The 144,179-nt window shown below is 36.8% G+C and overlaps 3 protein-coding genes across 4 annotated transcripts; all 3 read right to left on the reverse strand.

The window, feature by feature from the left end:
- Positions 1 to 5,870: 5,870 nt before the first annotated feature.
- Positions 5,871 to 24,929, reverse strand: LAMTOR3 (late endosomal/lysosomal adaptor, MAPK and MTOR activator 3). The gene is made up of 7 exons (XM_053555987.1): positions 24,850 to 24,929; positions 24,501 to 24,546; positions 23,302 to 23,336; positions 12,561 to 12,619; positions 10,925 to 11,058; positions 9,798 to 9,861; positions 5,871 to 6,736 (listed from the first exon to the last, which is right to left on the reverse strand). Exons 2-7 carry the CDS (start codon positions 24,507 to 24,509, stop codon positions 6,663 to 6,665), a joined length of 375 nt encoding a protein of 124 aa, XP_053411962.1. The 5' UTR covers positions 24,510 to 24,546; positions 24,850 to 24,929; the 3' UTR covers positions 5,871 to 6,662.
- Positions 24,930 to 27,496: 2,567 nt separating this feature from the next.
- DNAJB14 (DnaJ heat shock protein family (Hsp40) member B14) lies at positions 27,497 to 72,209 on the reverse strand. Of its 2 annotated transcripts, XM_053556109.1 has the most exons (8): positions 71,930 to 72,209; positions 58,627 to 58,798; positions 51,479 to 51,624; positions 41,178 to 41,363; positions 39,022 to 39,116; positions 38,109 to 38,218; positions 36,407 to 36,579; positions 27,497 to 31,389 (listed from the first exon to the last, which is right to left on the reverse strand). In XM_053556109.1, the coding sequence occupies exons 1-8, from the start codon at positions 72,060 to 72,062 to the stop codon at positions 31,265 to 31,267; spliced, it is 1,140 nt and encodes a 379-aa protein (XP_053412084.1). In that variant the 5' UTR covers positions 72,063 to 72,209; the 3' UTR covers positions 27,497 to 31,264. The 2 variants fall into 2 exon arrangements, with proteins under 2 accessions (XP_053412084.1, XP_053412168.1); XM_053556193.1 differs by lacking the exon at positions 58,627 to 58,798 and having other exon boundaries at positions 71,930 to 72,033.
- A 1,461-nt stretch (positions 72,210 to 73,670) lies between these two features.
- LOC128561718 (histone H2A.Z) lies at positions 73,671 to 75,971 on the reverse strand. Its single transcript, XM_053556305.1, has 5 exons — positions 75,757 to 75,971; positions 75,238 to 75,315; positions 74,843 to 74,956; positions 74,392 to 74,521; positions 73,671 to 74,106 (listed from the first exon to the last, which is right to left on the reverse strand). The coding sequence occupies exons 1-5, from the start codon at positions 75,757 to 75,759 to the stop codon at positions 74,045 to 74,047; spliced, it is 387 nt and encodes a 128-aa protein (XP_053412280.1). The 5' UTR covers positions 75,760 to 75,971; the 3' UTR covers positions 73,671 to 74,044.
- Between the last annotated feature and the right edge of the window lie 68,208 nt (positions 75,972 to 144,179).

Raw genomic sequence — 144,179 nt, forward strand, 5'->3', positions numbered from 1 at the left:
AGACACTGGACATCGGAGTGCCCAGTGGAGCAGGACCCTTCTCTTCTCGCCTACATAGCATACAAAAGAGTGGGCACCTCCCTTCCTACCTCTCACCTGCTGGGTGCTGGGTGTACAGGTTAGGGAATTATAACCTGTCCCTGTTTCAGGTGGAGAGCTAGAGAACTACTATAGGGCAAACATCAATGCTACTTCCCTCCCCCCTACTTCAGATCCATTGCAAGAAATCCATGTTTCTATCAAACTCTTCCCAGCCAAGTACACTGTACAGCAGAGCACCAGGCTTCAGCCTGCACTCTATAGATTCAGGCTATTTGGCCATGATGTCAAGCGGAGTTTCTTAAACCACTTACGGTAAAAGACATGGTTTTCCCCACCTCCCGCCTTCTCTCACTTTTTTTTTTCTTTTCTATTTCTGATCTATCAGACTGTGATTTTGTAAAATTCAGTAAAAATAAACTATTAGAAAAATAAAGAATACAAATATTACAATCCCAATTCTTTATTATCAGATTCAACAGACATGTTATGTCAAATGCTGCTTTTATGCAACTTAGTTAAAATGTCTGTACTTATGTTGCTAACAGTGTACAAAGCATCCCAGTCTGTGGACCAAACCGTGCGTAGCACAGGTCTAGATGACTGGGAGGTTAAAAAAGAAAAAGAAAAAAACAGAAAGCAAGAGCCTTGTTGACAAAAATTCACTTGAGGAAAGAAAGAGTTGAGGTGCTCAAATTTTATTAATTATTGATGGAGTATGGACGTTATAGAGGAAGGGTGGATGAAGGTTGTAGTGGCTGAAGCAATTGCTTAAAACCTGACAAGGAAGTTTGATGTTATCAATTGACCCTTTCATGAAAGATTTCTTTGTAACACGAGATGCTATTTGATAGCAGAACTTCTTTTACCCACAGTAAACTTTTTCAAAATTGTGTCAATCTTTTCAAACTCTGCCATTGCTTTATCAACTAAGTTTACATAATATTATAAATCCTTTGTTTTTAGATCAATAATGCTTACAGCATCTTCATCTCAATAAAGAACTTTCTTTGCTATCTATAAGCAATTCTTCTTTCATTAAGAGTTTTATAAGATCGCAGCAATTCAGTTTCATTTTCAGGTTCTACTTCTAATTCTAGTTCTCTTGCTATTTCCACTACATTTAAAGTCTTGAATTGCTCTAAGTCAATCATGAAGGTTGGGATAAACTTCTTCACAACTCCTATTAATGTTGATATTTTTAATTCCTATGAATCACAAATGTTCTCAATGGCATCTAGATGTTGAATCCTTTGCAGGTTTTCAATTACTTTGCCTAGATCCATCAGAGGAATCACTGTCTATGGCAGCAACAGCCTTATGAAATGCATTCCTTAAATAACAAGACCTGAGAGTTGAAATTACTCCTTGATCCATGAGCTGTAGAACGGATGTTGTGTTAGCAGGCATGAAAACATGAATCTCCTTGAATATCTCCATCGGAGTTCTTGGATGACCAGGTGCATTGTCAATGAACAGTAACATTTTGAAAGGAATCTTTTTTTCTGAGTAGTAGGTCTCAACCATGGGCTTAAAATATTCAGTAAACCATGCTGTTAACAGGTGTGCTATCATCTAGTCTTTGTTATTCCATTTAGGTGGTCTATAGTATTAAGCATTTAGTGTAATTCCTGCCACCTTAAGGCCACATGTAGCCCTCTAAGTCCTTAAGTGTGGCCTTTTGATTAAATTCAAATTTTACAGAACAAATCCTCTTATTGAAAGGGATACATCATGTCTCGGGTAAAAGATAATTTGTTGTGTCTCTCCCTCTCACAACCAAATAGAGGTATAATACCTTATGAGCCTCTCTGCATTTGATTGCAGCATTATTTCTCATATTGTTCATGGCCCATTAAAACAGTTACAGCACTAGCTAGGTGACAATACTTTGCTGGGCTGGGGCAATGTTCTCCAGGAGGTTGTGTATATGTTCCAAATTAGTATCCAACAAATGGTGCTCTTTTTTCTACAGGCAGGATTCACAAGTCTAGGGATCAAAGGGTGGACATGGGAGTGGCACCACTTTTATCCTTTGTTATCCACTGGAACAACTTGTCCCCATGTCCTTAGGCTCTTCAGGTCCAGAAGTCTTTGTTTCAAAGAATAAAGCCTTCACCAGTAGACACAACAACTGGACATTAATTGCTATCCTGCACTCAAGTGGCTTCTCCTTCTGAATGAATAGTAAAAAGGAAACTACTGTACTGGTCCTGATTACTTGGAGAAATTGGGCTGGTACTGCACAATGGAAGTAACAATGGGCATGACTAGAATACAGGAGATCTGCCAGGAGATCTTACTACTAAGCCCAGTGACCAAAATCAGTGTTAAACTACAAAAGCCAATTCAGCCAGGATGACTAATGGGTCAGATTTGTCAGGAAATGAAGGTTTGGATTACCCCACAAATAGCCAAGGTGACTGCTGAGAGCAAATGGAATATAGAATAGCTACAAACTACATGTCCAGTTAGCAAAACAAGGGCTGTGATTATTTTGTCATTAATGTTTGTGCATATACATACACAAGTATATCTTTTTTCTTCCATTCCTTATCCTCTAAGATGAGATTTATTTAGTCATTAACCTTACATCATCACAGTATTTATGTTTCGGGATAGCAAGGAGAAAACGAGCATCATCCAAGGACTTTGCGTCTTTTTTTGGGCACTCCCCTTCTGAAGAATATTCCTAGTTATACACAGGACAGCTGTTCCATGTTAGAAGTAAAACTTATTTTTTTAAAAGGGAGATTAAAATACTGCACACATGGGCCAAACTGATTAGGGATGAATAGCTTTAAGTGTCTAACTTAAGCTAGGACACAGTTCCCAGATACTCAAACATGAATCCAGGCTATGAAGGTATTGTGTTCATGTGCTTAACACCTATAATCCCTTGAATTTAAGTACAAAAGATGAGCCTCCTAAGCCCAGGAGTTGGAGGTTGCTGTGAGCTGTGTGAGGCCACGGCACTTTACCCGAGGGCCATAAAGTGAGACTCTGTCTCTACAAAAAAAAAAAAAAAAAAGATGAGCCTCCATCATGTGATTGGGACTCAGTCAGCTGAAAGGACTTATGAAAAAAACTGTTCCCAAGAGGAAGAAATTCTGCTCCCTGATCTGAGTCTCAACTCCAGAGATTTTCTAGCCTCCTGCCTACTCCACCAATTTTGGACTTAAACCAGTCCCCACAATTCCATAAACCAGTTCTTTGAAATAATACGTGTACAGCCTACTCCTCTTGTTTCCCTTGGAGTATCTGACTGGTACAACTTTCTCCTCCCAAATATCCCACCATTTTATTTTAAATTTGCTGAAATGTTTTATTTCTAATTTTATTATTTTTGAATAATGCAAAAAGTACAGTTAAATGTACAGGGAAAAGGCTCACTCCTGGGAGTCTAACCTCCTAAGTACCTAGTACCACTCCTTAGAGGGTACTACTGTCATCAGGTTCTTTCAAACACCTCTTCAGAGACAGTTCATCATATATTAATACAAGTATGAATTACAATTTTCTTCTTATACATAAATTATAGCATGCCATGCAGTTTCACACCATGCTTTTTTCAATGAACACTGTGCCTTAGAGATCATTTCATCTTAGTACTTAAAGCATGTCTTCATTTCCCATTGGGCAAATGCAGTTACTTCACCAATCCTCTTAAGATTAAGGAAATCATACAATTTCTTACCAATGCACTAAGATTAGGTGACTATATACAGTAATTTCTTATCTAAAGTGGGCCATTTGAGAGTGAACGGGGCACTATTAATAATTATACCAGTAATAGGGGGTATAAATTGGTACTGTTCAAAAAGCCACAACGTGTGGTCACCCTACTTGGGGTAGAATTTTTAGGTTGCACCTAATCCTTTGATACTACCAAGCTGCAAAGAATATGCTTGTAATTATTTAAATTTTGCACATCTATATGAATTGCTGGATAAATTTCTGTAAGTATAATTGCAGAGCCAAAGGCTATATGCATTTGAAAATTTGATATAGATTGCCAAATTGCTATAAATTGCTATAAATATAATAATTTACACTGCCACTAGCAGGGCATGAAAAATGCCTGGCTGGGCAGCACCTGTGGCTCAGTGAGTAGGACGCTGGCCCCATGTACTGAGGGTGGCGGGTTCGAACCTGACCCTGACCAAAATTGCAACAAAAAAATAGCTGGGCATTGTGGCAGGTGCCTGTGGTCCTAGCTACTTGGGAGGCTGAGGCAAGAGAATCAGCTAAGCCCAAGAGCTGGAGGTTGCTGTGAGCGGTGACGCCATAGCACTTTACCAAGGGCGACAAAGTGAAACTCTTGTCTCTTAAAAAAAAAAAAAAATGCCTGGCCTGCTTTTCGATGATCTTTATAATATTTTAAGTCCTCATATGCATGCACTAACGTCTGTTTCTGGGTAAGTCCACCTTCTAGTGATCTAGTTGTATACTTGGTTTTATACTACCTTTTAAAAATAATCTAGTTTTGTATCACCTTTTCAAAACTTTCTCGTAATTTTCCCTTATTTTTCCAGATGAACTATAAGATCATTAATCTATTATACTTCCTTGGAACGTTCAACAGTGGCAGTATTAAAGCACCATTTATTACAGTTTCTTTTCCAGAGATTTTTTTTTTTTGTCCTGATAGATTTTTTTTATTATTTTTATTGTTGGGGATTCATTGAGGGTACAATAAGCCAGGGACACTGATTGCAATTATTTGGCCACTTCATTTCTAGGAGACTTTATTAATAGTTTCTTGCGCCATTGGACTGGCAAAAATTTCCTGGGTGATATTGGTAATAACCCAGATAATGGGAATTCTAGATTTCAATGGGTGTGTCTAATGTTCCATTAGCTTGTAACAGTTATGCATCACTTAAAAACAAGGATACAGGTTGAAAAATGCTTCATTAGGCGATTTAATCATTATGTAAACATCACAAAGTGTGCTTACACAAACCTAGTAAAGCCTACTACGTACCTAGGCAGTAAGTCACGATCCTATTGCTCTGACCACTTTTGTATATGTAGTCTATCACTTACCAAAATGCTACATGGTACAAAATGCTACATGACTGATGTATAGCTCCCTTTAGGTAGAACATTATACACATCTCTCTCAAAAGGCTATTGGTCTTGCCCATGTTAGGTGGCCCAGTTTTGTGAATCTATAGCACCCTGGGTATAGCTTTATTATAACACTTCCTCTGTTTCCTTTATTGAACTGCAAATTCTTTAAAGAAAGATACTACAAATTAATCTCATATTTATATCATAAGCAGGAGGGTGGGGGAGGAAAAGCAGCACAATACTTGGCCAACTGCCTCAACTGCACAACTCCAGGGATAGGCAACCCTAGACCACAGAAATATGTAAATGGTGCTGCTTAGAACTGTGTGATGTGGGAGCTCTGAGACTGACACACAGGTACCCAGTGCATATGTACTGAACCGTATCAGTGACAAACTGGTAACAAACCTAAGAGGAAATTAGCAACTTTGAATGATGAATTGCATTCCTGAACATAAAGGGCACATTCTACAATACCTCTTTCATGGAGATTAAAATTACGAATAAAGTTTCTTTTCTGACAGGTTATAGTACGCAAAATAATCTCCAAACCAATACCTAACACTCTTACACTTTTTTTTTTTTGCAATTTTTGGCTGGGGCTGGGTTTGAACCCGCCACTTCCAGTGTATGGGGCCCGGCGGCCTACTCCTTTGAGTCACAGGTGCCACCCAATACCTAACATTCTTATTCATGTAGTTGAAAGAATGAATTATGTTCTTTAAACATTGGGAAAAATCTGAGGGATAAAACTGTATTTTTAAAAATACTATTTTATTTATACTCATGTATGAAAAAAGTGGCTATACTATCATGTTTACAAACATATTGATATTGGAAACAGAATTCAGTAACAAATCATTACTTAAATTTTATAAAGAACACACGAACATTAAAACACTGATTGGTTATAGAAAGCAGAACTGGGGGAAAACCATTAGCTATAATTTTCATTTTCATTAAAGAGCAGTACTCTTTGAGAATAATCAAACCAATTAGTAATATTCACCTATACTGCAAAATAATATGTACGAAGGAAAGTTAGTGATTGTACTGATTTTATTACCTTTACTAAACCATTTCATTTTCCTCACACTCAATGCAAAGAAATAAAACATAATCTGAAGAAAAATATGTCCTTATCATTATTCACAATAAAAAGAATCTGCTTCATTCTGCAGGGGTGGGCAAACTGTACAGTAGGGAACACTTAATGGCTCAAGTGGATCAACGCACCATTTTGATTCTGACCCACTGAATAGAATCTCATCCATATCTGGTGACTGTAACTCCATGGGAGCTGTGAAAGACTGAACCATTTTTGTGGTATCCCCAGATCTCACTAAATAAGAAAAGACCCTATACAAGAAAATATAACAATCAATCTGTCTATAAATTATATCTTTAAGCTCTTTCTTTAGTATAAGGTGGAAAAGAGGGCCCTTTCTGGAGCACATGGATGGAAGTATTACTATGATCTAAAGACTGTTGGATTGATATTATGTTGCTATAATGAACATAAGGTACACAACGAAACCACTGTCAGATTAAGAAACTTCCACAACTTGTCTCAATTCTTCAAATAATGGAGCAAGTTCCTTTTCTAGGCTGACAATTAGTCCTAAAACAAAGAGATTAAGAAAATTAGATTAGAAAAATGTTTCTGAAAGCCTTCAACTTAAATTCCCTCTTGTCCAAAATTTATAATTACTAAAAAGTAAATGAGACGGGCGGCGCCTGTGGCTCAGTCGGTAAGGTGCCGGCCCCATATACCGAGGGTGGCGGGTTCAAACCCGGCCCCGGCCAAACTGTAACCAAAAAATAGCCGGGCATTGTGGCGGGCGCCTGTAGTCCCAGCTACTCGGGAGGCTGAGGCAAGAGAATCGCTTAAGCCCAGGAGTTGGAGGTTGCTGTGAGCTGTGTGAGGCCACGGCACTCTACCGAGGGCCATAAAGTGAGACTCTGTCTCTACAAAAAAAAAAAAAAAAAAAAAAAAGTAAATGAGACATAGCTGATTTTCTACAACTAAAAAAATATATATAGGTTGAATACTCCTTATCCAAAATGCTTGGGACCAGAAGTATTTTAGATTTTTTCAGATTCTGCAATATTTGCAGAATACAGATTGATTGAGTACACATAATCTGAAAATCCAAAGTACCCCAATGAACACTGTGCTCAAAATACTTCAGACTTAAGACCTTCGGATTACGGATGATAAACTTGTACCGTAATCCTGAAAAAGTAACCAAAAATTCTATAATCATTACACAGTTTATTTTCATCTGTTTATTAAAGTAAATAATACTTTATTAAAGTAAATAATACTTTTTGGGCAGCGTTTGTGGCTCAAAGGAGTAGGGCACGGAACCTATATACCGGAGGTGGTGGGTTCAAACCTAACCCTGGCCAAAAACTGCAAAAAAAAATTTAAAAAGCATAGGTGGTGCCTGTGGCTCAGTGAGTGGGGTGCTGGCCCCATATGCAGAGGGTGGCGGGTTCAGACCCTGCCCCGGCCAAAGTACAACAACAACAACAACAAAAAAAAAAAAAAAAAAAAAAAAGAAGGAAATTGCAGAAAATATATATATTAGTAGATACAGAATAACTTGTATATACTATAATTTGTTAGACCTTTCAAAGGAAAATCTTTTTTTCATTTTTTTTTTTGTAGAGACAGAGTCTCACTGTACCGCCCTCGGGTAGAGTGCCTTGGCGTCACACGGCTCACAGCAACCTCTAACTCTTGGGCTTACGCGATTCTCTTGCCTCAGCCTCCCAAGCAGCTGGGATTACAGAAAATCTTAATTTATAAGTGTTTCAAAATTTGTTTTTTCTTTTCTTTTTTTTTTTTCAGAGACAGTGTCTCACTTTACCGCCCTCGGTAGCACGCTGTGGCATCTCAGCTCACAGCAACCTATAACCCCTGGGCTTAGGCAATTCTCTTGCCTCAGTCTTCTGAGTAGCTGGGACTACAGGTGCCCGCCACAATGTCCAGCTATTTTTTGTTGCAGTTTGGCTGGGGCCGGGTTCAAACTCGCCACCCTCAGTATATGGGGCTGGTGCCCTACCCACTGAGCCACAGGTGCCATCCTGTTTCAAAATTTATATCAATTCAAAAATAACATTTTACTTAATAAGGCATGCTTTTTTTCCTGAGCAAATACCAGCATTCTCTCTCAAAAGATAGGTAAATAATCTGCTTCAATATTGAGCAAAGGAAATCAAAATTATTTTATAAATTCAATAAATTTATTTAAAAAATTCATAAATGAGTATTTCAAATAAAAAGTATTTTAAAGATAAATGGTAGAGCACACACACACACGTTTAAAAAGAAGTTCAATGAATCTGGGAGACAAACTCATCTAGAAATCACCCTATCTAGCTTCTTAGTTTACCAGAGTGAGAGGCTATATGTATAGACCATTAAAGGCAGTGTAGACTCTTAAGGTTTTAAGTACTAAAGTATAATTCTGTACATTATTATAATATGTAACAACTAATAATGTAATGATTAGCTTTTTATCAAAATTTAGGTTCAGTATACTTAAAATATTGACACCACTATCTTTAATCTATGAAGTATTGTCACACATAATATTTTACACAGTATTTTCCTAAAATGTTGAGAAATGAAAAAGACCTAAGAGATCAATTTTACTTATTATAAAGATGAGGTATCCCAAGACAGTCTTCAATGATAAAGCTAGAAGAACTTGCTCAGCTTGGGAGGAAAAGAAAAAAAAAAAGGAATGCATAGCAATTCTAAACAGCAATAAAATCTGAAAGATGCAGATAATTTTTTTAAAAATTGCCACTTCACGCAAAAGGGAGTAAAAAAACTGATAATACAGGGTTGGGCCTGTGGCTCAAAGGAGTAGGGTACTGGCCCATATGCCAGAGGTGGTGGGTTCAAGCCCAGTCACAGCCAAAAACTGCAAAACAAACAAACAAAATAAAAACAAACAAAAAAACCCCTATAATCCAACTGAATACTGTCATTATTTTACATATAAATATCCAATGAAAGGTATTAGATACAATGAAATTTTACTATTCACTATTCTAGCATTCGTTCTCAAATTCTTCAGCCCACAAATATAAAATGTCTAAAATAAATTTATTGTAAATAGGTTCATCGTATTCACTACTCATAGTTTTTAAATGCTCACATTCTTCTTGCCCATTATGTAAAATTTTTTAAATTCTAATTTAATAGATTGTTCTACATGGAATTAAATTCGTCCTTGTTCATTTTACATTTTGTTTGGTTATCTTTTTTACCCCTTTTTGTTTTCTTAAACTGCTTTAATGTGAGCAAAATGTAGCACTTAAGGTAACATTTAAGTTTCCTTTCTATCTCAAAAAAAAATCATTTACCCATATATTGTCTCATCCAAATAAGAAAATAACCCCATGAGATGAAGAAAGCATATTATTAGCTCCATTATACGGCTATGAAATCTAGGATCCAGAAAAAAATCACATTTTGCAAGACCAAGGAAAAAAGATGGTGTAGCTGGGTCACACATTCAAGTATTCTAACTCTAAATCTTTTATTCCTATTATATTAGACTGCATAGATATAGTAACTAAATCAAGTTAAATTAAATTAAGATATGGCAATTAAATTAAATTGAAAAGAATTAGAAAGTATATTTAAGGCAATTAAAACATACCTGTATTGGCATTGCTGCTGGCTATGAAACTTACCACCAGAGGTAACCGATTAAATTGAACCACCTAAAAAAGAAAATAACTCAACTGAAATGCCTTAATATTTCAGAATTTTTAAAAACAGCCAATATTCCAAGCCCAATGATACACGTAGTATTTTATCATAAAATATAAAGGAGCTGAAAGTAACTATTTCTATGAAATAAAGTTACTGATAATCCCTTAGAGACATCAATAGCCTGATGTCTAGTTTTTAAGGCGAAACCACATCTTCATCTTTTTATCTTTAAAGCCCAGTAGAATGCTAATTACCTAGAAGAGGCTGAATGAGTAGTTGATAATTAAATGACTCAGGCAGTTTTTCTTAGTCATTCAAGTAGTTTAATCTTCTATTGTCTGCCTCCTGTTATCACTGTAATTTAAATTAGCTTAATTCAGATTAACTTTAAATTAATTACCTTTAAAAAAATTTAGCTTCAACTTAATCCTTTCCTAGTGAAATTAAATGTCAGGTAGGTTGGTTACCTTGTACCTAATACACACTAAAATACATAACTTTTAAAATAAAAAATGTCACTTGTGTATGTGTCATCAGGGCTACATCAATCATCTAGGAAATATCACTCTAAAGCAGAAGGGATTAATTAAGAAAATGCAGCTGGTGATCAAGAAATATGAAACAGCGAATTTCATCTTCATAAACAATGATCTCATTTATTATAGGTACATTTCAAATCAAATGAAGGAATCAGCAGCAATAACACATTTAAATAACTTACCATTTGACTTTCAAAGAAAATAATTTGTCCAAATAAAAAGTGTGTCATTTGAGAAATCACACTTATTTAGCTAAGGGCACCATCTACTGGAGGTAACGGTGACCTGACTTACCCTTTTGAGGACAACATGTTCATTATTATTAAATCTTCTAACTACTTTTCTGAAGTAATTATTTACTGATATAAAATGTGAAAAAATACTACTACAGTTTAAAATAACCAATTTGAAGGCTAAAATTTTATAATTTCATCCTCCTTTGAAATTAAAATTTAGAATTATAACACAAAATAATTCATAAAAGACACAAAAATGGCCAATGAAATCAGCACAATGGCAATTATGAAGTTACCTGGTAGGTGTTATAGTAACAGATGATACTTTTATTTTTTGAAAGTCCAAGTTTGCTTCCTTGGTCTGTTGCAAGGGCAAAAGTAGATAAGAAACCAGGTCTCAAAGCATGTTCTGGAGCATTATCATTGGCTACTAGAAAAATAAGTGAAATAAAAATTATTCAGAGGATAATATAGGTAGGGAGAAGATTTATAGCACCTTTTTTTTTCTTCACATAGGTTCATTAAAAATTTGAGCACAAAGGTTATGTTTTACCATACCGAAAATCACCTTAGGTAGGCACAATTGCTCTAGAAGTGATCATAACTAGGGAAATAAATGCTAATTTTCGTAACTTTTTCCCCTTTATAAAGCATACTAAATGTTTATATTTCCTTGATATCTACCTGAAAATATAAATTAAGCAACGCATTTAATAAACTGAAAATTCTGGTTATCTCAAAATAAACTAACAGAAAAAGCTATAAAAACTTTGGTTCTCATAAAACTGGTAACAGCAGTACCTCTCATAGGTATCAATAATCCTGCAGCTGGCTTTTTTATGTTTCCCTAACTCATTAAAGACCTGTAAGGACTTCACTATATCGATAAATGCAGAGCTCAAGGTTTTAACAGAGAAATACTCAGAAAGAATATCAGAGTTGGAAAATCTGAGATTATATTGTTCAAAGACCTCAATTACAGCACCATTTCTAGAGAAGGCAAGAAACTTGCCTATGGCCATCCACCTTTTGTGATGGGTAAGAAAGCACACTGGACCATTCATTAGAAGATAATGGGTTCTAATGCTATGTTGTTACTAACTCATGTGTCACTCTGAGCTAGCAACCTACTTTTTTTGTACCTGACCACCTTCACTTATAAAATGAAAGAACTAAATTAGGTGACCTCTAAACCTCCTTTCATTTCTGAAGTCTAAAATCTGACATATATAATAACTCCAGGTAGAAAATAAGTTGTAAACAAAATGTATATCATTTAATCTTTAATATCTGGTACAGCCATTACAGTGTCTCCCTATGACTAGGAATATCCATTCTGATCATAATACTGACTCTTTGTAATATCACATATACTTAAAAAGCTAAAAATCAGGTGAAAAGTTATTGTTATGTTGTTAGATTCTGCTTAAATAAAGTAAATCTACTTCCAGCAAGAAACTAGGAAATCAGGCAAGATTAAATAAAATTATCAATATATGATGATGCAAATAGGTGGGTGTTATCCTAACACTACTAGAAATGTTGATAAAAAAATATATATGTAGGGGTATCGGTGAGTATACTCTATCTAACTGCACACACACTCATCCTCATCATGAATTTACTAATGCTTTACGTTATACCATAAATGTCTTTAATGAGAGGCTGGGCCTGTGATAAATTCATGCTGAAACTCTACATGTTCACATAATACAACTAACACATACATATATACACACATACATATATGTATACTAGGTTCCAATTCAGTCTTCAACATAAAAAGCAAATATTTCCCCTAAAACTAGATCATCTCCTGAATTTACTGATATTAGTTTTAAATTGTTTGCCTTCTGCCCTACTCAGATGTAAATACACACACATTTAGTCAAAGGGAAATAAAACATTTGTATTCTAAGTGCTCAGTTTTACCTTTAATAACAGGCACTCCATCTCTATCAGACACAACAATAGCATGGAGTCCTTCAACACTAGAAAGAGAAAAAAGTTAACACACAAAATATTTCATTTTCTCAAAATATGCACTTAAAAGATATAATGGTAATTCTCACATATGTTTTAAAAAACCTATAGGACCTCAATTATTGATACTTTATGCTCCTATAATGTGTTTGCCAAAACTCTTCCAGAAATTACATGTGTATTACTGATAGTTTACATCTTTACAAATTTATGTAATCCACTAATGAAGACCTAAGACATAAATAATTCTCTATTAAAATTGTTATCATTCCATGATTTACAAAAGTATGAAAGACTACCAACAGTAGTTATAGTGACAAAAAGAGATCCTTTCCTCATTCATTACACTACAAAATGCCCACTATTTGTGGCACTTAAAACTTTATGATATTGCAATAAGCAAAAACAGACATAATTACTTACTTCGGAAAGTTTACAATCTAAAATGTGAGTGGCTATCCATTGAACCATTGAACATTATCAACAAATGTAAAACCGTAACTGGTGGCAAGTGTCACTGAGAGGACCATGGGAATATGAGACCCTAAAAAGAGGCCAAAGCAGACAAGTGGGTCAGGGAAGGCTTCCCTCAGCTGACATTTCAGCTAAGATGTTATGGCACTAAGTGAAGAGGAGTGGAAAGACTGTTCTGGGCTGAAGAAACAGGACAGAAAGAATGAAGGCCATGCAGCAATCCTTTCAGCCATGCATACACAAATAGCATTTAAGCAGAATGGTCAAGGCTCTAGCTCTAAAGTTAGAAAGATCTGGATTCCAGTACAGGCTCTGTCACTATTTATGCTACCATGGGCCAGTTAGAAAATCTTTCTAAGGCTCAGTTGAACAATCTGAAAATGGAAATAAGTATACTTATTTGGATATTGTGAAATTTAAGAAAACGATGCATGTAAAATATAGGTTGGTACAGTTAACATTCAAAAATATTAAAATACCACTGGTGTTGATTGTGCACCCTGACAATGACATAATTTATCACTGCAGTTTAAGTAATAAATTACCAGTGAGAATCCCTATGAAATTAGCCATTAAGAAATACATTAATACTCTAGAACACAAAAGTGGTAAAAATTATAATGGGGAAACACTCATGAACTTTCAACATTCAAGCAAAAACACTTTATAACATAAAACCAATAGTCCTGTAATTATTAATATCTGTAAACTGCAAGAGGTATCTGCAGAGATCTGTTCTTTGTCGCTGCAGTAACTCAGAATTCTCCATTCCTTATTTTGTTAATGTTACTGTCTTAATTTAGGAATAAGGAATATTCATATTAACTCTAATGCTAGAATACTAAAATTAAATTTTTAAAAATCCATTGTCAAAAAATTTTAAGTCAGAGAAAAGTTAGTAAGATCTGAGTGGAAAATGTTACAAACAAAGTCACTGAAGAGAACGATGAGATAATTGTGTATAAAATTTTTATGCTATTGTTGGTAATATTTCCTATTGTCATTCAATCCTGAAATTATTTATGGATCAAAACAGATGTGGGGGAAAGGGGATTCAGTAAGTTCCCACCCAACAGGTACAATGCACAGGCCTATGGCATACTTTTTGGGTGGAGGACACAGCTACAACTGGGACTTGATTTTACAAATGCAAACCATGTAACCTAATTGAATGTATCTTCATATTAATTTGAAATAACCAAAAACACATAAAAAAGATTTGATACTATGAATTTATAGGAATATCTAACACCCACCACTGCCACCAAAGACACAGAAACAATCAGTTGATAATCACTACTTTATAGAAACCATGCTGGCACTAAAATTAACAGGTCTAAATGGTGAAAGAGATTATGACCATATATAAATGTAATAGTTGTATGAAGCAGTATAAAGAGCATTAAGACTCTGGAAGACTAAATTTAATTATTTAATTAAACAAATATTTGCATTTGTTGGAAGAGGCAAGTATTCAAGCAAGGCTGAAAAATCATTTGTCAGAAATGATTTTAAAATTTCTATTGGGGTTATCAGGTTGACCTAGATGACTATATACTTATTTAATTTTTATTATGATAAAATAAATATCACATAAATTTTATAGGTTTAACAATACTTTTTAAGTTTTACAATTTTAAGTGTACAGTTCAGTGGCCTTGAATACACTTACACTATTCTGCTACCACATCATTATCCATATTTAGAGCTTATTTTATCTTCCCTAAGTGAAACTCTGAACCCCATTAAAAAATAACTCTCCTATGTTGGCATGGATGCAGACAGAAAGGAAAACTTACACACTACTGGTGCGATTACAAATTAGTACAATCTCTATGTAAAACACTACAGAGAGATACCAGAAAAAAATAAAAGCAGACCCACCATTAGATCTAGCAATTACATTACTGGGTATTTACCCAAAAGGAAAATAAGCCATTTTCTCAAAGAGACACCTGCACTCGAATGTTTACTGCAGCACAATTCACAATTAAAACATGAGAATTCAACCCAAGTGCCTATCAATTCATGAGTGGATTAACAAATGTGGTTGTAGACATGTACACCATGGAATACCACTCAGCTATGAAGAAGGATGACTTAATGTCTTTTGCAAGATTAACTTGGATAAAACTGGAGGATGGTTATCCTCAGTAAAGTATCTAAAGAATGTAAAACATTCTTTTCAACATTAACATTTTCAACATTAACTTGGATAGAACTGAAGACGGTTATCCTAAGTAAAGTATCTAAAAAATGCAAAAACAAACACCACATGTACTCACTATTAAACTGGAACTAACTGAAGTGCACACATGTACTCTGAGGGAAGTAAAACTTAACTGAAATTAAACAGAGGGAATGGGCAAAAACCTACCTAATGAGTACAATGAACACTATCTGGGTGATGTGCACACTTATAATCATGACTCAAGTATTACAAAAGTGATAATGCAAGCAAAAAAAAGTTTCCATAACATTAATACATAAAGTACATATATTATTCTAAGTTAAAAATTAGATTATGTAAAAACGTATCCTATGGATACTTGAACACATGTAAATCACTTTGTGAAGTTGCCAACATCACTTGAAATAGGAAAAGATTAGAAAGCAAAGTGTACATCAAGAAAGACAAATTAAATAAGTTATGATATACACATACAATGGAATACTCTATAGTAATAAAAAGAAGGGAATTTCTTTTTTCTTTTTGAGAAAGAGTCTATGTCGCCCTTGGTAGAGTGCCATGGCATCACAGCTCACAGCAACCTCAAACTCTTGAGCTTAAGCGATTCTCTTGCCTCAGCTTCCCAAGTAGCTGGGACTACAGGTGCCCGCCACAACACCCAGCTATTTTTTGGTTGTAGTTGTCATTGTTGTTTGGCAAGCTGGGGCTGGGTTCCAACCCGCCAGCTCCAGTGTATGTGGTTGGTGCCCTAGACGCTGAGCTACAGGCGCCAAGCCAAGAAGAGAATTTCTTATGTACTTAGGAACGGCTGCTCTCAAAGTTACACTTCATTTTTTTTTTTTCTTTTCTTTTTTTTTGGAGACAGAGCAAGACTCTGTCTCCCAATATAAATGGCACTAGCAAGATTATAGCTCACTGTAACCTCAAACTCAAACTCCTTGGGTCAAAGGATCCTCCTGCCTCAGGAGCTGGGACTACAGGTGTGCCCCACCACACTGCTAGTTTTTCTATTTTTGATAGTGACGAGGTCTCACTCTAGCACAAGCTGGTCTCAAACTCCTACTCCTAGCCTCAAGCAATTCTCCCATCTTGGCATCCTAAAGTGCTAGGTAGGATTAAAGGTGTGAGTCACCATGCCTGGCCCTCAAAGTTCCATTCTTAAGTGAAAACAATAAAGTCTACAACAGTGTGTACAAGAAACAACAACTTACATAACACAATGTCTAAGTGTGTGTTTAATACGTGTATGTATGTACATGCTTGCTGGAACAGCATGGCTACAGGGCAGGGATGGAAGCTTCTCACTCTATGTCCGTCAGTTTACTCTTGAATCTAAACTTCATGAATGTGCTATCAAACTTCAAAATAAATTTAAAAACGAGGTAAAAAGAGTACTACAAAAATGTTTAGAGAAATTTGTGCCACCACAGGAAACTTCTTTTTTCTAATTTCCATGGGAATTAATTTAAATGCCCACTAATGTACCAAAAGAGGAAGTAAAAATAAAAAGAACTTCTTTTTGATGGGTACTAAAGAAAGGAGTCCAAGAAAGTAGAAAAATTACTTACTACTCTTAAAAGTACCCACCTTTAGAAATCAGGTCAAAATATAAAAGTAGTTTGCAATTCTGCACACAGTGGACAATGTAATTACAGCAGAACCTCCATAGTTGATCACTTCCCTACATTGACTACAACCTTAAGTTGACCTAATTTTTATAGACTGGAGATGCACCACATGTTCTCAAGGGAAGATGCTGACCACCTCTGTAAGTTGTATACTGATCACTTGGATTGTGACACAACATTAATTTACCATCTATAACTTGACCAGTGGAGTCCATTCTACACCCAGGGATAGAAAGTATAGATTATGCACCTTAGTGGTATTATTTTTTCTGTAATGTAAGTTATTTTTTCATGTTTTATTATTACCACCTATTATTTATCATGTTACACCTATTGTTTATACACATGTTCATTTCAACGACTGTTCTGAATTATAGGTACATCCTACAATTACTGAAATAGTTTACAGTTAATCAAAACATGATGGTCCAAAGGAAAGAACTCAAAGAACTGACGATGAAGGAAATGGCTGATCTACATTTTCTGGAAAGCAGTGGAACATTCTGGTGATAGCAAGACCACAAGGAGTAATATCCAAAAAGGTAAAATGAGTACTTGGACAGATATGGCAAGGAAAGCAGAGATCTACAAAGCTGGTTCAAATAAGTGAGGGCAGTTAACACCTGAATCTCCAGGCTGATGATCCAAGAAGTTGATAAAAATTTGCACAAGAATTTAGGGTGTCAGATTTCTAAGCATCAAGCGGTTGGTTTGAGAAATTTAAACTGCAACACAAGATCTCCCGGAAAGTCTTGTGTGGTAAATACAATGAAGTTCCAGTAGAAGTTGTGGAAGAGTTCATCAAAAAGTTCATGACTTTAGGCGGTGCCTGTAGCTCAGTGGGTGGGACACCATCGAGGCTGGAGGGTTCAAACACAGGCTGGGCCAGGTACACAACAATGAAAACTGCAACAAAAAATAGCCAGACATTGTGGTGGGCGCCTGTAGTCCCAGCTACTTGGGAGGCTGAGGCAAGAGAATCACTTAAGCCCAAGTGTTTGAGGTTGCTGTCAGCTGTGATGGCACAGCACTTTACTGAGGGTGACACAATGAGACTCTGTCTCAAAGAAAAAAAAAAAAAAAAAAGTTCCTGACTTCACCAGAGGCTTCAAAGATGACAATGTATCATCTTTAATGTTGATTTTGGGACTCTTTTCAAGGCAATGCCTGACAGGAGCCTCATCATGAAGGGTGACAAACATAAGAGCAAAAAACTTTCCAAAGAACATTTCACAGTTTTGCTTTGTGCTAGCTCAACCAAAGAGAAACTGAAGCCCTTCAGGACTGTCAAATCGGCAATGCCATGTGCATTTAAAACCTGAAGCCTGAAGACCTGCCTGTCACCTGGACGACTGGTGCCCTGTGTGAGGACTGGGTAAGGGGTACTGACCAAGAAATGAAGAAGAAGAAACAGTCTATTCTACTATTCTGGCTACCTACAAAGGCATCATCTCACAGACATGACACTGAAATTTCTGCCTTCAAACATGACCTCAAAAAAACACCCTCTTGACCAAGGCATCATTTAAACATTTAGATAGGATGCCCACAGTCCAAGTCTGAGGTTGCAGTGAGCTAGGATGCCACTGCACTCTGCTCAGGACATAGGGTGGGACTTTGTCTCAACAACAACAAAATGCACCATGGAGCCCAGCTCCAACAATGACTCATTACTAAAACACAAACCTGTGGTTCACTGGTGGAAGCAACTTCATCTGCTGCATCAGTTAACACTCTGGATGCTGTCCTCCGGATTAGTTTTTCTTGGAATAAAGTTCACCCAGAAATGATACAGAAGTGTTTTTTTTTTTGCAGTTGTTTTGGCTGGGGCCAGGTTTGAACCCACCACCTCTAGTATATGGGGCCAGCACCCTACTCCTTTGAGCCACAGGTGCTGCCCAATACAGAAGTGTTTTAAGAAAGCTTGATTGGATGCAAGAGCACAATGCTTTGGCTCCATCAGACAGTACACCTGCTATGGCAGAATTTGAAAGAGTAGGTTTTATGGTTTTATTGAAATGGATGATGAGGTGGACCCTGTAACGAACCTGACCCAGGAGCAATATTCCAAGCAAAACAGACATAAGTACAGACCTGCATAAAGGCACATGAAGCAGCTGATGAAGTAGAAAAAGCAAGTGAGGATGACACAGAAATTGCAGAGACTCAGAAAGAAGATGTCAGGTATGTGATAATACGATAATACAGTTGAAAAAAGTCCAGCTATGCTGATCAGGGTAGTCAGCATTAAGAGTGTTTTCTCTACTTAACATTTATAATAAGAATAAGAAAAAGACTAAGATTGACTCACTTTTCAGAAAGAATGATTAAACCATGAGACAACAGTAAATGTATTGATTCTGTATGATTTTACTGTATTTTGATGATGTATGATTTACTAAAATATTCTCTAGCAAAAGCTGTACAAGGAAGTTAAGTACATGTATATATCAGTACAGGAGGCCTAGCTCCTTATTTTGATCACTGCTGTATGTTGACTAGTTTGTTACAGTTTTTTGAATGGTCCACATACAGAGGTAGTTAAATATTTTGTTATTTAAAAAAATTAAAAGTGTGATTTATTAAAGCTTGGGACTGCTTTGGGTCACAACTAGATTTTAAAATGCAAATCCAAGAACAGTATTTAACAGAGAATTCAAAAATGCACAAAACACACTTTCCATTAGTATCTGTAGCTTGTTGACTTAGTCATTGAGAAGCACGGATCAACAGTTAATAGTTAAATGCACGGATCCATGGCTCTGAAGCCAGGATGCCAGCATCTAAATCCATACATATAGCAACAAGTTCAAGTGTATATTTTATTATTCCAAATGTTCCCAATATTATTTCTTCCTTCTCTTCTACTCTTGGGATGTAGCAAGCCTACTTTCAAGAACTAGTCATGGTTTGGCGCCTGTAGCTCAAGTGGCGAGGGTGCCAGCCACATACCTCAGAGCTGGAGGGTTCGAATCCAGCCTGGGCCCACCAAACAACAACAACTATAACCAAAAAATAGCCGAGCATTGTGGCGGATGCCTGTAGTCCCAGCTACTTGGGAGGCTGAGGCAAGAGGATCATTTAAACCCAAGAGTTTGAGGTTGCTGTGAGCTGTGACACCACCTCACTCTATCCAGGGCGACAGTTTGAGACTCTGTTTCAAAAAAAAAAAAGAGTCAAAGTGGCCTTAGTCATAACGAAAAAAAACAAATGGTACCAATCCCTTTCCTGACATTATGGAAATATTGTAATATTGTTTTTACAAATATCCTTAAACTGAATTTATTTCTTGGATCAGCACAACCACCTGATATTTTCTCTTTGGATAAAAGATAAAAGATGTCATAATTCAAAGAAACAAGCATTTACTTTTCCTTTGTTTTTGATTAACATTAGAGCTACTCAGTAATATAATGAACACATTTTGGATTATTCTCAAATTCTTTTACATAGACAATCTATCATCAAACACTATGATTTTCAGAGTACATCTGCTTGTTGAAGTGAGACCCTCATTGCCTAAACCAATTCTGTTATTTAAAATCACAGATCGCATAATTATAGTCAATTGTTGTTTTACGTATTAGATCTCCAAGTAAATGAAGAGTATCTTACTGGCTTTACAACATAGGAACAATGAAGGCAATTTTACTGTTTCTTTAGGAAGAGATATTAACACTCAAAACAGGACTGCAAATAGCCAAGACTGCTAAGTGGATCAACTGTAATTCCATTCATATACTTTACCACCAATGTGATGATATGCTTCTCTCAACTCCAATTTGAGCATCCTTTCACTATGCTAAGCTTCCAACATCTTAACTACAGATGAACATAGTCCTCATTTTGCACAGTTTAAACACTACTTTTCATGGTTTAAATGACACCATTTCTTTCCAATGGCATGGGTCAAATTTCAGTTAGCATGGCATAATAACTGAATAATTTCATCAAGTACAAACTGCTCATTCTTTAGGCCACAAATCACTATATAAATAACTATGTAAATAACAATGTAATTAATAGATGTTAGCTAGGCACAGTGGCTCATGCTGTAATCTCAGTACCATGGGAGACTGAGGCAGGAGGATTACATGAGGCCAGGAGTTCAAGACTAGCCTGTGCAACATAGCAAAACCTTGCCTCTACAAAAAATTAAAACATCAGCTGGGTGTGGTGGCTGCTACTTGGGAGGTTGAGGCAAGAGGATCACTTGATCCCACAGAGTTTGAAGGTGCAATGAGCAATGATCATGGCACTGCACCCCTTCCTACCCTGTTTTCCCAAAAATAAGACAGCCTCCAAAAATAAGACCTACTTACAGGAAAGATAAGACGTCCCCTGAAAATAAGACCTAGCGCATTTTTGGGAGCACACTTTAAAATAAGACACTGTCTTATTTTCAGAGAAACAGGGTAGGTGACAAAGGGAGACCCTGTCTCAAAAAAAAAAAAATAGATGACACTGTAATCAGTAACCAGTCACATCACTTCCTTAAAAGTATGTCAGTGACCAGTCACTGTACATCTACCATCAACTCACACAGAGACAGCAAAGCATGCAGTTTTATATGTCTTTGTTTCCCAGTGATAAACCAACTACCATTTAAAAAAGTAAAGATAAGTGAAAAAGGGGACTAGCCAACAAAGATGAAATACGGGGAAGGAAAAAGTAATAATGCTGGGAAGTAAAATTCAAATAGAAAGTACACAGTTAAAGAAGAAATATGCTAAGAAAATGTTGACACTATTGCTATTAAGCTTTAGGTATGGAGGTAGAGAACTCAGTGAAGGCATATTTATTGACATAAATGAGAAAAGTGATTGCGACAAAAATGTCCTAAAGAAAGTAATGCTGGTAAAAAATGTAAAAAATTCATATTAAAGGAAATCTGAGAGATATTTCACAATACCGAAAATACAAAGGACAAAATGTTGAAAGCTGATTCAAACTTAAAACGAGAATAAAGTTTGCCAGTTAGCCAAAGAATAAGAAAAGATGCCTGCTCCTTATCTTAAGGAATACGAAAAAAAAAAAAAGCAAACACTATTCATACTATTCTGGATAAGTTGTTTTTTAACAAAGAAAGTAATTCTCAATGTGTTAAATTATGAATTGTGTACTGAACAAACATCAGCATTCCCCTAAATATTTGTAACCAACGATAAGAAAGGTTTTAATTTTTTGAAAACAATGGAAAAACAATTGTTATTTTTCCTGATTACTGAAAGTCCATTGCGAGTTCTTAGCTTATATAGTCATTTCCATGACACTGCATTACTAGTCTAACCCTGCTAGCACTTTCTATACTGCTAATCAATAGGTTGAAAACAGAATCAGCATCTTGTCTCTATAGTTTGCCAATAGGAGGAGGAAGAGAATAAAAATGAATGCAAGTGTTACATAAACAGGAAATAACCAGAAAATAACAAGAAATAACTAGAAAATAATATTATTAATTTCTAGTGATCTGTAATCAGAGTAAAGGAAAAAGCTAATAGGCAAACCACACCAAACAATTCAAGCAAAAATCCAAACAGTTTTCTTTCCTACCTTCAGAAATAAACTGACAATCTGTTTTAACTTCAAACAGATTTTGGTGATAAGAAAAAAGGATCTCACCACATATTCTGCTACTTTACCTCAAAGCTTATTCAGTTAATTCTGAATCACCTTACTCTAGAATGTGAAAAATGGATGTCTCAAGTCAAATTTCTCTCTCTCAGGCTCTTAACTCAAAGGAATTATGAGTTATTTGTAAATAGCTGTGGATGCAGACAAAAGCAGCACTTGTCAAAGAAAAGCATCATTTTACATTAAACTAAATGTAAAGTTTAATCCAATTAAAGTGAAAAAGTCTAAATCAGTACAACACATAAAAGGAAATTAGCTAACTTTAACATAAGAGCCTAATTTCATCAAATGGGCGGTGTGCAGGCAAAAGAAAGCCTTGTGACTTTTCAAGCATAAACCACTAAGTCTAGTATTCTCAGATTAGATAGACTAGGCAACTTGGTTTTAATATTGCTGTTAAAAAGTAAAGGCAAGTTCTTAAATTTTTTCCCTTAAAATTACTATAACAACTTTAAAGTGTAATCCAGCAAACTACTATAATAATATATTTTTTAAAACTCAAAAGCAACATGAAATCTAAATTCTAGCCCTTCAGTATCCATTAACTGACATGGGACAAGTCCCATAACTTCTCCAGGCCTCATGTTATTTATCTGTAAATTCAAGACTACTGTTTTGCTTTGGAGGGTTATGTCAGCATTTGAAAGTGTTAAATTACAGCCTAATGTACAAATACTACTAGTCTAAAACAGAAACAAAATACTTCATAAGTCAACATATGGTATACTGACTTTATTTAATAAACAAATTAATAATATCTTACCTTGGTAACTTTTTATACAGGAATCGCTTTAGGTCCTGAAAAGGAATATATAAAAATCTTATTATAGTAATATTCCTTTCACTGGTTTTCTACATCCTGTCCTATCCACACTTGGGGAGCTTACATTAACATTCACAACTTTTCTTGTGTTTTATCTTTCTTTCTGATTTTTATCCATACCAGTCATGTAACTTGGAGCAAGTTAAATAACCTTTTTTTTCTAAGCCACAGTTTCATTATTTATAGAATAGGGATAATCAGAGAACTTACGTCTTAGGATCGTTGTTAATGTTTACTGAGAAGATGCATGTATTAGCATGCCAGGAAATGGGGAATACAAATATTTATTAGAGGTAAAATTAGATCATGCTTTTCACACCAGTATTTTACATACTGTTGTTATTGTATACATTTGAGAAGATATAATGAACAACTTTCCATGTCCAAAGATAGACTTTCTACCATCATTTTAATGATCCTGAGTAGGGTGATTAACCTGTTTCTTCACATGACTAAAGATAAATGACAATGTGTATCAAATGTTTAGCATAGAACACATAGAAGAATACTGTGTCTCATTACACTCTCTTCATTTGGGGAATTTTATTGACAATCCAATTATCAATTATGACTTCATATCGATGAATCCGGTATCTTTTATGTTTTGAATCCCTACTATTCTCCAAACCTGAATGATCATTTTGTTTTATACTATCACAACACTAGCTTACTTCTGTCATCTTAAAAACACACATACACACTGCTTAGAAATTACCTTACATTGTTACAATGAACCCAAGGAGACATTATGACCACTTACTGGAGGAAAAAAAGGAATCTGAACACATGTTCTACTTATCACATATTGATGGGAAATGCACCAAACCATCAGATATAAATTTAAATGATAAATACGCAGAGCTGTTCTATGCTCCAGCAGGATTGGGGAGTAGGGCGAATACAAGTTTCTCAACCTCAGTCACATTAGTATTCTCCACCCCTATTCCATGCAGAAACTCAGGATCCTGCAAATTCATTCGTCTCAGTCTCCCATTCCCAGTCACGGAGAAAATAACTGGTGGAGGGGAGGGAAGGAACAAGAAACGAAACAAATTTCTACTTGGGAAGCTCTACTTCTCCCTCAGCAGCCTCCTCCAAATTCCCCACCCTCTCCTTCTTATGTGGGGGTATAGACTCACATCTGCCATGATGAACCCCTTTCTCCCGCAGGATCAATCTCCACGCCTGGAAGAGAAACTCTCGGTGACTCTTCCCTCTAAACTTCCTCGCCCTTCCCACCCCCAGCTTAATAAGCGAACTCAGACTTCATCAGAATTTCGCAATACTCCGCGGATCTAGTGCCTACACCATGGAAGACAAGGAGTCGGAGTTCCCCAGCAGCCCGATAGGCAGCCAGCTGAGAAGCCTTACCTCAGCCCACTCCACCCCAAAGAGGCAGGCCCCAAAAGAAGGGGCGTTCTCTCCTCTTCAACCACCCGCACCTCACCCGGGACCAGGCCTGAACACCGGCAAAGTAGCGTCAGTTACCTGGGTTTCTGTCTGCCCGCTTCTCTCTGCTCACTTCAGGGACAGCTTCAAAGACTGGGGCTTCAGCAAGCCACTGTCACATGACTCTTGACCTAGTCGGAGCTCCAGGAAGCGATTGAGACTCCGACGCCGCGTGATACGGCATTTCCGGCGAAGCCCGGCGGAAACCTAGAGCGCGGCCGTCCGACGTGCCCCGCCCCTTCCCCGCCCACCGCGGGCCGCGTCCTGCGTCTTAGTGCCGGGCCGCTGCTGAGGACTGGGCTGTGCGGTGGATGATTCGTGCGAGATTTTGGGCCCTGTGGCTCCCGAAAAATGCAAAACGTATTCCGGTTGGTGACACTCTGGCGCGGAGAGGTGCATCATACTTATTCATTAGTTTCCAGGGTCTTTTATCTTAAAACCTTTTCTTATAGATTAACAAATTTGAAGGTATAGGTTTCTGACCCCAAGTTCCCTAGTCTCTTGACTTTCTCACGTGTGCGTATTAGCTCTTTCCTTTTCTAGATTGAATCTAGAGCCACATGCGCACAAGCGTCTACTTTTATTTAACATGCAGACATTGGATTATGGATATCTTTATCAAGATTAAAATAAAAGTAGATTTCGCGCCTGTAATCCTAAACACTCAGTGAGGTTAAAGGGTGGATTGCTGCAGGCCAGGAATTTGAGACTAGCCTGAGCAAAAGTGAAACCCGGTCTTTAAAAATAGCCGGGTGTTGTGGTGGGCGTCCGTAGTCCTAGCTACTTGGGTGGCTGAGGCAGGAGGATAACTTGAATCCAAGAATTTAAAGTTATTGTGAGCTATGACGCCAGGGCGACTAAGTGAGACTCTTGTCTCAAAAAACAAAAGGTCTCATGTAAGAAATAATTGAAAAAATTAAAACCTTATTTAGAAATCACATCATCTCCCAGCTACCCCCCTTTTCATGACCAAATTTTTGGAAAATTTTCATCTGGTTTTTAATTACTGCCTCCATCTCTAAGGTAACCAGAGTTCTGATTCTGTCTCTTAAAATCATTCACTTATCTATATTCCTACCTTTATCCAAGCCATCATTATCTCTTCTTTGACAATAACCTCCAATCTTTCCTACATTCACTTTTGCCCTTGGCTTCACACAGCAAGTAATACAATAGTCTAAAAGCCCTAATCTAATCATGTAACTCCTTCATTAAAAATGAACATGTTTGTCTATTGCCATAATATAAATTTCAGTATCATCATCATAGTTTATACTACATATATAGTCTTAGGGGAACATAGCCCGTATCTTAATTCTCTCCCCCTACCCTCGATTAATCATGTGTTTGTTTTCACATCCCTAAAGTTTTTATCACTTTACTGAGTTAGCACACACTGTCTGAAATATTTCTATAGCATTCCCTTCACTCCTACTAAATTCATTTCTCAGAGCAAATCCTAGCCCTCCCAGAATAGTTTAGGACAGCCTTAAAAGGTATATGCCCTCAGTGTACCCTGCAATTTTCATTGTAATTAAATTAAATTATTACTTGACATTGGAGTACTTTTATAATTGAATTGTTTGCTTGACATTTATTTTCTTTGCTAGATGGAAACTTTATATGGGCTTTTGTTCAGTGACTAAATCCAAGCACTTGGTTCACTATCTGTGATATAGTAGGCATTGACACATTTATCCAATGGTTGAATGGATGAAAGAATGGGCATATAAAGAGTATAAAATGTGATAAAAACAAATCTTTTACAGTGAGAACAGACCTCTTTATTAATATATTGAGATAAACTACAGAGACTGAAAGACAAAAATGTATCATAAATTATTCAGCAGAACATTCATTAAAAATCAAAAGCATTCTCTTTGACAGAATTCTCACATAAAAAATTTATCTGTCTGATATAACATTAAATATTTTACAAATCAGACATTTCATTTTTAAACCTACTTTATAATCCTGAATGTACTATAGACAAGTAAACTCTTCTTTACCAGTTTCACTTCATTTAAGTTATACAAGGCTTCCATTAAAATTCCATCACATAAAACTACCTGCAGCTTTTCAAAATACTAAGTAAACTAAGTGGAAAATCATATGGAGCAATCCAAAAACCAAACTGAAAGAAAACAAAGTAGGTAAGAAGCATTTCTTAGTACAAATAATTTTAAAAATATCATTTATGTGTGCTTCTCCTCATTGGTATAGTTATACAATTCAAAAGCAATCTATTTTGAAACTAATGACTGAAATACTCGAATGACATGAAAAATCTCTATTATTTTAGTGGTGTACTTAAATGGCAAAGTAAGATATCAGACTGGAATGTACAGAACCAGGTGCCAAATTTTTAATAACGTATTTTTTTAAATAACATATTAAACTAAGGCATTTTAAGAAATACTTCTTACCCGGGTATATTTCCAGATTGCTAGCTATGGAAAGATAAAATTAATATATATTTGAAATATAGGCCTTTCAATAGGAATCTGCATTCAGTCATGAAAAAGATGAACAGAAAAAATTCACACCAATGAAATTCAGTGAACTGATTTTCAAAGTTAGAAATAAAAATACCCATTGTTAATGGAAGCCCTGCTCTGTGCAAACACAGTGTGGTATATATTAAACAATCACACATTGAGGTATTAGCTGGAAAAAAAATTATATGTATATACACCTATACATGGACACATCCACAGGATATTCACAAATCTATTGGCCCCAACACCAGCAGATAATCAAATTAAATGAAGAGGAATCACATATCAACAGGAAAGAGTTATACATAGGGAGTTTATAAAAAATGTGGTATATAATCCTTAATATAAGGAGTATGTTTTTAATATCTTGAGGAAAAATGTTCCCATTCATATGAAAGTATTTAATAGTAATGAAACAAAAAAGGAAGCCTGAATTCTAAGACTGTGCCTGCCAGATTATTACAGAAATGTGCAAGAATTCCTTGAAAAGCCTCATTCTATCTACTTTTACTTTATAATTGAAAATTAGAATTTAAAAACATTTTAGAAGTTACTGCCAGACTACTCTTTTTCCACTGGCTTACAGAGAAGTTTATGGATTGTTTACTAGGCAGTAGTCCAACATGGCCAACAGACAAAGTTTTCAGCTATTTAGTGAAGATTAAAACTCAGATCTACTGTTCCATTTCATTAGTTTTTCTGTTTAGGTAAGAAAAAAAATTATGAACTTCCTTTCAGTTTGCTTCATTCTGTTTGAAGATGGATGTGATACGGGTAGTACTGAACCCAAGCTTCGAATGGGAATGGGGAAGCTAAGGAAATGCACAAATTCTCTTCTTTTAACAACTTGGTCCTCTGACATAAAACTTGTTTAACTGGAAACATGGCTCATTTGGTCCTAACATCAAGAAATATTTCACTACCTTAACACAGGTGAGAGATTTTTTTTTTTAATGAAATATGTTGGAATACATTAAGTAACATTAGCATGTCACGTGTCTGTATTTTTTTTTAATTACAGATCAATAAAAGGGAAAGGGGAAATCAAAAGAGTAATTGTTTCAGTAACTATTTTACATACTAGTATAAATGAAGATTTAAAAGGAAGAAAATTAAGCATAAAAGTGCGATTAAAGTGACAGGCTGGCATTCCACATTCCTGCCCCTGTGAACACCTACCTGAGCTGACAGAAAAGCAGAGTAGTTGACTGCAATGGAATATATATGCCTTAAGGAAATTACTTTTCTTCACCAAATCTTTGTAAATCATAAATAAGCACGTCGTGATTATGAAACAAATACGTACTTAAGCATTCAAGTGTAATCTGTTCCCAACATACATACTATTTTCACTTCCTCGATTGATAATAATTGGACGTTTTTCATTGCTGAGAATTCATTTTTCTTATTTGATTAAAATAAATTCTGAAACTTAGAAATGACTAAATGACTAGCACCAATCTATTCAGGAACTAAGACATCAAAAGGAGAAAAGGTACTATTTCTTTTTCCCCAAACCCTCACAAGGACAATAATGTTTGTATACATATATGTGTGTATATATAAAGATAAAAATGTAAAGCAGTAATAAATATAACTCTGCCAAACTTATACCAGTTAGAGAAACTAGTACAACAAAACTCAAAATACCAGTTAGAGAAACTAGTAAAACAAAACTCAAAAGACTGAGGATTTATAGGTGTGATTAAGATGATGCAATGAAATTGCTACACTCATGTAGTTAAAAGTAAGATGGCAAAATATTGAGATTTTTATTAAAAAAGAGTAGCAAACATGAACACCTTATATCTCAGCATATCTAGTCTTCTTACTTGGTAAAGTTAACCCAAAATTCTTAGACATTTGTTAGGCCTTTACACCAGGATATAGGTGACATTAAGGACTCCATCTTTACTTAACATTTTTGTGGCTTACGTGGTCACACACTCAAACCAATTGCTTTCCACAGTTTGAAAATTTTATTTATTAATCATGACTTCCCTAACATTTTATGAAATGTAACGGAATTCAGCAATGCAAATGACATACAATACTGTCCAAAAGTCATGTATGACTTCATGATATACACTTTATATTACTTTACTTGGTAACTAACTTCACTTATCTCCTTAAATGTGGAATTAAGGAAAAAGAATGTAGGCAATAAAAAGGTAAGTTGGTATTATTATCAACCATAATAGTGTAAATTTCCCATTAAAACTGGAAAAATAAATAGTTGAAATTTTCATTTAAATTTTTATGAAGTTTCTGATACATGTGAACTTCCCAAATTTATTAGAATGCTATGCTGTTTTTTTTTAAAACTTACGCTGCGGGTTCAAGAAAATATTTAAAATTGGATTTTCTTTCAAGCACTGCTATTTTCTCTTAAAGGTCACATTTCCATTAGCAAGTTGGTTAAGGTGTCCAGTTTTCCTAATATAGTATGTTGCTTAGTTTTAACCTCCTAATTCAATCAATTTCTACTGATTTACCTGGAAAAGGGGTTCCAAGAGAGCATTTTTAAGAGATCATTTCAGCAGTTTTATTCAACAGATGGCATAAATTAACTAAATTCAGAGAAAACTCTTTAAACAGAAGGAAAAAGCCACTACCTAGCATTTTCTTGCTACCAAAAATCCACCAAAGATATGTTCATGTTCCATTAACTGAGTATGAAGTAAAATCATTAAAATATTACAGTTGTTAAAGACAAGAAATCAAAACTTTTACATCCAATACATAGGCACCAAAAAAAAATTTCTATCTTTTTCTAGTTTTATTATGGATTTAATTACAAGGAGCTTATTCCTATAGTATTAATAAAATTATTCAATGATGAATAGATTTTTAACTCAGAATTTTTTAAGGACAACTTACTTTAAATCACTATTCTACCTGCTGCTGTATTTCTGTTTACTGTTGCATGTGGCCAAACAGATCAAGTAAGTGTACTGTAATCTACTTAATATGTTTAAAAGTTGGCATAGGGTTAAAGGCACAAAGCTGTATTTTAATAATAATTCTTAGTACTTATAAAAAAAAATCCATTTACTTTTGGATCCTGCTTAAATGACCACTAACAAACTGCAATTTCCATGGGGAGAAAAATGGGTGGTCCTCTATAAAGAATAAATTTTAGCAGCCTTCAAAGATATATACATGAACTGGGGGCCTTTTAATTACTTAAGTTGCAAATGGCATAACTGCACTTTACTGTTGAAGATCCTTTTAATTTAGTACGTATAGCCATTTCCTCATATTTCTCTTAAAATCTACCAGTATAGCTTTTCATTTCTATGCATGTATATGTATAGCAATTCATAAAACTAAATAGTAAACTGATACTCTACACCAGTTCATTTATCTCAATATATATTTTGGAATATAACAGCAATAATAAAAATATCAATTCCCTCTAAACTGATAATGCTATAAGATTTTACATAAAGTTAAATACTTTTTTCTTTTTGAAAAAGTTTCATTGTTTAAACTCCACCTGTTTGACACCTCAACAAGAAAAATGTAATTGTGTCATGTAACATTTATTCCATCAATTTAAACTGAAGTGTCTCATGGAGCTAAACATTAAAGAATTTAAATAAAAGACAATAATCTTTATGTACACAAAATGATCATTCCATAAATATTTACATGACGAAAGAAAAATGGAGAATCACTAAAACTGGAAATTGCTACAGGTGTGACAGTCTTCTCTCCAGACATTTTTGGTTAGGAATCATATAAGCTTTGAAAATGAGAATAACTGCAGAAGCATAACTAAAATATTAATTTTAGTTTTCAATTCTTACTGTTTAAAGGAGCCAGTGGGTCATAAACAGTCCAAGATTTGGGAACCAACAGCTCAGTTTTTAATATCAAATCTTTTTCTTCATCTCTCATGATGATACTAAACTTACAGAAAAAACAAAAAAGGTATACATAAAAATTCCAGTTCATCCTCCTTTATAAAGACTGGTCAGCCGCTCTAATTCCTTACAGTTGTCCATGCTCAAGGCGTCCGCCTTCCTTCGGAGACGATCATCACGGTACACTTTTGCTGCATACTGCATATCTGTTTCTATTAACAAAAATAATTTGATAATTCAATAATAATTTATTTCACCTGATTGCTTAAACGCAATGCTTCATAGAAGCACTTCAATATATTTCCATTCACTTTCTTTAAAAAAAGAAGAAATCCAAGTACTACTACTTATACTCAATTTAGAAAAAGAAAAGAAAAGAAAAACCTTTAATTGAAAACTTTGACAAACACAGAAAAGAAGGATAGAATCCTGTCAATTCAAATCATAACCCTTTCCCTCCACTCCTGTTCCGCAAAGGTTTAAAAATCTTGGTCCCGGGCGGCGCCTGTAGCTCAGTGAGTAGGGCGCTGGCCCCATATGCCGAGGTGGCGGGTTCAAACCCAGCCCAGGCCAAACGGCAACAAAAAAATAGCCGGGCGTTGTGGCAGGCGCCTGTAGTCCCAGCTGCTCGGGAGGCTGAGGCAAGAGAATCGTGTAAGCCCAAGAGTTAGAGGTTGCTGTGAGCGGTGTGACACCACGGCACTCTACCCGAGGGCGGTACAGTGAGACTCTGTCTCTACATAAAAAAAAAAAAAAAAAAATCTTGGTCCCTTATTTAAAACAGCATATGTTATACAGTACAGCTAGTGGTTATTTTTGCTGGGGTCTTTTGTTAAGGTTTCAGATTAATTATTCCAAGACTTAAGTATAAAAATTTTAAATCTTGTTCTAAGTTTATTTGAATTGAAAAATATATATATATGTAGATAGATATATTACTGAAGGAAAACAGAATGTTTGGTATACAATCATAATATTGGTATTCAGCAAATAAATTACTTCTAAGGCTTCCTTCAGTATATGGATGGCACAGTTATTGTAAAGACACAGACCAAAATTCAGGAAAGTATCTCTTGTTTTTTCTTAATACTTCTAAAGGGCTGGAGCACTTAGAGATGATGTAACAAAATGAAAAAAGAAAGAAGTTGCTTTCTAGAAAACAGTGGCCAAAGTGGAAGACATCTGGTATATATATATCATTCAGGACCCCATTTGAAATATACTCATAGGTGAGAGTGTATTCTATTGTATTGTAAAGATCTCCAGAAATGATCTTTATTCAATCAATTGAACTAGGATTAACAACTTAATCAGTATTACTTTATTTACAAATAAATCCACTTGTAAAATCAATTTACAGATGACTCTTCCCAAAGGAAGTACTTAAGAGTTAGATAAACCAAATCTCACACTGCTAACCAGTGGCAGAGTCTAGGTAGGCATGGTGGCTCATTCCTGTAATCCCAGCACTTTGGGAGGCCAATGTGGTGGGATTGCTTGAGGCCAGGAGTTTGAGACCAATGGCAGTATATACATTTCAATCCATATTTCTACTATCTAGCCTATGATTCTTTCTACTACAAATTATTGCTTGTATTTTATAGAAAACTTTACCAATGTAGACATTAGAATATTAGAAGTGACTCTACAATAGAAAAACTCTGGCAAAAAAGTATCTACTGGCTAATAATATTTTTGATAATGTTAATTCACAAAACAAGATATTAAATCAAGATTGTTTCCATCAATGGAAACAGTTAACTGTTAGACTGAGCTCCTCCCACTTAAAACCTAACCTACAGATGTACTGAATTTATTAAGTTTTATTCTGAAAAATTTCAAACCTATAAAAATGTTAAAATAGTACAGTGAACACCCTAAAACTCTTTACCTTAATTTATCAATACTTCACATTTTGTCAAATTTGCTTTAGTGTGCGCTCACTCTCTAGCTCTTTCTATCTCTCTACAATAAAGGCTGTTGTTAACTGTTACGGTTACTTTGCAGAACCATTTGAGAATAAGCTGCAGAAATCATGACCTTTCATTTCTAATTACTTCAGAATGCTTCCCCTCAGAACAAGGGCATTCTCTTACACAACTGGGATATAACTTAACAATGATTTAACACCATTATCTAATGTATCGTTCATAATCAATTTCACCAGTTGTTCCAATGATGTCTTCTATAGGTGTTACCCCCACCCCCCAAATCTAGGATCCAATCCAGGATCATTCATTGCTTTTAGTTGTAATGACTCTTTAGTCTTATGTCTTTTGTTTCACTGATATTTTTGAAAGGTGTTTCCTAGATGAATGACTTATTAAAAACAGACTTAGTTAAACCTTCTGATAGCAACATTAAAAGACATATAAATGTGTGCAGTACAGCTGCAGACAACTTGGTATAGTGGACAGAACATGGGATGAAAACATCCACGAGACCTACTAATACTGACATTGCTGGATTGATAAAAGATTGAACTAGATTATGCCAAGCAAAAAATCTGGTTCCTAATAGGATGCAATAGTAAATAATCACAATAAATAAAAATATTGAACACTATGCTAAGTGTTCAACATATTATCTGTTATGGTCCATATTTTAATAATAATTAGATCACTGAAATTTAGAGAGGTTAAGTAACTTAGCATAGGACATGTATTGTAAAGTCAGAATCTTGTAAGGCAGTTCCAGAGCCTATCTGTACTTCAACCTTAATATTATACTATGGTCCATAATGCATCTTTTCCTTCTTATTTATAACTCCTAATTAAGTTAATAGAATATAAGTGTACATAATCAATGAATCACCCACTTTTGGCTGAGAACCAGAATTTGTATTTGAAAGGAGATACATCAATGTAGTAGTCATTCATTTTAATAAAATGTGTTCCATATATTCATTCATATGTATTCATTATTAATCCAATTATTTATATAGCCATCAAATATTTATTTGCCTATAATGTGCCAAGATTATTTATACAAGGTGCTAGAGATTAAAAAAATGAAATAAAATAAAAATTTGGTATTTACTGCTCTTTGAAACTTTGGCTAATACAGATTTTTTCAACCTGTGCACTATTGGCATTTTGGGCTGGACATCTCTTTGCAGTGAGGCCCTGTCCTGTGCACTGTAGGATGCTTCACAGCATGCCTGGCCTCAACCCATTAGATGCTGGCAATGATCCCTCCCTATTCTATCCCCACCCCATGATGATACATAAAAATGCCTCCAGACATTACCAATGTCTTGGGGAAGCAGGGGTAGCAACTCACTCCAGTCGAGTTGTCTAATGTAATCTTTTCCACACCGAGAACAGACTAATTTCACACACAAAGAGAGTCACGGAGATCACATCTCTAACTACCATTTATAGATGAGGAAATCAAGGCCAGAGAGGTTAATAGGTATATAAAAGTTACATTTTATCAAATTTTCCCTACTAAATAAGAGATGATGATAATTGGTATTATTTTCTGAGCATTTTCTATTTATGAAGCACTTTATTGCCTGATTTAATTTTTGTAAGTCCATAAAGTTGGTTATTATTGAGAGGACTTTGGAGCACAGGGCTTAGATTCTGGAGACAAACTGTATGATCTGCATCACAAACTACTTTATGACCTGGGGCAAGTTAGTCATCTCTCTTTGTCTCAGTTTCTTCGTGAGTAAAATGGGTATATAATGTCATACGGTTCTTGTGGAGATTAAGTGAGTTTATATCTCTATACATGCCTACATATATGCACAGAGGTATACATATATTAACACACATATATAAAGTGTTTGGGACAGTGACTGAAGTAATAAGCCTTACATAAATGATACCTATTATCTCCTCCTCTTACTCACCATGACTGAATTTATTTTTTTATTGTTTTAAGACACAGTCTTGGTCTGTGGCCCCATGTAGAGTGCAGTGGCATCATCATAGCTCACTGCAACCTGGAACTCCTGGGTTCAAGCAGTCCTCCTGGTTCAGCCATCCAAGTAGCTGCAAGGTACATGCCATGATGCCCAGCTAATTTTTCTATTTTTAGTAGAGACAGGGTCTCACTCTTGCTCAGGCTGGTCTCCAACTCTGGAGCTCAAGCAATCCTCCCGCCTCAGCCTCCGATAGAGCTAGGATTACAGGTATGAGCCAACACACTTGGCCCATCATCACCCATTTTACATGTGAAGAAATAAACTCTTAGAGACTATGGTATTTGGACAGAATAACTCCGCTGAAAATTTTAGAACTGGGATTCAACTTTAGTCTAATTCCAAAGTGAATGTTCCTAACAGTACACTACATGGTCTACATTATTACTATGTATTTATAACAATAATCATAAAAACAAGGGCCACAACAATACTCAGTTCAGATGAATCATCTATAGCAGATCGTCTGGTCAATCTTTCTATTTTTTTTTGTTTTTGTTTTTTCTTTTGCGAGACTTTGTCGCCCTTTATAGAGTGCCATGGCATCATAGCTCATAGCAACCTCAAATGCTTGGGCACAAGTGATCCTTTGCCTCAGCCTCCCCAGTAGCTGAGACTATAGGTGCCCACCACAATCCCCAGCTCTTTATAGAGACAGCTCTTGCTTAAGCTAGTCTTGAATTCCTGAGCTCAGGTGATCCACCCAACTCAGCCCCTCAGAGTGCTAGGATTGCACTAGTACAGGCATGAGCCACTGTGCCCAGCCTGGTAAATCTTTTCATAAATATGACTGTTTACTAAGAAAACTGAAGCTGGAAAAGGTTAAGAGAATTAAGTGTTCCCAAGTAAATAAAGAAAAATGAATTGTCAATAAAACTCATCCTACATTAAGTACTAAATGTTAAAGCTAAAGTAGTGAAGAGTTTCAAACTTAATTCTGAAACAGGATGTATCTTAAAACTGATGGCATAGTTGATTTGCCAGGATTTTTTTCTTAGTGGTAGATAAAATAATGATGTTATGTTATAATGACCATCTTAAATGTAATAAAATTTGGTATTATTCACTTATTTAACTAAATATTTATTGATAACAATATACAGGTGCCATTAATTCCTTACTATAAGCCAGCTACTATATAAGGCCACATGTATATTTAAAACAGTGTCTCATTTATGTACAGAGCTCCAATTATGTACCAGAGAACTCCAGAACATTCCTTGGGTGGAAAAATCTAGAATAATCAATTCCAAAGACTGTGAATAAGTTTTTAAATGTTGAACATTTGATAAACTTACTTTGTTGTCTTTCTTTCCAGCAGTTATTTCGAATATTAGTCACGTAATCTTCTTCTACACTCTTTTCTACCTTCTGTAGTAACATTCCTTTATATTCATTTTTAAAGTCCTTGTTGACATAATAAACAACACCCAAATTTTCTGTCTGCATTTTAATGGTTTGCCCTGATCCACTGTAGAAGAGATGCACAATCATTATTTTTTAAACTAAAATCAGACATTCTAACATGCTAATATAAACCAAGCTAACAAAAACAATTAAAAATCATTAAAAAGTTACTATTGGTAAGTAGGCTGAGCATCATCCTCATCCAAATATCTGAAATCCAAAATGCTTCAAAATCTGAAACTTTCTGAATGTAGACATGCTGCCATAAGTAGAAAATTCCATAGCTGATCTCACATGATGCATCAGTCAAAATGCAGTCAAGTGTAATCCAAACACGGCATGGTAGGTAAAGACTGAAAGCCTGCCTTAGTTTGCTGTTGCCGTTTAATAGCTGACACAGGAATTCTGTTGATGCTACTATGCTGTTTAGATATCCTGGATACACTGTTTTTTCATTGTAATAATGGTATGTCATATTTTCTACTTTTAAGTACTTACATGTAAATAGTGCAAGAAAAATGATTGCTTATTCGTGTAACTTTAAAGTCAGGAATGACAGTGATGCCACACAACCACAGATTTTCCAAATGGGTGGCTAAGATAGTGACATCTTTGCTTTTTGACGGTTTGATGTATACAAATTCGTTTCAAGCACAAAATTACTGAAGATAGTGTATAAAATTACCTTCAGACTGTATAAGACATATATGAAACATACATATGTTTTATGTTTTAGATTTGGGTATCATCATCAAGGTATTTCATACTGTATATATAAATATTGTGAAAAAATCTGAAATCCAAAATACTTCGCAATCAGGCATTTTGGATAAACAATATACAAACTGTATTTATTTATATTATCTTAAATTGCCTAAAACCATGATTTCATGTCATAAAAAAGTAATCATACTTCTAATATATTATGTTCTTATAAAGTTCTGTCAATTTTTGCTAATATTTTTGCTAATAACTCTTATTTGAAAGAAGTAATTCTTATTTTTAGATCAATCCGTTTTTAATACTGTAAAATCACTGCCAGTATTATTTTACTAAGTTTCCTTCATATTCCTTGTATTATACCAAAGTTGCCTAGAATGGATGCCCTGTGACTTTCCTTTACCTTTTGAAGTCTTATATAAAGTATATGGTAGAAAGATGCTTCATTTAAAAAAGTAATATTTGCTTCCATTTAATCAATTTTATAAACAGAAAAGTAATCTTTCCCTTAATAACACAAATCTATGTAAGATCAATCACTGCTTCTTTAAGTATTTTTGTCTTTTAAATTATTTTTTGTCTTTAATACCAACATATTACCAATCACATTAAATTGCTATCAAGTTCAAATACAGCACTTTTGTTCTTAGACACAGTGAACAGAAATGTAAACTAGCAGTGTAATATAATATTACATAAATGTATCACATAAAGTAATTATTTTAAAATTAGAAACTTTAAAATCTGATACAGTTATAGTAATAGATTTGGCACTTAAAAATAGAAAAGAGCACAAGCAAGCCCTTTAAAGAGAGAAAACTAGATCAGAAACAGCAGTAATTCATTTTTGTAAAAATTCACTTAGCTACTTACGATCTGGGATATAAGGAATAAGGAGGATTAGAGACCATCAATTGGCTTAATAATGACACGAGGATCAATACAATAATGGGCATCAGCTGGATAAACACAGAAAAACCTCCCTATAAAAAATCATCAAAGAATAACAGATTGTAATATAACTGTAGTTGTCCATAATCCAACAGTTGTCATACATTTTTAGAGGCAGAAAGGATATTTGAGATCATCTAGTTCAGTGCTTTCAAATCAGCCTAATCATCCCAATCTCCCACAGTGATTCTTAAAAATATAACTTGCCAGGTACATCACGAGGAGATTCTGATTTCAAAAATACTGACACAACTTGGTCTTGTTTTACAGATAAAGAAATCCTCATCTCTCACTCTCTTCACACACACATAGAGACTCTACCAATATGTTGCAGGTTGCAAAACTGTTTTTACCTTGGATTTGAGGTGGAAGATGGGAGCTGATGAATGGCAGAGCTGGGGCCCAGGCCTTTTAATTTATAGTCTAGTGCTCTTTCCATTTACCTTTCCACTTCATGTAATTTAACTGCTATAGGCAATTAGGTATAACTGCATTAGAACAAGGAAAGTTACCTCCACTTTAAGTTTTTAGTATTAATTCTAAATTCTTTAGGACCAAGAATATCAAATTACCTTCAAAACAGTGCAGGTGTACTTCACTGGAATCACAGTGTAACAAATCTGAAGGGGTTGGTTATACTGCCCAACCATGTCCCACCCTGACCTCCACTCCTATTCTGACAATATCCCTGAAGGATTTTCTAGGCTATATTGAACACCCTTCTAAAAGAAAATTCATTATTTCTTAAAACAACTTGTCCTATTTTTAGACAACTTTAATTGCTTTTCCTGAGCTGAAATTTGCCACTTTGTGATTTGTAATGATATAAACATACATCTCCTCTTTCTTCCTCTCTTTCATGGCCACTATGTTGATGTTGATGTTGATGGCTGTAACCAGCCCGTCCATTTGAAAATGAATGTACACTACCTACAAAATTAAAAGAAAGGTTAAATTAGGGCGAGCAATTATGATCAGAAAAATTATATTTGCCTTTACTTTCTTCTTTACTTTGTTAAAAATTACTAAAGTAATGCATGTTTATTTTGAGAAGTATATGCTTATCGCCCTCCTCACTTGTGAGTAAATGGTGGACAGAAACAAAAATGATTCATCCCAGACTCTGCCTCTTTTGCAATAAGGCAGAAGTTCCTTCTTTATGAAAACTCATATGAATTTCTCTACATACATGGAGGACTTTTGTTGTGACTGGCTGTTTTTAGAAACCTTGCTTCCTTGTTCTGAAACTTTGTTTTCTGCATTTATCAATGAATCACAAATATCTCTAGAAATCAAAACATAGCACTCATTTTTAAAAAAAAAATAGCTATGCAATTCTGTGGTATAGGTGGACCACAATTTATTCAAACATTCTCTTGCTGATGGACATTTAAGTTATTTCCAAACAAGGTGACCCATCAGAAATGGTTACCACTGACAAAGTAAACTATGTTATAACAGCAAAATAACTGCAAATTAACTATCAGAAGAAAATTCACTATTCCCTGAAAGATTTCTGATTGTTCCTTGTGAATCAAATGTTTGACTGATGTTCATCCAAAATTACTAGTTTTAATTATTTTTCTAATATGTTAAAACACAGATTATATTTTCAGTCATTAATTTGTATTTATATATCCTCTTCAAAGATTTACAAAATGTCCTATCAATAACCACTACCTCCTTCAGTAATATTGAAAGAGGGGTACAAGTTCATCTTATATTGCTATATTCATAAAAATTTTCCTAATTTGGGGCGGCGCCTGTGGCTCAGTGAGTAGGGTGCCGGCCCCATATGCTGAGGGTGGTGGGTTCAAACCCAGCCCCCGCCAAACTGCAACAACAACAAAATAGCCGGGCGTTGTGGTGGGCGCCTGTAGTTCCAGCTGCTCGGGAGGCTGAGGCAAGAGAATCACATAAGCCCAAGAGCTGGAGGTTGCTGTGAGCTGTGTGATGCCACGGCACTCTACCGAGGGCAGTAAAGTGAGACTCTGTCTCTACAAAAAAAAAAAAAAAAAAAAAAATTTTCCTAATTTGGAGTGGGATGTTTGATTCAGCACCTGAAGTAAATGCTATCAATAGAATGGAGCTACAACAGTAAGTCCCCACTTAATGTCACTGATAGGTTCTTGGAAACTGCAACTTTAAATGAAACAATGTACTATTTGCTGTAGGAACTTAACTCTTATTTTATATCAATTAGCCTATGGTAAAATGGGTTTGTTATAAAGCATGTTAGTTTTATTAAAGTTGCAGTTTCCAAGGACCTATTAATGATGTTAAATAAGAACTTACTATAAATATAAGTAGAGTTCAGTATTACTTATGTTGATACTATAAAACCTGTTCATTTACTAGTGTGACTACAGTATTTCACTTTGATAGTCTAGTTCAAGTAATTATTTCTATCTTATTGTAATTTAAAAAACCCCAAACACGGGCGGCGCCTGTGGCTCAGTGAGTAGGGCGCTGGCCCCATATGCCGAGGGTGGCGGGTTCAAACCCAGCCCGGCCAAACTGCAACAACAACAACAAAAAACCCCCCACTTTGTGTATAGCCTATGAATCAGACCTTTTACTATTTAAATGGAAATATGGATGAAGACCTACCTCCACATACATCCAAATTAGCAATCTATGTTATTAATAAATATTTACAAAGATCTCCAGAGAACCAGTGTCTAATCATCATCCAAGATATAGGATACCTTCCACTATTGTAATTGCACTTTGTAAGACATTGCCACTAAATTTCCTGCTTACTTTTCTTTAGCTCATTTTTTTAAATTAAGATATGTTCTAGGAAAAAAGTAGGCTACAGTAAAAGTAATAACCCTAATGTTTTTCTTCTACTTTCATGGAAAACCATCATAGGATCGTTACACCATAAAAAAGGGAGAGAAGAAGGTAGATAAATCTCTAAATAGTGTAACTGGTGGTAAGGCTCTCTAGTTTCTTAAAATGTAATATACATAATTCGCATTAAAGTACCTGAAGGAAATCCACCACCAAAAAATATATTAAACAAGTCTTCTGGAGTTATATCAGCTTCACAACCTCTATGGAAATTAAATCTCCCATTGTTTTGGTGATTACAAGCTTGTTCTTCATTGCCTGTGAGGTCATATTGTTTTCGTTTTTCTGGATTGCTTAAAACAGCATAAGCGTTTCCAATCTCTGAATGGAATGAGTAAAAGTTGTTAAAGTTTTTATGTTATAGAAGATTAACCCATATAAAAAGTCACATAAAAAAAACTTACTTAAAACTAATAAAGTAAAATTGTAAAAAAGTAACAATTTCTTTCAAAAATATTATACATTGCTTATAATTATACAAATTATTATGTCTCAAGATAACTTTTTATACAAGACAGGCAAGTCCCCTTACTGCCTTAGACAAAAAGGAATGTTTATCTTTCCTTTCTTAATAATTGTGTGTGCTCCATTCCCTAAAATCCTGCTTCTTCCTTTTTGAGTACCATAATCTAGTCACTCATCAAGGTTGTTCAAACCAATCATAATAGCAGTAGCTACCATTTATTGAGTACTCCAGGCTCTGCATCCAACACCTTACTTATTATTTGTAATTACCCTCACTTACAGATGAAGACCCTCAGGCTCAAAAAGGTTAAGTAACTTGTTCAAGGTCAAATTTTTCTTAGCACAATGGGTATACTCTGACTTCTCCCATACACCAAAGTAACTTGTTCAAGGTCAAATTTTTCTTAGCACAATGGGTATACTCTGACTTCTCCCATACACCAGTTTTTGTGCACTAGTACTCAGTGTGAACTGCTTTTTCATTCTGTTCCTGAATAATTTATTCCCTTTAAAACAGTAAACTCCATTAAAGTAGGGACTAAGCCTTGTACTGCGGTATCCTCATGGTCCAAAACTAAACTCTGAATTAGTTTTTAAGTAAATAATCTAAAGTTTTCCTATCTCATTTTGTTACTTTTCATTAGCAATTTACAAAAGCTGTAGTGCTTTGAATCTAAAATCAGAAACTACCCTATTCTCATTCTGACACTTCTAATAATCACTTCATAAATTCATCTTATTTCTTTTCTTTCTTTTTTGTTTTTGAGACAGAGTCTCACTGTGTCACTCTTGGTAGTGTCATGTCGTCATAGCCGACAGCAACCTCATACTCTCAGGCTCCCCAGTAGCTGGGAATACAGGCACCCACCACGATGCCCCTCCCAGAGTACTGGGATTACAGGGGTGTGCCACCATGCCTGGCCCTAATCTTGTTTCTTAATCTAGATTATAAACCTCTTGCAATATAGGATATTTTAAAAATAATTTTGGATCCTGTATGGTAGCTACCATAACAAGCAAACAGATGCATCTTAGCTGGTTGTTTTGGAATGATTACACACTAACTACACTGAAATACTTATATACAGACATTCTGGAAAAAAATTTTAAATTGTTTATTTAGCTACTTATTTAATTGACAAGTAAAAATTATATACAATTGTAAGGGTGTGTTTCTTTTTTTTGGAGACAGTCTCACTTTGTCACCCCAAGTAGAATGCCATGGCATTATAGCTCACAGCAACCTCAAACTCTTGGGCTCAAGTGATTCTCTTGCCTCAGCCTCCTGAGTAGCTGGGACTACAGGTGCCCGCCACTATGCCCAGCTATTTTTAGAGATGGGGTCTCACTCTTGCTCAGGCTGGTCTCAAACCTGTGAGCTCCAGCAATCCACAGGTCTCAGCCTCCCAGAGTGCTGGGATTACAGGCAGTGAGGGTGTGTTTCTATTTAAAGACACCTTCCTCCTTCAGTGGATCCAGTAACCTTTTCCAAACGCACATCCCATCTCAACATCCCCCTACCTCCTCTCAACATCCTCATATCTTTTGAACATAGGGTGGAGATCCCCTGGCTGGACTGCTCAGGAAGCAGCAGGGGTGCCTTGGTCTGAACCTCCTCTGGAAATTTTCTTCTAATAGAACTTCTTAAAAGTGGTATTAAAAAGAGCTTTCAGGTGTTCTATTAACACTCCTGTATGAAAAATTTGTTGAATGGTCCATCTGTCTGAGGGGCTGCTTTCAAACCTTCTTCAGATTCTCAAAGAAATCTGTGACTCAGAAATATACCATTATTTATAATGCTATTTCAGTGAGGAAGCATAGTCAAAAATCCAAACAATATACTTACAAACAACACCAAGGTATTAAATCATACCTAAAGAAAAGGCATATCTATCCATCTCTGCTAAAATGTTTCAGTTTTAGGACTGAACATCTACTATTCAGTCAAAAGGCAACTTCATATAATTTCATAATGCTATTACTTTTAAAACTATTAACATATAGGCAACCCACTTTTATTTTATTTATTTTTTTTTTAGGCCACATACATCATATAATTTATGGGTTTTCAAACCCACTTTTATTTTTAAGGCCATTCCTTTTAAACACTTTTCCAAACATTAAGATCATTTAGAAGATATTTGTGAAATACGATCAAAATCTATAATTTATTTTTTTTATTGTTGGGGAATCACTGAGGGTGCTTGCATTTGCTGGGTGAAGTCCTCTATTAATGGTGCCCCACCCCCAAGAGGTGTGTCACTCACGGTGACCCCCCTCCTTCCTTTCCATTCTCCCCTCCCACTACCATGTACTAGCATCAGTTGTCCTCATATCAGAGTTGAGTACACTGGATTCTTGCTTCTCCATTCTTGTGATGCTTTACTAAGAAGAATGTATTTCAAGTCCATCCAAATTAATACAAAAGATGTAAAGTCACCATCCTTTTAGTGGCTGTATAGTATTCTATGGTATACATATACCACAGTTTGTTAATCCATTCCTGGATTGGTGGGCATTGAGGTTGTTTCCACAATTTGGCAATTGTAAATTGAGCTGTGATGAACAGTCTAGTGCAGATGTCCTTATGGTAAAATGATTTTTTTTCTTCTGGGTAGACGCCCGGTAATGGGATTGCAGGATCAAGTGGGAGGTCTAGTTTGAGTTCTTTGAGAGTTCTCCATACTTCCTTTCAAAAGGGTTGTATTAGTTTGCAGTCCCACCAACAGTGTAAAAGTGTTCCCTTCTCTCCATAACCACAACAGCATCTGCAGCTTTGAGTCTTTGTGATGTGGGCCATTCTCACTGGGGTTAGGTGATATCGCAGGGTAGTTTTAATTTGCATTTCTCTGATAATTAGGGACGATATGAGCATTTTTTCACATGCTTGTTAGCCATCTGTCTTCTTTAGAGAAGCTTCTTTTCACCTTACTTGCCCATTTATATAAGTGATTGTTGGCTTTTTGTTGTTGTTGTTGCTTAATTTGAGTTCTCTGTAGATTCTAGTTATCAAGCTTTTGTCAGATTCACAATATGCAAATATCTTTTCGCATTCTAATAATTATCTATTTGCTTTTGTTGTTGTCTCCTTAGCTGTACAGAAGCTTTTCAGTTTAATTACGTCCCATTTGTTTATTTTTGTTGTTGTTTCAATTGCCATGGAAGTCTTCATAAAATCTTTCCCCAGGCTGATATCTTCAAGTGTCTTCCCCACACTTTCTTTGAGGATTTTTATTGATTCATACCTTAGATTTAGATCTTTTATCCATCTTGAATCAATTTTAGTGAGTGGACAAAAGTGCAGGTCCACTTTCAGTCTTTCACATACGTTTACCAGTTCTCCCAGCACTATTTATTGAATAAAATAATAAATTTTCTATTCATTTCTATTATATTCATTCTATTCTGAACTTTTTATTCATTTGTATTATACCCATAATCAAGGTTTTTTTTTGGCAGTTCCTTACAATTTAAGAAATTATATCCAAAATTTATTTTGTATTCAAAAGCCTTGCAAAATAATATTTCTATTTCACTGTCACTTACTTCACCAAAAGATATCATCCACTTCATTTATTTTTCTTTAACCTTTTTATTTTTGAGATAACTACAGATTCACATGCAGTTGTAAGAAATAATACAGAGAGCCTCTGTATTATTACCTAATTTCCCACAATGGTAATTTGTGCAAAATTATAGTACATTATCATGAACAAGATATTGATATTCAAGAGTCAAGCCAGGGCAGCACCTGTGGCTCAAGGAGTAGAGCGCCGGCCCCATTAACAGAGGTGGCGGGTTCGAACCCAGCCCCGGCCAAAAAAAAAAAAAAAAAAGTCAAGCCATAGAACATTTCTATCACCACCCTCATGTTGCCCTTTTATAACCACATCCACTTTCTCCCAATCCCCACCTTAACCTCTGGCAACCATGAATTTATTCTCCATTTCTATAAAAAATGTCATATCAGTGAAACAATACAGTATATAAATGGGTCTATATTATTTGTTATGTAAATGGAATAAAACCATTAGGAATTGAATAATTTTTTAGAGATTTATCCAGGTTGTTACATATATGCCAATAGTTCATGCCTTTTTATTACCAAGTAGTATTCCATGGCAAGAATGTACTACTGTTTGTTTAATCATTTACCTCCTGAGCAAGATCTACGTTGTTTCCAGTTTTTGGCTATTTGCATTCATGTACATATTTATGCATAAAGATTAAATTTCATTTCTCCGGAATAAATGCCCAGGATAAATGCACTGCTTGGTTGTATGGCAACTAGCTGTATACTTGCTAGTCTCTTGAGAAACTGCCAAATTCTTGTACAGAATTGCTGTGTTATTATACATCCCATCCCATCAAAAATGTATGAGTGATCCATTCTCTGCATCCATGTCAACATTTGGTGCTGTAACTATTTTTCATCTTAGCCTTTCTGATGCGTGTGTAGTGATATTTCATTTTGGTTTACTTTTCATTTCTCTAATAGCTAATAAATAATATTGAAAAAAAAATTTTTTTAAATTGAGACAGGGTCTCTCACACTGTTGCCTGGGTCAGAGTGGAGAGATGTCATTGCAGCTCACTACAACCTCACACCCTCGGGCTTAGCAATCCTCCTGCCTCAGCCTCCTGAGTGGCTGGGACTACCGGTGTGTACACTATCATGCCAGTTAATTTTTCTATTTTTTATTCATAGCGACAAGGTCTCGCTATGTTGCTCAGGCTTGTCTCAAACGCCTGGCTTCATGTACTCCTCCTACCTCAGCCTTCTAAAGTGCTGATATTACAGACATGAGCCACAGCACCCAGCCTTAAAATTCTTTTTATATGCTTCTTTGCCATGTATATATCATCTTTGGTGGAATGTCTCTTCATCTCTCTTGCTCGTTTTCTTCTGAGATTGTTTATTGGGAATTCTTTATATATTCTAGATACTAGTCTTTTGTCAGATATGTGCTTGGCAAATATTTAAATATTTTCTCCCTTTCTGTTGCTTTTCGTCCTCTCAATGAGGCAGAGCAAACTTTTAAATTCTGATCTCTAACTTAACAACTTTTCCTTTTATGAACTGTGCTTTTGGTGTTATTGTGCTTGGGCCCCTTGAGAATTTAAATTTAATTCTGGCATTTTTTCAATGACTGAAATAATGTAAAATCTGACTAGATTCTTATTTGTTGCCTATGTTGGCTGCTCACTTCCTGCACAGCACCCTTGTTCTCACATTGTTATTATTAATAACTCCTAATATACCGTTTCTTTGTCAAGCAGGAGGAGACAACTCCAAGGTCATGAGGAAAACATACGAGTTTGTTTTGCAGAAGGAATCTGTTAATGCCCAAAAGTGTGGTTAGTCTAAGTATTATCTAGGACCTTCTGCATCACTAAGCACTGGAGTCACAGAGCTTGGCCTTAACTGTGCATCAGGTACACAAACACAAATTTGTGGACTGACAACACCACGTCTTAAGAAATCATTCCCTAGCTCTAGATATTAAAGATGTGCTCCCATCATTTTTTGCTAAGTGGAAAAGTGTTATGGTTTATATTTATATTCATGATCCATTTTGAGTTCATTTTTTTGTATAAAGCTTGATACTTTTCATCAAGATTAATTTTTTGGCCCATTTGATGCCCAGTTACTCAGAAATCACTGTTGGAAGGCTAAGTTTCCTCCATGGAATTACTTTCGCATCTTTGTCAAAAATCAGTTGTGTATATTTGCATGGGTCTATTTCCAGGTTCCCTGTACTGTTCTTTTGATCTATGTGTCTATCCCTTTGCCAATAACACAAAGTTCAGGTTTTTATAGCTATTATACTAAGTCTTGAAATCAGGAACACCGACTATAACCACTCTATTCTTTTAATCAATTGTGTTAGCTATTCACAGGTTGTTTTGCCTCTCAATAAAATTCTTCTTTAGCCTATAAATATGGTAGATTACACTGTGAAAAAACTGGCAACCTTGAAAGAATCATCATGGGTTAGGGTGTATAATTCTTTTTATATACCGCAAAAATCTGATAATTTGTTAATGATATTTGGGTTTATTCCATGAAGAATATTGGTCTATAGTTTTGGGGGGGGGGTTGTTTGTTTTGGTAGTGTTTTTGATTGATTTTGGTTGCAAGGTAAAATTTATTCGTAAAATGAATCAGAAAAAATGTTTCCTCCTCCTTTTCTGAAAGAGATTATGAAGAACTAGTTTTAATTCTTCCTTAAAAGTTTATTAGAATTCTCTATTAAGAGTATCTGAGCTTGGGGTTTTCTTTTGTAGGGGTTTCATAATTACAAATTTAATTTAGGAAACAATTCTTAGTCTGTTTTGTGTTGGTACAAAAGAACTCCTGATATTGGGTAATTTATAAAGGAAAAAAGTTTATTTAGCTTATGGTTTTATAGGCTGAGAAGTTCAAGAGCATGGCCTTGGCTTCTACCTTATGCTGTGTCACAACATCACAACAAAGAGGAGAAAACCTAAGAGGTGTCCTGGCTTAATGACAACTCACTTTCTCAGGACAAATCCATTCCCATGGGAGAACTAATTCAGTCTCCAGTGAGAAAGAACTCACTCACCATGCTATTCATGAGGGTCCCAGAACCCAAACACATCCCATTAGGCTCCATCCCCAACACTACACCACACTGGGATCAAATTTCAACATGAGTTTTGGTTTAAACAAACCAACCATACCCAAACCACTGCAAATTCACATTATCTATTTCAGACTGAGTGGTGATCTTCTATGTTTTTTGAAGAATGGATCTATCTCATCTAACTTGTAAATTTATGTGTGGAACTATCCATACTATTCTTAATATCCTTTTGATGTGTGCAGTGTTTGTAGTAATATTCTTACTTCTGATACCATTTCTGACAACAGTCATTTATTTCTTTCTTTTCAGCCTTTCAATTGTATTGTTCTTTTCAAAGAACCAGCTTGTTTCATTGATTTTCACTATTTTTACTGTTTTCAATTTTATTGATTCATTTATTAACACTGAAATCACCTAGCAAATCACAAACATGCAAACAAATCTTACTTCCTTTCTTTTGCTTGCAAAACAAACAAAGAAGAGGTTTACCTCTTCTTTTTCTATTCTTGGGGAAAATAAAAAGCAAGTGGTTTTATTTTCTGCAAAAAATATTTCAGTAATTACAGAGCAATCAATCTATACTTTAGCTTTTACATAAAAAAGTACTGCCTTTGCCTAGAGATAAACAACTTAGTAGTCAAAAAAAAAAAAAGTTAACATTAACTGGTTAAAAAAAAAATAAGACGGGCGGCACCTGTGGCTCAGTGAGTAGGGCACCGGCTCCATATGCAGAGGGTGGTGGGTTCAAACCCAGTCCCGGCCAAACTGCAACAAAAAAATAGCCGGGCATTGTGGCGGGCGCCTGTAGTCCCAGCTGCTTGGGAGGCTGAGGCAAGAGAATCGCGTAAGCCCAGGAGTTAGAGGTTGCTGTGAGCTGTGTGACGTCATGGCACTCTACCCGAGGGCGGTACAGTGAGACTCTGTCTCAAAAAAAAAGACAATTCAAAAGGTAATAAAAAGATACCAGGTGCTAAATGAAGAAAACTTGTCATTGCTGTGTGATGACATTAGCTGTAATATTTTCTAATTACCTACCATTGCTCACCAAGCATCAGGTTGGGTTTTCTATATAGTTTCCACTCAATGAAAAATGGACTCATCAACCAACTCCATACTTTATCCTCTTTGGGACTAATAAACTGGCATTCTGATTTACAGATAAACTCCTGTGTATTGAATAATGTGACCCTCTCCTCTTCAGATGAATCACCTCTCAACATGCTGGGTAAGTATTAAATTTTTAACTTTGCAAAGCAGAGCATTAAACTCAATTTACCACAACAAAGTCCAACCACTTCTGTAAAACCCCACTGAGCTGGCTTCCTTGGATGACTTTAATGCTGCTCATCTCTTCAAAATGTAACACAGGCTATAAAAACTTAGGTACATACGCTTGGTGTTATTCTAAGACCAATAATGCTAACATAACTGTAATACAGAAGAGGAAAAGTGAAATATTTTATCATTCTTAACATTTATAAAGAATTAACACTGAAATCACCTAGCAAATCACAAACATGTAAACAACTCACTGTCAAAATATTTTTAAAACAAAAATTTTTAAATGCTTTTAACTCATAATGTGGAACTTTTAATTGTTCAGGGAATGTGTGTTAATAAATTAGGTATTTAAAGATTTCAGTTACTTTTTTTTGAGACAGAGTCTCATTCTGTGACACGGGTTAGAGTGCTGTGATGTCATAGCTCACAGCAACCTCAAACTTTTGGGTAAAGCAATCCTCTTGCCTCAGCCTCCCAAGCATCTGGGACTACAGTTACCTGCCATAATACCTGGCTAGCTTTTCTAGTTTTAGTAGAGACAGAGTCTCACTCTTGATCAAGCTAGTCTTGAACTCCAGAGCTCATGCAATCCACGTGCTTCAGCCTCCCAAACTGCTAGGATTAGAGGCATAAAGCCACCATGCCTGGCCTCAGTTACTTTCTTTAGCAACTCTGTGATTACACATATGAAAAGCATGTTGAATTTATGAATACTTAAAATTCATTGTAGAAACTAGGCTCCAGCAATAAAGCAAATTAAACAAGTATTTATTCTATTTGAAAATTTCATCAGAATTTTCCATCTTTCTGTACTATTGAATTAGAAATTAACTTAAGTGATGTCATTTGCATTAAAAATTTTTAACAATGAAAACTTCATTTTTGTTTAATAAAGATTAGTGTTTGGAGGACAGAAAAATAGTGGCACTGTTTTCTGTACATATTCTTCAAGTAATGAATTGACAAATAACGATTTATTCAGTTAATGATTTTGATTCTTGGAATTTCAATATGGCACTTTTACTTTATGGAAATGAACTGAGCAGGCTTTCACTGTCACAGTGGTATTTTACTTTCACCAGCCCCACGTTGGCAGCTACTTTTATTGAAATGTATCATTAACTCCCAAATACATTTTCCTTGGTGACTTCTTGTGAGAAATAAAACTATTTCAGAAACAATTTAAATAGTATTGTTCTTTCTGTCTTCTATCTTTTTGGAACATTTTAAAAATGAGCGTCTGCTTCTTGTTATTCTAAGACCCCAGTACTTTAAACACTGGCACTATGAATGCCAAATTCACAAGAAGGAACAGTTGTAGATTTAATCATTTCATTGTGAATTAGAAATTAAGTACCAATAAATTATATTTAACAAAGCATGAAATTATAAAATCAAATTCTTTGGCATTCATTTACTGGCAAAGAAAAACAAAAGAAGATTAAAAAAGAAAAAAAGAAAAAATGAATAGTAGGGAAGAGGAAAGAAACTCATTTAAAAAAAAAATCACATATATAAAAAAATGCAACTGGTGCTTTGTGAGGCTGAGGCAGAAGGACTACTTGAGTCCTGGAGTTCAAGACCAACCTAGGCAACATAGTAGTACCATGTCTCTAAAAATATAAAAAATAAAAATTGCTGGCCAGTTGTAATAGAAATACAGGAACACTAGAGAGATAGCTTATCTAATATCCACACTGTGGAAAGTCTCTTCTACCTTAAAACCTCACAAAAACTGTACTCACACTTAGTTCATTTAGAACTAGACCACAATATGCTAGACGCTCATGCATCACCATCACCCTACTTGTTTGTGGTAAACTAGAAAGCACGCACGGAGGCCTAGAAAAATTACTTAGGACTATACCAAAAGTGGAATACTGTTTTTGTGAAACTAAAAACTGCATTTGTTTGGCTCTAGTTGTAACAAGTTATTACACTGAAGTTTTAAAGGATTTTGTAGACTCTTGCTTGTACTGATCTCTAAATGTACCAGTCCAAAAGCAGAATTTAATATTCTGAAACACTGTAAGTGAATCCTAAAAAGAACTTAGTAAAATTGGTTTAAAAGGTTTACTTTACTTTTAAAAGCATCTGTTGCTCCAGGTGCATGGTTTTTGTCTGGATGAAACTTCAAAGCAAGCTTTCTATAAGCTTTTTTCAAATCTTCATCACCAGCATCTTTCGTAACTCCAAGTACTTCATAGTAATTTTTACATTTGTTTATGCTGCGAACAAGAGAGTGTGTTATAACGTAAATTTCAAGGAAGAAGGTCATGTGATATCTCTAATTTTTAATTTATTAGAATAGTATAAAGAACTATTCTATAAGAATAGAATATAACTATAAGAATAGAATATAACTATTCTAGTATAAGAACAATCCATGGATTGTTTTCTTAAAATCTAATGATGCCTTATCCCTTTAAAGAGTCAGTTTGCTTCATTCTCTTTTTTGATCATCGATCATTCCCCCAATCTCTTCCTAATTCTTAAAAGTAAGCCATGAGAATGTTCTTAGTGTAATTTATCACAACTATAGAGAAGGTAAAGTAAGGCATAATAGTTGTGGATGAAGGACAGAGTATATACTATAACTAAACTGAAAAGGCAAGAATAATTTTTTAGTATTCTAGCATGGATAAAGTCCAAAACTCAAAAGTATATCATACTTAAGAATGACTTTGCAGTACATTCCAAGAATTTTATTCTCGCATAATGTAGCTCTAACCAAGTATCAAAGCAACAGTTTAGTATAAGTAAAACAACTGCAGAGTCCTACAGTTTAAATTTCAAAATAAATTAGTCTGATGATGGTAAGAATTTATCTGTGTCACTCTCTGAAAAAGACAAACTCTTGTAATAGAATATAACATGGGACTCAATAATTCTTGTTACACAATTTTCACTGTGATAATTATACTCCAAACCATTACTTATATATAGTTTGTATCATAAAGATGAAATAGATTTAAACCCAGAGTAAAATATATTAGGAATGGAAAATAAATACTCTGAATGGAGCAGAGAATATCAACTACTTTTGGATGCCAACATTAATAACTGCTTTCACAAAAGCCCTGGTACATTTTAAACATGTTTTATAGAGTATTTTACAATTTTAGATGTGTTCCATGGGCAGGTGGCTTAATGACAGAGGTAGTAACAGGTAAAGTAATCTAATGGGTAATTGATCATTGAGAGCAAAAGAAAAGACTGACCCAAAGTTTTCAAAGAAAAGAGACAGGTTGATCTTTTTTCTTTTTGCAGTTTTTGGCTAGGGTTGGGTTTGAACCCACCACCTCTGGCATATGCGGCCTGCGCTCTACCTCTTTGAGCCACAGGCACCGCCCTGATCTTTTTTCTATCACAGCTTGAACTTTAGTTATCATGGTGGTTGGCACATGACAGGTTTTCTCAAACCTGTTTTTGTGAAACCAAAAACTGCATTTCAGAAACCAAAAACTGCATTTCAGAAACCAAAAACTGGTTTCATTTCATTATGTCTTGTTCACCAAAAATTTACTAAGCAACTGCTATCTGCTAGGTACAATTTCAGATGTGCCAGTGGTGAATAAAACAGTCAAGAAAATCCCTAATCATAATAAATTTACAATTGGGAGAGAAATAAACAATAAATATACAAGCGATATATAAAGATATCAAATGGTGATAAATAATTTAGAGAAAAATGAAGTGCCAAAGAGAAAAAGAGAATGAAGGGATAGAGCTGCCATTTTAAATAGAACCATAAAAGAAGGCTTCAAAGTAAGGATCCAAACCTCTGTTGGTCTCACTTGCAAATCTTGCTGTCTCAGAACCAGAATAACAAAGAAAAAGAGCCTTTTCCGACTCCAAAGTGACCACTGTCTTCCTTTCTTCTTCGTTCTTACAATCTCTATTTAAGCAGACCCTCTTCCCTCCCAAATATTTACATATATTTTTGGTGCTCAGAACACTCCTTCTCTGATTCTCTTCTCACTTAGCTAGTTTCTACAACTTTGTCGGACCTCAGCTTCACTCTTCCTTTTCTCAAGAATACAAATACCTCAGGACTAGGTTTGGCGCCCCTCTTAAATGGTTCTAAAGCCCTCTGAACTTAGCCTTATCCCAGTAATTACTATAATGTAAGGCAGTTGCCTGATTATTTGTCTGACTCCTCTTCTAGACTACAGGGTCTTAGAAGGCAGGGATTATGTCTTGTTCACCATACGTGTTGGATGGATGGATGGATGACTGTTTCAGTTTGACAGCAGAAATAGTGGGGATCTGGAAAGTCATGTTCAGATAAAAGATGATGAACACTGTAATGAAAATATAGTTGGCACCAAAAATCAATTTGAAATAGAAGAGAAACAATTAATAGAAGTAAAACAGACTATGAGATAAGGAACAGAGCTAAGAAAATGGCAGATAGTACCTGAAAGCAGAAAAGGTAGGGATAAATAATGAACAATTCTAAAACCATTACTATTTGATTTGAATTCATAAGATGTTTAATTGTGTTCCAGATTAACCCTGTAAAATTGTTCTGTTGATATTTCTTGAGCACAAAAGGCTGGGCAATAGAAAACTGCAACCCAGGAAAGGGTTGCTCAGTAGTGTAGGGAAAGTAGGCTGGAATTTGTAATGCTCTAGATATGTATCACTGCACTAAGAAAAAGTCTAGATAGGAAAAACAATTATTTCACTAATTTTTAGCAGTATCTGACTTTACTGTATCTTCATAGCATTAAATTTTCCATGATTTTTCCTCTAGGAGAAATTCCTGAGAAGCCAGGTTATAAAGTCACCATCACTAATGGATAGACTAAAGACTATTTCAAATAATGCTCCAAATACAGTCATTCACCTAATTTTTCATATTCAAATGAAAAACTATTCATGTATCTTTCATTCATATTGTTGTCCATCATGTTCCTTTTTAAAAGCTACGTCTTTTTATAGTAAGCTGCTTTCTGAAAGATTTAAACCTTCTTGAGCCTCAAAGAATTAAAAAAGAAAAATAAGTTAAAGTATAACTCATCACCTATCTTAGAAGGAAATAATGTACAATAAAGTCCAAGGTGTCTGGAGCTCAACAGTGGGAAAAATATGCCTTTCTGACTTCTTTTATGTGCATAAAAGCACAGTGGGCAGGAGAGGAGGCCAGGTCATCTTCCAATTCTCCTTTTCTTCATGTGCCATAGCTAATTATTTAGTGTAGATTCCAAATTTCATTAGTGTTTAAGAAAATATTTATTTCTGAAACAAAGGGTTATTTTATGTTTAGCACAATGATTTTTTCTTCTTCTCATTTAAAGAACTAGAACTTAAATCAAACCTTAAATTCACTCACCATAATTCAAATGACTTACAGTTGTACAGAGTTGAAATATATTGAAAAAATAATTGAGAAATAGTTGTCATGAGTCTTCTTTGAAGAATTTTTTACTATATTATTGAAAAAAGACCATTTTGTATTTTAAGAACTCATAAGATCAGTATGAAATCATTAACTGGGAGGGATATCATTATATTTCAACTCAAAGACAAACAACAGTGCCAAGTATAATAGGGTATCAGTTTAAAGTTACACACTTGTTCCTCGGTCTTACTGTAAGCCAGCTCTTACTTATGCAATGGATGCAGTATTATTGCATGGCTTCTCCCTATTGAGCCAAATTGTCACTGAGCAACTTGTTTGCATAATCATGCTAAACAACAAGGTACCATGGCTTTCTTCAGAAAAATCTCCTGTGTATAGGTATAAGAAAAAACAAAAATATACATCCTGTAAGTGTGCTGATGATCTATTCCCTCACTAATACCTATGAAGGCTAATATAATGAACAAGTGTTACATGATTTCAGCTAACTCTTACATAGGGTACTGACTAAAGTATTTTAAATAACTTAGGAATTCTCTTAAATTTCCAATAATATTTAGTTCCCAAAAGAAAAAAAATTAGATTTATTAAAAAGGTCTAATAAAATTATTCAACAGAGATTCAATTTCTAATACAAGTATGCTACTAAGCTAATTCTTCTACCTATAAAGAATTCATGTTCTCGGGCAGCGCCTGTGGCTCAGTCGGTTAGGCGCTGACCCCATATACCAAGGGTGGCGGGTTCAAGCCCGGCCCCGGCTGAACTGCAACCAAAAAATAGCCGGGCGTTGTGGCGGGCGCCTGTAGTCCCGGCTGCTTGGGAGGCTGAGGCAAGAGAATCGCTTAAGCCCAGGAGTTGGAGGTTGCTGTGAGCCGTGTGAGGCCACGGCACTCTACCGCGGGCCATAAAGTGAGACTCTGTCTCTACAAAAAAAAAGAAAAAAAAAAAAGAATTCATGTTCTCAAATGTGGCTGAACTCTTGATGCTAAGTCAGCAATTCTTCCATTGCCTTTGCTTTCCTCTACAAATAATCCATACTGGCTGGCTGTCAGTAGTTCAGTGGTTAGAGCACCAGAAAACAACAAACAAATATTCCACACTTTTATGACTTTCCTTAAGCTTTCAACCTCATCTCTTTTCTTCTAACTTTCATCTCCAATTTTATTAATAGACACCAACAGAAAAAAATACTTCCTCAACAATTCATGTTTCCATCTGTCCAATTCTGGTCATATACAAAGTGCATTTACACTCACCACCATCTTTCACTCTTCCATTCTCAAGATGTTCCCTGCCTAAAGACAGGAAAGTCTTTTTTAATTTAATTTTTAATATTTAATAATTTTATGGTAAACATAAAATTTTTCTTTTAGATATTCACCTTGAGCAAAAAGAAAGTAAACATATTGATTTCCTAAATCAAAGGGAAATGTCTTAGGAAACATCCAGGGTGGATGGTTGGAAATGTTCGGAGAATATGCAGTCTACCTCGGTGGCTCAGGATCTACTTCCAAACTACACAACATGAATAAACTTCGTTACAGTTTGAACCTCATTACTTTATTAAAATGAGAGCAACTTTAGAGCCTAAAACCATTTTTAGGGAAATTTCTTCTCCAAATACCAAATTGTTTTGTTTTATAGATTTTCAACTTTGCGAAAAACTTGAGCTAACAATGTGTAAATTTTGAAGCTTAAAAGACCTTTTCTGAAAAAAAAACAAAAACAGATGTAAAAGTCTAGGAGTTCCTATATATGAGTATAGATAAATTGTGTTTGCATACTTGTGTGCAGTTTCTTTGTAAATACTCCAGTAAAAAGTAAAAAACAAACAAACATACATATACTTTGGGAGAATTACTTTCAACAGGTACATGCCAATGTGGGGGTGGTCAGAGACTGTAATGGAAAGCCCCCCAACCCTACCCTAACCATGTGTATAAAATCAACACCAGAACAAAAAGATTTATCATTGTACATTCTTCCTTATTTCTACCACACCTGGGCTAGTCACCTTTTTCTTTCCAGCCTTGGGTAAAGGAAATGAAATAAAGATTGTTTAAAAGGACACCAGATTCAGAGGATTCATATTTTCCAAAACTTTCAACTATAGTTTTTCAGTGAACTTTCAGATATATAGATCATTCTATATTCTTAAAAAACACCACACACACAAAAATTGCATACAATACAATTTACTTTACTTTAAACCTTTCTTTAAACCTTTAAACCAAAATAAAGAAATTCCTTCAACAAAATATAATTTTTTTAGAATGTAGTCTCTAGGAATGTGTTTGCATACTCCAAGCTTTTTCTGAAAAAAATTCAAAAGTAAGTCTTAACTTACTTATCTTACCTATTCAACTATCTTTGACACAGTACTACAGTTATAAAAGTGAATAGCAGCATTATTTATATTCTCAAAGTGCTTTACTACCTTTTATGCTAATCAGATACCCTATTGCTTTACCACGACCAGAATCATTTTTCCTCATTGTGATCACACTAGAATAAAATGTTAAAAATTAAGCTTTTGCATTCAAATATATAGGGGAAAAAGCAAAATTTATCGATAATTCACAAAATACTTTCCTGAAATAAAACCTGTAGCTCAAAATATACTTAAATTATGCTAAGTAAAAAAAGAGAATGCAGAAAAATGGATGAAAAAAATAAGGTTAAAAGAGAAACAGGCCAGGTACAGTGGCTTATGCCTATAATCCTAGCACTCTGGCAGACCAAGGAAGGAAGATTGCTTTAGGTCAGAAGTTCAAAACCTGCCTGGGCAAGAATGAGATCTTGTCTCTACTATATAAAAATAGGAAAACTTAGTGAGGCATCGTGGTGCATGCTTCTTGTTTTAGCTACTCAGAAGGCTGAGGCAGGAGGATTACTTGAGCCTGGAAGTTGAACGTTGCAGTGAGCTATGATGATGCCACTGTATTCTAGCACTCAAACAAACAAATAACACCCCCACCCCGCCAAAAAAAAAAAAAAAAAAACCCAACAAAACATAAAAGAGAAACAAAGGGCCAACATAGAAAGAGAGATTGTAACTAGTTTTAATTATTCTTCACTTGAGTTAGTTCACTATACTAGACAATTCACTGTCCATGAGAATTATCTAATTAATCACTGTTCAATTTATCCTTAAACTTTAGCAGAGAAATACTAGTACAACATCAGTACAGCTTCCTGAAGCTTAGCAGAAAACAAAATAGTCTTTTCTGTAGTGTTTCATGCTTAAACTTTCATTTTATTTCCAACCCTTTCTTTTAAAATAAAGCCAGATACCCAAAACCCAGTTCATGAAGTTTGAACTCTAATTCTTGTGCTTTAAGTAGAAATACATCATGAGGTAAAACTAAAACATAGATATAATCAGAGTTAAGAAAAACATTAAAAGGAGAAAACATTATGTTATCTGCATATATATGAAGGTAGCCTTAAAAATGAAAATAAATTTTTAAAATATTAATATAAACAGGAAAGTGAAAACGCTGTTGCTATTACATTCAATGTTCCTCTCCTATAAAATTCTTTCATTTTATCTATATGAAATAATTATTCATCCTCTTTCAGTATCACTACAGAAAAAATGTATAAAAACCTGAAAAACTTTTCTTTAAAAAAATTATTTGGAAGATGCTTTGTAACTTAAGTTATTTTAAAAAATAGAATTACCAATAGATTTGGTACTTTATAGAATGATTTTATAAAGAATGTAAAGCACAGTCATATCCAGAGTTCAATTCCTTACTGTCTATTCTTCTAATAAATTACATTTCAAACACACTTTTTAGGTGTTATAACACTAAAAAGTTATATTAGAACTAATTATAACTAAGATCTAAATCATACCTGAGAACTCCATCTACTTGGTCTTTGGTATAGCCTTTTCCACCTTCACCACTACCAGATGTGCTGTCCTTTGTGCAATTAGGCTTGCTTTGATCACCACTTCCTGATGGTTTTCGGCAATGAGCACTATTTCCAGCTGTGCTTCCATTTTTCATAATTATTTCCAATAGTGCTGTAGAGAGATAAAGTATAGTGTACCTGTTTATATTAAGGTACATACTTACTATATCTTAAGAAGTTACAAAGGAGATAAACTATGAACTGTGTTCTTCAAAAAGATTCACCACAGGATCTTTTTATTAATAAACAGCAAACATTCATGTACTTAACTGTTTACAGAACACTAATCACCTTAAGAAGCAGAATGTTAAGAAATACAAAGCTAATACCTTGAAATTATTATCATTCAATTATTTATGATATACTTTTATTTATTGTACCATGTTAAGCCATAGATTACAACTAAAAAGAGGCAGTCTTTAATGCAGCCAATGAGATCATCCACCAAAAAAAAGAGAGAGAATGGACTTCCTGTTTGTTTTCCCAAAGCAACAATGGAAGCCAGAAGACACTAGAAGATTCTTCAAAATACTCTGAAAAATATGTTAACTTGAACTCTGCACTAATTTTCCTGAAAGTGACAAGATAAAAATATTTTCAAACAAAACTGAGACAATTTATCACTGAGAGTCTTTCACTAGAAGATACTGTAATATATACATTTCAGGCAGACGGAAAACGTTCATAAATAGACTGCGATGCAAAAAGGGATTATTAGCAAATATTGTAGTAAATGTGTGAGTAAATGTGAACATTGAGTGTATAAAACAAAAATAATTATATCTAGAATTTTCTTTAAAATAATCAGGGGAGGAAAGGCATAAAAGAGAGAATGTATGAAATAAGGTTGGCCATGTATCTTCATAATATCTGGTTAAAGATGGGTGGGTGATAAGGATTGATTATAATATTTTCTTTACTTTAACATATGCTGGAACTTTCCATAATAAAAGTTAAAACTAAACATAAAACAATTAACAGAACTAAAAGGAGAAAACAAAGAAATCTACCATCATGGTGAATTTTAATACATTTTTAATCAGTAATTGGCAAAAAGTAGATCTTAAAATGTCATTAAGGATACTGATGACTTAAACATATAATTTATCAAGCTTTATCTAAGAGTTATAACATTACCCCCAAGTGGTCAATATTCATTTATTATAAGCCCACATTATAGCTAGTCCATAAAGTCATCTTCTAATCTCAAAGAACTAGCCTCCTATGTACCACAATCTATGAGTAAAATACAGCTAAGTGTGAAAACAGAAAAAACATAACTGAAAAAAAATCACAAGTGGATTGGAAAGGGAAAAAATAAGCAAAAATTTAAACAACCCCATATATCAAAGAAATAATAATAATAATAAATATCAACAACTAGATATCCACATGCAAAAGAATAACTTTGGACCCCTTCATCACACCATGTAAAAAAATTAACTCAACATGGACCATACACGTAAATGAAGAGCCAAAGCTTCAAAGCTCTTATAGGATTAGGACTTCCCAGCACTTTGGGAAGCTCAAGCAGAAGGATTACTTGAGGCCAGGAATTTGAGAATAGCCTGAGCAACACAGCTATACCCTGTCTCTACAACAAATCTGAAAATCAGCCAGACATGATGATGTGCCCCTGTAGTCCCAGCTGTTCAGGAAGCTCAGGTGGGAAGATAGCCTAGGAACTGGAGGTTGCAGTGAGCAAGGATCACACAACTACACTCCAGCCTGGGTCACAAAGTGAGACACTATCTCTTAAAAAAAAGAAAAGAAAATATAGGCGTAAATCTCATGACCTTGGTTTAGGCAAAACACTCTAAAATTTAACAATACATGTGACAAAAGGTAAACAGAAAATGGACTTTATTAAAATTTAAAACTTTTGTACTTTAAAGGCAGTCATCAAGAGGGTGACAAAAAACAATCTACAAAATAGGAAAAAATATTTGCAAATCATATATCTTACAAAAAAAAGTATTCAGAATGTAAAAGAAGTCTTAATTCAATAATAAAAAGACAAAAAGCCCAAGTTAAAAAATGGGCAAAAGATCTAAGTAGACATTTCTTCAAAACGTATAAACAAACAAATAACCAATAAGTACCAAAAAAGTTGCTCAATGTCATTAGCCATTAAGGAAATGAAAATCAAAACTGAAAAGAGACAGTACTCCATACCCACTTAGGATTGGCTATTATCAAAAAGATGGATAATAGCCAAGAGCTGACCGGGATGGAGAGAAACTGGAACCCTAATACTGCTAGTGAGAATATAAAATAGTACAGCTACTTTGAAAAATCACTTGGTGGTTCTTTAGAAAATTAAATATAACTACCATTTAACTCAACAATCCCATTCCTAGGTATATACCCAAAAGAAATGAAAACATGTATCTATATCAAAACAGGTTCATAAATGTTCACCATAATATTATTCATACTGACAAAAAAGTACAAACACCAAATGTCTATCAACTGATGAATGCATAAAATGTGATATATCCAGACAATGGGATATATTATTCAAAAACAAAAAGAAACCAAGTACTAATACATGCTACAACATGGATGAACCCTGAAAACATTATACTAAGTGAAAGTAGCCAGTCACAAAAGACTACAGACTGTATGATGCTACTTATATGAAATGTACAGAATTGGCAAATCTACAAAGACAAAAAGTAGATGAGTCATGGGGGACAGTGGAACTGAGGAAAAATGAGGAATGACTACTAATGACCAGGGGGTTTGTCTGGACACCAGGAAATGTTCTAAAATTGACTGTTGTAATGGTTGCACAATTCTCTAATATACTAAAAATCCACTGTAATGGTATATTTCAAATGAGTAAATTATATCCTAATAAAGCTGTTAGGTATATTTTTAAAGTTACAGCAGTGCTATGGCAAATTTGCAAACATACAGATATTTATTCACTTATATTTTATTTGTATAGAGAACTGTCTTCCATACATTTTCCCTGGCTAATGCTTATTTTTTGGGGGGACAGAGTCTCACTTTGATGTCCCTGGTAGTGACCTGGCTCACAGCTCACAGCTCACAGCAATCTCAGACTCCTGAGCTCAAGAGATTCTCCTACGTCAGCCTCCTGAGTAGCTAGGATTATAGGCACCTGCCACAACAACCCGGCTATTTTTAGAGATGGGGTCTTGCTCTAGCTCAAGCTGGTCTCGAATTCCTGAGCTCAGGCAATCCCCCTGCCTCGAACTCTCCGAGTGTTGGGAATACAGGCATGAGCCACTGTGCCCAGCTTTGGCTAATGCATTTAAGAGGTCATCAAAGACACAAGAAATTTAGTTGTTATAATAATCTAGTTGTAGATGGTACAGAAAAAGCACTCAATTAGACAATAATCTATTAGTTGTTAATAAGAATTATACATTGTATAGTCAATTTTTAACTATAGTTTAGTCTGTATTTAATGCAATCATAGTGAAAACCAACATGGTCTAAGGCAGTGGTTCTCAACCTTCCTAATGCTGCGACCCTTTAAATACAGTTCCTCATGTTGTGGTGACCCCCAACCATAAAATTATTATTAATTATTTTTGTTGCTACTTCATAACTGTAATTTTGCTACTGTTATGAATCGTAATATAAATATCTGATATGCAGGATGTATTTAGGCGACCCCTGTGAAAGGGTTGTTCGACCCCCAAAGGGGTTGCAACCCACAGGTTGAGAATCGCTGGTCTAAGGGGTAGTGGTTCACAAAATTCAAACATTAAAAATTTTGTAGGAATTCTGAAATCGGCTTAAATTTTAAATCTCTCCAACTTCTCTCATAAAAGCAGACAGGGAAAGCTTCATGTACAAAATCCCAAAATATAAGAAGGTGAGGTCACCCTACCAACTGCTGTGAGATCTGTGTGTGTGTTAGCATCAGTGTAGGAAGAAGCAGAGGACACTGAGGGGCACTTGCCAGCCCACTGAACAGAAAAACTCCAAAATAACCAATGGGGACTCTCTGTAGAGCACAGCAGGAAAAACTGAGGAAAGTATATAAAAAAAAAAAAAAAAAAGAAGAAAGAAAGGGTTTTGCCCACTACAATAGTACATAGGTACAAGAAGTACAAGTGTCCACAATAAAGACTGAAGGACATTTACTGAATGGAGTAAAACTGAAAGCTTTTCCTCTTAGAACTGGAACCAGACAAGGTTGTCCTCTGTCACCTTTACTATTCAACATAGTGCTAGAAGTTCTAGCCAATACAATTAGGCAAGACAAGGAAATAAAGGGAATCCAAATGGGAGCAGAGGAGGTCAAACTCTCCCTCTTTGCTGACGACATGATCTTATACTTAGAGAACCCCAAAGACTCAACCACAAGACTCCTAGAAGTCATCAAAAAATACAGTAATGTTTCAGGATATAAAATCAATGTCCACAAGTCAGTAGCCTTTGTGTACACCAATAACAGTCAAGATGAGAAGCTAATTAAGGACACAACTCCCTTCACCATAGTTTCAAAGAAAATGAAATACCTAGGAATATACCTAAGGAAGGAGGTGAAGGACCTCTATAAAGAAAATTATGAAATCCTCAGAAAGTAAATAGCAGAGGATATTAACAAATGGAAGAACATACCATGCTCATGGATGGGAAGAATCAACATTGTTAAAATGTCTACACTTCCCAAAGCAATCTACATATTCAATGCCATTCCTATCAAAATACCAACATCGTACTTTCAAGATTTGGAGAAAATGATTCTGCATTTTGTATAGAACTGGAAAAAACCCCGTATAGCTAAGGCAGTTATTAGTAATAAAAATAAAGCTGGGGGCATCAGCATACCAGATTTTAGTCTGTACTACAAAGCCATAGTGGTCAAGACAGCATGGTACTGGCACAAAAACAGAGACATAGACTCTTGGAATCGAATTGAAAACCAAGAAATGAAACTAACATCTTACAACCACCTAATCTTCGATAAACCAAACAAGAACATACCTTGGGGGAAAGACTCCCTATTCAATAAATGGTGTTGGGAGAACTGGATGTCTACATATAAAAGACTAAAACTGGACCCACACCTTTTCCCACTCACAAAAATTGATTCAAGATGGATAAAGGACTTAAATTTAAGGCATGAAACAATAAAAATCCTCAAAGAAAGCATAGGAAAAACACTGGAAGATATTGGCCTGGGGGAAGACTTCATGAAGAAGACTGCCATGGCAATTGCAACAACAACAAAAATAAACAAATGGGACTTCATTAAACTGAAAAGCTTCTGTACAGCTAAGGAGACAATAACCAAAGCAAAGAGACAACCTACACAATGGGAAAGGATATTTGCATATTTTCAATCAGACAAAAGCTTGATAACTAGGATCTATAGAGAACTCAAATTAATCCACATGAAAAAAGCCAACAATCCCTTATATCAATGGGCAAGAGACATGAATAGAACTTTCTCTAAAGACGACAGACGAATGGCTAACAAACACATGAAAAAATGTTCATCATCTCTATATATTAGAGAAATGCAAATCAAAACAACCCTGAGATATCATCTAACCCCAGTGAGAATGGCCCACATCACAAAATCTCAAAACCGCAGATGCTGGCGTGGATGTGGAGAGAAGGGAACACTTTTACACTGCTGGTGGGACTGCAAACTAGTACAACCTTTCTGGAAGGAAGTATGGAGAAACCTCAAAGCACTCAAGCTAGACCTCCCATTTGATCCTGCAATCCCATTACTGGGCATCTACCCAGAAGGAAAAAAATCCTTTTATCATAAGGACACTTGTACTAGACTGTTTATTGCAGCTCAATTTACAATCGCCAAAATGTGGAAACAGCCTAAATGCCCACCAACCCAGGAATGGATTAACAAGCTGTGGTATATGTATACCATGGAATACTATTCAGCTATTAAAAAAAATGGGGACTTTACATCCTTCGTATTAACCTGGATGGAAGTGGAAGACATTATTCTTAGTAAAGCATCACAAGAATGGAGAAGCATGAATCCTATGTACTCAATTAAGGTTATGGGGGGGAGGGAGGAAAAGCAGAAAGAGGGACCGAAGGAGGCGGGTGGGGCCTTGGTGTGTGTCACACTTTATGGGGGCAAGACATGATTGCAAGAGGGACTTTACCTAACAATTGCAATCAGTGTACCTGGCTTATTGTACCCTCAATGAACCCCCAACAATAAAAAAAAAAGACTGAAGGACAAAAAACTCTAGTCACTACAATCTTTCAAAACTAATCAACCAAAGGCCTCTTACAGAACAAAGCCATACCAGGAAAAAACTGCTAGGCACAGGACCTACACTGAAGAAGACAAGGAAAATGGTCAAACGGAAATAACAAAAGAAAAAAGAAACTCCAGATAAAAGTGGGGAAAGAGAAAAAAATGGAAAGATCTCATATAGCAAGGTGACTTTTTTTTTAAACATTACACAAAAACATGAGAAGGATCTCTGTGTATTTAGAAAAGCTAAACTAATAATGCATAAAAATGAGTAAAAAAATAATAAAAGTCAACTGTGATACAAAATTATTATTTGTATTATTCTTGTAACTTTCCTGTAAGTTTGAAATTATTTCAATATTTAAAAAATTAAAATGAGGGATCATAGGGAATATAGTCATCCTTTGGTATCTGTGAGGAATAGGTTCTTACCCTCTCCAAGAATACCAATATCTACAGATACTGAAGTCCCTTCCATAAAACCTACACCCATCTTCCCATATAGTTTAAAGCTGAGGTCCCCAATCCCCAACAGTCCGTGGCCTGTTAGACTGGGCTGCACAGCATCACCACCTAAGCTCCACTTCTGTCTCATACACACTTCCCCCACCCTCAGTCCCTAGAAAAATTGTCTTCCATGAAACTGGTCCCTGGTGCCAAAAAGCTTCTGATCAGTGGCCTGTTAAACACTCAAAAATCCAGTTTCATCATCTTATAAATGGAATCAGAAAAAAAAATGCATCAAAAATGCAAGGTTTTCAGTATTAACAATCACTGAAATTTGTGCCTAAGAAGATCATGATTCTGTTCAAGTACCACCAGAATTTAGAACACACTGGATTTTTCTGATTATTTTAAGTGTCTTAGCTATCACATGGGATTTCTTTTACAATAATGTACACTATTTAGGATAGTATAAACCAGAGTACATTTACCTTTGCTTTTAAAACTATTCAATTCAATCTTATTTTATGTATTTACCTTCTAGACATACTACTTTACTTGGAGTTATAACATAATCAGCATTTAATTAAGTATACTCCATATTAAAGACCAGTGAAAAAGTTAACACAGTATTAAATATGCTTATGTGGATAATCCAAAACTGAAGAACTGAGACTTGTTTATATTTCATGAATTTCTATTGCACATCTATTATACATAATGTCCATTATTAGCTGAATCTAATATCAGAACACATGATTTGAAAAATAAATGGATTTTTTTCTCTTCCTCACAAACTGGAAATAATTTTTATTTGTGTGATAATAAAAGTAATGTATGTTTAGCTCGTTTAAAAAAAAACAGTGAAAGTAATTTGTAAATCCTTCACATACAAAAAAAAAAAATCACCATACCATTTTGATATATTTAACTCTAGTTATTCTAGTTAGTTAGACATGGAGGTTTTTAGATTTTTTTTAAAGAATAATATACATATGTTTGTAACTTTATTCAATTGTTGATTTATTATACATAGTAAGTTATAGCAGTAAATATAGGTTTACATCATCATTTTAATAGGCATATAGTATATGAATCCAGTGTAATTTATTTAATTAGTTCCTATCGATACACATTTATACTCTTTCCAAATTTTTAGTATAGTAATAATTCCTATATATTTTTTGAACACTTATTCTGATTACACAAAAGCTTCATTTGTGAATTTATCAACATAACCTTACAGGTATAAAATTTTCATTTAGTCATTTAAAAACTTATCTTTATTGAAGAAAATAAAATTAATGAACAAATATCATTTCCAGAAAATCCAGGCCTATACATGCCCTGAGAGTAAGCAAAATACTGTTAGGCATCATGGGAGCAAAAAAGACGATTAAGTTTAAAATGGCTCCTGACTTCAAGGAGGTTTTAATCTAGGAGAGAGTCAGCTATACACATAGACAATAAAAGAAATGAATGTGGCAATGCAGAAGTATTTAAATGTTTGCTAAGCATGGAACAAGTAATCTTAATTCACATTAAGATTAATCCCAATTTAAAACAATTATTTTGTGCTCAAATAATTACTTTAAAAAAATGACAGAAGATACCCAGGCTTGGTAACAAGTGCCTATAGTCCCAGATACTCAGGAGGCTGTGGCAAGAGGATAATTTAAGCGCAGGAGTTGAGGTTGCTATGAGCTACGATGAAGCCACTGCACTCAAGCCTGGGCAACAGAGTAAGACAATGTCTCAAAAAAAAAAAGACAAATGAGACAATGAGACAAATTTTTTACAGTCTACTATCTAGTCCCAGCTGCTCGGGAGGCTGAGGCAAGAGAATCACGTAAGCCTAAGAGTTAGAGGTTGCTGTGAGCCATGTGACGCCACGGCACTCTACCCAAGGGCGGTACAGTGAGACTCTGTCTCTACAAAAAAAAACCAAAACACTATGCACGTTTTGTTTGCTATAGTAACAATACATGACATTCTTATAGAACTTAAGATAATGAAATATTCTCACAATAATCCTGTGAAGATTACACATGAGAAAACTATGGTTCAGGAAAGGAAAAGGCAGTGACAAGAATTGAACCTTTATAGTCCACAAGATACTTCATATTTCCTCTAGAATATAGTTCCATGAGGACAAATAATTTATCTTATCCACTGAATCCCTACTTCCTAGAATACTGTATGTCACAGAGAAACATGTTTTCAGTAAAAACTTGTTGAGTAAATAAATCCACATTTTACAGATGAGGAAACTGAGGCTCAGAAACAATAAGCTATATACCCAAGGACTCACCACTTGGTTCAAATCCCAATTCAGTACTCAATCAACTCTAATATCTATAGTTTGGATACTAGCTGAAATTTAGAAATCATTTTGTAACACTTGGTGCTTTAAGAAATAATCCTCTGGAATGTATAATCTGTGCTCATTGCTACATTTTAAGTAAGTCTGAAATAGAAAAGAATGGAATTATCTTAAAAGGAATACCTTGGATAATACTCCAGATGTATGAGTTTAAAAAGTTTTTTGTTCACCATTTTAAGTGAGACAAAAGGGAAAGAACTTTAAAAAAAAATTATTAGATATAAGTTTTAAAATAGTGTAGGGGAAAAAAGAGAAGGAAAATTCTTATGCACATGAAGGAAAAAAATAAAGAGAACTGTTTTAATTGCTACCAGGCAGAAAGACACTGCAAATTATATCATCCACTCAATATACTTATCCATCATTAAAGTAGACAAGACACCCTTTTTTTGAAGCTGTTGGACACCATTTGATTCAAATTACTATGATGTTCTAAAAAACAATAACAATGCTTTTCTCTTAAAAAAAAAAAAAAACCCTACACTTTAAACGGTCCTCCAATTACTATGAAATACTAAAGTATTAAAATAGCAATGTAAAGCATTAAACAGTGAGATTTCCCTCTTTGAAAATTAAAAACATCAATAATTTAATAAATGTATAGTTTAAGAAACTAAAGTATAATTTACTTCTAACATTATTTTTCCAGAATTTTTATATTTTATATTTATCATTTATATGGTAAAGCTATTCATAGGTATCAAAACTTTTAAGTCTAAATATATACAATATTTAAAAGTTGTATAATTCAATTCACTTAGAAGTCTACTGCAATAAATACTAGGCACACTGTAAAATGATATTCTCAACCAAAAACATGGAAAACAACAATACACTAGATCTATTTAGAGGTCAAGGTTTTCCTCAAAGAAAACTCTTGCTAATTTATTAAAGTGTTTTATATATCAGACTTTTTACCTGGCTAGAATAAAATTTTAAGAGAACAAAAATCCTGAAATTTAGCTAAAATTCTGTCTCCCATTTGTTTTTCTAACCACTATGTAAGAATGATGGAAATCAAATGCAATTATTTTCTTTTGCCTATTTTAGTATAAGCACATCCATAGGACATTCAATGTATTGAGTTAAAAAGGGTTTGGTGGTAGTCCAAAATAAGTGAAATTCAGGAATAAAATTTTAAAAATCTCATTATAACCATTAGCTTCAATTTCCTTCTATATGAAATCTTTTATCTGAGTCTTACACAAAACAGATCCTTCCCTTTCATGAATTCATCTTAGAAAGTTGTACATAAAATATACTTTCCTATATAATTGCAATTAACTTTATTTTAGCTCTCATCAACTCTGTGATGACTTCCTCATTTTGCATGTAACACAAGGAGGCTTAGAGAAATAATTTGTCCCTCCTTAAAAAGGTGTCAGAGACAGTCTGCATTTGAACTTATGTTTTTAGACCGTGCACTTATAGTCTACCACTTTGCTTGGTAATCAAATACTGCCTTATATTTGTACTACCAACTTTCACTCATATTTTTCATTTCTGCTTGCATTCATGTCTTTAAGAGTAACAAATGTATTGTGCTATGGTATCTTAAGTAGTGTCCTTTGGTAGAATGATTCAAGTTGTACGTATGACAGCATACATACATTTGGGCAGATTTTAAGAATTCTCAGAGCCTAGTACTTGTAAAATGGGAGATACCAAAATTACTTGAGTACTTAACCATACTAACAGTCTGTGGTTAGTTATTCTACCTATCTACCTGTATTAACCCATTTAATCCTGACAACACCACTGGGAGATCAGTACATTGGCTCCATTTTACAGATGAAAAAGCCAAAAGCTAGAGAGGTTCTCCATCTTGCCCAAGAATAAGATTATAAGCTAACTGGTGAAGAGGCAGGAATTCAAAACCCAAGTTATTCTGTATATACAGCCTATTAGCGTAATGTTAAAATTGTCTAGAACTAGGTAACAACTAGTTGAAGTTGTTATCCATGGATTCATACAGGAGAGGGGGTAATAAAAAATAATTAACTCCTGACAATGACTTTTTGGATATAACAGCAAAAGCATAGGCAATAAAGTAAAATAGACAATTAGCACTACAACAAACTTAAAAACTTTTATGCATAAAATGACAGAATCAACAAAGTAAAAAGGTAACCTACAGAATGGTAGAAAATATCTGCAAATCATGTATCTGATGAGAGAATATATATATTCTTCACATATTCAGAAAGAATTTCTATACCTCAGCAACAAAAAACAAATAACAAAAAACAAATTAAAAATGAGCAAAGGACTCGAATAGACATTTCCCCAAAGATAACATACAAATGGCCAACAAGCACATGAAAAGATGCTCAACATCACTATCAGAGAAATGCACATCAAAAACCACAATATCACCTCTCACCCACTACTATCAAAATAAACAAAAAACAGAAAGTGTTGGCAAGGATGTTAAGAAACTGTAATCCTTGTGTCCTGTTCTTGGGAATGTAAAATGGTGCTTTGGAAAACAGTATTGTGATTTTTCAAGAATTAAAAACAATTACTACCCTGTTTCTCCGAAAATAAGTCAGTGTCATATTTTAAGGTGTGCTCCCAAAGATGTGCTAGGTCTTATTTTCGGAGGATGTCTTATTTTCGGGGAAACGGGGTATATGATACAGTAATCCCACTTCTGGTACATAAAAGAATTAAAAGTAGGATCTCTGTATACCCATGCATTATTTACTCTAGCCAAAAGGTGGAGAACTCAAATGTCCATCAACAAGATGAGTGGATAAACAAAATGTGCATGGGGGCCTGGGGTGCATGTACACACAATGAAATATTATTCAGCATTTTCAAAAAAGGAAATCCTGTCACATACTACAACATGGATGAAACTTGAGCATATTATGCTAAATAAGCCAGTCACAAAAACACAAATACTATTAATATATGACTTCACTTATATATGTAAAGTAGTCAAATTCATAGAAACAGAAAATAGAATGAATGGTGGTTGCCAGAGGCTGGGCAGAAGGGGGAAACAAGGAGCTCTTTAATTGGTATGGTTTCAGTGTTGTATAATGAAAAAGTTCTGAAGATACATAGCACAACAATGGGAAGGATACTTAACATTGCCAAACTGCACACTTAAAAATGGTTAAGATGGTAGTATTTATGTTGTGTTTTTTACAATTAAAAAAAAGTTATTAACTCTTTTCTCTCCCTTCCTTTTCCTGTTTGAAGCCAAGGTAATAGAAAAGATAGAGAGAAAAGCAAAGGGCACCAGGGCTTCAACAATGTAAGAAAAAAATTAACAGAAAACAGCCCCACGTTTTTATTAATTTATCAATAATTTTCTTATGAAAATAAGTGAAACATTATCCAATTGACAAGGCAATAGCAGTTAAGGCCTTTTGGAGTCTGAAAGCTCAGTTACTACTCTGGCTTTTCCACTAATTGTGTGTGATTCTGGGTAAGATAATTTCATTCATTCACTCATTCATTAATTCACTCCTTCATTCATGAAAAGTCATTTCCATATATGTAAACTGGGTCAGATGAATGCTGTACCTCTATGTACAACTTTTGGCATTGTGTAACTGCCAATAAATATTAGCTCCTTTTACTTCGAAGCCTAGAGAGTAGGACAATAAAGAAGGTGAATTCAACTAAAGATGTCCAATACCCTATTCCTTAGAGATGTTTAATTTGTCAAAAATTATCACCTTACCATTCATATACTAGTTAACAAATCATTACTGACTCTTGATCATTCTTGCCTCTCTTCTAAAGCCATTCCTGTCTCCCAAGGAAAAGCAATGTCATCGCAGGTATTCGAAAATGTTTGTTTTGGGAACAGTTTTCTACAGATTCCAGAGATGGTGGAACCTGCGATTAGCCACTGTAGTTCCCTGTTCCTCTCACTTCACGAATGGCCTAGGCCTTATCTGGGGTGAAGATGGGGAGAGGGGCCACATAACCATACACTCAGATATATAAAACCCCACTGTGGTAAGACGGATCAAACAAGTCTCCTGGGAGAACGAGAGCTGGACATTCACAAAAAGGGAACGGGGAGCCGTCCGGCAGGCTGGGTAGAGGGAGCCCGGGCCGGCTCAGGCAGGGCCGAGTGGGGAAGGCCCCCGGAGGGACAATGGTGGGGGCGGGGCGGGCTCCGCGGTGGTCTGGCGACCGGGCAAGCAGGGAAGGGACTGAGGTCTCACCGCGGGCCGAGGGCAGTGGGTAGAGCTTCTCGGCCTTCTGCAGGAAGCGCTGGGCCTTCTCGCGGTTGCCGACGTTCAGGGCCTCCCGGGCGATCTCGACACATTTCTCCGCCTCATCCCGGTTCCCCTCCATGGCCTGCTGCTTCTTCCGTTTCCTCCGGTAGCGTGGCTACGAGGGGCGGAAGCCGTTGCCGCGGAGAGGAAAGGCCGGCCCGGTGGGGGCGTGCGGCGGCGAGCGAGGAGGAGCGCAGGGGACCGCAGCGGCGGCCCGGGCGAACGGGCGGGCCTCGCAGCTCCGCCTCCTCACGGCGGCCTCCCCGCCCCGCGCCAGCCGCATCCCTCCCGGCCCCGGACCGCGCTCCCGGGTCGGCGTCCGAGCCCACCCGGCGGTCCGTGCGCGGCGGCCCCCCGGCCCGGGAGCTGGCGGCGGCGGCGGCCCGGCTGCCGGTCGCGGAAGGACTTCGGTTGAGGCCCGGACTCCGACCTCCGGGCACGACTCGCGCGGACCCGGCCGGGGAGAAAGGCTGGGGGAAGGGACGCTGGTTTTTAGGAAAATTCCCAGAGTCCGACGCCCCGCCTCTGGGCCCCGCAGTCGTGGGATTCGGTCAGGTGAGACCCGCGGGGTCAGCCCCCGCCCGACGCTTCCGGCCCACACCAGACTTGACGCTGGAGCGCCTTTGATTCTAACCCCGGGGCTTGTTTTATTGCCATATTCCAGCTCCACATTGCTGAGCCGGATCCCCCTACCCCCCACCAGGGTATCCAAAAGGGTAAAAAGCAGTTTAATTTGTTGCTTGGTTATTATTCTGGCGAAAAACAGCCCTAATCGTGTGTGGCAGGCTCTTTCAACCTTTTTTCTCTCAGGGCAGAGGATTTGAAAATCACTACTGTGTTTAACCAAGGCAGGAACCAACACCCCTTGATTGTATCACCGTTACAAAAATAAGCTCTTTGATTTTTCCTTTTCCCATTTTTGTAACATGTTAGTTTGATAAGTACTATTAACATGTCAGTCTCCTCTCAGTGGAAAGGGTCACTTTGATAATGTCCACATCCAAATTTTCAACATAAAAGAACTTGCCAGAAACGGTCAAAATGACCTCAACCCAACCATAAAGTATCAATTTTTACGAAACATTGAGTGAGCCAAGCTGTTAGCCAGACTACAGCTTAACTGGGTACTTAGGAAGAAATCCCAATTCTCTTCCCCCCAAATGGGGATTGTGTATCCCCTAAACCGTTACTTTAACGTACTTCAGTTCTCTTCCCCAAAAATGGGAATTGTATATCCTCTAAAACGTTACTTCGACCTAAGTATATTTGCCACCTCAGACCTCAAAGCTGTGTCTGTCACATGGCCCTATTATCTTAAAAGTATAAATGGAAAGTTCTGTGGAGGCAACTATCTATATACAGGACATCACTACCAGTCCTCTTCATCCCCACCCACCCTCTTGGTCCCCAAGACCACCACAGTAATGACTGGTGCAGTGCTATCACACAGCAAGCACAACCAGCGCAGAACTGAGCCTCAGAAACAGTAACAATCCAACTCCCATTGAAGTTTAAAAAACTTTAATGGCTCCCTATACAACATTTAAAAAGTAAATACTTGGGCTATCTGTTGATCTACACATTAACAGTTGAATTTCAAGGGAAAAAATGTGCTTAATTATTGCTGGATAAGATATTCAAAAGAAAAACTCTGTGTTATGATCAAGGAAATTTAAAACACAACTAGTTTGGGATATGACCTTTATTGAGCTTATCCACCAGAGTGGAAATAATGTCTGTACAAAACCAAATGTTTGTTACTATAACTTCTGCATCACAATTAAAATCCAAACAGTTTTTTAAAAACAGTCAACTCAATCAAAACCCACTACTTCAGAATCAATAGCTTCTTTGAAGCCACAGTAACACTTAAATATGGTTAAGACTTGAATGCAGAAATTTGGTTGGTTGGAAAGCTAATTAAACTTCCAACTTGCTCAAATAGAATTACAAAAAGGCAAAATTGTGTTTTTCACAGAGATACAGTCCACTGGAATCACCAACACTGGACAGCTGTTAGAGTATTTAGAGTCCTGAGATAATAAGGAATCCAGGCATCCTTTAGACAGTCTTCTGTTGTCCTTTCTTTCCAATCAGAGATTTGTGGATGTGTGGAATGACACCTAGGAGAGTGACAGGGATTAATTCTACTTTTTAAAAGATACATATTTTTAAAATCATACAGTACTTGGATCCAGTTACACAGTTCAACGTGGAAGATGTCTTTAAAAGCGTGAAGCTCAAGTATGACAAACTGAGTTATACACAAATCAAATTTCATGATACACTGCATCAAGGAAAATATACTTCAATGTCATCTTTTACACTAAAACCAGTAATGGAAATTGAAGCAGCAAAGAATTCCTTACTCTAAAGAAATTTAAAGTAAAAATTTAGTAATTACATACCACCACCAGCAATTGTAGCCTTGATGAGAGAGTCCAATTCCTCATCTCCACGAATAGCAAGTTGCAAGTGACGAGGGGTAATACGCTTTACCTTTAAATCTTTTGATGCATTTCCTGCCAGTTCAAGTACCTATAATGCATAATCTAATCAATCTCACTCCCATTTGCTTTCAGCCAGATCCAGAGAACAGAATCAAACCTTCGCGAATAACTGTCACCCCTCACTACCCAAATAGCAAGATATACAAAAGCTATGCAGGGGCATGCAATTACATTTCCAAGAGCAACAAACTCAACCCCAGGAGGCTCCCATGCTGAACACCAGCTCCCTCTAGCGTTCCGGTAGGCTCCTCGCCGCGTTCAGGGCTTGGGAGTTTTCTTGCATCACTTTCCTCCTTCCCTCTCGCCGCCTCCCCCCTCCCCCCCAGATTATAGACGTTCACCCATTTACCTCTGCGGTGAGGTACTCCAGGATGGCTGCGCTGTACACAGCGGCAGTTGCGCCCACACGTCCGTGACTGGTCGTCCTAGATTTCAGGTGTCGATGAATACGGCCCACGGGGAACTTCATTTTAGGCACGCACAAACGTAAATGTACGAAGATATGAAAGTCAAAGACAGGGAAATTACACGCGCGCCAAAGCAAGGGGCATAAGCGCTGGTGCTGCAGCGCGTCCCAGCATCGACACACGTGATCGCCCCCCCGTCTTTATCTTATCGGCAGCCCAAGTCGCGACATCGAGTCACCCACGCAAAGACTAAATGCCCATCGAGAGCGATGATAAACAAGAAAAGAGGTGCAAAGAAAAACGCCACGACTCCCAGATTGCACGAAAAACTACTGACCTGCAAGCCGGCTCTCTGTGAGCGGGAAACCGCCTTTGTCTTGGCCTTTCCGGAGTCCTTCCCAGCCTTACCGCCAGCCTGCGGCGCGCACACGCCCGCGAGCGGAGGAGGAACGCAGAATATAGAATTACCAGGGCGGCGCGCCCCTCCCCCACCGCGCCGCGTCCCGGGCGCGAGCGCGGTCCCGCGCCCCCCCCCGCCGGGGTCTCCGGCCCGCTGCGCGCCGCAGGGGCGACCCCGCCCGCCCCCCGCCGCGCGCTCGCTGCGGCCGCGCGCCTCCGCCCGCCCGCTGGCCCCCAGCGGCGTTGCGCGCGCCACCCAACCGTCGCCGCCTGCTGCGAGATCTGTGGTTGCTCTGCTCTCAGCCGACAAAACACCTTCCCCCCGCCCCCCGCTCTTCCAAATACTGTCTCTATGCGTTCCCAACCGTCGCCACTTCACCCCCATTCCCGTGTGTAACGGGTTTTTCTCCCGCCGGCAAAATCCCGCGGAGTCATCGAACGCCCCTGCGAAGTTTACCATTTCGAATTCAGCTGAAGCTCAAACAAGCAAGGCAGAGAAAGGGCTAATCAGAGAGACAGCGAGATCCCACCACCTACTCCTTCGTCGCACCGCGATTCAAACTGCGCTGTCTCCCGCCTTCCCCACTCCCTTTATACTGCAGAATGTTCCCTCATCCGGGAACTCGGATTGCTCATCCCACCAATGGCTGCCACCGCCCTCGGGACGCGTCCTTGAGACTTTAGCCAATGAGCAAGCGAAGAAAAGGGCGGAGGGGCGGGCACTTCCAAACTCAAGCCGCGATTGGGGCGTGGGGAGGGAGGTGGGGGAGGGCGGAGGGATGGGAACCGGAGAGAGGAAGGGCACGGCGGCGGGAGGAAAGCAACAGAGCGAGCTACTCTGCGGGAGCGAGGATGCCAGCCCGCTACGGTCACGTGTCTGGAGGAGGAGCTGAGAGGGTTAGGGGAGGGGCGCGTGGTAGAGACCCTCGGTTCCCTCGTAGGGTTCCGCAGACCACGTGAAGTCTCCTTGGGAGTCTAACGCGCTCTCCTTCTCCAACTCCACCCACCTGAGCGTCTTCGGAGCGGGGACCTGCCAGCCCGAAGCTTTCTTCCGGGGCCCCGGGCACCCTCCTCTCCGCCCCCCTCTTTATCCCCGGCGGCTCCTCCCGTCTGACAGGTGGCGCGATCGCGTCCAGTGAGTGGAGCCTCAGGTCTGCCCGGACGTGTCCACTAACTACTGTTTTGATAGAGATGGCGAGTTTCTTCCCCTTGGACAAGTCTTCAGCCACCGACCGGTCAAGACCCGCTGCTCCCACTTCATTTTCAGCCTGACACCTCTTCTTTCCTCGCCACTTTTGAACCCTGACCCTCCACCCACGGGGTAGTTCTGCGGCAGCTAACTATGGAGCAAACTCACCTCTCTAATCACAGAAGACCTTTTTGTCTGAGTTGTAAGGCAGTATTCTTTTCGTTAATCAAATCATAAATCATATTTCTTGGGAGACTACACGGCAGTGGGTTGTACCTATAGCCACTGTCTAAAAGTTGACTTAGTGAAACCTCAAAGCTATTATGTGTCAACTTTTCTAAACTAAACATTTTGCTACATGACAAATGTTCTGTAAATGTCAATGGGATAACTCTAATATGATTCACAGTTACAGATGGCCCATGTAATCAATTACAAATGGTGGGCTTAAAAAATAGTACTGTACACACAGTACTAGTAATACCAGCTACATAGTCTTCCACTAATAACTTAATAACACCTGTGTACAGCTCCTGCTGCTTGGAGTCAGTAGTGTTCTAAGCCTCTCATATTTATAGTATTGTAGTGTACGTGAAGAAATTTTTGAAACACACTCTAGAGCTAAAATACTTTACATTGGAGTTGATTTTGAAAGATTTTTATCAAATGACCTCCCCTATTTCTAGGAGATAAATTCTAGAGAAGAGGATCCCAATAATTTTAACACTAAGGCTTACAATTTATTTCTTGTCTTTGGAACCAAGAAATTCTTACGATGTCATCCACAGCAAGAGTTCATCAGTTCTCCCACAGATGATAGACAAATTAATGCCATGAAACCTGATGTATAGTGAACCTTGGTTCTGATGAGACTTTGTGGTATATACCAAACAACATTAATACATTCTCTGGTTCAGGTAATACTCTCTGAGCTCTTTGCTCTGAAGTTCAATAAGAATTACTGTGACCCCAGTGAACAATGATTAAGAGAATAAATTAGGAGCAGACATGAATTCTGCTCTGTCGTCTTCTCACTGTTCTGTCTTCAATCTTCAGGTTCCTCATCTGTGAAACAGATATATTAATAGTATCCCCTATTTTCACATGGTTGTTGAAAGATTTAGGGATAAGCTATGCAAAGTACATGGTAGCATGTGTTTGGCACACAAGAAGTACTCAATAACTACTATAATCTTCTACACTGGATGCTGGGGTGGGAGTAAAATAAAGTGTCTTTTATGGGCGGCGCCTGTGGCTCAGTGAGTAGGGCGCCAGCCCCATATGCCGAGGGTGGCGGGTTCAAACCCAGTCCCTGCCAAACTGCAACCAAAAAATAACCCGGCGTTGTGGCAGGCGCCTGTAGTCCCAGCTGCTCTGGAGGCTGAGGCAAGAGAATCGCTTAAGCCCAGGAGTTGGAGGTTGCTGTGAGCTGTGTGAGGCCACGGCACTCTGCCGAGGGCCATAAAGTGAGACTCTGTCTCTACAAAAAAAAAAAAAAGTATCTTTTATTCCTAAATCTTTTTTGTTGTCCAGTATATTTAACTACTTTTTTCCTGTCTGGTACATTTGCTTCCTTTGTACATGGAATCAGCAAGCCTGAAACCTGCCCAAAGTATACACAACCAAGTCATCCAGCTTCAAACTAAAATCCAAAATTAATGGTCTTCCTTCAAAGAACAAGACAATATTAGTTTTTCCAGAGTTGTGTGATGATTTTATCCTTCCTTTTCTGTCTTGGAAAAAGTACAATTCAAACACATTAATATTCTTTGCTTATCTTTCCTATAATTGTGTCAATGCTAATTCATGCATTCAATATACCTATGTAGAGCTGTGTAATTTTTTTTTGTTCAGTGCCATACCCAACTAGCTGTCCTGTCAGAAAAACTAAACTTATATGAAGTAGATGGGCTTACTATTATTGACTCTTTCTGGAATGACTTTTTCCTAACTTTGCCAGATTTTCTATGACCACTCCCTCCTCTCAAATTAATATATATGTCAATTACTGTTGTTCTTGCCTTTTTACTTAGAGAACGAGATAGTTTCACACTTGGGAATATCACATTTCTCGATTACTTCTTGCTTTAAACACCTATTTTTAAGCAAATATGGAAAGATTTCCCAGTTATGTTAAAGGATATTAGCCTATATAGATAATAGCAGAATTCTTCCCCTTAGGAAATCCACGTTGGAATTTTGGTTTTCTCTACCTAGGACACCCAAGAGAAAAAGTGCCTTCAGATACTCACTAGGTTGTTAATTAACTGAGTTCCACTGTGTTATACAAAATACTGACCTATTCCTTGAATAAAAGAAGTGGAATTGAGTCTGGGTGGCCTCTCAGGAGGTATGTGGCCTAAAATGCTAAAATGAGCTTTCAACTCTGAGCCAGTTTCTTTATTTATTAAACAGGGATTCATAGCACTAGATAAACCAGTTTCCTAGAATTGTGAAAGGGTTTTAGGAAGTATGAAAAATGTCTAGAGTGGTTGGTGTCTTAAATATTTGGGTCACAGAAGCTGTCGTTCTCCCTGAATTCTTCACTTAAATATGATTATGTTAAGAGAAGCCTATCCATTTAATTCAGTGTTAATGAAGTTAAACTCTAAATTTCCCAGCTCTTCATTTCCCACGACCACTTAATTCATAATGCAGGAAGTAGGTTACAAAGATCAAGAGAATCTACTCAACTTATATCAATCCAACTCAACTGCTATTTCAGGAAAAATAATTCAAAGATCATGAGATCTCTTTAAATATACCACTAACTTATTTTCCTATACTTAAGTCCTCAGAATTTTTTGAAATTTACTGTTTTAATATCAAAAAAATCAAGATTTGTGTCATATTATCCTTTATCGATTGTTCATATCAGTAAGAATCTTTAGGATTTGGAGGGGCAGGGGAAGAGAATCCATGCATTGAAATTGTTTTTCCAGGCTCGGCACCTGTAGCTCAACCGACTAGGGCGCCAGCCACATACACTGGAGCTGGCGAATTCTAATCCAGCCGGGGCCTGCCAAACAACAGTGACAACTACAACCAAAAGATAGCCAGGCATTGTGGCGGGCACCTGTAGTCCCAGCTACTTGAGAGGCTGAGGCAAGGGAATCACTTAAGCCCAAGAGTTTGAGGTTGTTGTGAGCTGTGACACCATGGCACTCTACCCAGGGCAATATCCTGTTTCCCCGAAAATAATACAGTGTCTTATTTTAAGGTGTGCTCCCAAAGATGCACTAGGTCTTATTTTCAGGGGACGTCTTATCTTTCCTGCAAGTAGGTCTTATTTTTGGAGGATGTCTCATTTTCAGGGAAACAGGGTAGCTTGAGACTCTGTCTCAAAAAAAAAAAAAAAGAAAGAAAGAAATTGTTTTTCCAAAATGAGATTCCATTTTTCTATATATTTGGCCCCACCCCTCTGTATCTCTAGATTCCCAGTTGTGGATTCAACCAACCAAGGTTCAAAAAAGAAAAAAAAAAAGGCTGCATATGTACTGAATGTGTACATGTACAGAACTTTATTTTCATTCCCTAAATAATATAGTATAACAACTATTTACATATCCTTCATATTGTATTAGGTATTATAAGTAATTTAGAGAGGATTTAAGGTATCTGGGAGGATGTGCATAGGTTATATGCAAATACTACCATACCAATTTATATACAGCATAAGGCACTTGAACATGATGGATTTGGGGATCTACTGGGTTGAGGGGAGGTCCTAGAACCAATCCTTTAGCAATACAGAGTGATTATTAGTATTTTGCAACACTATTCCTGCAGCTAAATTATAAATACACACAGAGTAATGCCCCTACCTAATGTTTCTTTCATTCTTTTTTTTGAGGCAGAGTCTTAATTTGTCACTCTGGGTAGAATGCTGTAGCATCATCACGGCTCACAATAACCTCAAACTCTTGGGCTCAAGTGATCTTCCTGCCTCAGCCCGAGTAGATGGGACTTCAGGTCCCTGGCATGTTGCCTGGCTAGTTTTCTATTTTAGTAGAGAGAGAGGTCTCCCTCTTACTCGGGCTGGTCTTGAACTCTTGAGCTCAAGCAGTCCACCCACCTCAGCCTCCCAAACTGCCAGGATCACAGGCATGAGCCACCACGCCCTGCCTGAAAATAACTTTAAACCAAAAAGGGTAAACTGCAGTGGTGGTTGCAACATTCAAGAAGTTTATTCCTCTTGCTGACTGGAATTAAGACAGGATTGAAGAACCATCATGAACCATGAAATGAATTGGGGAATAAAGGCCACATGTGAAAGAATAATAAAATAGAAATTGCAAAGATCTTTGATACTATGGAGGGTCGAACCCACCCTGGATCTCTGAACTTTTACATTTATTTTGTGTGAGCTACTTTTATTTTGGTTCATTTATTACTTTCAGCTGAACCTACTCCTAAACATTATAGTAAGTCAAAACCCTACATACTTGGAGGAACATAGGAGAATTTACCTCGAGGGACTAGGAAAGGGAGAATACAGTGTTGCTCAATTGTAGGATACTAATCTAGCATGGAATACTATGCTAATTAGAAAAAAACTTGGTTAGAAGGCAGACAGAGTTGATATCATTTAGGTATAAAACTAAAACTAGTGTAACACTAAACCTAAACGAAGGTCATAAAGCATCCTGAAGGAAAAAGTTGTAAGATTTAGTGACTGAATATGATATTTAGGAAAATGCAATCCATGAGAGAGAATGTGCAGACTTTCTTAGATTGGTGGTCTAAATACAAAGTAGAAAACCATCTGTAGAAATAGGAAGGCCAAAAGATTAGATGCAAAGGAAACAAGAGAAGGAGGAGGCAAGTGAGGAAAGTTATGAAATATCAACTTTAAATTGACATTATGAGAAATCCAAGTGGAATTTCTAGTAAGTATGTTGGCAATAAGGACAGGCTATTGTGAAGGAAATCAGTTTCAGAAATACATGCCAAGGAATATTTTTAACAAAAGTTAGGTTAATGATATCACCATAGATGAGAATACCAAGAGAAAAATATGATTGAAAGCTGAAAAGCACCTGAAGAAAAAGACCCAGAAAAGACAAGTGTAATGTCTCAATGGTCACAATGATTCCATCCTAAATTAGAAAACTCCTCGTAGTTATAACATCTAATCAGATGATGTTCAGAACATTTCTACCTGTGTATTGGTGGCTAAGGGTAATGAACATTAATTTGTTTGGGATCTTCAATACTCTCTTCTGTTTACCAAAGATGACGATGTTGCCATTAATTCTGGCACTAAATCAGAGTTGTCAGAACTCTTGTTTGCTATGTAAATCTCTCATGCCCAGGATTACAAGAGAATGATAACTAAGAAAAGCACATTGGCTAAATATTGCAAGTTTGGAATTTCTCAAAGCTTCCTTAGTATTAGAGGGAATTTAAATGGTGCCTTCACACTAAGGAAGAAGCGGAGGCATGACTAGAAGAGTGTCAAACCACACAACATATACTTTATCTCTCACTCCCATAGATTTAGCCTCAGTGCAAAAATCATATAAAAGTGGTGCCCATCATATCTTTTGTTAAAACTGCAAAGCAGGTGAACCCAGTCCTTTCAATGGGGTGGAAATGGCTCAGAGAAGAGTTTAAAGGCTTTTCTACTCCCTTAGACTTTTTCAACTCTGCTTTATGTGTATGTGTGTTGGGGGAGGGGTAGAGTTGTCAGTGAGCACCACATAACCTAGTGAAAGCTAATACAGCATCAGTAAATCTGAGAATCATCTTGCTAGATACTGTAACAATTTTAAGTTTTCCCAAGTTTGTTACAGAATTGCTATTGTTGGGATTTAATATTGTCAAGACCCAGGAAGAGTATGAAAGAGTAGTGCTCTTGTGCATAGGAATAGATACACGGTTATCAGATGACGATTAATGAGCGTGCAGATTGAGGATATTTGAGCTCTACTATTAAAGAACTGCTCTAAAATAATTCCTAATGATTTTTTTTGCATTTATATGGCCTTTTATGAGTTTTCAGTAATCTTTCACCTGAAGTCTCATCTCAACCTGAAAATATCCAAGGTAGATGAGAAATGGCTTATCTTCTTTTTTTTTTTTTTTGAGACTAAATCTTGCTCTGTCATTGGGTGGAGCACAGTGGCATCATCATAGCTCACTACAACCTCCAAGTCCTAGGCTCCAGCGATCCTCTTGCCTTAGCCTCAGCTGGAACTACAGATGTGTACCATCATGCCCCACACACCCAGCTACTTTTTTTGTATTTTTTATAGAGATGGAGTCTCCTTCTTGCTCATCCTGGTCTTGAACTCCTAAAAGGGATCCTCCTGCCTGGACCTCGCAGAGTGCTAGGTTTACAGGCATGAGCCACTAAGCCCAAAGAGATTATTTTCATTTTTAAAAATGATTAAATAGACTTAGGGGACATTCAGACATAACAAGGACCAGAAGCAGGTCCTCTATGCTCCTTATAAAACTTGGTACTTTTGAATGAAAAACTTCTCGGGAAAGAATTGAATTAGTACGTGTGTCTATACATACTCATTATTTTCTCTGTTTTAAATGAGAGATATAAACTCTATAATTGAACAGCTCTTAGGACATCAATATTGTTCTTTCTAAATAAATACTGTTTTCATTATCTTCTAGGGTCTTGATGTTCTGTGAAATAGTCATTAATTTCTTCAGGAAGACTTCTGTTCAGAAGTTTAGAATCTCAGCAGGAAACAGAAAAGATCTCTTCTTCCATTAATAAATTAGTCTAACAACTCTAGGCAAGAGCTGTCCAGGTCATTTATCATGTTTAGCACCAGATATAAAAATTTGCATGCTGACTCCTTGTTTGGTGTTTTATTTCTTCTTTTAAAATTAATTCATCTTAATTCTCAAAAGTGAAAAAAGTCACTTTTTCCCCAAAACAATTCAGGGATTTTTTTCTAAATTTGTAAGGAGAGGAAAAGCTTGGTAAATCAGTGATATTGTATATTATTATGATGTAGAAGTACTTGTTTCAAAGCACTTATTTTGCAGTGTAGTAAAACTTTATTCATGTGCTGAAATGGCCTGGTCAAATTAATGAATATTATGAGTTATAGAGCAATTGAAGATAGAATCAGTACATATAGGAGATGTGTAAACATATAACAAATTTATAAGACTTTTATATACGTAAAACTTCAAGTTGTTGCTAACTGGTATTGTCAAGATCAAATACTAAGGCTGGGTTCAAAGGCTCATGTCTGTAATCCTAGGACTCTGAGAGGCTTAGGCAGGTGGATTGATTGAGTTCAGGAATTCAGACCAGGCTGAGCAAGAGCAAGACCTTATCTTTACCAAAAATAGAAAAAAAACTAATAATAACTGGGCATCGTGGCAGGAGCCCATAGTCCAAGCCACTTGGGAGTCTGAGGCAAGGATTGCTTGAGCCCAAGAGTTGGAGGTTGCTGTAAGCTATGATGATGCAACAGCACTCTACCCAGGGCAACAGAGTGAGAGTCTGTCTCAAAAAAATAAAAAAAAAGAAAAGGAACAAATACTAGTATATTTGCTTAAAAAAAGACTTATAATAGAGTGGTGCCTGTGGCTCAAAGGAGTAGGGTGCTGGGCCCATATGCTGGAGGTGGCGGGTTCAAACTCAGCCCCAGCCAAAAACTGCAAAAAAAAAAAAAAATAATAATTATATATATATAATAGCATTATTCACAAATGTACAAAAGCTCAAGAATTATTAAAATATGTATTTGCAGATTTCTATATTTTTGGTTCTCTGAATTGATTTATGAGCATTCTTTATGTGTCGTTCAAACCATAGTTCAATTTTCAATGATGTATTAAAACTTTCAGATGACTAGTATCTGAAATATTGCAACTCTCCTCATTGTTAGCTGTGGCAATCTGACCCCCAAGGCTCATGGACATGACATGAAATTGAAATTTATAAAGCAAGCACAACATTTTTTAAAATTTATTCATTTTATCTCCCTAAGCCACTCCTAGGTGCTGAAACTATGCTTTGAATGATAGTCAATATAACAATGTGTATTATAAGACTGCACCTGTCATTAGCTCCCTCACTCCATTTGCTTAGCACACTTCTATGTGCGGTATTGGAAGGACAAAGCACCATTTCCCTTACATGATCTTAATATGGATGAGAGATATGTATGTAAACGTTGGGATAAACATAAGGAAGAATGTGAATCTGGATGACTAAGATTGGCTCACTGTTCACTAGATCCATTTCTTCCAGAGAGGGGTGGCCATGTTATGGATGGGTTTTTATCACCAGGCGTAGGCATGATATGTGTCATTTATTTCTATGTCAAGACTTTGAAAGAGTAGGTAGGCACACCTTCCTTAAGTAACACACCTTTGCCCCCTTTTTTTTTTTCTGTATTGGAGATTTGTACATATGTGATTATAAGGGAGTAGAGGAGGTTAAATACACAAGACAGATCACAGGAAAGGACTCTTGACAACTAGAAACACTGACACAAATTGTGTTGAACCACCACCATAATTTTGTTGTTGATTGAAGCAGTTAGCCGTCCCTAATGCATCTTCTTTAGGGTCACAAAACAATCAAGGTAAAAGTATTTTTGAGAAATCTATATGTATGTAATCCATCATTAGGATTCAAGTCTCATTGGCTAATACTATACAACATAAGCAGCTTTGGCAAAGATTTCTTTCTTAATAACCCTTATTTTTATTATTCCCTAATTTTAAAACGATTGTGTATTGCAAAATTGCAAAATAACTTATGCAAAGGTTATGTATTATGGTACCATTTATAATAGCAAGAGATTGGAAAGAACTACGATATGATCATGGATAGAGAACTTAGTGAATAAACTATGGTACATTTACACAATGAAGTAGGATGGAGCAATAAAAAGGATGAAGAAAAGCTATACACCGATGCAGAGTAACAGAGTAATCCCCAGAATATATTACTAAGGGAAAGAAACAAAGTACAGAAAAGGGTATGTAGTAAGTTATGCTTTGGCTAAGAAGTTGCTCAGTTGATTATACTGACAAAAAGAAATAATAGCAGATAGATAAATAAAAAATTAATAATTATTACATAAGAGGAAGAGCAGAAAGGACAAGGGTGAAAGGGATGGAAGCAATCTATTCATTTTAGAGTTTTTACTTTGGTATGTTATAAATATTTTATGCTATTAAAAAACTCCAACATTCTTGGGCGGTAGCTGTGGCTCAAAGGAGTAGGGCACTGTCCCCATATACCGGAGGTGGTGGATTCAAACCAGACCCCAGCCAAAAAAAAAAAAAAACTGCAAAAAAAGTTATAAAAACCCCAACATTCAATAAGCAATCTGTAAATATTGAAATCAAACAAGTAAACTTAACTGGATATAAAATTGGTACTATATTCTAACAGAGAAATAAAGTATTCCAAGTAAACTTACAAATAGTATTAATTTTCAGCAGGACATACTATAAAGACAAAAAGAATTACAAAAGTCTTATGCTTCACTCAATAGTTGATACAGGGAATAATATCTGTATTTTTTTTAAAGTTTTACATATGTATATATTTCCGGATAAAGCAAATTATTAAGTATGTTAATTTTCTTAAGTATTAATAGTTAGTAATTATTATTAATAATAGCATATTAATAGCATAATAATAGCATAATGACTAATTATTATTAAGCATAAGAAAAAAGAAAGAAGTATGAATATAAATTAAAAAGTTTAAAGACCCTATAATCTTATATTAGAATGAGAATATCAGTGAGAACATATATGATTTTCCCTGGCAGTGTCCAAATATTGATAAGCCAGTAGCAGTAAATACCCCTAGTAGCCCATGCCTATAATCCTAGCACTTTGGGAGGCCAAGGTGGGAGGATTGCTTGAGGCGAGGAGTTCAATACCAACCTGAGCAAGAGCCAGACCCCATCTCTAAATAAATAAATAAATATTAAAAAATAACAGCAGATAAACAATGTAAAAAAACATTAGCAATATCCATAATGTGGAGAGTTGACCTGGTTTTCCCAATAACACAGCAGAATTGAAGGGAGGAGAGAAAAGGAGGGAATTTTATTTTAAATGGAAAGATTTTTAGAGCGAATTAAGAGAGGGAATGACCCAATAAAATTTGGGAACACTGTTTGGAAGTTGATGTCCTTAAATCCCCAATTTGTAGTGTTAGTGGTTGTTTCTTAAGTTTTAGATAATTGGAGAAATTTGAATATGGACTTAGCACTAGGTAATATTAAGGAATTAATGTAATTAGATTTTTAAAAATAGCATTTGTTTATTAAGAAAATGCTCCTTATTTTATTATTTTTAAAGATGTACACTAAATTATTTATGGATAAGATAAAATGATTTCTGGAATTTGCTTTAATATGCTCCAATCAATAATAAAAAAAAATTTTTAAGTGCAAGAGAGAGAAACAGTATGGAAAAATATTGATAATCATTCAAGTTGGGCACTTATAATGTGACATTTTCAGGAAATGTTTGAAAAGAAAAAAATAGTGACAAAACTGCTACAGATGGTATCTTTGTGTGGGAAAGAAAAACAACTGTAAGCTTTGCTTTGTGGTCACGCAGTTTGCCTTTGCTTTGGACCTGTCACTTCAAAGCATACTTTGCCCTTGAAAAACATTTCTTTTTTACATGAAGATCAACTCTAATATCTGATTTAAATAAACAAAGCTGGGATTCTTACACTCTCTAGTTTTACCCCGTAAAGGACACTTTATTGTTTGAGGTTGCATTTAGCTGTCTTTAATAACTAAATTTATCTACATATGTAAACATTTTGTTTTGTTGGAGCTACACTAAAATAACATACTAGGAACTTGTGCAAGTATTTCAAAAGGTAAGAAGCAGTGATACAGTAGTAGAAATAAGAGGAAAATTGAATTTTAAATTTCAAACAATCTTGTTCATACTTCCCAGCTAAGAGACATTGGTCAAATCAATCTCTGTGAACATTATACATTCTACTGGGCAAAATTGGAATGGTAACAGGGCTATTGTGAAGATTACATGAGCTAAGTAAGGTGCCTTTTCAAACTTAATACCTCATACAAAGAAAAAATATTATTGGCATGGAGAATGTATGTAGGCAATATTATTTCATATGATTGTTTTCATTTTACAAAAGTGAAACATTATCTAAATTTTTTAAAAAATAAATTGAATATTTAACTACACTGAAAATTTCCATTAAAGACAACAGAGTAAAGAAATAATTTCAGAATAATGAAAATACTTCAATTTTATTGTGTTTACCTCACTTCTAACATACCAAGTTTGTATTAATTTCAGCATCTAACACAGTTTCACCTCTTCAAAAAAATTACAGGCAAATTGAGTACCATACTTAGGAGCCACAGGCAGCAGTAACTGTGATTTAGATGGTTTCGAGTAATTTATAAGTCAACTGGTATCAATACTCACTTGAACTCAGCTTTTCTGGAAATTGTTTAAGGCGCATAAATACCTTGTATTAATGAAAAGTTATTCTTAGAACATAATGATAAAGAGAACTGAAGAGAACATAACTTTTCCTTCTATCCTCTCATTAGAAATAGAGGCCATATGGAAGAATGTGAATATCTCTTGAAAGTAATTAATGGCTTCAGAGGACAAAGTACTTTGTAAACAAAAACAAAACCAAAAATTTCCCTTAATAAATAGCAATAAGAAACAGATTTCATCTGGCTTTACATATTTCCATCAGTAGAGTAATTAGATCAGCTCAATGATAACAGAATTCCACATCGGGTTTTTACTCTGTGCCTGCTAACCCTGATTTTACTAAATGGCTGTTAGGCCTCATTTAGATAAACTATTATTCCATCTCTTTTGGTGAAATGATAGAGAAGACAGCTACTGTGGATATTGCTAACACTTCCAATACCTTTATCAACTGGTTCTTTCTTACCTCTTCGTCCTCAATTTTTACTATTGGTAATTGTCATTTCATCTAGATTAGTCTTTTTCCGTGAAAAAAATCTACTATTGGCCATCACTCATGCCTGTAATTCTAGAACTTTGGAAGGCTGAGACAGGTGCATTGCTTAAGCTAGGGAGGTTGAGACCAGCCAGAGCCAGAGCAAGACCCTGTCTCTACTAAAAATAGAAAAACTAGCCAAGAATTGTGGTGGATGCCTGTAGTCCCAGCTACCTGGAGGGCTGAGGCAGGAAGATTGCTTGAATCCAGGAGTTTGAGGTTGCTGTGAGTTATGATGACGCCACGGCACTCAACCCCAGGGCACCAGAGAGAGACTCTGTCTCAAAAAAATAAAAAATCTATTATTTATTGATTTTTAAATTTTTAAAACTTTTACATGTTTCAACATTTTAAAGGTAAGAAAAAAATTGTATAGAGTAAAAATTTTCTCCCGTCTGTCTGCTAGTTACTCTGCAACATACTTTCTCCATCATTTCCCTGATCACCTGCCTCTGTTTACGCTGCTTCCTCTATCTGAAATGTCTTTTCAATTTTTGCCCTTCACTTCTTCAAAATACAAGTCAGTACTCCCCTTTAGTGATCTTTTCCTGAGCCACCATCTCCAAAATTGATCTACTTCCTGTATTCTGCATTATTGAATATGGTTTGTACCTTGCTTTCCTTAATATAGTTTAAATTGCTAATGTTCCTAAATTATTTTCATATTTCCTGGACAGATTTTAGATTTCCGAGTAGATTACAGATTTACATAAAATTTTCATTATTATGAAATCCCTTGAAAGCAAGGAATGACTTTTATTTCTTTTGTTTTCCACATAGGAGTCTGGATCTACTCAAACAGTTGGTGCCTAAAACTTTCTCTAGCCTCAAAAAGCCTTACCTGGTGAGGCTAATTTAGTGCATATTAGAATCACCTGGGGAGTTTCCCAAACTCAGGAATGCCTGGCTTCTCCCCACCCTAATTAAATCAGAATCCCTAGGAGTGAGATCTAAGCATAAAGCAGTATTTAAAACCTTCTAGCTGACGCCAATGGGTAGCTAAGTTTAAGAATCAGTGACCCGACCTGCCTTCCTGCCCTCCATCCCACGGATCTCATTTCATGAGAACACACTCTTCCACCAGTGTCCCATGTTCACCCTCCCTGCGCCTGCACCCATCTTCTTCTGCTTTGCTCCCATTGCAGCTAAAAAGGAGTTCCTCTCCCTCCCTGAGGCCTCCTTCCAGCTGCCACATTTTCTTTGCCCCAAGAACACCTTTTCATAAGGCTTCTCAGTGCAGGTGGTTGTCGTTTTTTCACCTCCAAGTCTCTCTTTGATCCATTTATATGTGTCCGGTTTTCATCTCCATCGGGCCTCCAAAGTGGTTCTTGTCAGTTTCACTTGTCATATTGCCAATTCCAAGGGTCCATTTTCTGCCTTCTTATCTCTTAGAAAACTCCAAACACCGACTTTCTTGATTTCCAGGATCCCTGTGGTTTCTCCTTCTCTCTCTATTGCCTTCTCTCCTTTTCTGTGTCTTGCCTCAGCTATCCACCTTCAAGACAGCAGTTTCCCAGATGTGGTGCTAAGCCCTCTTCTTCCTTTGCATATTTCCATGTACAAGTTGTACACAGAGATGATTTCAGAAGCCTGGTTGAACATTTTTTATCTTAATAAGTAAATATAGTTGTTTCTCATTATCTGAGGGGATTAGGTTCCAGCATCTCTCTGAGATATCAAAATCAGCAGGTGCTCAAGTCCCTGGTATAAAATGGTATAGTATTAGCAAATAACCTACTGTACATCCTCCTACGCTTTAAGTCATCTCCAGATTATTAATACAATGTAAATGCTATGTAAATAGTTGTTATACTATGTTGTTCAGGGAATAATGACATGAAAAACTCTGTATATATTGAGTACAGACAATTTTTTTTCTGAGTATTTTCTGTCTATGGTTTCGTTGAACCCGCAGATGAGAACCAATGACAGACGGTCCACTCTATTTATTTTTCCTTAATATGTAAGTGTTAGAAAAGACCAGAATCTGAAAATCAAGATTGATTTGAACTCATGTTCAAGTTATGTTAAGGTCATGTGCAGGAGAATGAGTTTAAATAGCAAATCTATGGCAAATTTTATAAAACCCACGTGAGACATCTCCTTTCTTTCCCTAACTTTCTTCTCTAGATGGCAGCTAGTTTCACTCTTTCCAAAAGCCTCCATCTATGGCCACCTGTCATGTCCCCCTGTTTCTTTCTCCACAGTGTATTCTCCAGCCTCCTGGTTCCGTTCTTCCCCTCTCCATTCATTCCTAGCAGAAACACATCTTGCAGATTAACTTCTATACATCTTGTTGTGAAACCGCCATGTATAATATTGTCAAGAAGGTCACCTAACAGAAACATCTTCAAAATAGAAAAAAAATACCTTTTAAGGAAGCCAGCAAAAATTTTCTGGATATAGAAGAGGAAACTGTGGGGAAGAAAGAGAAGTGGCAATGACAATAAAACAGTATAAAAATGCATTTCAGTAATAAAATCTGTCTCATGTGTTTTTATTGCCTAAGAATGTAGAATAACTCATATTTAACAATGTTGATATACTTTAGGTTCTGGGGAGGTCACAATCAAAGCTGTCATCTTACCACCAACTTTCTTTTTTAGCATTGTCAATATACCATTTCTATAATTATTAGATTTGCATTTCTAAGATTTTAATACAATATAATAGTCCTAGTATAATAAACTACTATTTTCTAATAGTTCTGTTAGAATCTTCTTAAGTCTGCTGTAACAATAAGATTTGACCTGATAAAATACATCTAATAATTCTATTAGTATCTATAGGTTATATTTATTAGATTACAATAAAATTATAAGAAGTATACTATTTCTGTAGAACAGGAAATAAAAAAACAGTTGTCAATACCTTAAAGAGTAACCAATGTCCTACTACTACATTTTGGTTTTGTTTGTCTTTGAGATCTTCAATGAGGTTCTTTAGGGTGGGGAACAATCAGTCGTTTCTTTTCAGAATCACAGGCTATGTCATCTGATAAACTGTAAACCTCCAGGCTTAGCCTCCCAAAGTACAAGGATTCCAAGCCTGAGCCACTGAGCACCAACAAGGTTCTAGTTTTAAAGGGATTGTCAGAGAAGACCTTACTAAGAAAGTGTCATTTGCTTCATAAAAGACGTAACATTTTTTTCAAAACATGCTTTAAAATTTTTTTTTTTAAATAATGTCAAAGGCATAGAAAAGTTACATGTACAAAACAAAGAACATTTTTCCTTAAAACATCAAATGGTAAGTGGCTGACCTCATAACAATCACTTCCAAATACTTGCAGTATTTTTTTTTTTTTGAGACAGAATTCACTCTATTGTCCAGGATAGAGTGCCATGGTGTCAGCTCAGCTTACAGCAACCTCAAATGCCTGGGTTCAAGCAATCCTCTGCCTCAGCCTCTCAAGTAGTTGGGTCTACAGGCGCCCGTCACATTGGCTAGCTAATTATTTTCTTTTTTTTTTTTTATTGTTGGGGATTCATTGAGGGTACAATAAGCCAGGTTACACTGATTGCAATTGTTAGGTAAAGTCCCTCTTGCAATCATGTCTTGCCCCCATAAAGTGTGACACACACCAAAGCCCCACCCCCCTCCCTCTGTCCCTCTTTCTGCTTTTCCTCCCCCCCATAACCTTAATTGTCATTAATTGTCCTCATATCAAAATTGAATACATAGGATTCATGCTTCTCCATTCTTGTGATGCTTCTATTTTTAGTAGAGATGGGATCTCGCTCTTGCTCAGGCTGGTCTTTAAATCCTGAGCTCAGGGCATCCACCTGCCTTGGCCTCCCAGAGTGCTAGGATTAGAGGTGTGAGTCACCTTGCCCAGCTTATGCAGTATATTCTTTACAAACAAGGGTTTTCTTCCTATTATAAACCACAGTATAAGCATAAAAATCAGGAAATTATCGTTTCTACATTACAAACTTCAAATCCACATTGAGTCTCACAGATCCCAATTAAGTTTCCATTTGTCCCCAAGATGTCCTTTTTTACAAAAGGATCCAATTTGGAATTATGTATTGTACATATTTAATTTCCATGTCTTTTTTCATCTCCTCAGTCTGGAGCTAACTATTCCTCAGCCCTTTTTTAATTTTTTGATGTTGACCCCTTTTGTAAGATAATAGGCCACTTCTTTCATAAAACATCTCTCAACTTGTATTTGTCTGTTTTCTCATGATTACATTCAGTTTTGCATTTTTTGCAGGAATATCACAGAATTTCTTTACATTCCATCAGGTGGCTCATAATTTCAATGGGAATGTCATAATTCCCATTCCTCTTGCTGTTGACTTGGATCACTTGATTAAGGAATCTTCTGCTGGTTTTCTCCATTTTGAAACTTCAAAACTTATGAAAAAACCTTTGAAGAAACTTCTTTTTCTTTTTGTAATTAAGTGCTTTGTGGAGAGGTACTTCGAAACTTTTTTCCTCATCTTATTTCTCATCAAACTTTCTGTGTATTCATTTATGTATGTGTATAAATTGGACCCACGGTTTCCTATTTCATTCGATCATTATAATTTTTTATTACCATTACACCCTGTCATGTTCAAGGGTTCCAGATTTGGCCAGTAGGAGCCCTTTCAAGGTGACCCCCACATGTTTTTAACATGTCCCTTTCATTCTGAGGCACTTCCTTGCTTTGGGGAACAAGATGTTCTAGGCTCATCTGGTACTTCAATTCCATCACCGAAATCAGTCTTTTCTTCAAGGAGGACTTTGTTCCTTTTAGAGGAAACTGATTTGTAAACCTGAGTGCTTGATGTGCTCATTCCTGCTGTGGGTGGGGATGGGGACTGTCTCTGCTCCAAGGCCCTCTCAGTGGTCAGAGGTAGGGAACGCAGGTATGTGGATGCATACTTATGCACATACATGTATGTGAGTGCACATATACACATTATGATCACATTAATTTCTACATTTGGAAATAGTGAAATCCATCAGTTACATTGACACCCTCAATTCCTCTGCAACACTACAGAATCTATTCTAGTGTTCTTCTTTTCATGTTTATCTGATCAGTTAGCTGCTGCCCCTTCCCTACGTGGGAAGACCCCCCCCCCAACTCCCCACCTTGCTTAGAGCCTTACTCCATACTCTGGGCTACCTCCTTCCCACTGAGTATGCACCTTCCTCACTCAGGCTTTTACACCAATCCAGGCCACTTTCCCTGCATAAATGACCTCTTTATCCTGCTTGAACTCTGACACCCCACACTGGCCCACTCCCTGCAAGGAGTCCTCTGAATCCCAGTTACAAGTTGTCCCTGTGCATGGTGGACGCCCTCCTCAGGCTTTGACTCCCTGTGTTGCTGCCACCAAGGTATGTGTCACGCTGCCCGGACCCCAACACCCTCCACCACATACCTCCCTTGCTGGGGTAGACACCTCCCATACCCTGCTTAGGCCTTCACACCCTGAGCCAGGTCTCTCCTCTCTCCATCCCATCCCATTTGAAAGCCTTCCTCATCTGGCTGTGGCTTTGACACCTGATGCCAGGTTGCTCTCACTTGAGAGTATCACTCTCACTCTGTTTGGCCTCTGAGTCTCCACCTCAGGTCCCCTTCCCTGTGGAGGCCTTCCTCATTCTGCTTAATAGCTGAACATCTCACTGCAAGCCCTTGTTTTCCTGTGTGGACACTCTCTTGACCCTTCTCACACTGACGTCCTAAAGGGCCCCCCCCAACTACAAGGTGGATGCCTTGTTTATTCTTCTGAAGGGCTCTAACACCTCAGGCAAGTCAGTCCCTTTCTGTTGATTCCTGTCTAGTTCTGCTCCGCCTAGTGTCTTTAAGACTGAAACGTTCAAAGGAGAAAGGGGAATGGAGAGAAAGGTCAAGTGAATAAAAGGGGCTGGGGAAAAGAAAGTTGAGTAATTATGCTTTAATGAACAAAAATAATGCATGTATCTCACAGTTCTATGCCAGTTTGGAATCTGGAATTAGCTTTCAATTTGAACCAGACTCCAAATTTTGTTTTTTAAGGCTCTGAGGAAAAGAATGGCTGTGTGTCTTCATCTCCTCCTCTAAGAAAAAGAGGACTAGAGTCACCCTCAGGGCACAAGGACTCACATTTTAGTGTCAAATCAAGCTTAAATATTTATGAAGCCTTAACCTACAAATCTGAAAAAATAGGAGGGAGATTAAAGAAAAGCTGGATCACTGCAAAGTCATGTTTACTAACAAGGAAAGGATGTAATGGCAAATGTGTAGAATCATTCCACCAACAAATATTTGTGGTGTTTCTACTAAGATGCAGAGAGGTCACTATTGATTAAGATTTTCATATTTTAAGGATCTCTTAGGATTTCCTCACACAAAAACATAGTAATTAATATTTATGACAGTGAATGAGACATCTGTAAAAGGCAAAGATTTTGTTGATTTTGTTTATAAAGGCAGAAAGTGTAGTAAAATACATACATTAGGACAGATTTCAAAAAAATGGCTGACAGTTATTTGGGGCTTAAATTTTAGTTAATTCACATGTGGAAAAACTCCATTTCATTTACTTACTATCAGCAGAAAATAAAATGCTATTGTTTGTATTAAAACCCAACCAAGCTTGAGGTCCAACACTGTCATTGCCTCCAATTAACAGTTGCTAGACCTGGGGGTAGCCTCTTTAGTTCATAAGTTCTTCAATTTACTCACCTATAAAATGAGAGAGTTGGTATAAATGAACAAAGGTAATTGCTAACTCTAAAACTTTAAAGCTAAGTTTCAAACTCTTCAGGTAGACTAATATATGGGCTTTTTCTCTCCTAAAAAGAGTTTAAAATATGTGGATCAGTAAAGGATAAAGTATTTGTACTGGGAATTGCCAAAAGGGAGCAAAAGGAACTGATTAGAAATGAAATCTGATTATAAGACACCCACACAAGTCTAAGAATAAGGTGTGGTTTTTCTCTTAACTGGTAGAACATTTCAATAATGAAGCATGGAGTCCAGAAGTAACTGATTTACCATATGAGACCTACATTTGTTGTTGGAGATTAGCTGCTGGAATTTCCCAGAAGGTAATTTCCCACTACTGCTTGTTTTTCCCAATGTATGGTCTATTAGAAGGCACCCCAGACTGTGAATCAGAACAGTAATCAGCACCTCCATGATAAGTACCTCTCACCTCAACTTCCTCCTTCTTGCTTAAAGTCCATTTGTTCAGACTGACTGCCCAAGGATTTAACTTTAAGGTCATTGGGTTTATTTTTCCCTGACTTAAATCGTCATACTTCTTCACTTGGAATGTTGAACTGAAGAATACTGAAATTGATTTAGATATAAGTAGAAATTGAAAAAGGAAGACTCTAATTTTTTGAGGGACTTCCATACATTTCTAAGCTTTTGAGGAACACTGGCCTAGCAGTTATTCTTCTTTGCATTCTCATCATCAGTGGACAAGCATTCCAGTGTCTCAACATTCTCTTCGTCATTTGTTGTCTTTTTTTTTTTTTTTTTTAATAATAGCCATCCTGACAGGTTTGAGATGATAATTGCCCATTGTAGTTTTTATTTGCTTTTCCCTAATAACTAGTGATGTTGAACATTTTTTATAGACTTGTTGGCCATTTATATGTCTTCCTTGGGTAAAAGTCTGCTCAAGTTCTTTGCTTATTTTTTAATTTGGTTATTAGTTTGTTTTTTGTCATTAAGAAGTTGGAAGAACTCTTCATTTTGGAGATTGACTCCTTATCAGATAAATAGTTTGTATATATTTTCTCCCATCCTGTAGATTGCCTGTTCACTCTGTTAATTCTTTCCTGTTTGGGGAAGATTTTTAGTTTAGGGAGGTTCCACTTAGTTATTTTTGTTTTTGATTTTGGTGTCATATCCATAACATCATTGCCCAGACCAGAGAGCTTTTTTCCTTTGTTTTCTTGTAGGAGTTTTATAGTCCCAGGTCATGTGGGTTTTTGTTGTTCTTGTTGTTGTTTTAAATAATGATTCGTATATTTTAAAATATTTATATTTTACTGTGTTGTAATAAAATATATTTGTGTTTTATTCTTACAATGACATAATTTTGAGAATAATATTTAAAATCTATTGATCTCTCTACAGAGAAAAGCACATTTTACAGAATTAGGTATACGTTTTGTTATCAGCTTTATTCACATATACTTGGCAAATAAATATATACATTTAAGTTATGCAATGTGATGTTTTAATATACATATACATTGTGAAATGATTCATATAGTCAAGCTAAATAATGTACATCACCTCTTATAGTTATATTTTTGTGTTGTGGTAAGAACACTTAAGATCTATTCACTTAGGAAATTTCAAGTATACAATACAGTATTAACTGTACATTAGATCTACAGAATTTATTCATCTTGAATAATTGACCTTTTGTACCCCTTTGACCAACATCTATCTCTCCATTTCCCTCACCCCATCACCCCTTCACCCTCTCACATCCTGGCAACCATAATTCTACTCTTCGCTTTTGTAAGTTCAGTTGTTTTAGATTTTACATATAAGTGAGATCATGCAGAAGTTGTCTTTCTGTGTCTGGTTTATTTCATCATGTCCTCCAGGTTCAACTCAGGTCTTAACCGTTTGTTAAAGTCTATAATTCAATAATGCTTCTGATGGCTTGAAGGTTTATGTCCTCTCACACTCATGTTGAAATCCTCACCCACTAGGTGATGTATTAGGAAGTGGGGCCTTTGGGAAGTGATTAGATCATGAGGACAGAGCCCTCGTGAGTGAGATTAGTACCCTTTCAAAATGGGCCAGAGAGAGACTCCTCAGCCTTTGTGCCACGTGACATTAGAGTCTACAGCAGGTCTCTGAGCAAGTGGGCCCCCATCAGACACTGAACCTGCCAGTGCCTTGATTTTGGATTTCCCAGCCTCCAGAACTATGAGAAATGAATTTCTGTTGTTTCTAATCCATTCAGGCTGTGGGGTGTTTTGCTATAGCAGCCTTAACGAGCTAACACGCTGATTTCTGGGTATCTATCTGAAAGAACTAAAATCAGGATCTTGAAGAGACATTAGCACTCCTATGTTCATTGCAACACTATTCACAATAGCCAAGATATGGAGACAACCTAAATGTCCATGGACATGAATGGATAAAAAAAAAAAATGTGATATATATAATGGGGTACTATTTAGCCTTAAAAAGAAGGAAATTCTTCTGCGGGCCAGAGGCCGACAGGGTGGGAGTAAGGGAGGAAATTGAAGAATTACTAATCAACCAGTGGGAAGATTCAGTTAAACAAGATGAATAAGCTCTAGAGAGCTGATGTGCAGCGATCAATAATAAGGTATTGTCCACTTAAACATTTGTTATGAGGGTACATCTTATGTTAAATGTTCTTACCATGATAAAATAACAATTAAAAAATAATAATTTGACTCTGCTTCTGTGTACCTCTTTGTATCACTGAAGTTGTTGAAATTCTTCACTTTTTTGCTATGATTTAAAAATTATCCAGTGAGAAATTTCAAACAGATGCACAGCCTGTGATAAAACTTACAATGAAATAGAGACACCCAGCTGAAATTAGAGGAATAAACTAGACTCTAGTTACTAGAATTTAAAACGGCTGACTATCCCTTCGAATTCTCCTTTGGTGTCTCTTTAGGTTCCTACTACATTCTGCCTTGCATTTTTAGCAATTTACACGTTTCACAAATTTAGCAAATTACACGTGTGTTTTTACTATACTCTGCTGTAGGATCATGGGAAGAATATACATGTTCTAGTCTCCATTTTCTTTGGGAGCTTCCTCCCTAGCACCTTGCTGGGTAAGGATCACTGTAAACATTAACTCGGAAATATTTGAATGTGAATAAACAAAGTAACCACTTGATGGCAGCATGTTAAAAGAATAAAGAATTATTCTTAAGCCATCAATTTAATTGTATAAAATCTGTAGGAACAAAAAAGAAAATCTCAAGCCTACCTGCTTCATGAATCCCTTACTCTAATCAACTCTTACAGATAGATGCAGGAGATGAAGTTAGTGATTGGTTTTCAGATCTCAAAAACAATAAGGAACAATTGAACAGCGAGCTCTGGGTTCTTAGGTTTTAAGCTAGACCCAGACAGACTGACTCATCTTTCAAGCAGAGTTGTTTTTGGTAACTAGTATGGGAATTATGTGGCGAATTATATAAAGAAGAATAATAATTTCTGGATAATGCCTCATATTAATGTCTGGTAGTTGTACAAGGTGCTTTGGGTTGTTCCACTGATTGCATTAAAAAATCTGTCAGTTATATACACGTATGTCTGATGTTTTCCAGTAAGTCACCCAAACATTGCAATGATTAACTTGAACAACTTCTTCTCCTTGTCATCTGTGACTAAGGATTTTTTTCACTAGTAAACATTTGTTGCAACTCTCCAGCTGCATGGAAATTGCCTAGATAGGAGAGAGGAAATGAGAGAAAGAGGACTCTGATATGGGAAAAGTCTAAGGCCATCAAACCATCTTTTTCATTTTCACACCCTTTGTAAGTTCAGCTTTCTTTTGCATTGGCTTTACTACCACCCAGGCTTTCTTTTGGGATGGTGAACAGATGCCAAAGGTTTCAGCAAAAGTCCCATTAGCCATTTGTGTCACTTATAATTTCTGAATCAGTCACAGTGGCAGGAGTAATGGAATCTTCGATTTGCCAGGCCAATCACACAGACTTGAACCGCTTTGCTCCTCCCCAACAACATGAACTGAGAATGGAGTACCAGAGGTCTCCCGAAGGAAAATTAGAATGCTGGTTTTTAAGAGAGAAGAAATATCTAGACAGGCAGAAACAATAGCTGTGACAATAGTCACAGATGACAAGGCAAAGAAGTTGTTCAAATTAATCATTGCAATGTTTTGGTAACTTACCAAAAAAACATTACACATGCATGTGTATAACTGAGAGATTTTTTAATGCAATCAATGGAGTGACCCGAAACATCTTGTGTGACTACCAGACCTTAATATTAGGCACTATCCAGAAATTATTGTTCTTCTTTACATAATTCACCACATAATCCCCATACTGGTTACCAAATTACCATACTCAATGATCTTGCCTTCAAGAAAGTTTATAAACTTGAAAAGAATCAAGAAATATTATTAACACCATTGTGTTTGAAGTTGCTTTAGAATTTCTGAAATACTTATTTCCTGTGACCTATTGGGGGACCACATATAAACCTTTTCCCCTCCTCGTCCTCCTCTCCTCCAAAGACAAAGGACCTAGTTATGCCAGAAGTTTATGCCAAAAGACCCTAACTTTCCTGGCAAGTTGTGGAATTTGCCTACCTCCTATGGCCCCATATAAAAGGAGTCTCACTGCCCCTGGAGCACAGACACCATCTTTGCTCTGCCCAGGTAGGGTCGCTCTCCTCTTTCATTAAATCTGGTCTGAGCATCTCTACTCCGGTCTTGTCTCTGGGCACCACCACTTACACCTTTCATGACCCTTACAAGAACATTTTTAGGTCAGTCTTATTTTGTAGTTGAGGACAAGGAAAAACATAGACATTGAATTAGTTGCTTAACTGCTACTTATGATGCCCAATTTAGAGCTTATATCAAAGTTGAAACTCATTCATATTTACCAAATGACAGTAGTTCTATTTACAATGACATGGAGTGTTTATGAATATTTTTTTGTGGGTAAGAAGAAAATAATGTTTGTATCATATGATCTAAGATACTAGAATCAGGTTATATTTGATATGAGAAAAATTACCTAGCACAGTGTTTCTCAAATTGTATTCTGCCTCTGTCATAATTTCTTGGGTTGTTTGTTATAAATCCAAATTTGGAGGATTCCTCCATGAATCAGCTGGCCAGATGAGGTCCGCTGGCCTCATGCCTGTCATCTCAGCACTTTGGGAGGCTGATATGGGAGGATTGCTGGAGGCTAGGAGTTCAAGACAAGCCTGGGCAACACAGGGAGAAGCCGTATCTACAAAAAACAGAAAGAAAAAATAGCTGGGCATGGTGGTGCACACCTATATTCTTGGCTACTTGGGGGCTGGGGTAGGAGGCTCCCTTGATCACAGGAGTTCAAGATTATGGTGAGCTGTGATCATGCCACTGCATTCCAGTGTTGGTGACAGAGCAAGAGCTTGTCTTTTGAGAAAAATAAGAGAAGAAAAGAAAGCAGAGCTTCAGAAGATACTTCTTAGTCTCTCTCCAGGTTTTGAATCTTATTTTGATTATCCTTTTTTTGTTTTTTCTGTGAATTGTGTTCTAAGTTAAAATGCTCATCAACTAGAAAGGGTAAGAATTATACCACCATTACATCCAATTTGTGACATTACAAATTAATGAATGGGAGAATTAGTTTTCATAACAAATATCTAAAAGTAAAAGCTTAGAATTAAAAATGACCTTAGCTGACCTGCCTTTTATGCTCAGATAAGGAAACTGATTTCCCAAAAAGTAAAGTGACTTGTATAGCTAGGCAATTAGTATTGATATAGCCCTTTTAGAACTATTTGTTTTTAAATGACTACACTTTATTTTATTTGTGGAAACAGTCATAAAATTCAGTTAGCATTTATAATTAAAACTCAGCTTTAGTTGCATTTAATTGTGTGTGCACCAGAGCATGAAATTCAATTTCAAAATCTTCAACCATATTTTATGACTTGTCTTCCTTAATAGTTAATGGGCATTTGCTCTCTCTACACATATTTCTTATTTAATCCCCACAACTCTAGGTACTAGTATGCTTATTTTATAATCTAGGAATCTAGGACATGAATAGATTAGACAATTTAGACTAGAGTTTCTCAAAATTTTATGTGCAAAAGAATTACCTGTGAGTCTTGTTAATATGCAAATTATGATTCAGTAGGTCTGGGGCAGGTGTTGTTTTTAATCAGTTCCAAGTTTAAGGCCAACATCGTTGGTTTCTCGGTCGTACATTGAGTAGAAAGTTCCTAGATCAAGCATCATAATGTCTTAAGCCTGCCTGAATGACATCATAGCCTATGCACTTGACCTCTGGGCAGAGTACGCATCGACTTTCCCTTTCCTACATTATAATTTCCATTCTACAGAGGGAATTCTGAGGCCAGTTCTTGATGCACACATATTTGTGATGCACTTTCACCCTTGAGGGATATTCAGGGCAAAAAACACTCTAGGGATTATCATGCTCACCCAGAGGCTCTCTTCTATATCTGTCTCTTCTGGGACAACTGCTGTGAAAGGAAAGACCTAGGGGCAGTGGCAGCTGCCCTTTCACTTGTTCTCTGAAGTCACAGAGTTTCTCCTGCTCACTGAATGGAGTCATTCAACTGTGACATTTCCCTTGCCCATATATATGTGTGTGTGTGTGTGGATGTGTGTATACACGTATATATTTTTTCTTTTTAAAAACTTTTTTTTATTGAGACAAGGTCTCAAAAATCTATCGCCCAGGCTACAGTCAAGTGGCATCATCATAGCACACTGCAAACTGTGATCTTGAACTCCTGTGCTTACAGTCAGTCCTCCTCCCTCAGCCTCCCAAGTAGGTGGGACTATAGGAATGAGCCTTTCTCAATTTTCTGTAGAGGGTGGGGATCTCTCTTTCCAGGCTGGTTTAAAACTCCTGGGCTCAAGCAATTCTCCCACATGGTCTCCCAAAGTGTTAGTGATACAGGATTCCACCACTCAGGGCTAGACGGGGAGCCCCCCATTCTCCAGGCCCAAGTGAGCTCAGAGGTCAGACCCCCATTTCCAGGCACAAGCAGCCTTTTTGGGATACACTCTCTGGGCTCCGATAAGATCATGAACAAAACAGCCTGTGATGGGTTTTTTTGGGTAGTTCCACCTTGGGTAGGAGCACATACCCTAATCCCTTCTCAGGGACAAAGACTGTAAAGGACCAACTGCCAGCCATGTGCAATCCTCTAGACTTAAAACTCCTAGATAAAAGAGTCCACGTGGAGACTCCGGAGAGGGAGTTCTTCAGTTCTTTCCCCTTCCAGAAGCTCTGGTGCTTTTTTACTTCTTCTGTATTCCTTTCTAACTTCTAATAAAAGCCCTATCTTACCACTGATCTGTGCTCCGTGGGTTCATTCTTCTAATCCCTGAGACCTCTACTGAAGAGAGAAATTCCAGTATCATTAGGATAACAGTTGTGAGCCACCTCAACCCACTAGTATATTTAATTATATATATATATGAAATCTAGCTGTGCTTCATGCTTTCTTATAGATGTTTATTTAAATATATATTATTAAACACATACATGCTCATTTTTATCGTCTTCCCTAGCGTTCACAGTTTACTCTCTTCACATCAGTCTTTTTATCTTATACTTTGTTTTTGTCCCAAAATACTTCCTTTTACATTATACCATTATTTTGAGATTTCCTGAAAAAGAAGATTCAAGTTATCCATCTTTCATATTATGTTACTTTGGTTAAAACACCCTGGCCTCAAAGGTTTCCTTTTTACTGTTTTATTTCTCTTCAGTGAGGAAGTTTGACTGTTCCTCATTGGGACAATGGGAAATAAATCTGAGTGTTCAGCATAAGAAGAGCTAATGACAAAGCTATTTTTAGGGAAAGAGTTTTTTTTTTTTTTTTGTCTTCTCCGTGTTATTTTTTATGTCTGTTTGATATCTCTATTCTCTGGTTCTTATCTTTAAAAGACAGCTGCTTTGCTTCAGGCATAAATCAGAAGAGGAAAACCAACTACTAGGCCTGGAGAGAGGATGAAAGGGAAGGAGAATGGGGGTAAGCAGAGGGGAAGAATAAAGGACCCCTGGAGAGTTTGTGCTTGGCCAGAAACAACAAAACAAGTCCTCTACCATTTCAGTGAAAGCAGAAGAGAGAAGCCAACTAGGAAGGAAAAAGATGACTCTCTGGATGCTTCAGAAATGGAAAGGAAGAACTCAGGCAAATGACACACACGCCCTGGGAGCAAATCTGCCCCGGAAGTACAAGGTGCACACCTTGGATTCATGGAATACATGGGAGGTAAGTGTTCAGTTTCAGAACACAAGACAGATCTGGGCAAAAGGGAGAAATGCTACTACTTGTAAATCATAGCTCCATAAAATAGGACCCACATTGTGCTTTTCCATGATTTAAGAGTCTATAGATGAAGTATTCCTGTTTTCTTGGAAAATATATTGTAGATAAATTTATTCAAGGTTATAACATATCCCCCCAAAATCCTCTCAAAATCTCATATGTACACACAAATTTGGACTTCCTGAATTAGCCAGTTAATATATTTAAAAACAAACATCAAACTCAAGAAACAACAACAACAAAAAAATCATTAAAATACAGTCAAAACAATTGTTTGACACCGAACAGCTAACTTCACAGTTTTCAAATTTTTTAGCTAGCTGCCAGTCTGATTTATGGAAAGTTAGCTGAAAAATGGAAAGACTAGTATCAACTTTGGTTGTTTTTCTCTTTTTTAGAATTAGTTTAAATTTGGTATTGAAAAGATAAAGCTTTTTAAACATTAAAATTCTATATGAGAGAAATAAAAATTGCATTAGTAGTGTTTTCAGTGCCCTCCTTTTAACATATTCTACCCTAAGGTGTTACAGCATACATTATTTAGCTACAGGTAAATAAAGATGATGGGCTGCAGAGGTGGTGGAAGGGGGAATGCTCGAATTTTGTGATGGCCAAGTAAAAACAATGCATTTATTAATAGATGAAAAGTTCAGATTTCTTCTTATTTTAGATATCTTTGGCAGTTAGATATCCAACTTCAGGCTAAGGATGCTAGTTTTGATTTATATATTACCCTCCACAGCTGCATTTAGATATACTATCACTCTCTCTGCATTTCCTTTCTTCCTTAATGGCTAATGGGCACTGCACACCAGATAACCCCCAAAGAAATGAAACTAGAAAGATTTCTAGAGAGCATAAAAATTTTACCTACCAGCTGTCAACACACACACCCGCCCTCCCCACAAAACAAAGGAAGTTAGGGAGAAGCTGTGATGTGCTCATAAGAAAAAGACCCATGAAATGTATAAATGTAAAACCTCAGAATATTCTTAAACAGAAATTACAGTAGAACCTCCACTGGTGACCACCTTTTTACATTGACCACCTCCTTAAGCTAATCTAATCTTCCTGGACCAAATGTGCACCACATATAGGTATCATCAGTACAGTAAACGTAGTTCCTCATGTTGACCACCTCCATCTATTGACCAGTTTGTTACAGTCCCCTGTGTGGTCAACTCACAGAGGTTCTACTGTCTTGTAATTGCTGTGCTAACAGGCAACACTGATGTCTGAGAGTAATTATATGAAGATGGTAAGACTATAGATAAATCCTCACACGTAGCATTTTTAAAAATTATTTAAAATAAAATAGTAACATATGCACATGATACAAAATGTTAAAGCACGTAATAAGAAACTCTCTGCCACTCCTAACCTCTACCCACCCAATTCTCCTCCTGGAAGCAAGCACTATTATCAAGTCTTATATGTTCTTCTCGAGATATTACATGGAAGATTTTGAACTCTCTCTTTTGTTTCTTAGTTGAAACTTCAGAGGTTCATTTTTCCATTGAGTTAAATCACCAAACTGGAACTCTTGGGTTCAGATCTAAAAACAACTTCCACTTAGTCCAGATAATTGAGAACTTCCTGGATATACCAGTAATAGTCCAGGATTCCTCCTTAGGAGAGAGTTCTTTCCTCTAGCAACAAGATAAATAGCTGACTCCCAGGAAGCTGCCCTTTCTTAATGGGCCTGATTTCATTAGTTCATTGCCTAGTAATTACAGCTGAATGCAAATACAAATGTAAAATGCTTGTGATTTTTTTTATAGGTTGAATGATTAGGGATGGCCAGGGACTGTGAAAGGAGACAGATTGCCTTCTGTCTTTTGTTGTTATATCCAAGGTTTCCTATCTGTTTTGGGTGAATTGTCACCAGCCACATAAAAATACACTGATAAAAAAGACAGAAGCCATCTCTCTCCCTCCTGTGCAGCATCCTGATAAAGTTATATGACTGTGTCATTGGTATAATATGCCAATTATTAATGATTCAGCAATAGATCTCTTAATCTTTAAAGCTGATAATGTTTCCAAAATATCTATAATTTGTAGCTATTTAAAATTTCACCAGTATGGCACAACAGAAAGTCCCTATGAAAATACCCATGGCTCTTATAGTGCCAAAGTTTTGTTTTATTTTGGCATTTATGAGGGTCAACTAATGCCAGGTCTGTGTTGGGTCTCCTTGGTGTAAGTATGAGATTAAACTGGAGTAATTGTGACAAACGTACCAGGATGACAGAGAGTGGTGAAAATACCGCTTTCCCGGATCATAGCTAAATCCGTCCACATATCAGCCCTAGTAGTGGATTGCGAAGTGCCAAATGGCAGCTACATTTGATTTTAGCAGGACAGTTAGAATGCTACTATTCAAGGTGGACATGTCACATCTCAAAAAGTAATGCCAGCTCTGAAATATGTGTATGACCTCAATGTGTGCCAGCAAGAAGTCACACGTGTCTAAACATGTTCAATACTTATTATCCCAAGTCAACCATCTATGCTATTTGTCATTATTTATAAATTAAACTTGATTTTCTGCAGATAAGTATTATCAATTTTTTCTTATTTTATTTTAAAAGCGATGCTCATAGTTTAAAAAGTCAATTATTTCATAACCTTATAATTTAAAAATGATAATCTCCTGTCCCATCCTGCCCCTGACTATTGACCACTGTTAACTTTTTTAGCTCTTTTTTCTTGGTGTTACTGCCATATTTCTAAGTAATATTGATTTAGTGCTATTTTTTCCAATTTATATACTATTGATTAATCCCTTATTTCTAAGCCCCTCAGCCACAGTAATCTTCTCAGTATAGCTACAGCTTCATTTGGCTAAATCAGTATTCCATTTTCATTATTATGACCAATTATATATTATTCACATATATAGTACATCATGATTATAATTACTTTCCTCTACATCTCTATGTTCTGGGTAGTTATATTTCATCTTTTTTTTTTCTTTTTGAAATGAGGTCTCACTAGGTGGCCAAAGCTGGTCTCCAACTTCTGAGCTGAAGGGTTCCTTCCACCTCAGCCTCCAAAGTAACTGAAATAACAGGACATAATTGCATCTTTCTTTTATTCACTTAGTTTTCCATGTGCCCATGTCTGTTCAGTCATTCTGTGTTGTGTCACCAAGAGTTGACTTCCTCTTAATACATTCTGACACTTCAAGGAACCTCCGTTTCCCACTATCTTGAAAAACACATCTTCCATTCATTCTCATCTGGATGCCTTGTCCTCGCCGCGGCCCCCTCGGCTGCCTTCCTGGGATTTCCTGTCACATCATCCAGGAAAGTCCTTTCACCTTCCTCCTGCACTGGAGAAGTTCTTCCGCATCCTGACACTTCCTCCTACTTGCTTTACCTTCCTGTTCTGGAGGGGCATGTTTTCTAGCAGCTTCCTAAGAGACTGCACAAGAGGTCAACATTGAGACTGTACATCTGAAAAGTTTTATTTCTACTATCACACTTGATTTATAGTGAAAGTTGGTATAGTATAATAGGTTTAAAATAATTATTTTATTTTATTTTATTTTTGTTGAGACAGAGTTTCACTCTGTCACCCTGTGTAGACTGTCCTGGCATCATAGTTCACAGCAACTTCAAACTCTTAGACTGAAGAGACCCTCTGACCTCAGTCTCCCCAGTAGCTGGGACTACAGGCATCCGCCACAATGCCTGGCTAGTTTCTATTTTTAGTAGAGATGGGATCTTGCTCTTGCTCAGGCTGGTCTCAAATACCTGAGTCAAGTGATCCACCTGCCTGGGCCTAGAGTGCTGGGATTACAGGCCTGAGCCACTACTCCTGGCCTGAAATACTTACTGTTAAAATTTGAAGGAATTGTCTCACTATGTTTTAGGTACTAGCTTTGGTGCTGAGACACCTAGTACCTTCTGATTTATGCTTCTTGGTATGTGACCTACTTGTTTCTCCTCTGGAAAGAAATGGGGGAAGACATGAGGATGGTTGTATCTTTATTTCTATAATGCTTTGCTTCTTTAAAAAAAAAGTCTGTAGCAAATATGGCAAAATATAAACCTATTAAATATGACTGGTGGGTGCATGGGTATTTAATTTCTTGTATGTTTGAAATTTTCATACTTGAAAAAGTGAAAACAGCTGATTTCAATGCCTTTTTTAAACAAGCACTCATGTAAAACATCATTAATATACTTACTTATTTTTTAAAAAGTAAAAATTAATTACTGTGAGCTCTCCTAAGATTGGAAGGAAACGTCTGTCCTTAGCTTTAAAAGATAACTTCAAAAACATCAGAGTAAATATAGAATTCTAATTATAGATAATAGAGGAAGACGGATCAAGAGAGAGGTGAGGCTGTCAAAATTGAAATTTTGATATTTAAAGTTAAGATTTCATTAAAGCCTATAAAATCTAAATTAACACCTTTACTCAGACAACTCAAATGTTTGGTGTCGACATCTAGAAATTTCATATACGCACATCCAACAGCCCACTTTACATCTCTTCTTTGAGCCCAGTATAGTCCAAATTAAAGTCTGAAGCCCCTGTACCCTTTCCCTCAGAACCCTCCCACACCTGCACCTCTTATTCCAGTGATTGGAATCATGCAAATCTGAGCCCAGAGGAATTTCTTGATCAGTATGCCTTAAAATCCTAGTTACTAACTTCATTCCATGGTTTCTTTACAGGAGTCTTTTTAAGATTGTATCTATTTTATGAAGATTATTTCAGTTAAATTAGCATTATATCTGTAAATCCACTTACGCAGGTGTGCATACACAGAGACACAGCCAACAAGGGGAAGTCCGTGGATGGATGAAGATTCCATAGTTAACACTTTGGAGCTGCCGTCTTTTCTTCACCTTACCTCCAAATGACACATGGCACGTACCCGCTAAATGTGTCTCTGGGCTAAATATTAGTAATGCTTAAGATTTTAATATGTGTTTGTAGAAGTTCAAATATTTTTCCTGCTCTCTAGTGGAATATCTTGTCTATTCCACTTTGGAGTCTGCAGCTCAAACTGTAGCTAGAATGTTAAATAAATTTATTTATTTAATTAAACAACAGCTATTTATCATAGCTGACAGCAGCCTCAAACTCCTAGGTTCAGGTGATCCTCCTGCCTCAACTTCCCCAGTAGCTAGGACTTCAGGTATGTGCTACCACACGCAGCTAATTTTTCTATTTTTAGTAGAGATGCGGGTCTCCCTCTTGCTCAGGCTGGTCTTGAACTTCTGACGTCAAGTAATCTCCTGTCTTGGCCTCCCAAAGTGCAAGGATTACAGACATGAACCACCGCACCTGGCCAGAATGATGATTATTGAAATTCACGATGATCATGTTTTTCTTTTCTCCCCATCCCATGTACATTAACACTCTAGGGACTTCATATCTGCTTGTAAAATGAAGGCCTTCAAACCAAACTTTTCATAATTTGCTATCTCTCTCTTCAGCCTCTTATTAAAAACTAACCCTTGCTCCTTGATACAAAGAAATGATGACGTGAACTCCTCTGTGGTTTAATTCTAGAAGTTATCAGAGTTGCAATTTTATTTGCATTTTTTATTACTTGTTTAGTATCTATCTCTATACCGTAAGCTATATAAGTGTTTCTTTTGATCTGTTTTTGTTCACCCTTAATATTTAGCATAGTGATGGCTTAGTTTTTAAAAATTAAACAATCCCAAAGAGAAAGAAGGTACAGCATTCTCTCTCTCAAAAAAATATTTATATAGGGCATTTTCCATTAAATCCAGATGCAAACATGTAAACATTAATGGACTTATGAGAAGAAAACAGAGGCATTTAAAAATTGGAAAAGAGCTGGCCACTCAGGCACTGGCCCCACACACCTTGCCTGATAAACAAAACAAAGGGCAAAACAGGCTGGGTGCAGTGGCTCATGCCTGTAATCCTAGCACTCTGGGAAGCTACTGTGGGTGGATTGCTTGAGTTCAGGAGTTTGAGACCTACCTGAGCAAGAGCAGGACCCCATCTCTAAAAATAGCCAGGCATTGTGGTGGGCGCTTGTAGTCCCAGCTAGTTGGGAGGCTGAGGCAGGAGAATTACTGGATCCCAAAAGTTTGAGATTGCTGTGAGTTGTGAGCCAATGAGGGCAACAAAGTGAGACTCTGTCTCAAAATAAATAGATAAAAGTTGGAAAAGATCATAAGAATAACCACAAATATATTTTGAAGAAACTCATATACCCACTACTTTGCGCGGATGGTATGAAGTTATAGATGACAGTGACAAAGAAGAACAATGCTACTTTTATTTCTTTATCAGTATTGCCAGTAGAATATACAGATTGTAGACAATGGCTTAGCTGTTCTCTACAGTTTGGCCTTTTTTTTTTTGCCAATATGAATTATATCTCTAGAAACAGAAAAAACTTGCAAGTGGAATTTATACACCAATTCTATATGTAGTATATATTTAGACAGTTTAGATACTGCTTTTTAAATTAAGAAAAAATTATAGTGTTTTCAAAGCAAACGAAATGTTTCCAAAGTAAAACAAACTTTCTTCATCTGGATGATCATTTAACATTTGATTTTTTTTTTTTTTTTTTAAAGAAACAGGTGTCCCTCTGTTGCCCAGGCTGGAAAGTAGTGGCACAATCATAGCTCACTGAAACCTTAAACTCCTGGGCTCAAGTGATCCTCCTGCCTCAGTCTCCCTAGTAGCTAGGATTATAGGTATGCATCACTATACCTGAATAATCTTAAAATATTAATTAATTAATTAAGACAGGTTCTCATTTTATCACCTAGCTTAGTGCAGTAGCATTATTATAGCTGACTACAACCTCAAGCTCCTGGACTTGAGCTTATCTTCCTGTGTCAGCCTCCCAAGTAGTTAGGACTACAGCTGCATGCTACCATGCCTACCTATTTGTCTATTTCAGTAGAGACAGGGTCTTATTATGTTCCTTGGGCTGGAATTTTTAAATTTTTTGCACTGATGAGGTCTTTTTGCACTTACACAGGTCTTGAACTCCTGGCCTCAAGTGATCCACCTGCCTTTACCTCCCAATATGCTGGGATGTTGGGTGTAAGCCAGTATGCCTGGCTCACTTAACATTTCTTTTTCTTGCTGCTCTTTCATCATTAAGGAATGATGATGAGTCATCATTCCTTAAATACGACAGTGCATACTTTCCCCAAACAGGGACATTCTGCTATAATACGTAGTATAATAACAACATACAAGGCTGCCAAAAAGAAAATTGACATTGATAGTAACTACTATTGAATCCATAGATTTCCTTCATATTTTCCCAACTGTCCCATCAATGTTTCCATTTCTTTTTCGGTCCAATATCCTATTTGAGAAATTGCATTATGTTTACTTGCTGTATCTTTTCACATTTTTTCAATTTGGAGCAGTTTCAGTGTCCACCTATGTCCCCTGGAGTTTAAAGAATATATCCCTTTATTTTATAACATGACCTTAAATATAGTGCTGTCTGATGTTTCCTCATGACCAGACACAAGTCATGCATTCTTGGTGGGAATATCACAGAAATGATACTGTGTTCTCCTTAGTGCGTTAAGTCAGGAGGCACCACACAATGTTGATTTGTTCCACCGTTTGTTCTTGAGCATGTGGTTAAGTTGATGTTTACTGGATTTCTATTGTAATGTCCCAGTTTTCCTTTTATACTCAATTGGCATTTGGAGGCAATACTTCTAGGATTTTAAACTACTATTCTGTTTCTCACCAAGTTTTCCACGTCAGTTTTAGTATTCATTGACAACTCCAAGCTGAATCAATCATCACAAGGAAAGTTGCCAAGTAGTGATTCCTTATCACTTTTTATCTTTCCTTCTACCTTGTTAGTTGCCATTCTATTACAAGGAAGAAATTTCCTTTCTCGTATTTTTTTTATTTCTTTATTATTTATATCAGTATGGACTCCAATGTTAGTGGGATTTAACCTGATAATATCATTATTTGTTGTCATATAGCAACGGTCCCAGGTTTGGCCAGTGGAAGCCTCTTCAAGCCTTTTGACATATCCCCAGGATTCCTTGAGTATGACTTTCAGAGATAGTAAGATGTTCCAGGGACATTTTTATTTTCCATATTCCAGCCCCGGAATTAGCCATTTCCTACAGGAGCCCTGACTTCTTTTAATAGAGGATAGTATTTAGAAACCAAGATCCAGTTGCCCTGTGTGTTCCATGTTACTGGGGTAACACTGCGTCTAGAATTTTTCAATAGAGCTAGGAATTGTATGCACATATATTTGCATACACCTGCATGTATACGGACACACACAATTATAACTATTTCTGTGTGCATATGTGTGTATTTTAAGCCTGATTTCATGGTGATACTTTTTAAAAGATATTTTTAATGACTGAAACAATAAAACACCTAACACTGCAGCTTCTGGAAAACCACTTATTCTTATCTTGTGCCTCTCTTCAAACTTGACCTTGACTTGTTGGGCCTTGCATTTAAGAGCGGCATCTCTGAAGACATCTTTGTTGACAACAAGTTTGTCCAAGGAATGTCCATGGAGTACCTTGTGGGCATGAGGTGATTGTAGTTATAAACTTTTACAAAAGACTTGGTCTTTGATCAATTGGCAAAGGACAAGCTTTGATCTTCTTGCCCATGGCAGCTATCACTTTGTGGGGATAGTGGTCAATTCCAGCCACCACAGCATGGCTTTAGGGATGGTCTGAGGTGCCATTATCTATGTTCTTCACAATGACGGCTTTGCGTCTGGAGTAGCGTCCAGCCAGGACCAGCACCACTTTCCCAGGTTTCTTGGACTTGACCATTTCAACAGCAGTCACCAAGGCCTATAGCAGAAAAGTTCATGCTGATACTTTTAATGCCAATTCTACACCTAGGGGTTCTTTAGTTTGCTCCCTTTTCAGGTTGCACCTCCTTCTCAGATAATAAGAAATGAGGTTTTTAATGTTGTCAATATATTTGTTCTTCTTCTCCTTCTTCTTCTAGACAGGGTCTTGCTTGTGTTGCCCAGGCTGGACTCTAACCTCACCTCAGCCTCCTGAGTAGCTGACACTACAGGCACTGACCACTGTGCCTTGTGTCTTTAACACATTTTTTTATATGCTCAACATGTAACTTGTTTTCTCATTGGAAAATCACTTTTGTCACTACTCAGTAGCCTCCTCTGCTCTCTGCCCCCTCATTCTTGTCTTCTTGGCCTCAGGACTTGCTGACATCTTCATCGTGAGAAAGGATGGACGTGAAGCAAAGAAAAGATGGGAAGTGAGATGAGGAGAATGGGAGATTCCAACAGAATATAGTAGAACCTCCATAGTTGACCACCTCCCTGCACTGACCATCTCCTTAAGGTGGTCAAATTTTCATAGACTGGACACGTATCACATGTACATACTTATACAGTAGGCCTAGTTACTTATGTTGACCACCTCCATAAGTTGGCAAGTTTGTTACAATACCTTAACTGCTCAACTTACACAGGTGATACTGTATTTGATAATTCACAGAGCTCCTACAGCTGAAGATTTATAGCCCAATTGGAGGGTAAAATGATCTATCCTTACTGGATCTCAAACTAGCAACATTTATTGACAACTAACACCACTGACAAAGATAAATAAGTCAAAGCATTTAAAGTTGCTGTGAATTTCTGCTTTATTTATTATGATATTTAATAATCAGAGTAATCAGAAAGAGAAATATTAAGACATAGGTTGTATCCAGAAGACCAAAAATCACATTATAACAAAGATATTTGTACCAGAATGTTTATTGCAGCCCAATTCACAATTGCTAAGTCATGGAAGAAGCCCAAGTGCCCATCGATCCACGAATGGATCGATGAATTGTGGTATATGTAACCACGGAATATTATGCAGCCTTAAAGAAAGATGGAGACTTTACCTCTTTCATGTTTACATGGATGGAGTTGGAAAATATTCTTCTTAGCAAAGTATCTCAAGAATGGAAGAAAAAGTATCCAGTGTACTCAGCCCTACTATGAAACTAAAGATAGTCTGGAACAAAGGCAGTTAGTGCTTCTGCTTACAAGATGTGCATAAATGTGGGAGAACCGTGGAGAACTGCCTACCAATGAGCCATACCTCCTAAAAATACAGCCAAAGTCGAATCTCTATCACCTACTAGTTCTAGTCCAAACGTCTATAATCTAGAGTACTGAGGTAGCCTTTTTTTTTTTTTGTCTGAGACAGAGTCTTACTCTGTCACCCTGGGTACAGGGCCGTGGCATCATAGCTCACAGCAACTTCAAACTCTTGGGCTCAAGTGATCCTCTTGCCTCAGCCTCCTGCTGGGACTGCAGGTGGTCACCACAATTCCTGGATAGTTTTTCTATTTTTAGTAGAGATGGGATCTCACTCTTGCTCAGGCTGGTTACTAACTCCTGAGCTCAAACAATCCACCTGCTTTGGCCTCCAAAGTGCTAGGATTACAGCTGTGAGTCACTGTGCCCAGCCGAGGTAGCCTTCTAATTGATCTCCTTGCTTCTACTCTTATTACTGTACAGTGAACAAAGCTACAGAGATTTTTACAAAACATAAATCTTCTGTCTCTTCTCTATTTAAAGTATAACAATGACATACCATTACAGTTGCAAAATATTTTGAAGGTAAAGATTAAGATTGCCTTATCAGCAAACAGAGACTGAGCATGGTGGCCTGTATCTGTAATCTTAGGACTTGGGAGGCTGAGGTGGGAGGATCACTTTAGTCTGGGAGTTCAAAACCAGCCTGAGCAGCATAACATGACCATATCTCTACAAAAAAATAAAGAAAAGTAGCCAGCACAGTGGCACCTTCCTGTAGTCCCAGCTACCAGAGAGGCTGAAGTGGGAAGATGGCTTGAGCCCAGGAGTTCAAGGCCACAGTGAGCTGTGATCAGGTTAAAGAATACATATGGCATGTCTTAGTTTGCACTGCTATAGAAAAATACCATATACTGGGCAATTTATAAGCAATAGAAATTTATTTCTCATGCTTCTGGAGGCTGGGAAGTCCAGGATCAAGGTGCTGGCATTGGTGCCTAATGAGGGCTGCTTTGTTTCCATGGTGACTCCTTGTTGCTGTCTCCTCACATAGCAGAAGGTAGAAGGGCAAGAGACCACTTTCTTCACCCTCAAAACATTTTATCAGAGTGCTGTCCTCAACCCATTTTGGGATCATTCCTCAAAGACCACACTTCTGAATACTGTTGCACTAGGGATAAAGTTTCAACATGAGTTTTGGAGGGGACAACATAATTCAAACCCTAGCAGCATGATAGGCTTTCAGTAAACATTTGTTGACTGAAAGAATAAGCAAAGTAGAATTTCAAAACATAGAAACCCATTCAAACAGAAAATCCCTTAGCTATAATATTAATATAATATTCAGAATTTGACCACTTCACTATTGCCTCCATTCCCACCGTGGATGAAGCTACCATCACTCTGCATCATAGTTGCGTTTTCGCAGGAGTTTGCTGCCAGTTATCCCAGTGTCTGCTGTTGCCCCTCTTTACCCTCTTCTCTCGGAGACCAGAATAGTTCTGTAAAAACATGGCAGATCATATCAATTCCATGCCTAAAACCCTTCAGTGGCTTTCATATCACTGTGGGTAAAAGCCAAAGCGTTTTAAACGGCTGGCAGGCCCCTAAAATTGTTGCCCTGAACCACATTTTGTAAGTTAGGCCCTTACATGGGACCACACAATTAAAGGCCAGCTTGAAAAATGTTTCCATCGTTCAGTGATGGCTTCCACTGTCAGGAATGGTATGGGAAAAGGATTTGAAAGACAAGATTCTCCTGTATATTATGTTTTATTTTTCCTTGTATATATTAAAAATAGAATTTATGGTTTCTTTTATGACTTACAAAATGATGTATGCCCAATGAAGAAAACATTAAAATAAAGAAATCGTGTATATCCTACATACAGTTAAAAATTACTTTTGACATTGTGCTAAGTATTCTTTTAGATGTTTTTCAATTTGTATATACAGGGTGTCCATAAAGTTCATGTGCAATTTAAAATGGTTTAACATGATCAATTGCAGACGAATTTTATGGACACCCTGCATATAATATCCCTTAATTTACTGAAAAACTTTACAATTGTATGTTTAGTCCCTTTCCTAGTTTCTTTCTAACACAAGTTGCTATTTTATATACATATTTTTGTATATCTGAATATTTCATCACAAATAATGAAACAATCGCATCATAAAAGGCTAATTTATAAAGCTTTGGATACCTATTGCCAAACTGAAAACCTCTGACAGATTTTTCAAGTTCACTTTGGTATAAACGCTAAATTCCTTATAGACTGGTCAACATTTTTTTTTTAGACAGGACTTTGCTCTGTCACCCAGGTTGGAGTTCAGTGGCGCTACCATAGCTCAATGCAACCTTGAACTCCTGAGCTCAAGCAATTCTTCTGCCTCTGTGTCCCATGTAGTTGGCAAGACAGGTACACAGTACTGTGCCCAGCTAATTTCTTTTTCAAATTTTTTATAGGAATGAGGTTTTTCTGTGTTGCCCAAGCTGGTCTTAAACTCCTGTGCTCAAGTGATCCTCCAGTCTCAACCTGCTGGGATTATAGGCGTGAGCCATAGCAACTGGACTCAATATCGTTTTTAATCATTTAGTAGTTGCCAACATAAGGTATTTTGTTTAAATTTTTTTCATTGAGGTTGAAGTATTTTATCTAACTGTCATTAGTAATTTTTTTTTTCTATCAACGACTTATTCATGAGCTCAGCCATTTTTTCCACTGGATTTTGTTCTTAAGTCACTTTGAATATTTTTATGCATTAAAATAGCAAAACTTTGTATATTTTCTTATATTTCTGACAACTGTTTCCCTAATCAGTCATAGTAAAATGAAAAGAACTGCAAAGTAACAATAAAATAATTGTATAATATGTACTGTCCAATGTGGTGGCCACCACTCATGAATGGTCATTTAATTTTTTTTTTTTTTTTGAGACAGGATTTGCTCCATTGCCTGGGCTAGAGTGTAGTAGCATCATCATAATTCACTGTAATCTGAAACTTCTGGGCTCAAGGGGTCCTTCTGGTTCAACTTCCTGAATAGCTGGGACCACCATGACCGGCTTATTTGTTTTTATTGTCATTATCTTTCATAGAGATAGGAGTCATTATGTTGATGAAGCTGGTCTCAAAATCCTGGCCTCAAGTGATTCTCCCATGTTGGCCTTCCAAAGTGCTAGGATTTAGGCATATATGGTGCCTGGCTCCATATAAATTTAAATGAATTACAATTAAATAAAATTAAAATTTCAGTTTCTAGTTGCACTGTCTACATTTCAAGAATTCAATAGCCACATGTTACTAGGCAATGCAGATATAGATCACGTCCATCTTTGGCAAAAGTTCTATCGGGAGTACAGGCTTATTACATTTATGTTTGAGCAACTAGAATTAGTGCTTAAGGATCAAGTTACATGCTACTGAATTTCTAAAATTCCCAGATGGTTCTTTCTCGTATTTTGATTTTTATATATTTTGGAGGGGAAGTGTATAATTACACTAATATTTGGAAAAGGTGATAGATGGGTTTGGAGCAAATACATGTTTAGTTTTTTAAAAGTCACTATACTTGTTTCAAGTAAGAGAAGCATTTTCAATGAAGAAGGCTTACTAATGTTTAGATGTATAGAAAAATGAAAGATTTCTAGTAATGGTTTCTTGAAATGATTACATACCTTTATTGGTGCAAGGACTGCTATGAAGGGGATGCTTTTTCATAAGGTTTTACAGGGTTATTTCCTTGTTTCCTTGTTTTTAGTGGTTTATTTTTGAACCTCTTTAGAACATGGTGTCCCCATCACCAGTCCCGGTTCTTGTCAGACAAGCTTCCCAGCCGGGTTATCCCCAGGCTGCCTTCAACCTTGCAGTAGGAACACTGAAAAATATGACTAGCTCTGTGGAAGCAGGGTAATGAAATTAACTATCTTCCTTTCCAAATCCGCCCCCACATACTACCTGCAATTGACAGACAACAGCACTTTCTACCTATCTCACTTTGTACTCTTGTCTTTCTACTGTCTTATATTGCTGTTATGATAAAAGTCACAAAGCAAGGGAAGCCGAGATTCATACACCTGCATAGATCCACTGATTACTTTCATAAGATAGTCCATAAGGCTGAGATGAAAGGCCAGGTTGTTTCCATGGTCCTTGTATTCTCTGGTGAATTCCTAAGGTCCCCTAAAACACCATCATTATAGCCTTATAGCATTTCCTTATAAATAAAATAGAACAAATAAGAATATAAGGCAAATAGCTCTTTTGAGTACAAACGTCTTTTGTGTTTATTGGATAAATCTTTTTCTGACTACTCATAGTTAGTGAGAGAAATACACTAATGTTTCCTCTGGAGAAGATTTTCTTAATTATTGAAAGTTTATAGGCTGTGAAATTTTTTGCCATAGGTCAGTGGTTAGGGCACCGGTCCCGCACACCAGGGGCCACAGTTTCCAGCCTCATCTGGGCCTGATAAACAAAACAACAAAAACATAGTCTGTGAAACTGTTATGCAGCTATTTTGAGTCAGAGACATTTTGATAGAGCCTCAAAAATAAACCACTAAAAACTTTCAGCTTTTTAAAAAGTAATCTACTCTATTTCCAAGTAATGTGTACAACTACCTCCCACAACTCCATCCTTTAATCTTCTACTGCAAGGCTGAGGAGTAGACAAATTTTAGAAAGAAGAAGGCTTAGCAAGGGGCTGAAGAATGGAGTGGATTTTGGGAATTGGTATAGAAGCCAGGGATTTTGGCTGCACCATTAATTGATTTGCTATCAAATTTTGAAATGAGGCATCCAAGTCAAAATGGCAAAGCCAGTATTTTCTATTTTACAACTTACTATTGCCAGATGGGCAGGTTGCATGGAACACCTCTCCAGTTAGCACTCCCAAACCAAAATATAGAATTTTCTTGCAAGTGAAGGGTGCCACAGACATTATATAAGATTCTTGGCTAGAAAAACTCTTTTAAATAGGGCAAAAGAATCCAGCTGGGCTCTGATATAAGAATATTTCTTTGAGTATCTCTGATTTATTATAAAGAGAAAGACACTCGTGAGGAAGCTCAGATGAAATGGCATATGTTTCCCTCAGTACCTTAGAATGAGTTATAACAAATGTTAATAATAAACATTTGGACACACGTGTGCTTCTGGTTTATTTTTTCTTTGCTTCTCCTAGGGATGTAGAGATGCTCCTTAACTTTGCTTCAAGACAGGTGATCCAGAAAGGCCAGGGACTTCTGGAGAATATCATTTGGAGTAAAAGGAAGCTCTTGCCAACTATAAGAATGGGAAGTTTCTATAAACCGTAATGTGTGTCCTATGAGTGCTTCCTGGTACATGGGATGTTCACTCTCACTTGTTTGCTGTGGCCTTGCAATGCTTTGAGGAACTTCCAATGAATGGGTTTCAGTTATAGTTTTATATATTGCTGTATCAGTAATTTGCTGTCAAAATGCTTTAAGCAAGGTATTGCTTATATATTTTCCTGAGATCTGAGCTTTGACCTCTTCTGGGTAAGAGGATTTATTTGGATTTCATTACTGCTCCTTTCAGTAAGTTTCATTCGTCAGGGAGCATTCTATAAAGTGGTGGGAGGAAAAGAAAGAAGAAACCTGTCATACTAGAGATCTGGCTTCTTAGATGTGGCACCCACAGATCCACTGAAAGAGCTAAACTCATCATTAGCCTAATCTATGACATGTGACGCTCTGCTTAAAATAGGTTTGTCTTCATGTGTCTCCATTTCAATTTTCTGCTCTATTATATTTCTATGGTGTTTTATTGTATCCACTTATTGTATTACAAAAAGTCCTTCATGGGAACAAAAAAGGCTGTGATGTTGTCAGTGGAAGGGAAAAGGATAAAGTATAAGAGCTTAAGACTTACTGAGCACCTGCCACGCGTAAAGTTTTTTTCTAACTGCTTTAAAAGTATTCGGGAATTCACTAATTATGAAAGTCTTATGATGTGGGTAGTGTTATCACTCCCATTTTACAGAGTGGAACCAGGGTGTGACATTCAGAAACATGTGCAGAGTCTCTGAGTGAGTGATAGGGTAGGGTTTTGGCAGTCTGAATCTAGAGTCAACATTTTAAAACAGTTCTACTAACATTACATCTCTCAACTAACTAAAAACAAACTCAGATACTCCAAGGACAGGTAACTGGGTTTATTGCTAGTATATAGTGAGCTCTTAGCTAATAACTAAGCCACACTTTCTTACTATATATATTTTTTTGAGTACGAGGCACTCATTTTTATTCTTTAAAAGTGATGTATTTATTTTTATTTTTTATTGTTTGGGATTCATTGAGGGTACAAAGAATTGGGTTACGCCGATTGCATTTGTTAGATAAAGTCCCTGTTATAATTGTACTCCACCCCCAAGAGGTGCGCCATACGCTGTGATCCATACACTGTGATGCCTGCCTCCTCCCCTCTCCCCACTCTGCTGCCTTCATATTAGAATTGAGTGCATTGAATTCATGCTTCTCCATTCTTGTGATGCTTTACTAAGAAGAATGTGTTCCATCTCCATCCAGGTTAATACAAAAGATAAAAAGTCTCCATATTTTTAAGAGGCTGAATAGTATTCCATGGTTAACATATACCACAGCTTGTTAATCCATTCCTGGGTTGGTGGGCGTTTAGGCTGTTTCCACATTTTGGTGATTGTCAATCGAGCTGCCATAAACAATCTAGTGCAAATGTCCTTATGATAAAAGATTTTTTTTTTCTTCTGGGTAGATGCCCAGTAATGGGATTGCAGGATCATATGGGAGATCTACTTTGAGTTCTTTCAGGATTCTCCACACTTCCTTCCAAAAAGGTTGTATTAATTTGCAGTCCTATAAGCAGTGTAAAAGTGTTCCTTTCTCTCCACATACAGCATCTGAAGCTTTGAGACTGATGTGGGGCATTCTCACTGGGGTTAGGTGATATCTCAGGGTAGTTTTGATTTGCATTTCTCTGATGATTAGGGATGATGAATAATTTTTTTATATGTTTGGTAGCCATTCATCTGTCTTCTTATCAGAAGGTTCTTTTCATGTCTCTTGCCCAGTGATATATGGGATTGTTGGGTCTTTTTTTGTTGTTGATTAATTTGAGTTCTCTATAGATCCTAGTTATGAAGCTTTTGTCTGATTCATACTATGCAAATATATTTTCCCATTGTGAAGGTTGTCTGTTTGCTTTGGTTGTTGTTTCCTTAGCTGTACAGAAGCTTTTCAGTTTCATTAAGTCCCATTTGTTTATTTTTGTTGTTGCTGCAATTGCCATGTAAGTCTTCTTCAAAAAATCTTTCCCCAGGCCAATATTTTCAAGTGTTTTCCCCACACTTTCTTTGAGGATTTTTATTGTTTCATGCCTTTGTTTTAAATATTTTATGCATCTTAAATCAATTTTTGTAAGTAGTGAGAGGTGTGGATCCAGTTTCTGTCTTTTACACTTGGTTACCCAATTCTCTCAACACCATTTATTGAATAGGGATTCTTTTCCCCAGTGCTTGTTCTTGTTTGGTTTATCAAATATCAGGTGGCTGTATGATGTTAGTTTCATCTTATGGTTTTCTATTTATTTCCAAATGTCTATGTCTCTATTTTTGTGCCAATATTATGTTTTGATCACTGTGTCCTTATAGTATAGCTGAAAGTCTGGTAGGATGATACCCCCAGTTTTGTTTTTATTACTAAGAATTCCCTTGGCTATATGGAGTTTTTTCTGGTTCCATACAAAATGAAGAATTAATTTTTTCAAGTCTTGAAATATGATGATGGTATTTTAATGGTGATTGCATTGAATCTGTAGATTACTTTGCATAGTATAGACATTTTGGCAATGTTGATTCTTCCCAGCCATGAGCATGGTATGTTCTTCCATTTGTTAATATCTTCTGCTATTTCTTTTCTTTGGGTTTTGTAATTTTCTTTGTAGAGGTCCTTCACCTCTTTTATTATGTATATTCTTAGGTATTTTTTTTTTTTGAAGCTACTGTGAAGGGAATTGTATCCTTGATTAGTTTCTCATCTTGGCTATTATTGGCATATACGAAGGCTACTTACTGATTTGTGAACATTGATTTGATATCCTGAGACATTGCTGTATTTTTTTTTATCACTTCCAGGAGTTTTGTGGTTGAGTCTTTGGGGTTTTCTAAGTATGAGATCATATTATAGGCAAAGAGTAAGATTTTGACCTCCTTTGCACCCATTTCAATGCCCTTTATTTCCTTCTCTTGCCTGATTATATTGGCTAGAACTTCCAGCACTATGTTGAATAGTAGTGGTGACAGAGGACAACCTTGTCTGGTTCCAGTTCTAAGTGGAAAAGCTTTCAGTTTTATTCCATTCAGTATAATATTAGGTGTGGGTTTTTCACAGATGGCTTCAATCAGATTAAAAATGTGCCACCTATGCCTAAATTCTGAAGTGTTCTAATTAGAAAAGGATGCTGAATTTTATCAAATGCTTTTTCTACATTTACTGAGACGATTGTATGGTCTTTGTTTTTGCTTCTGTTGATATGGTGACTTATGTTTATCATCTTGGGTATGTTAAACCAGCCTTCCATCCCTGGGATGAAACCTACTTGATTATGATGAATGATTTTTTTATGTGTAGCTGTAATCTATTGGCTAGGATTTTATTGAGAATTTTTGTATTTACATTCATCAGTGAAACTGGTCTGAAATTCTCCTTTATAGTTGGGTCTTTTCCTGGTTTTGGTATCAGGGTGACGTTTGCTTCATAGAACACGGTGAGGAAGATGCCTTCCTTCTCAATTTTTTGGAATAATTTTTGCAGTATGGGAAGCTCTTCTTTGCAGGTTTGATAGAATTCTGGGGTAAAGCCATCCGGACCAGGGCATTTTTTTGTTGGGAGATTTTTTTTTTTGTTTCTTCAGTCTCTTTTCTTGAAATCAGTTTGTCAAGAAGTCTATTTCTTCTTGATTAAGTCTAGGGAGAGGATGTGAATCCAGATATTTATTCATTTCCTCCACATTGTCAAATGTCTTGGCATAGAGTTTATTGTAGTACTCAAAGATGATCTCTTGTATCTCTGTGGCATCTGTTATTTCCCCTTTATCATTTCTGATTGAGGTTATTAGAGATTTTAAATCTGGCCAAAGGTTTGTCAATTTTATTTATTTTTTTGAAACACCAACAATCTGAATGATTCTTTTGTTTTTAATTTCATTAATCTCTGATTTAATTTTGGTTATTTCTTTTCTTCTGCTGTGTTTGGTATTAGATTGTTGTTCTTTTTCCAATTCTATAAAATGGTTCATGAGTTTGTTGAAGCACTGTCTTTCTGTTTTTAGATTGTAGGCATGTAATGCAATCAATTTCCCTCTTAAGACTGCTTCTGCTGTATCCCATAGGTTTTGGTAACTTGTGTCTTCATTGTTGTTATGTTTGAGGAATTTAACTATTCTTTTATCTCTTCCTGAACCCAACTATCATTCACGATAAGATTGGTCTTTGTGTGGGGATGAACATTTTTATTGGAGTTCTGTTCCACCTTTATTGCCTTGTGGTCTAAGAAGTTACAAGGTATAATTTCTATTCTTTCAATTTTGCTGAGGTTTGATCCTAGGATGTGGTCTATTTTGGAGTACGTACCATATACTGACAAGAAAAATGTATATTCTTTAGCTTTGCGATGGTGTGTTCTGTATATGTCTATTAATCCCATTTGTTCTGGGGTCACACTTAAGTCCTTTGTATCTTTGTTTAGTTCTGCTTAAAGAATCTGTCCAGTTCTGTCAGAGGAATCTTGAAGTCCTTGACTAGTATGGTGTTATGAGATATCATATTGCTCAGACCCATCAAGGTCTGTTTTATAAATCTGGGAGCATTTAAGTTTGGTGCATAAAGATTTAATATTAAAATGTCCTCTTGTTGTATTGTTCTTTTGACCAGTATATAGTGTCCATCTTTGTATTTCTTAACTTCAGTTGCTTTAAATCCAGTGGCATCTGAAAATAAGATTGCAACCCCTCCTTTTTTTCTGATTTCTATTTGCTTGAAATACAGTTTTCCATCCTTCAAGCCTGAGTCTTGATTTGTCCTTCAAGGCTAGACATGTCTCCTAGAGACAGCATATGGATGGCTTGTGCTTTTTTAGTCCAATCAGGCAGTCTATGCCTCTTCAGTGGAGAATTCGGTCCATTGACAATTATTCAGAGTTTTGATAAGTGTGGTCAAGTTCTAGTCATCTTATTTTGTGAAAGTCCATGGTGTAGTTTTATCCTTCGCACCAGGGTAGAACCTAAGTTTTTACTTTTAGTTTCTGAGTGATTACTTTTCTGGTGGTCCAGTGTGATGGTCAATGTTGAGAATAGGTCTAAGTATTTCCTGTACAGCTGGTCTTGTGGTGAATTTTCCTCTGTGCTTGAATATCCACAAAAGATTTGATTTCTCTATCAGTTTTGAAGCTTAGTTTAGCAGGATATAGAATTCTGGGCTGAACATTGTTTAAGAATGTTGAAGGTGGACGACCATCTTCCTCTGGCTTGGAAGGTTTCATTTGAAAAGTCTGTGGTCATCCTAATGGCTCTGCCTCTTTAGGTAAGTTGGCAGTTACTCCTGGCTGCTTGCAGAATTTTTTCTTTCATCTTCACTTTGATCAGGTTCATTACAATGTGTCTTGGAGAGGCTCTGTTTGAGTTGAGATGACCTGCAGTTCAATATCCATCTGAAAGGAGTGTGTCAGAGTCTTCAGTAAATTTGGAAAGTTTTCATTTATGATAGTTTGTAGTAGAGTTTCCATTTTGGGAGGGAGGGCAATCTTCTTCCCTTTCAGGAATCCCTATTATTTGTATGTTTGAATGCTTCATGGAGTCACATAGTTCTCTAAGCATTCATGCTGTTTTCTCTTTCTTCTTTTCTGCCTCTCTAGCTGGCTTTACCCAAAACCTTTATCCTCTAGCTCTGAGGTTCTTTCTTCTCCATGGTCTAGCCTATTTTTGATACTTTCTACTGCATCTTTATATTCCTTAATTGTCTACATTTCCTTAAGCTCCACCATATCCTTTCTATATTCTATGTATCTCTCATCTGACTTTAGTTCTGTCTTTCCATTTTCTTGTCCATTCCTTTTGTTGTTTTTATCATCCATATTTTAAATTCCAATTCTGTCAAATCCATTAATACTTTATAGGTGGAGTGACTTACTATGTATCAGTCCATTGGGTTTGAAATAGAATGCTCATGCAAAACCAGAGTGTGATGGATTAGGATTCCCTTGAATCCAAGGCTCTGCTTTTACTTCCTTTGCTGTAACTGGGCAAATATTCAAGAAGAAAAACAATCCATTAAAAAAAAAAACAATTGGAGCGGAGAGAGGGTGAGAGTGCAAGAGAGTGAGATGGACTTGTTTGTGTTTGGTTGGTTCAGCTACCCTGGGATCTGCCTGCCTTCCTTCTTCCACCTTCCAGCTCACAGTGTTTGAGACTCTCCTGTTTTCTGGACAGCCCTAGGTTTCCTGTTCAGCTTCTCTGATGCTTTGATTATTTATCTCTTCAAGGCAAGTCTGCCTTGATGTCAGCATAAAAAAAAATTACATTAAATTTTGCATTTATGGTATACAACTAAATGAATTTTATATGCATAGTTCTGACAATTAAGTTCATAATTGCTGAATATCACTATGGTCGCCTTCATAGTACTCCGCTTTGTAAACTATGCACTGATGCCAGTGCCTAATCCACCCTTCAAAGCAATTTTGGAAATTTCTCTGGAATGACTATCAGAGCTCTTGTCCTGCAGCACACAAAAACACACAATAATGACTGCCACTCACCAAGACACCATCACCTGTTGACATGAATACTGCTATGAGACACTGATATACTGAGGTTATAGAACCTTACTGAGTTGTGTGTATAGTGCTGCCAATGTAAACATATGGTGGTAAATTTGTGAACTTCATTGTCAGACCTCATATATCATCCATATAACTACTGTGTAGATAAAGATATAGACTTCCAGAAACCCTTACTAGTTAAAATCCCCAGGTAATTACTATCTTGACATCTGTTACTACAAATTTATTTTTCCTGCTTGTGAATACTATCCTATTTGTTTGTAAATTAGGTTTCAAATATTATGTATACAGTATGTTGTGTCTGGATTCTTTCATTTATGTGTGTTTGTGAGATTTAGCTTTGTTGTTGCCAACAGCCAAAGTTAGTTCATTCTAATTTCTGTATAGTATTCCATTGTATGATTATATCACAATTTATCTTTCTATTTTTGATGGGCATTTAGGTTATTCCCTGTTTCTGGCTATTAGAAAAAAAAAGTACCTATGAATATTCTTGTTCATATATTTTGATGAATATTAACACTCAATTTGTTTGGATATATATCCAGGAATGGAATTCCTGGGTATACATATGTTTACCTTTAGTTCTGCCAAATATTTTTCCAAAGTGATTGTGTCATTTTACACTCTTCCCATCAATTTATGAGAGTTCCAGTTGGTTCAAATTCTTGCCAACACCTGGTTTTGTCAGTCCCTAAATTTAAGCTAGTCTAGTCTGTGTAAAGTAGTATCTTAGTGTAGTTTAAATTTGCATTAAATTTGCAGCTGTTTGGAAAGGCTTGAGAAAGTGGGCTGGACATATAGTGCAGCATGTACAGCACTTAACTGCAAAAAAAAGCCTGTCTGATTTCTTGGAGGTGAGCTTTCTGATGTAACCACATTCTCAAAGAGATTTGACATAAACTAATATATAAACCTAAATTGTGCATAGATGGTTTTCAATGATCTGAATAGAGCTAGGAGGTTTTAATTGTAGGTTGTCACCCTGTGATTTTCTGGTACAATGCACATAAACTTAGCTAGGACACTTGACAGAATTGCAAGTAGTAGTTCCTTAAGTTCAAATTGGATCATTTTCTTATAATCAAAGAGTCATGTATGGTACAATGTACCATGTACATTTTTCCCTAGTAAGCAATATCAAATCAGGCCACATATATGTTATTAATGAGGTCTATTTATATCTTGATTCAAACATGGCAACTATTTATAATTTTATTAGACAATGTTATTCAGCATGTGAGAAAAACTGAGTTACACTGTAGGTGAATGGCTTACACAAGTTATCCACTGACAGAATATTATTTTGAATTAATTTTTTTTCTATAAAAACATCTTTTTTGGGGAGGTACAATGTGCTGGATTATATACAATTTGAAAGCATTTTATATTCTTAATGAGACTTTGGTATCTACTCATGTCCTTTTTAAGCTGAAGAAAGCATAGAAAGTACTTCTCTTGGGAACACCTTTTCACTGCTGGTGGGATTGCCAACTAATACAACCTCTCTGGAAGGAAGTATGGAGAATTCCCAAAGAACTAAAAGAGAACCTTCCATTTAATCCCACAATGCCATTACTAGGTATCTACAAAGAAGAAAAAAAAATCATTTTACCACAGTACATTTGCATTAAAATGTTTATTGCAGCTCATAGTATATATATATACTGTGCAGTACTATTCAGCCATAAGAAAAGATGCATCTCTTGTGTTTACCTGGAAACACATTCTCCTTAGAAAAGTATCACAAGAATGGAAAAACAAGTATCCAATGTACTCAGTACTAATATGAAATCAATATATAAACAACTACACTACCACATAAAAGAAAAACACTCGTATAGTCTAGTGAGGGAGAGGAGAGATGGGGGGAGGGAAGGTGATTGGCAGGTTCTCACCTAATGTGCACAAAGTAAGGGTGTTCAACACATCCCTGGGTGAAGGGCTCAACTTGAATTTTACCTTAGAAATGAAAACAATGTAACCTAAATATTTGTACCCTCATATTAACTTGAGATTAAAGAAAAAAGAAAGTTCTTCTTTTGTTCTTTCTCCATCCCAAACCCATTCTACTCTCTCAAGGAAGTAGGAGAGCACACTTGCATGTGCCAGCTTTGGAAACCATCACACCACCTTAGTGACCTTGAACAGATGGTTTAACCTTGCAGAGCCTCTGTTTCTCCAGTTGTGCAATAATAACTACTTCATAGTGTTGGAGTGAATATTAAACAAGCTAATGTTTAAAAAAACTCCACAATAGTACAGTTCACTCCAATAGCATGGTCCACTCCAATAGCATAGTCCTTCACACAAAGTAATCAAACTGAAAATGTTTATGTTGGCTGGGTGCAGTGGCTCACGCCTATAATCCATGGGGGTGAGTTCAAGATGAGCTCCTGGGTTCAGGAGTTCAAGATGAGCCTGAGCCAGAGTGAGACCCCCGTCCCCACTAAAAATAGAAAAACTAGCCAGGTGTAGTGGTGCATGCCTATAGTCCCAGCTACTCAGGAGGCTGAGGCAAGGGGATTGCTTGAGCCTAAGAGTTTGAGGTTGCTGTGAGCTATGACACCATGGTCCTCAACCCCAGGGCAACAGAGTAATACTCTATCTCAAAAACAAAAAAATAAAAAAGAGAAGAAGAAAAAGAAAGAAAGAAAAAAAAAAAGAAAGAAAAGAAAATGGTTATGTTCAAGTTGTCTGGCATGAAAAAATGAGAAAACAATCACTTTCTGTCAGAGGTGGTCTTACAGTGCAGCAAATGAAGTTTAGCCTTCACTAGCAAGGTACCCTTGTAAGTAAGTGTACTCAGATAAGGTACTCAACCTGAAACTGCCTGAGATCACTTTTCCCATTTGGACTTCTTCACCATCACATTTTCTCTTGCGTCAACCAGCCTTGGAGGGCTGCAATCATTCCCGGGAAAGTTGTGGGAAAGTTGAGCTGAGAATACGTTTAGTTGTGTTTGTGGGATATATTTGACTCACATTTCTACACATAGTTGAGTTACTTCTAGCTGCCTTGGTGTTGGAGTGGGTTCTAGAAAACCTCCGACAGGCCACTGTGCTTGCTATGTGCAGGAGCAGGCCAGCCGTGTGGTCAAGCTGAGAAACAGAGTACAGTATCCAATATCAGAAGTGTGTGGATGGTGAGGGGGAAATGGTTTGAGAGAGCTCTTAGATGAAACTGGTGGAAAATTCCTCCAAACTTTAGAGTTCACACAGTAAAGAAATTTGGATATAAGTCTTTCTAATATTGACTACAATTCTAAAAATTTATATGAAGTTACTAATAATGAGTTTTGAAGCTGAAAGAAACTTCTCCAAACTATCAATAACATAAGTTTTGAACAACTCTGCTCAAGGGGATACTGAAGTTCTTCTATTCCCTCGTAGATATTAGGTAATAATATGGCTCATTTTTATAATCCCAGCACTTTGGAAGGCCAAGGCAGGAGGATCTCTTGAAGTTAGGAGTTACAGACCAACCTGAGCAACATAGCAAGACTCCACCTTTACAAAAAAATAGAAGAATTAGCCAGGGATGGTGGTGCACATTGGTAGTCCCACCTACTTGAGAGGCTGAGGCAGGAGAATCCCCTGAGTCCAGGAGTTCGAGTCTGCAAAGAGCTATGATCATGTCCTAGGCTGTAGCCTGGGTAACAGAACAAGACCCTGTCTCTATAAAAATTTGTCATACCAAAAGGTGCTCAAAGACCATTAAGTAAAAAAACAAAAAACAAAAAAAAAAAAGGAAAAAAAGCCTACTGGAAGTGTATCGGGAAGTTTGCTAATAAAATTAGGTTATTTTTCTGGCTATTTGAATGAATCATATTTTTCATCAGTTTCTAATTTATTCTGTTTTGCTTTTTTCCTTATACCTGATACTTTTGTACCCAGTTTTGGATTCACAGTTTGCATTCTTTTTCTCATGGGAGCCCTTTCCAGTGTGTGCAAGCTTCTGGCCACACACTACCTGGGACTACCCTTGTTTGTGGTCATGTACTCTTGCTGCTAAAGACACAGAAGGGCCTTGTAGATATGTTTCTCAATTTGTAGTTCTTGGCTGAGTTCTGAAGCACCATGAAACTGAGAAACCCGAATTATATATTTGTAGGGACAGGAATTTTTAAAACTTTCTTTCTGCTCCCACATTGCTTTATTTCCTTTGCCATCCAATTGTGTATTGGCCTTGCATTCTGAAGGAGAAAATGGGGGCTCTTTGTTCCCTTCCTTTCCAAAGTAATTACAGAAGGCTTTGACTCTATACACTACGCACAATGAGATGACAAACCGTACATCAGATAGATGTACGAGATTCCACAATTAAATTGCTGGAGAGTAAGACAGCATAATCATAGTTGGGTTATAGGTAAAGAAACCAAGGAAGGCATAATAAGAGGTCCAACTAATTTATCGAGGAAACAGTGATTGGAATTAAACCCAACTACTGGATTAACTCACCTCTCTAACTTGCTGCTACCTTGCTAAACAAGTCATTTCAATGATTCACTTCAAAAACACATAGGAGGTAAGATTTACCTTGAATGTACTTGGATATTGATGTTTCCTTGGCAACATCTTCTAAGTTAAAAGCAAAATAGTGATTTAACACATACAGTTTTGTAAAAAAATTGTGAGCTCTAAAGCAGCAGTCTCAGAAGCTCCTTCTTATCCTTTGTAATTGAAAGAGAAGTTTTATTCTTGGATACTAAGTAGCAATTAGTTTAGAAAAATCTGTTTTCTAGGCAGGAAATGAGGAGACCATTCCCCTTTTTCTCTGAGTCTCCCTCAGAGCAACCTGGCTAATTAGCACTTAACTCTCACCTCATTGAGATCTAATCATTAATGCCCATCTGTAATTGAAGAAATTATATTTTAATTTCAATTACAGACTAATATGAACATAAAGTATGTTACTAATAGGATACCTATATTTTTATCTAGATGCTCTCAATTTTGGTTGGTCCAAACCATTCCAGTGTTAAGTTCCTTGTATAGTTTTTCTTTTAAAAAGAGATGAATAAGGCTGGGTGCAGTGGCTCATGCCTGTAATCCTAGCACTCACAGAGGCTGAGGAGAGTGGATCCCTTTAGCTCAGGAGTTCTAAAGCTGTCTGAGCTACAGCAAGACCCCATCTCTAAAAATAGCCAGGTGTTGTGGTGAGCCCCTGTAATCCCAGCTACTCAGGAGGCTGAAGCAAGAGGATCACTTGATCCTAAGAGTTTGAGGTTGCTGTGAACTCTGACGCCACAACACTCTAGCCAGGATGACAAAGTGAGACTCTGTCTCAAAATAAATGAATAAATAAATAAATACTTTTATGGAAATGCTGTGGTTTTTTGTCACCTACTTCCTTTGAGGGATGCTATAAGATAGAGCCCCTGGAAACTAGGAATATTGTTTGCTTCAGCTTTGCTAGGAGCTTTTGGTCACCTGGGAGTCAGGTGAAATGTAGAATCTCAGACTCCACCCCAGGTGGTTTATACATGCAATAAAGTTTGAGACACATTGTTCTCTGTCACTTGGTCAATTTTCCTGAGGACATACAGTAAAATTTATTTCATATATAATCTAAGCTGTTGTGGTGGTGTGTACCTGTAGTCCCAGGTGCTTAAGAGGCTGAGGTGGGACGATCACTTTGGCCTAGAAATTTGAAACCCTATCTCAAAAAAAAAAAAAAAGAAAGAAAGAAAAGAAAAGAAAAGAAAGATTTCATCTAGTAGTTCAGTTCCTGGCTTGAGGTCAGCAGAAAATTGGCTGACTTGGAGGTTGCCAGTCCCACTTATTGGCTATGTGCTTTTGGGACGTATCTTATCTTCTCTAAATTGCCAGTTATCTTCTCGGTATGTTGGAGATCATAATGGGGTCACCTCATAGAGGTGCTATGGTCATCAAATGAGAAAATACACATAAATTAATTCAGCCCGATAGTTGCATCTGATAGCAAATAAAAGTTAACTGCTATTTTTATTATTACTACTAGAAATTATTTTCTTAATTAAATGGTTTTGCCTTATTGACTCATCTATCTGATGATGTTTTGGGCGTAGAATATTGACTGCTAGAAAACATAGAGCTATGTTTATAGCCCTTTTCAGCAGGTATTTGACTTTTGTTTTCTTTTTGAGACAGTTCACTCTGTCACCCTGGGTAGAGTGTCATGGTGTCATCGTGGCTCACAGAAATCTCAAACTCATGGGTTTGAGCAATCCTCTTGCCTTAGCCTTTTTATGGGTGCCAGCCACCATACCTAGCTAATTCTTCTATTTTTTCTAGAGACGAGATATCTTACTCTTACTCAGGCTAGTCTTGAACTCCTGAGGTCAAGTGATCCACCTGCCTCAGCCTCCCAGAGTGCTAGGACTACTAGTGTGAGCCACCACACCCATCCAGGTATTTGGGTTTTTAACTGACCTTACCTCAGCTTCTCTCATTTTTTATATTTCTATTTTGTCATCGCAGTCTTCTCAGAATTTTATATTTTTTGTTAAACATGGTAAGCCACTTCAAAATTATTTTACGTCAAGATGAGACATAACATATTAACAATCACAATTATAAATTTATTACTCCATAATATTTGTGCCAAATTACATTGAAAGCCTTGTTATATTTTTCTTCTTTACCAATCCCTTGGTACAATTATATTGGTGAATCTAATCATCCTTGTAAAAGTAGGCACACTTAAGCAATTTCTTAAGAAATGTTGTTCTCCTCAAATTCCCTTCTTGTTTATCACTATATCCATGGCATAGTACCTTACACATAACAGGTGCATAATATATTAATTGAATGGGTAATTGTTTATCACTTGCCTGTTTATATCTCTTCATGCTTGCTATTCAATTCCAAACTAGAATGGGCTTTCTTCATCCTCTTGGTTTGTCCAGTATATATAAGGCTCGGATTGAGTGTTACCCTTCCTTTGAAGACTTCTTTGACCCTCAGTCCAGAAATGGACTCTCTCTTTCCAAAACCATGGAATTCACTGTTTGTCTTATTCAGCTGACACTCAGCATTCCTCTTTGTGTTGGTAGCTATCCTTGATGAAGAGCGCAATCTTTGGAGTCAAGATGTTATTGGTGCAATTCTGTTTGGGTTGCTTGTTGGCTGTGTGACATTAGGGATATTACTTATCTTCTCTAGGGCTGTTCCTTCTTCTGTAAAATGGGGAATGTAGAGTGCTGTATTGCCACAATAGATGACATATGTGGATATCTGGAACATTACCTAGAGATGTTGATAATTGTACCTTTTTTCCCAAATTGAATTTGTAAACTTTTATGGAATCCATGGGGAAATATTACAGGACTATGGGTGAAGTGTTATTCCTATAGTTCTTGAGGACTTTTTCCCCCCCAATTTGAAAGCAATCACTATTTATTGACTGACCAGATTACAGCAATAATTATGGCAGATACTTTAGTTCATTCTTCTCGTAAGCCTGTTGATCTCATCTTCCCTGCTGCATCTCCACCTTCTACACAGTGGATTGTGTTTTTTTTCATTCCACCCATGGAGATGATAACTTGAAGGGCCACAGGAAGTTATTTGCAACTACAAAGCATTTTCCAATAGTACAGATCTCATGAATCAGATTCTCCTTGCAGAGGATACCATGTTTATCAAAAGATCAAGTAATCAAACTGTTACCTGTCAATACAATTCTCTTCTTATTGATTCTGCCATGATCACGCTTGTAAAGCTCATTTACTGACTTCAGGTCCCGGTGCTTGCAGACAATATGTGGTTCTACAGTCATCAGCATGTTAATTGAAGCCTGATCAGCTTAACAAAGGTTACACTGAAGATCTGGTGAAGGTGAAGAAGCTGCAAAACCTTTCAAACCTTTGGACTCACGCCACTGATACCTCCCATCCTGATGCCAAATGCCAGTTTGGGTCCTGCTGGTAACTAGAAGTACAACTGCCTGTACTACTCATGATAATGCTTAGCTTTTTCATAGATAAGCTTCATCCTAGCTTGTCAAAGCATCTTTGGGGCAAACTTCTTTCTCAGATGCTTGCTCTTCAGCTTGGTGAAATTCCTTCACTTTTTCTTAATGGTTTCTGATATAGCAGAAACCTTCTTTTTCTTCTCTTTGACACGCTCCATGGTTCCTGCCGGAAAAGAGCTGAGGAGTCTTTTTGCCTCTGGACTCCCCTGGCTGACAAAAGCTGCCAGGGGTTGTCTATTGATGATTCTTGGTGAATGTAGCTGTGATTAAATATTGTCTAGGAAGGAAGTAAAACCCAGTGGAAATCCAGCAGGGGGGAGGAATAGGAGGGGAGGGGCAAAAAACCTACTTAACAGGTACAATGAACACTATGGTCCACGTCACCAAAAACATCTGTACCTCCTTAATATTTTGAAGTAAAATAAATGAATACATAAATATTGTCTAGGTTTCATGACTCATCCATGGTGACAGAGGAGGAAGGCAAGAGTGTTACCCAGGCAACACTGCACATCATGGTTTCAAACTCTCCTTACATTCCTTTTTTTTTTTTCCACTTTTTATTTGGTAGCATTATTTATTTTATTTTATTGTTTTTACATTTCTTTTCCTAAGAATATTATAGACAAAAGAATTAATATTTTTAAGGGAGCACTGTAGTTTTTACTCTTTGAAATGTCTTTAAAATAATCTCTGACCCCTTGGAGCTGTATGCAGGAACATACTTGGACAGTTCTGAAATGCAAAGTGCACGAGAGTCAAACAAACAAAAAAATCTTTTGAGTCTCAGAATCCTGAAAAAGTGTTATCCCACACTCCCATGAGAGAGTAGAAAGAGTTATCACTCGCGATGCTTTTCATCCTCACAAAATAACTAGAAATAACAAGATAATTAGAAAGTTAGTGTGCGTAGTTTCAGAATTTTTTCTTATGAATATATAATTGATCAAAAGAGTGCTTTGAACAACAAGGAGGCTTATGTGTCAGAATTCTGCATCTGATCTGGATCTCTAAGCTATTCTAGTTCTTTCTCCATATGGTAGTGGGGGAGACCTTTGACATCAAATCTGGTCACCTTTCTTTCTGCATACCATGCCACCGCTTCCTTGTTGCCTGCAATATTAAATCCAGTGAAAGGCTTTGCTTCATCTGGCTCTAGATACCTCCCCTGCCCCAGCTTCTGTCCCTGCAGTGTGGGCTCCACAGGCTCCAGAAGCTCCTGCTGTACTGGCTGCAGGTGATGCTCCTTCACAGAGGGGACACTGCACAGGCCCTTCCCTCTGCTGCTCATGACTGAGAATCATCCCGCAGGGCCTTTCTCTCTGAAGCCTCCCTAGACAACCCCAAGCAGTTTCTCTTTCCTTTGGGGACCCATAACAATTTCAACATAACATTTGTAAAGCGCTTATTATGTTGGCTAATAACTTTCCCATTTACACATCTCTGATTAGCTTGTGAATAATTCGAAGGTGAGGATGTTCCTCTTTCTTGCTCTTGTCACCTGTAACACCTAGCACAATGGCTAGCACATAGAAGTTATTCAATACAGGCTATGCAAATGGACACATTCATCTAAATTTATGTTTATTTATTTATTTAGAGTTTCACTTTGTTGCCCTAGGTAGAGTGCCCTGGCATCAGCTCATAGCAACCTCAAACTCTTGGGCTTAAGTGATCTTCTTGCCTCAGTCTTACAGGGAGCTGGACATATAGGTGGCTAACCACACCGCCTGGCTAATTTTTCTATTTTCTGTACAGGTGGGATCTCCATCTTGCTTGGGCTGGTCTCTGAATTCCTGAGCTCAAGCAATTTACCTGCCTTGGCCTTCCAGAGTGTTAGGATTATAGGTATGAGCCACTGTGCCAGGCCACATATTTATATATTTATATATTTTCAGGAAAGACCATACATTTTGGCTTCTCTCAGGTTCAATTTAATTTTGCTGCTCTTAAATATACTTAATGAATATTAATGCAAGTTATTCTTCTCTGTGTATTTATAGTACATACTCGAATCTTCTAATTCATTTTTAAAATAAGTCCAACTTCACATTCATTTTTACAATTATAAGTATTGGAAAACACATTTAAAATGTCTTCTCCTTGTGCAGACATGCTATTTGAAAAGATATGTTAGTTCTAAGGTATCGCAGGTTGCCCGCGAGCTCCTCTGCTGTTATCAGCTTGTCAGTGGCACTGCAGTTCAGATTCCCTGTTGGTCACTTAACTGATCTTTTTGGTTAGTAAGGGACCAAGACTACCCACAGAATGCTGTAACCATGGTGATAAGATGCCCTATGTTAACTTTTCAGCAGAAAAGATGAGATGCTCTAGTACTCTGTGCCTGCGTTTCCCAGTGGAATTTTAGGGAAGCATTTAAGCAATAGAATCAGGCCTTGAACAGATAATTACTTTTTCCTTTATACTAGTACCTTTCAAATTAGGGGTGGTGACTGACAGCACATATAGTTCATGACCAGCCAAATGTGAGGTCTAGGGCAAACTAGGGAGCTTGTCATTCTTCTATACTGACTGAGAAAAAAGCTTCTTTAAGTAAATGGTTTTACTTTTTTAAATAAAATTGAAGTACTTAGGAAAAATAATGGCTGTGTGCTCTTTGCACGTGATGAAAAATAACTATAATGGAAAATGGGTGTGAATCTTGCAGAAAATCAGACTATGTTCTTCACTGAGATTAGTCTTGGACCTACGGAGGATGAGACCTTTGAGATTTAGGGGCACTGAGAAGATACAATATCCATCCAATACCTTTCTTTTTCTTTAGTCTGAAAATCCAACTTGCCAGAGTTTTCTCCTTTATAGGTTTATAAACCATTATAATATAAGTATCTCTGGAAAGGCATCACAGTATGGGAGAGAGTGAAATTTAGTGGCCTGTGGACTACAACTGGGTTGTAGCTATGTGTGTTTGGCCTAAAGAGTGTCTTATACCTGGTTTTGAGCTAAAATATTTTAATCCTAAGAAGACTTTACAGAAACATCTGCATTACTCTATTATCTTTAAACACGAAATGTGGCAAAATTAAGTTCTTATAAAACTGGAGCTGAATAGCTGCTGTCTTATTTAAACAGGCCGAATTTTCTTTAATTTGTCACAGTCTTCACCCCTCCCACCATAACTCTAGATATAGTTTTTTAAGCCTTCCTTACTTATTTACTTACCTTGCTGGCTCTTCTAGGTAAAAAACAAAATAAAACAAAACGTAAAAACTCAAACCAGCTCCATAGACAAATTTCAATGACCTCTATTCTTTTTTTTTTTTTTTTGTAATCTTCTCCCTTAACTAACTACTTGACATTTTGAATTGTTTCCAAGAAATGGTGGATTTTCTTCATGATGAAGAAGCTGAGATTCTGAAGGCCCCCGGGCAGACTTCCTGATGCCAAGATTCACCCTGTTCTGTGACCTGCCCCAAGACACGTGGCCCCTCTTCAAAGAGGCCGTGATCTCCCATAGTTGGAGAGATGGATTTGAGGAAGCTTCTCTCATTCTCTGGACAAGACATGGGTTATATTAAAAATTCCTTTCCTTATCTGAATTCAAACAAATAGTTCTGATAAAAGAAATAAATTTTTTAAAAAAATTCCTTTCCTCCTTGGCAATCCCTGTTGTCTCAATAATTGGATCTTGGTCGACGTGGGAGGATTGCTTGAGTTCAGGAGTGTGATGTTGACATGAGCTGTGATGACATCAGGGGCAACAGAGTGAGATTTTCTCTCAAACAACAAAACAGAAAGATCTTCTACCCCCCAAAAGCAAAATATAGAAAAGAAGGGATACTGGAAATTAGCTGAAGAGATTAAATATGGAAGGACAAGTCTTTCTTTGAGACAGGAAGAAAAGAGGTAGGCTCCCGCCCAGACCTCCGTAAGAGCTGTGCTGCCCAGATCTCTGTAAGAACTGTGCTGTGACCACGATCAGCCACCACCGGACCTTGGTAAGACCTGCCCCGCAACCCCCCACCCGCAACCGCGCCGCAGGGCCTCTGCATGCCCTGACCAGGAACTGCAGGAGCCACGCAACCCACCGTCCTCACTCCTGTACCCTCCCTACTTCCACACCAGCCGCTCCTCTGGCCATGGACTCTGGTAGCCGCATGCCCTCCGGAGCCCTCCCTGCCTCTGCACGGAGCCCTTCTCCTGGCCAGAGACTGCTGGAGCCTTGGGCTCTCTGTGCCAAAGTCACTGGGTTCCAGGCACTCTCAAAACTATGTGCGCTGCCCCCTGTTGCTGGATCCGGGTGTGTCACACTCTGGAGCTTCTTCCACAACCAGAACTCCCTGGCTGGGGCAGCTCCAGAGGAACTACACAGGGTCACTCCCTACAAAGAACAGCAACAATAGAGTGATCCCACTGGGGTCTAATCTTGGAGAGACACCTCCCCAACTCTGAGGACGGCCAGAGGCAATGGTGAAAAACCATCATGAGGCAAAATCAACAGAAAAACTCTGGCAATATGAATAATCAGAGTAGATCAACTCCCCCAAGGATCAATGGGGCAGACACAGCACAAGATCCCATGGACAAACAAATAGCTGAGATGTCAGAAATCAAATTCAGAAACTGGATAGCCAATAAGATCGAATTAGAATTCCAAGCAGTAACCCAAAAGACGTCTCAAGAATTCAACGAATTCAAAGACCAAATGACCAAGGATTTTGACACATTGAGATAAGAAGTTGCATCCCTCAAAGATATGAAAAACACAGTAGAATCCCTCAGTAACAGAAAGGACCAAGCAGAAGAAAGGATTTCTGAAGTTGAAGACAAAGCTTTCGAATGCTCCCAAACTCTCAAAGAGGAAGAAAAATGGAGGGCAAAAACAGATCATGCTCTCAGAGAGATCTGGGATAATTTGAAGAAAACCAATATGCATCTTATAGGTATCCCTGAAAGTGATGAAGTGGCTTCACAAGGCACAGAGTCTATTCTCCATGAGATTATGAAGGAGAACTTTCCAGACATGCCAAGAGATTCTGAAATTCAGATAGCAGACAGTTTCAGAACTCCAGCACAACTTAACCCAAAGAAGACATCTCCTAGACACATCATAATCAATTTTACTAAAGTTAATATGAAGGAGAAAATTCTGAAAGCAGCCAGACAAAAGAAAACCATCACCTACAAGGGCAAGAATATTAGAATAACTGCAGATCTGTCTGCTGAAACCTTTCAAGCTAGAAGAGGATGGTCATTGACTTTTAATCTCCTAAAACAAAATAACTTTCAACCCAGGATCCTGTACCCAGCTAAACTGAGTTTCGTTTATGACAGAGAAATTAAATACTTTAGCGACATTCACATGTTGAAGAAATTTGCCATAACTAAACCAGATCTTCAGGATATTCTCAGACCTATCCTTCATAAAGACCAGAGTAACCCTCCACCACAAAACTAAACCCACCCAGAAAATTTTTATCAAATTCCAACTTCCACAGTCGTAAAATGATTAAAAATGTCCACCGGACTCTCAAAAGGCTTATCAATATTCTCAATTAATGTGAATGGTTTAAATTGTCCTCTAAAGAGGCATAGGTTGGCTGACTGGATACAAAAACTCAAGCCAGATATCTGCTGCATACAAGAATCTCATCTTACATTAAAAGACAAATATAGACTCAAGGTGAAGGGATGGTCATCTATACTCCAGGCAAATTGGAAAGCAGAAAAAAGCAGGCATTGTAATCCTGTTTGCAGATGCAGTAGGCTTTAAACCAACCAAAATAAGGAAGGATGAGGATGGAAACTTCATATTTGTTAAAGGTAATACTCAATATGATGAGATTTCAATTATTAATATTTATGCACCCAACAAGAATGCACCTCAATTTATAAGAGAAACTCTAACAGACATGAGCAACTCGATTTCCTCCAGTTCCATAGTAGTTGGAGATTTTAACACCCCTTTAGCAGTGCTGGGGGTGCTTCTTTCCTCCAAAAAGAAGCTAAGCAACGAAATTTTAGATTTAAACTTAACCATTCAACATCTGGACTTAACAGACATCTACAGAACATTTCATCCCAACAAAACTGAATACATATTCTTCTCATCAGCCCACGGAACATACTCCAAAATCGACCACATCCTAGGCCATAAATCTAACCTAAGCAAATTAAAAAAGATAGAAATTATTCCTTGCATCTTCTCAGACCATCATGGAATAAAAGTTGAACTCAATAATAACAGGAATCTGCATACCCATACAAAAACATGGAAGCTAAACAACCTTATGCTGAAGGTTAGGTGGGTTATAGACAAGATTAAGAAGGAAATCACCAAATTTTTGGAACAAAACAACAATGAAGACACAAATTATCAAAACCTCTGGGATACTGCAAAGGCAGTCCTACGAGGGAAATTTATAGCACTGCAAGCCTTCCTCAAAAAACCGGAAAGAGAGGAAGTTAATAACTTAATGGGACATCTCAAGCAACTGGAGAAGGAAGAACATTCCAACCTGAAACCCAGCAGAAGAAAAGAAATAACCAAAATCAGAGCAGAATTAAATTAAATTGAAAACAAAAGAATTACACAACAGATCAATAAATCCAAAAATTGGTTTTTCTAAAAGATCAATAAAATAGATAAACCGTTGGCCAACCTAACCAGGAAAAAAAGAGTAAAATCCCTAATTTCATCAATCAGAAATAGTAAAGATGAAATAACAACAGACCCCTCAGAAATTAAAAAAATCCTTAATGAATACTACAAGAAATTCAAAAAATCCTTAACGAATACTCTCAGAAAGATGAAAATCTGAAAGAAATTGACCAATACCTGGAAGTACGCCACATACCAAGACTTAGCCAGAATGAAGTGGAAATGTTGAACATGCCTATATCAAGTTCTGAAATAGCATCAACTATACAAAATCTCCCTAAAAAGAAAAGCCCAGTACCAGATGGCTTTACATCAGAATTCTACCAAACCTTTAAAGAAGAGCTAGTACCTATATTACTAAACCTCTTCCAAAATATAGAAAAAGAAGGAATATTACCCAACACATTCTACAAAGCAAACATCACCTTGATCCCCAAACCAGGGAAAGACCCAACAAGAAAAGAAAATTATAGATCAATATCACTAATGAATATTGATGCAAAAATACTCAATAAGATCCTAACGAACAGAATCCAACAATACATCAAAAAATTATACACCATGACCAAGTAGGATTTATCCCAGGGTCTCAAGGCTGGTTCAATATACGTAAATCTATAAATGTAATTCAGCACATAAACAAACTAAAAAATAAAGACCATATAATTATCTCAATTGATGCAGAAAAAGCTTTTGATAATATCCAGCATCCCTTCATGATCAGAACACTTAAGAAATTGGTATAGAAGGAACATTGGTTAAACTAATAGAGGCCATCTACAGCAAACCCACAGCTAATATTGTACTGAATGGAGTTAAATTGAAATCATTTCCACTTAGATCAGGAAGCAGGCAAGGTTGCCCATCGTCTCCATTGCTCTTTAACACTGTAATGGAAGTTTTAGCCATTGCAATTGGGGAAGAAAAGGCGATCAAAGGTATCCACATAGGGTCAGAAGAGATCAAATTTTCACTCTTCACAGATGATATGATCGTATGTCTGGAAAACACTAGGGATTCTACTACAAAACTTTTAGAAGTGATCAAGGAATACAGCAATGTCTCAGGCTACAAAATCGACACCCATAAATCTGTAGCCTTTATATATATCAACAATAACCAACCCGAAAAAACAGTCAAGGACTCTATTCCTTTCACAATAGTGCCAAAAAAGATGAAATATTTGGGAGTATACCTAACAAAGGACATGAAAGATCTCTTCAAAGAGAACTATGAAACTTTAAGAAAAGAAATAGCTGAAGATGTTAACAAATGGAAAAACATACCATGCTCGTGGCTGGGAAGAATCAACATGGTTAAAATGTCTATACTACCCAAAGCAATATATAATTTTAATGCAATTCCTATTAAAACTCCATTGTCATATTTTAAAGATCTTGAAAAAAATAATACTTCATTTTATATGGAATCAGAAAAAAACCTTGAATAGCCAAAACATTACTCAGCAATAAAAACAAAGCAGGAGGAATCACGCTACCAGACCTGAGACTACTATAAATCGATAGTGATCAAAACGGCATGATACTGGCACAAAAACAGATAAGTAGATGTCTGGAACAGAATAGAGAACCAAGAGATGAATCCAGCTACTTACCGTTATTTGATCTTTGACAAGCCAATTAAAAACATTCAGTGGGGAAAAGATTCCCTATTTAACAAATGGTGCTGGGTAAACTGGCTGGCAACCTGTAGAAGATTGAAACTGGACCCACACCTTTCACCATTAACTAAGATAGACTCTCACTGGATAAAAGATTTAAACTTAAGACATGAAACTATAAAAATACTTGAAGAAAGTGCAGGGAAAACTCTTGAAGGAATCGGCCTGGGTGAATATTTTATCAGGAGGACTCCCCTGGCAATTGAAGCAGTATCAAAAATACATTACTGGGACCTGATCAAACTAAAAAGCTTCTGCACAGCGAAGAACATAGTAAGTAAAGCAAGCAGACAGCCCTCAGAATGGGAGAAAATATTTGCAGGTTATACCTCTGATAAAGGTCTAATAACCAGAATCCACAGAGAACTCAAATATATTAGCCTGAAAAGAACAAGTGATCCCATCTCAGGGTGGGCCAGGGACTTGAAGAGAAACTTCTCTAAAGAAGACAGACACATGATCTACAGACACATGAAAAAAAGCTCATCATCCTTAATCATCAGAGAAATGCAAATCAAAACTACTTTGAGGTATCACCTAACCCCAGTAAGGGTAGCCCACATAACAAAATCCCAAAACCAGAGATGTTGGCATGGATGTGGAGGAAAGGGCACACTTCTACACTGCTGGTGGGAATGCACACTAATATGTTCCTTCTGGAAGGATGTTTGGACAATACTTAGGGATGTAAAAATAGACCTGCCATTCGATTCTATAATTCCTTTACTAGGTTTATACCCAGAAGACCAAAAATCACAATATAATAAGGACATCTGTACCAGAATGTTTATTGTAGCCCAATTCACAATTGCTAAGTTATGGAAGAAGCCCATAACTTCGAATGGGCTAGCAAATTGTGGTACATGTATACCATGGAATATTATGCAGCCTTAAAGAAAGATGGAGACTTTACCTCTTTCATGTTTACATGGATGGAGCTGGAACATATTCTTCTTAGCAAAGTATCTCAGGAATGGAAGAAAAAGTATCCAATGTACTCAGCCCTACTATGAAGCTAATTTATAGTTTTCACATGAAGGCTATAACCCAACTATAGCACAAGAATATGGGGAAAGGGCCAAGGAAGGGGAAGGGAGGGGGGAGGTTAGGGTGGAGGGAGGGTAATGGGTGACTACGGTGTATCTTAGAATGAGTACAGGCGAAACTTACTAAAGGCAGAATACAAATGTCTACATACAATGACTAAGAAAATGCCATGAAGGCTATGTTGAACAGTTTGATGAGAATATTTCAGATTGTATATGAAACCAGCACATTGTATCCCTTGATTGCACTACTTACACAGGCATGATTTAACAATAAAAAATAATAATAATTGGATCTTCATGCAAAGAGCAATTGGACATAGACCCAACTGCCACTGCGGTTTTGACAAAAAAAAAATGAGCAGCTTCAGTTACTGTAGCAATTCAGGGGCTAATGCTAGGGCGCCTGCCTTGTATACTGCCTGCCTGCACCTTCATCTATAATATGTCCTTGCCAGAAGTCTGGTACTTGTCCCTGAGACCAACGAAGAAGGAAGAGAAGTGGTTTGAAGAAAAAGAAAGAAAAATTTATTAATTTGGTGGCAAATGAGGAGGGCAGTAGACTAGTGCCTCAAAGACCAGCATCCTGCCTATAAGCAGAAAAATATTTTTTTTGAGGGGAGTTTTTGGCAGTCAAATGTCATTGTTTTGGGCCATTGAATATGATTTTAAGATAATTCTGTTGAGCCAACTCGTGGTTTAAGATACTAGAACACAAATGACAAAGAACCTTTTTCTGCCCCTTTGGTTACTGGCCTTGGGAATGAATTCAGGGCTTTTTTGTTTGTTTGTTTGTTCTTGAGACAGAGTTTTACTTTGTTGCCCTCAGTGGAGTGATGTGTTGTCATAGCTCACAGCAACCTCAAACTCCTGGGCTTAAGGGATCCTCTTGCCTCAGCCCCTGAGTAGCTGGGACTACAGGTATGCACCACAACATCCAGGCATTTTTTGAGAGGTCTTGCTGTTGCTCAGGCTGGTCTCCAACTCCTAAGCTCAAGCAATCCACCTGCCGTGGCTTCCCAGAGTACTAGGATTACAGGCATAAGCCACAGTGCCTGGCCTAGGAATTCAGATATTAATTCCCTCAAAGGATGGGGAATATTAAAGAGACAACTCAAAAAGTATTTTATTGTCCTTTTGTGGACCTTTACCTCTACATTAAGACTTTCCCATGCCTCTTCTTTGTTCTACCCCCATTCTCCTCTTGAGATATTATCAGAAAATAATAAGTACACCAAATAACATAAAATAAAGCATTTGCAAAAGATTCTCCTTCTAGAATTCACTTAAAAACTCCTACTATTTATATTTGTAGCACAAATACACACAAACATAGGTATAATATATACAGAAAAGTGCCAAAGAAATTCCACCTTTACTTAAGGCTGATTTGAATGGAATGTTTGGGTTTCTCCAATTTGTTGATCATTGCCTCGATTGAGAAAACATTTGGTTGGGCCTGAATAATGCAGCACAATTGAGATGAAGCATAGAAATTATTTTTTAAGTAT

This window comes from Nycticebus coucang, chromosome 1 (genome assembly GCF_027406575.1).
Source record: "Nycticebus coucang isolate mNycCou1 chromosome 1, mNycCou1.pri, whole genome shotgun sequence".
Lineage (NCBI taxonomy): Eukaryota > Metazoa > Chordata > Mammalia > Primates > Lorisidae > Nycticebus > Nycticebus coucang.

Excerpts from the sequence above, each read along its gene's own strand:
- LOC128561718 (XM_053556305.1), bottom strand. Across the intron at positions 74,522-74,842 it reads TGGAGTACCTCACCGCAGAG|GTACTTGAACTGGCAGGAAA; the intron begins GTAAATGGGTGA and ends TATGCATTATAG. Across the intron at positions 74,107-74,391 it reads GGCTACAATTGCTGGTGGTG|GTGTCATTCCACACATCCAC; the intron begins GTATGTAATTAC and ends TCACTCTCCTAG.
- DNAJB14 (XM_053556109.1), bottom strand. The coding sequence starts at position 72,062 with ATGGAGGGGAACCGGGATGAGGCGGAGAAATGTGTCGAGATCGCCCGG. Across the intron at positions 51,625-58,626 it reads CAAGTAGATGGAGTTCTCAG|CATAAACAAATGTAAAAATT; the intron begins GTATGATTTAGA and ends TCTTGTTCGCAG. Across the intron at positions 41,364-51,478 it reads AGCAACAGATGCTTTTAAAA|AGATTGGAAACGCTTATGCT; the intron begins GTAAAGTAAACC and ends CATTCCATTCAG.
- LAMTOR3 (XM_053555987.1), bottom strand. Across the intron at positions 12,620-23,301 it reads CTGTATAAAAAGTTACCAAG|TGTTGAAGGACTCCATGCTA; the intron begins GTAAGATATTAT and ends TTCTCTTTCTAG. Across the intron at positions 6,737-9,797 it reads CAGCAGCAATGCCAATACAG|GACTAATTGTCAGCCTAGAA; the intron begins GTATGTTTTAAT and ends TCTTTGTTTTAG.